We start from the raw sequence: 121,896 nt of genomic DNA on the forward strand, positions 1-121,896 counted from the left end.
AAAACACACTCAAATTTTACATTAACATAAGAAGTTATTTCCGCATATCACAATTTTTATATGGGAAACAAGGAATTAAAAGACAAGATCTACCTAACTCATGATTTAAAGTAGTATAAGTGTGTGTTTGATTAACATACAGATGGCCACCAGAACAACTTCGCAGGGAGAGGTACTTCATACACGCCTAAATGCTGACGATCAACTTAGTGAGTGCTACACTTTAGGAGAGAAGCTTGGACAAGGGACCTTTGGCACGGTGTTAAAAGCGAAAAGTGTTTAAAATGGTCAACTATGGGCCATCAAGATTATAAACAAAGAAAAGGTATTCTACAGTTTTCGAAAATTTGTTTAAAAACTTAAAGATTCAAGTACTTTTAGCTTTAGAATAACAAGAAAAATAATTTTATCGGAAATAACCAAATTTACGTTAAAACAAAAATATAGCACGTAAAATAACGGTAGAAAAAATTGAATAGAATTAGAATTTCATAAATTTTACTTTACAAATAACGAGACATGCTTCTTGACAGGCATTTAAAAATGAATATAAAACGATGTTATATCCTTAAAACAATGCTCTATCATGGATTAAATAAAATTATAAATCAAAACATTGAGATGTATAATAATCATTATCAATTCACTTATTTGAATTTTAAAGTATGCCTTTATAATCAAGTACTTTTGTATGTTTAGAAATATATATCCACAAATTTACTAAGTCCTCTCACTGAATTTTAATGCAGATTTCAGCATTCCAACAGAAAATTGTTCACTCTTTCTTATGACAAATGTTAATTATAACATTTCTCGAGTATTTCCATAGAAAAACTATTTGCTGCCTCTCTTAGTCTTTAAATAATTTTTAAATTAGCTTTTAAATAATTTACCACTCATAAGTTATAAGCATTGAAATATTCTCGGTAGTAATCAATAAATTTGAGTACTTGTAACATTAAAATTGAGGGTTTGATCTTTTCTTGGGGACCAATCACAGTAAGTTTACTCTAAAGCAAGCAAACAAACATTTCTCAGGGTTTTTAGGTAAAACATTTTTAAGTTGATTTGTAACCACATTCACTCAATGCGCTTTACTCTTTTTGTCTTTCAAATACAAATTCATTTTATGAATCTATACATACTATAAAAGTAGGTAACCATTTGCAGAAATGATGTTGTTAAATACAATAGATTATTTGTGATCTACCCAACCTTGAGTAATTGGAACCAAGTGTCTAGCAGTATAAATTCGCTGTGCTACTTAGAGGTGTGCAAAAATGAATAAAATTAGCTAGAACTTCTTATAAATAAATGACACATTCAAGATGTAGCAAAATTCGATCGTATGGTAAGTAACAAGATATTGGGTTTAAGCATCGAATCATGTGTTTTTACGCAGTACATACGTTAAAACAAGTATAACTTGAAAACAAACTGTATCAATCATGTATAAAAGTCAGAGCTATTAGAACTAATTTTCCTTTATTTTGTCCTTTATCGTTATAACTAGAAACCAAAGAAATAGGAAAATTCTATCTGGCGAAACGCTACCAGAGGTAGAAAGTATGCCTGAGCTGATTGTTTCTTTGTGTTATAATCCAACCACTTTACTGTTAAGCTTATTAATCGTTTCCTGCTTAGTCTTGATCATGTTAAATACGTAAATATTACATACAAAGTTTAGAGTGTGTTTTAGGATTAAAAATAACAAATGTTTTTTCAAGGAGTTATTTTCTTGTATTTTTTAAACAATTTTAATGAGAATTTAATTTCATAAAAGTGACTGTATATAATTAGTGATTGAAATAAAGCAGTGTTCACTAAGTTCAATTAATATATAGAACAAAATTAAAATATGCACGAATTGGTTCTTCAGTTGCAAAATAGTGTTTAAAAACCACTTTATTTTAAGTTGAATATGATGCTTATTATAGATAGTAAACATTCTTGATAATGAATAATCTTCATATCAAATGTTAAAGTTGAATATTATGAGTGATACTTTTTTCTTTTTTACCTGTGACATAGGCTGGTGGTTGGAAGATTCGTTTGCTGGAACGTGAGATAGGTGTTTTAAAACAAGTCTCCCATGAACATATCATTTACTTAAAAGAAATATTTGAGACATCACAGGTATTTGACATTACTTATTTTTGAGCTTGTGTAGTTATATTTTGTAAATTTCAAATATAATCTCAATATTTATTATAAAAATCAAAATCTTATTATTTCGTTTTTATATTTTATTTGCTTTGATTGTGTTTTCGTTCCCTTTCGTTTTGTTAAGGGTTGCTTTAAACTTACTTTAGGCATTCCATTGCTAATAACTTCCAAACCAGAACACAACTGTTAGCGAATTGAATTGAGTATGCATATTATCAGTCGGAGCCATGGGGAACACATTTCCGGGATTTGCAGATTTTGCCACTTGAAACACCATTTATGCTATGAAACCTCACATCTGACATTATTTCTTCTGCAGGTGAGATTACAGTATTATCAAATATGACCGTTTGTTTGCAGATACGACTGCAAATCGTTTCTTACCAAGATCGCACAGCACTTGTAAAGTTTTTACATAGTATTGAATTGCAATGGTAGCCTTACGTGCCTTTAGTTATAACAAAGATGATCGTTGAGGCCCATGCAACTCTTAGGCCTTACTTAACATTGTTCAAAAAATTGGGTAGATGATACACCATCATCAGAATGCCCATCTAAAACCTGTGGAATTTGATGCAGAACTTCAACAACTTTCGTTGGACATCAGGTAAGGCATATACTAAGACGAACGCAGCACCCAATAACTTTGCAAATCTATTGGTTCATTCCAGAAAACTGTGAGAATGGTGGTGCACAAGATACTTAGGTTGTTTCAATAAAATATTGAGAGATTGCAGGAAATATGGGCCTGGCATGGCCTAGCGCGTAAGGCGTGTGACTTGTAATTCGAGGGTCGCGGGTTCGCGCCCGCGTCGCGCTAAACATGCTCGCCCTCCCAGCCGTGGGGGTGTATAATGTGACGGTCAATCCCACTATTCGTTGGTAAAAGAGTAGCCCAAGAGTTGGCGGTGGGTGGTGATGACTAGCTGCCTTCCCTCTAGTCTTACACTGCTAAATTAGGGACGGCTAGCACAGATAGCTCTCGAGTAGCTTTGTGCGAAATTCCAAAACAAACAAACAAACAAGCAGGAAATATTTCCTACCGATCTATATAAAATAGACGAATTTTCACCACCATCAGAATGCCCATCTAAAACCTATGGAATTTGATGCAGAACTTCAACAACTATCGTTGGACATCAGGTAAGGCATATACTAAGACGAACGCAGCACCCAATAACTTTGCAAATCTATTGGTTCATTCCAGAAAACTGTGGGAATGGTGGTGCACAAGATACTTAGGTTGTTTCAATAAAATATTGAGAGATTGCAGGAAATATTTCCTACCGATCCATATAAAATAGACGAATTTTCACTTTGAATTCATTTTACGTGTTCAAGTAGATGACAAATGGCTTGGCGACATTTTGTGTACTTATAAAGTCTACGTCCACCTTCACAACCATTACGTGGGATGGCTAAATCATGTGTAGTTGACCGTGTATATTAGATTCACCAGCAATGTTATAATCGGGTCCTTTTTTCCCGATTTTGTTTTGAGAAGCCCAAATATTATGGCTTACAAATTGTTAAAGTCACTGGTGCGCATTATAAACTTGTATTAGTTAACATGGTGTTATTCCTCTTGCACGAAAGGGCATTCAGCAGAACATTCATTTCATGCAAGATAGTACACCACCTCATGTTATCAACCTTAAGAACCAGCTACGCAATGCTTTCCGTAAAAGAGTCACCAGTTTGAGGTTCTTGCACGTCTTGATACCAGATTTCACAGTTACACATTTCTAGCTGTAGGGTTATCTGAAAATTTTGGTTATGTCATGACTATACGCGTACGACTATTGGTTGTAAGAATAATATTCAGCGCCACATTCTTATCATCCACAGTGCTTAGTTGGTGCAGTTATGTACCATGTCTGGGAGCTGTTACAGAAAAGGTGCGGATATCTGGAATACTTATTGTAAGGAATTAAACCAGTTACACAAAACATAAATATAGGCTTTTCAGTAATTGGTATTAGTAATACCATTTTGTTTTGTTTTCTGTTACAGTTCAAATTGATTCAGAGGTAAATCATTTTAAAAAGTGGCAGTATTTGGCGTGACATAGGGAAAATGATGACCCAAGTGTCAAAAGCTGCAAACACTGGGAATCCGATGCTTGTGATTCCGTATGTGTGCTAAATATGTGTTATGTTTTAGAATTATAAGGACAGAATGAATGAAGTAACTTTATTGTCGTCCTCTGCAGCTAATATGTAGAACATATATATCAACATTGGGATGGCAATTATGTGAAATTCTGAAGTTGTTTCTCCATTTATTCTGCTATTTGTCACATTGGATGTGAAGACTATAATTTGTAAACCATTGTTATATGATGATATTTTGTAATATTGCATCGGGTTGAATCTTAGTTTTAATTGTTGCTACGTTTCAAAGGAGGGAAAGAGATCAATGTATTGAAACTGTCTTCCTAATCAGGTGGTATTACTATTTATTTACTACACGTTAGTATTTTTACAAGAAGTTTGTTTGTTTCACAGCTAATCAGGTATACCAATGTATAATGAAATTTTACAGGCGTTTTAAATATTTCTTTTCACACACTTAGCAGTTTCACCACTATTAGAAAATCTTGAAGAAGAAAAGTCCACCTTTCGAAGGCGCTCGGGTTATAGGGATTTTATTCATTTTTATCAACATTTCTTTACGTATTTTTCTTATATCATTATTGAGATATAAATCAGTTTTTCCAAGTTAATACAGTCGCTTTTTCTATCATTTCAAACTGGACACGAACTTCATATTTTGGTGGTGCAGTCCGATACTTCTATTACCGAAACGATCTTCTTACATTTTGTTTTTTATGCCAACAGCTGACCTTGCCACACTTATTCTATTGACTGTTTTAGTTTTTCATGCTGTTAGCGAAAACTTAACATCTATCTCTACTAAGCGTACAAAGGCAAAACTGTAAGTAGTATTATAATTAGATAGTAACATGGTCAGAAACTGGAGATCCTAATCTTGTTATATCCCTTCTTCTAACGATAACTTATATTAATGAAGACAAGCATTACCAGTTCGTCATTTGAAGGAGACTGAGTGACGAATGACTGGAGATTCACTATCCAGGTAGGTCCAACCCGAATCTAAAATAATAATAATAATGTTTTGTGTATAAAAAATTCTAGAAAATTGCCAACTCTCATTATGTATTTTTTAGCTCTTTTCATAAGTAAAGATGCCAGAAAAGTAAAATATTAGTTTGCATACTAATATAACGTATATGCATACGTGATATATTCAGTTTCATTCTACTCTCCATACAGTTGGGGAATATGAGAAAAGTGAATATTGTATAGAAGGAATTATGAAATTTATACGAACTAATTCTTTCGTTTGTTTTAATTATTTCTTTAAATTAGTTCAGTGACTTAAAGAAAATCAAACCAGACCTCGTTTGAAAATGTTCACAACAGTAAAAACGTATAAATAAATAAATACATATATATATATATATAAACGTATGTTAAATCAGAACATGAATTTCCACATTTGTATGTTTTTATTCTTTTATTAATTTTACAGAAGGTGTTCCTCGTCATAGAACTGTGTGATAAAGGGGACCTGGCAGACCTCGTTGCACAGAAAGGGATATTTACAGAAGGAAACACAAGAAAAGTGATATACCGACTCAGTTCTGCCATTTCGTACCTGCACACTAATGGCAAGATTATTTCTAAATTCAAAAAGTTATCTTTTATGTATTATAATTATATTTATATTGATTAGAGATGTAAACCAATAATATTACTAACCTAAAAAGATAATTTATACCAGTAATGTTATCTCACAATGTGCCCTATTTTCAGTATCCTTTTTTTAAATTTTTAAAGCATATTTAATTAAGAACCATGCGGTATATACTGTTGCGTAATTTTAATTCATCTTTACAGTGGTTTTACATTTAACATACCAGATACAAAGTCTCCAATTAAATAGCTTCAACAGTAGACACCGAATTATTAATATTAAATTATACAACTACGAAATATTATGTTTGTAGTTCTGCTGTTTAGTAAGGATATTTGAACTACTTTGTAAGTACTTCGGTGTGGCAATCGGATATCAGTCGTGGGTATGATTGGTACCTAGCATGTACTAGTACTTAATTGTAATTGTTAATATTTACTAATTTTTGTTACTAATGGCCTGTTACCAACTTGTTAAAATCCTACGTTTTATCTACTAATCTGTTGTCGTCTTCAGATAAGTTCTGTAAAGAACTATGTTTTTGGTAGTGTGGTCAATATTCGACTTCTTGACAGAAAGGTTGGTGTGCTATTGACTTAATCGAGTATTTTTTCATTAAAACTTGAACTAAGACCATCATGAACCTTTTCAGGAAAGAAATAGCGGTTTTGATAATTTCTACATAGTCCCACTGACTGTGTTATCAAGTAGGTGGACGTAAAAGGCTTATTTTAACGTCAGTTTTCTCGGTTGTGTTCATGTTCCGTGATTTTTATTACCACATTCTATGGTAATTATCCTTTAGAATGATGGACTGTTGCAAATAGATTGATATTACATGCTCTTGTTTGTCTATTTTGCTCCGAAATTCTGATTTATTTGGGTAATTTTCTGTGTAGTAACTGTTATTGTATTGCATTGTAACTTCCGAGTTCTGTCCTCACTTTATTCTGCTCACATATCTATATATTTTTGGACATTTGACATATGACTGTGTATCTGTAATTTTCTTCCGGTTTATTCTTGATATTTATCATTATTATCTTCCGTAGTATCTACTGTCAAAGAAAATTGTAGTTGGTGTTTTTTTCTTCTTAGCTACTCCTATTCACTCTGAAAACTAGACAGTCTGTGAAAATATCAAGAGTGGTTTGATTTAGAATCGAGGTATTTACCAGTAATTAAGGGTTTCTTGTAAGTTTCTGGGTATATCAGTTGTGTACAAAGAAATGGGAGTTTGATATCTTCTTCTATTTTCGTTATGAATTTTCTCACTAAATGTTGTCTGTCAAACCAGTTTACGAATTCTGGAAACTTTTATGTATTCTTAACCCTATTTCAACCAAATCATCTATCCTAGAGCGGTTGTTTGAACACATAAGCTTAGAAATATTCCGTTTAGAGGTTAATGAATATTTATGAGCTTATGATGAAGTCTTCTTACTGTTTCTAGTACTTAATGTGTAATGACGTATTGCATGTTATTGGTAATGCAATATCTACAAGACGTCTAGCGAGGGGGTGATATGGTGAATTTTTGCATTTCTAGAGAAATGGTCTAGCAACTTCCAGTATCTACTGTTATATACACAATGGGCACAGTTAATACTATGGGGTGTGAGGTTCTGTCTGTATGTTTCATTATTTTGAGTGGTTGTGAAACATTTTACGAATTTTTCAGTAAAATTAGATTAAAAAGTATTGTTACTATATATTATTTCTCAATAAAAAAAGAAAATCGTGGACGAACATCGAATACTTTAGTAGTAAATACTGTGGTTAATTGTTTGCCTAAAGTGCTAACATGGTGAGTGACCACATTGCTGTTATAGTAAATATGCCACAGAAGGTCACCAGCACAGGAACTTCCATTTCAGCACACTTCAGGTACGTGAATGCTTCCTCATATTTCTCGGTCCACCTAAAATGCATATTGACTTTAGTAAAAGCATACAGTGATATGGCAGTCTTGAAGAAACTGGCGACAAGCTATCATTAATATGAAGCATTTTCAAGGATACATTATACTTCTCACTTTGTCAGTATCTGTTGAAATGCCATTTCTGATAATAATAATAATGCGGTTCTGTGGATTTAAAACACTAAAATTAGGGGCTCGATTCCCTTCGGTGGCCACAGCAGGTAACCCGATGTGGCTTTGCTATAAGGAAAAACAAACAAACACACACACACCTAATAATGCGACTGAGAAATTCTACTTCTATGTGCATGAGTACATATTTCCCATGTTTCAATTTAAACTGGGGATTCATATTTGCTGAAGTACCATGAATACGTTTAGACCACTGAAGTGTGTAACCAAATATAAAAACATAATTCACACATACCAAGCATTTCAGGATATTAAGAATAGGCTCTGTTAATGTTTGAAGATGTTTGAAGAGTTACGCATGTCAAACAGTATAACTTGGAACTCTTAAAGACTATATAAAGTGCTAAATTCACTTTAGGCTATGTTTTCAACACACAGGTTAACTTGCCAGTATCAGAGGTCAGGTCTAAAGCCATGAACATTTAGCACCTTTCAATGCTGTTTATGGCAACTGAAAGGTATTGGTCCATCAGAAATCAATTCAAAAACTACACATACCATTTTTATTTTTGATAACTACTAGAAATGGGCATACACTTTTTCAGACTGTTGTACGATCATATCCTTTACTTTTCACTATATCTCAGAGTTAGTTATATTCCCAGCACTCTAAAGAAGCTTATAGAACAGTTGTGTAATTTGATGAGTAGCTCTGGTATGCTAGTGATTTCTGTTCAACCTAATCAGTCACCTGGTTTCACAAAGATATCAGCACTTTAATCAATAGGTCACTGAGCAATAGCCACTTGCTTGAATCCAAATTATTTTCACAATTATCAACCAGAGACTTCTTCTCTTTAAGGCCAACATACTAATACAGGTTGTGTATACGACCATTACATTACTGACAACTGCTCGTAAATGAATACCACCACCAGAAGTACGTCCCCACTAAGACAGATTACTGTCTAAGCCAGTTCTGCCTGGTGTCTAGATAACAACCAGCTCATCTCATTGGTTCTATAGCTGCATTACATTGTATCAAAGCACTTGTTTGTGGCAAATCACAGCTCATGATCTGTATAGATGGATAAATGATAATCCCTTCCTACACATATACTTATGCTGCTGAAGATTCTTGGGTATATTATGGCCAGCACTATATGTTCGTTTCCTGGAAGCTCAGTTGTTGTATGAAACAAGAGAAACTGACTGCAAGCTTCTGCATGATGGTTCACAGGTTTTAGACATAGTTGGAGACCTGCTTTACTAGACACAGTTTTAATTGGCTAGAATGGGGACTTCACTTAAAGTGTCTGACACATGGTGATGTCTACCAGTGTCCTGGCCATTCCTATATGATCCTAAAACTCTTTCTTTCATCTTTGCTTTTTAATGAGCACATAATAATGTCCAAAAAGGCCTGTTAGAGCCACATTGTTCACTGACCTTGTAACAAAAGTTTTCTGTTGGATCTCTTTCAGTTAATGACCAACCAATCTCTGGTTCTGTTTGTTTTTGTGAGCAGAAGTAGCAGTGGCTACAATTGGTTGTTGGCCCTGCACTTCTTGTGCAGTCAGCTAAAACTATTTGCTTTACCCATTTTCTTGTACAGCAAGGTATAAGCACTTCATCCACGTATCCATACCTAAAGCAGGTGCTACATGCTACGTCAAGTGACATCCAGTCAGAAACATCGTTGCTACTGACTAAGACAAAACATCAGGATGGCCTTTTGACTGTGCTTGTGTGCTACAATTATCAAATTTGTTCCAAGTTAATTTGCTTCGGTAAAACCTAAGCTTGGTGTGAAATGCCTACTTGTACAGAATTCTATAACCTGGGAACAGCCACAGCTATTTTCCTTCTTGTGACATGTTCAAAGTTAACACTTTGAGCCTTATAAAGGGGGATATTATGTCAATGAGGGTGACAATACTCATCACTCTCAAATAATGTTCACAAGGATTTTTTCACGATCTGTGGGAGTCATTAGTTGGTATGCCTTCCCAATGCAACCTTTGACAGTCATTTACATAGGCATATAAGCTCTGAAATAGACCCCTCCAAGACTTAAAATTGGCTAGGTGGAAAGCTGTTTTACATGTCAAGCATTGTGACCACGTTTTAATCCCAAAGTTGTATTTAACTCATATTCTCTCTGTACATTGAGAATTAGGCTATCCAGACTCAAAGTGAGGCATTTCACTAACTGTTTCAGTCTACTTGTTCCAAGCAGTGAACTGCACGACATATAAGGTGAAATCTGATTCAACTCTCTGACACAGATGTTTTTGATCTGGGTGACATCTGTTAAACTCAAACTCATGGCTTATATCAGGCGTAGAAAAGCATTATAAACCCAAATATCGCTTATAGTTGTGTTAACCGGTTTTTGTTGTTTCTTTTCTAATTAACTGAAAATTTGTGATTAAACTATATCGATACCGTGTAAATGAGTACAATTTACTTTACAAAGAATTTTACTAAAGTTGTTTTGAAACATTTTTCGATATGCAGACATTGTACATAGAGACTTGAAGATGGAGAACGTTCTTCTAAGCAAAAATCCAACAGATGAAAGTGATGACTTATACATTAAAGTAAGTAGAAATATCAAAATGTTTTCCTGACAATTATATTATTAATTCTTAGTACAGTAGCATTGCTCTTAACAACATAATTTTTAAGACTCAGTAATTTATTATATTGATGTTTTTAATTTTCAGCCTACTACTGTAATTCTTCTAGAAATTATGATATATAAGTTTCCGTTTCGTTTTCGTTTCATCCCCTACTGAAGTTCCATTTTTCTAAATATTAAAATAATGTATGATGACACGATTCTTAGTTCTTACCCTGATGCTAGGTCTATGTTTTCTGAATACTTTATGAAACAAAATGAAGCCCCGGAATAAATTCCGTAGTATCTGGGCGCTTAAAAGTTACTCGGTTTTCAAAAAATGTTATGTTATGTGTTATGTTTAATAAGTGTTCTGCTTCATTAATCATTTAATAATTTGTAATTTAATTATTGTTTACTCAATAACTTTCACTTAAACACTGTAATCAACTGAAAGTGCACTAAACCCTATTTAGTTCGACACTGGAATTGTAAGAATATTAAGTTTTTAAGATTGACGCCCCCCTCCCCATGGACACAGCGAGATGTCCAGGTTTCAATACCCGTGGTGGGCAGAGCACAGAGAGCCCATTGTACAGCTTTGTGCTAAATTAAGATGTCTTCTTAGACGATCTCTTAGTCTTCTAACAATAGACCGATGCAGACGCTTTCGTACATCAGGCAGCGAAATTTATAAATGACACGTGGCTGTTGAGTTTGTTTGCTTTGAATTTCGGGAAAAGCTACATGAGGGCTATTTGCGTTAGCCATCCCTAATTTAGCATTATAAGACGAGAGCTAGTCATCACCACCAACTCTTGGGCTACTCTTTAACCAACAGATTGTTGGATTGACCTTGACTTATAACGCCCTCACGGCTGAAAGGGTGAACATGTTTGGTGTGATGGGGATTCGAATGTAAGACCCTCAGATTGCGAGGCAAGCGCCCTAGCCACCTGGCCATGCTGGGCCTGTTTGTTGAGAGAACTGGAATTGATCTTTAAACTTGTAATACTTTTGAATACTCAGTAAACATCTGAACACACTGAAGAATAATAAGTTACTTATGATGTATACATTATTATTTTAGTGTAGTCAGTGTAAACCTGTAGTTGGTAGAAAGATCACTATTTGTAGCTTTGGAACGTCATGGTTAAAAGACCTGGATAGATAGTTGTTGAATGGAGTTATTGTTAATAGAATATATGAACTCGCTCGAGACGTTGTAAATGTTTAAAAGGGAATTTGATCTGAATACTTTTTTGAGCTAGAGTGAAGTGAGAAAGTTTCTGTTTCTGTACATGCAATTCATTCTTGCTTGTTGGAGCTCTTACAAACATCTTCCATTTTTCTTTATGCTGAAGAAGGACTCAGCATCAAGCCCGAAATATTCTTGCGGCACAGAGAAGAATTACAGATTTTCAAAAAAAATTCAGCTAACGAGTTCTAAACACTGTCAAAATCCAGCTTAATAGGCATTATTTTTTAATCTAAATGTTCATATATTCGTTAAAAGATATCACGTTTTAGAATACAACAGATTAAGAAATAAAACAGAAAGAGCAGTTTCCTTTAAAAGCTTTCTGGTGTCATTCTTTAGATATGATTAAGGTCAATAAAATGTTAAGTATTCCATAATGGCACTAATGCAAAAAAAAAAAAAAAAAATCCGAAAAACACTATTGTTGAAACTGAGTTGAATGGACGAAAACTGCTTGTTGTAGAAACACAATTGTAGGGGACGACATTTCGAAAGTCTCTCGTCAATGAACGTCTGAAGACAAAAGGCGAAAGACTTTCGAAATTTCGTCTCCTACAATTGTGTTTCTACAATAATATCAGTTGTCGTCCACTCAGTTGAGTTTCATCATGAATGCTCCACCTAAACGATCTATCAAAGAAAACAGCACGGGTTTTATTTTATGTCCATTATTATTATTATTTAATTGAACTTGAATATTTCAAATAGTATTCTAAAGTTGAAAACAGAGCCAGAAAGATAAGAACAGCATAAAAATTCTTTTATGACTCAAAGTGAAGTTACCTCATGGTCGTAAGTTTAGTGGAAGTACAAACTTGTTTCCACAGTAATGCATTATTGACATAGTTTTTTCTAATGCAATTTTGTTGTTATTTTTTTTATTAATCTCGTGCATAGAACTTAGCAACATTATATTACAACGTCTCAAAATTATCATTAATTTGTCTTTAGGTGACAGACTTTAGCTTAGCTGTTGTGAAAAGTGGAGCTGGACAAGAAAACATGTTGCAGGATTGCTGTGGGACTCCAGTCTATATGGGTAACCATACCATCTAGTTAGACAAACAGTGAAAACAACATAATCTTTATTAACATTACAACTTTCAAAAAATATATCTATTGTAATGCAAAGCTGAATTAATAAAGACTGTCAAAAACTACATTCTTACAAAAATACGTGAATGAAACTATTTGAGGAAGAATGTTTTGAAATGTTTTAAAATATGACCGATTATTACAAAATCTTATTTTAGTTTTGAGTAAAACAATAAAATATGTTAAAATAATAGCCCTGTTCTCAGTTGTTACTGACATTCCTAGCTACTAAGTGGAGTCAGAATGTACTTAATATGACAGTGAAGATAGTATGGTATAGGTCATCAAATGATTTATTTGTTTGTACTTATTTAAGTAATTATCTTTAGGATTTAGTTTTATATTTGAAAAAAAATTCTGATATGAAAAACTCAATATTTTTGTAATGAACTTAATCTAAGCAGCAGTAAGATGATATTTTTAATTATTATTAATTGAAGTAAGTTTTAAGGGAAACCATAGGATAAACATTGGCTCCATGACAACTTATTTAAATGTTTTAAAAACTTTGTAATTCGATTTTATTTAATTTTTTTTTTAGCTCCGGAACTCTGGGACAAGAAGTCTTACAGCCAGCAATGCGACGTTTGGTCAATTGGAATTATGATGTACTGGCTGTAAGTATCTAAATGTTTTGAATTATTGAGTGTAAATAATTATTTTACGATACCTAAAACTTCCATTTATGTTGTTAAGGGAACATATTGTTAGGTTATTTGTCTCCCACAAATATTTATAACAACAACTGCATGTATTTATATGTATTTAACATATGCCGTATTATACAGATTACAGGTATATCAGGATTGTCTTTTGAACTACTATAGAAACATGAGGGACAAAATTCGAAGACATGTTGGTATATCGAGTATCTTGGAAAACATACGTATAAACAGAAGTACTACAGGGTGTTCGGAAAGTCACTGTGCACTTATATATTTATTAACAGACATGTTTCAAAATAGAATACAGGAGGTAAATATGAATGACAATTATAAACATTGTTGAAAGTGACCCCCGTTGTCATCAATACATGCCTGGATCCTTCTTATTTTGTTTCTAAACAGCGCTGTCAGTTGCTGGCTTGAAATAGACTGAATACAATATGATTACAAAACTGCACAGTGACTTTCCGAACACCATGTACTTTAAATCACTGGTGGACCTTAGGCAAAGTACGCTTTCAGGAGAATATTATACAATTTGATAAACTAAATTTATTAGTGATGAAAAATTAGGAAATAGAAAAAGGAAACTATATTAAAATCCGATTTACTATTAGTTTACAATACACTTTCTTTTTATTATTTATTATTACACCGGACCCTGTACAACTATTTCTCTTGCCCATTGGATACAATAGCCCTGACAGTGTAAAAACAGCAACAAACCTTATCACAGAAAAAAAAAGAAACTAATTAAAGAGTAGAACAACTTAAACGCTGTATATGTGTGCATGTACATAAATATGAACGATTAAATCATGAGCAAATATCATTTCACGTTATGACTTTACTTCCTTACGTTTAGTTTATCTTTTATTGTTTTGACTTTTCTATTTGTTATTTCTTATCTTATTTTTGCTTTATCCTTGACAGGTTATGTGGCTCACCACCGTTTATAGCACCTAATGAAGATACGTTGTCAACCATAATCAAACAAGCCAAGTTCAATTTTGGAAGTCCTTCCTGGAAAAACATATCAGAAAATGGTGAGTTCTTGAAATAATTATGAATGATGGATTTTTTCAAAGGAATATGAATTAAAAACGCAACTGTCAGTTACGTTTATTTTAAGTACAATGTGCAGCATACACAACGCATAGCGGTTTCAGTGTTAATTTTCGTGAAAAGGGCCGAAGTCCGCCTGGAAGGGTCAACAGTTTTAACTTCTCCCACCACTATACAGTAGTGTATTTGATGTCAGTCAGTCAGTCAGTAGACACTAAAAATGACGTCACAGAAGGGACATTTATCGTGGCAGTATATACTGTCGTGACGTGAGGAAAACGTGTGCATGCCATAAATAACGAGAATAACTACTTACCGTCAACTCTTGGGCCACTCTTTTACTAATGAGTAATTGGACTGACCGTTACATTAAAATACCCCCCACAACTAAAAGAGGGAGCATCTTTGGTATGATGAGGATCCGAACCCACGACCCTCGCATGACAAATCGAGTGTCCTAACTATTAGGTTGAGGAATAATTCGTGAGCGTTTTTAAATAATTTCATTCAAGCATTACATGCAAGACTATTTCATGTAATACATAGGTATATAGTATGCATTGTTGTAAACGAAATTGCAAGAAATTAAATGCGAAAACCAGATGGTGTCGAAAATGCTCGATTTTGTCCACTTGACATTCCATATAGGCCTGGCATGGTCTAGCGCGTTACGGCGTGCGCTTCGCAATCCGAGGGTCGCGGGTTCACGCCCGAGTCGCGCCAAACATGCTCGCCCTCCCAGCCGTGGGGGCGTTATAATGTGACGGTCAATCCCACTATTCGTTGGTAAAAGAGTAGCCCAAGAGTTGGCGGTGGGTGGTGATGACTAGCTGCCTTCCCTCTAGTCTTACACTGCTAATTTAAGGACGGCTAGCACAGATGGCCCTCGAGTAGCTTTGTGCGAAATTCCAAAAACAAACAGACATTTCATTTAATGAGCTGAAAATGAAAGCAAAAATTAAAGACATATGAAAATCAAACACACCATCTATTAGAGCAAAAAATTATCTACCAAATGACATGAAATAATTTGCGAAAGCATTTCATTTATGAATATATTTTTTAACTTGAAAAAACGCTCACGAATTATTCCTCAACCCAATACATAACCTTGCCGGACCCAAATCGACAATAAAATAGCACATCATGAGTAATTGTAGTATAGAAAAAACGAATAGTAATTTCAATTTTACGGCACAAAATGGCCTTGAATGCAATGTTTTATCAAAGAAACTTAAGTGGCTAAACCTCCAAATTAATGCTGCAGTTAGATCTGAAACAAATTAATGCTGCAGTTAGATCTGAAACAATAAATTACCTAAACCTTAGTATTGACAAAATAACCTTTCTTAATTATAATAATTATATGAGTTTACCTGCTGAAATAAAACTAATTAAAAAAAAAATGAATGGGAACCTAGAATTATGTCCACTTATATACATTTTCAAAGCTGGTAATCTCTAAGGGTTATAATAAACGTGCAATATTATAATTTATAAATAAGTGGCAAACTATTAGTTTCGTTTGAATTATGTGCAGAGCTACACGAGGACTATTTGCGTTAGCCGTTCCTAATTTAGCAGTGAAAGACGAAAGATACCAGATCTATCTGACTTAAGAGTGTGGTGTAATTAGTTCTATTTAGTGTTAATATTTCGAAAACATCTCCAGTCCTAGCCATTAGTTTCAGTGCAAGTAGTTAGACGCTGACCTGTGGGTAAAATACACTAACCTTTTGTGTATATTTTGTTCACTGTTGGATTTATTCTTCACAAAACAGTTGGACATCAATGAATCTGGATATTGCAAAACAGCTTTAAAAGTGACATTTTGATGCCATGATCATTGGATGTGTATTTGTAAAATTTATTTTGAATATGTTTCTTTTTTTCCATTTAACTCTGTAATACTGTAATATTGGTGAACTGTAATCTTGGAAAGGCACTTTCCAAGACCACATTGAACTTATGAGAGAAGATGAAAACTACAGTTGAAGTGAGGAATTTCAGTTTTTTCGTGAAATTTATTGCATATTATATCTGTGATCCTATTTTCCATCTCGTTTATCAGAATTGAAGTTAGGACTGTATTTAAGAATCTAGCAAGAACCAAGTAAAACACTCTCTTAGACCCAGAGCTTTTGTCGATATTAGTTGGAGCTATATTCACATTCTATATTCAGAGTAAACCCTGACACATTTGACACATACTGTAATGATAATTTCTCATGGTCAGGTACATACGGTAGAAGAAAAAGGTCATGGTGTCACCAAGAACCTGAAATTCCCAAACTAACTGATGTGGTTTCTTTGAGATATCAAGACACTTGTTAAGAGGCTTAGGCACAGAAGGCTTTGGTTTGAGTAACTTGTGACCAAGGAGTGTGATGCATGCACCAGACAAAGTCCAACATGTTTCATTGCAACACCATCAGACAGAGCAGGTGGTATATAACTATGATAAAGTTGGGTTATTAGTTAGTCAGGAGCCAAAAAGATCTACTAAGGATGCTCCAAAACAGTCTTCTGGCTAAGATCACCAGGATATATTAATAAACATTTGTATTACATGTTGCATCATTATGCTGGCATATTAAGTCATCCTGCTATGAACTTAGCTTAAAAATGTTGCATTCATAAGGATCCCCAGGTCTCAAAACTTCTGAGAGGAGATAAATAATTCCCGCAAATGTGCACAACAGTAAAACGACTGTTGGCAATTACACATCAGCACCAATACTTAATTATAAAGGAGACATAAAACTGAGAAATCCAATGTTTGACGGAATGGACAAAAAATTATTTAGACTATTGAAGTGACAGGCGATGCAGTGTCAGATGCTTAGTCTGATCACTCTTGTGTTAGATACTTTAGAACACTTGAACTATTAGAACACAGCTGTCAGTCACTTATACTCAAGACTGGGTTCATTACAGAAAAAGCAATCCATAGGGCCGAGTTCAAACCTCGAATTTGAAGATCCACAAAAATCACTTAAGATGACTGTATGAAAAGGATCTATCTCAGGTCATGATAAAATGTTATTCCACAAGAGTATAGAGGGCTTCCAAGCAAACTCTTGTGCCACTACGTAGGACATTTTGTCTTTCACAGAGACAGCTTCATTGATCATGCAATTTGAAATAGTCATATGTAATCATGAACAAAGAAAAACCCAACAACAATGACAACTGCAATTCTATAGTCATTTCTATCACAACTTCCATATTATGTGATGATGCTAAGACACAAAAGAAATCTGAATTGTCAATTTCACCAGCTTTATACAGCAGTTACCATATTGCATCATGTCACAGCTGCAGTGTTGCCCAATAGACCAACAGGGATTCCCTGACCTAATGCCACCAGTGTAGTCAGAATTAACATTCTTAATGCTCCAAGAGTGTGAGAGAAGGAGCATCTAATTTATCTGTAGCATACTTGTTCACCGATTTTGCGAATATACATACGTTTTCGTTACACAAGACCTTCCGATGTAAATACCATTCAGGCTGATGCAGAAGGTTTAACAATGAGCTAAGGCTGTAGATACTTCAGCTAGTTTAAATTACTTGGACTACCAGTAAGATCACAAACAACATTGTAGTGGTTTTTTAATAGAATCATGGACTGAGCATCACATAGTATGAGCTGTTAACAATGCAAGACTGAATTTTAGTAGATACAGTAAATACTTTGACATCAAAAACTGCACTCGGCTTTGCCGTTTATTAAACCCTTTGATTAATAAGCACAAATTTATTATTGAAATGGCAACAAGCTAGATGTAAATGTAAAGGTAGATCCTAATGTTGACAAAACCGTATGCTGAGACAAGTAAGACTTAATTATCTCTGATATGGATGCAGACATCGTGTTTTAGAGATGGACGTACTGTGGAAATTGATTTATTTGTGTAACAGGCAGACTGCAGTTCATTAACAAAACTTTCCAGTGTTGACGAGATTAAGTTTCGAAAATTGTGTACTATATATGTATCCATATTGAAAAAAACGTGTTGATTCATCTAATGTAAAATTGGTATCCAGTGATAGGCTATGGGTGCAGTCTAGTGCACTTTCATCATCTGATACACTGATAGAATCTATGCATCAAACACGCTGTCATTTGTCTTGAAAACAAGCTACGCTTACTTGAACTTCGATCTGTCCAGTAGTTGGTGTTACAGCTACACTAATATTTAACTAAAAACAGTAAACTATTCAGCTTCTAGCAGAAGCAGAAATGAAGCAAACTATCCGAGTAGTTAGTGTTACAGCTACTTTATTTTATTCGAAAATGAATCTCCAACTTCCAAAGCATTTAAAATCTGTTGTGCGAGGATTATATTCAAAATTGTGTAGAAACCCGGTTTCTATCGTCGTAAGTTCGCAGACATTCCGATGTGTCTGACTTAAGCTACTCGTTTGCCGAGAGATGTACAACTTGTATGGCAGGATTTCTAGTTAGGTACTGTTCAAAGAGTAATAAAATTAATAGAAATATATGTAAGCTATTACGAGTCTTAAGCTATTTAGGATAAAAAATTATATTTTTCTTTCGTATACCGTTAGGGTAGAGAAAATAACAGATAAATATAAGTTTAACTGACAGAATCGTTATTCATGAGGTTTTAGAAGTTACACAAATGAAATTTTAAAATTTTCAGATGACAAAGTAATTCTAATCTTAACGTAAAAATCACTTTGCACTCAGAACAGTCAACACTTTGACTTCATATATTTATGGACAAATTTTAAAAATACTTGATTAAAATAATCGCATTTTTGTAATGTTTATTAAAAGCTTGCCACATTTCCTGAAGACATACAGTCATGTGAAAAAGTTAGGACACCCCATGAAAGCCTGTGTATTTTTGTAACATTTTTGGATATATAGATATTTAATCACAATTTCAACAATACTGAGATATTATAGGAATATAACTAAACAATTAAAACTGAAGAAAAGACTTTTCAAGATCTTCTATATATGTAATTCTACAAAAATGTATATTCTAACTGAGGAAAAAGTTAGGACATCCTACCTCCTAATAGCTAGTGTTATCCCTTTGGCTGAAATAACTGCAGTGAGACGCTTCTTGTAGCCATCTACCAGTCGCTGACATCGGTCTGAAGAAAGTTTGCCCCACTCCTCAATGCAGAATTCTTTCAGCTGTGAGATGTTTGAGGGGTTTCTTGCATGTACAGCCTGTTTCAAGTCACCCCACAGCATATCAATGGGATTAAGATCTGGGCTTTGACTCGGCCATTCCAGGACCCTCCATTTCTTAGTTTTCAGCCAGTCCTTGGTGAACTTACTGGTATGTTTTGGGTCATTGTCGTGTTGCAGGGTCCAGGTCCGCTTCAGCTTTACTTTTCTTACAGATGGTCTCACATGATCCTCAAGCACCCTCTGATACACGGTAGAATTCATGGTGGATTCTATGATTGTGAGCTGTCCTGGTCCTGCTGCAGCAAAGGAGCCCCAAACCATGACACTTCCACCTCCATGCTTCACAGTTAGTATGAGGTTCTTTTCCTGGAATGCTGTATTTGGTTTACGCCAAACACATCCTCTGTTCTGGTGTCCAAATAATTCAATTTTGGACTCATCTGTCCAAAGAACATTATTCCAGAAGTCCTGGTCTTTGTCTACATTCTCTCTGGCAAACTTCAGTCTGGCCTTGATGTTTCTCTTAGAGAACAAGGGTTTCCTCCTTGCACACCTCCCATACAAGTTAAATTTGTGCAGTCTCTTTCTGATTGTAGAGGCATGCACTTTCACATCAACAGTAGCCATAGCTTGCTGCAGGTCCCGTGATGACATGTTAGGGTGTTTGGAGACCTCTTTTAGCATCTTGTGGTCTGCTCTCGGGGTGAACTTGCTTGGACGACCAGACCTGGGCATGTTGGCAGTTGTTTGAAAGCCATCCAATTGTTGACTATTTTCCGGACAGTGGAATGGCTGATTTCAAAATCCTTTGGGATCTTTTTAAATCCCTTACCAGACTCATAAGCTGCTACAATTTTCTTTCTGAAGGCCTCAGACAGCTCTTTTGCTCTCACCATGGTGCTCACTCTCACTTCAACAGTCAGGAGCACACCAAACTAAATGTCTGAGGTTTAAATAGGGCAAGCCTCATTCAAAATGCTGAGTAACAATCTTCTAATCATGTGCACCTGGTGTGATAGACCTGTGTGTGAGTTGAGCCATTTTAAGTGGGAATAAATGTGGGGGTGTCCTAACTTTTTCCTCAGTTAGAATATGCATTTTTGTAGAATTACATTTACAGAAGATCTTGAAAATTCTTTTCTTCAGTTTTAATTGTTTAGTTATATTCCTATAATTTCTCAGTATTGTCCTAGGGTGTACTAACTTTTTCACACGACTGTATTTATTATATTAAAAATGATAGTATGGATATTCTTATGATTACTTGATGGTTACAGAGTCAAGTGTTATCCACCAAACCCATATGGAAATAATTAAACGTAAGTTCAGCTTTAAAATCCAAATATTTTATAGTACACAACTTATGCTAAAGTAGTATTTAGTATTGGCCACCCAAATATTTTACAATATAAACGTACGCAAAAGTATATTTCAGTATTGGGCATCGTTAGTACCGTACACAGCAGATGTAGTGTAGTTGTCACATCGCTATACACTCATGTTTACTTTCAGTGAAAAGTTATTAATTTTAACTATATGCTTCTCACAATATGATCAATTTTCTCAATGAATCTTTGTTACCTATGTGACTTGATCATTCCGTAAGGAAAAAGAGGGAAGAGGACATATTCTCCACGTATAGGAAAACCATTTATGACTGATGTTATCAGAATACGTATAAATTTGAGGAACTCTCTAGCAACATCTGTAAGAGAGTTTAGAAGCAAAACAACGGAATGAGCTTTGACAGCGTGTAATTAATTCCTCTAATCCAATATTTACATCAATATTCAGGCTTTGAGTGACATTTTGTTCAACACTTATTATACCCTGGATTAATCCTTCTAGACTACTTATTTATCCTTCTGAGCTCAGAAGTGAGTTAGTATCAACTGTCATACTATTTCTGACTTATGAACAGATGTTTTAAGTCACCAGCTTTAATGAATTTTGCAGCTTAATAATTTGAACATCAACTTTGCTCCAATCCGATTCACGTTCCTTCATACTGAATTACATCGACAAACTGCTCATATGCCAATAAATTCATGTTTTCTTTAAAATTTCTAGATTTGGCAACTGAGAAACAGTTTACACAATTTCAATAAGTTGTGTGAGAATCGTTTCACTTCTATTAATTTTACTTCTTAGTTGGACTTGTGGCATTTCTTTTGAATAATTGATTTCAAAAGACAGGGATACCAGATATAATGGTAGCCTGGGCAACGTTTTGAAAGTTGATATTTTTAGGTGGGCACAATGGGAAATAATTCAGTGTTCATTGCTGCAGCTTTTGAAATTTGGTCTAATACTTCCAACAGTACTTTGCATTTGTAGTCCATTAGTAGTCGGGAAAATTGAAGTGTATTTTAAAAAACTGTGGCCTAGTAGGTAACTACAATAAAAAAAAGGTTAATATGCTTAGTGGCCAAAGTAACCGGTGTAGTTGCTGTTACTCCAATCTCTAAGTTGTAGTGAATTAAATAGTTACCTCTAAGCCTGAAATTCATGGACTCTACCTGTTAGATTTCCAAGAGTTCTGATTGATAAAATTGGTAGCAGACTTTGCAAATTACCTTGTAGTTAGTCTGACAGACTTTATTAATCTGTACTGTGGCAGCCTTGTTAATCACAGCTTCAATTCTCAAACTCATGTATTACCGTGTTATTTCAACAGCTGGGAACCTAATAGCAAATTAACAAAAACGACGCATGATGAAGGGGCTTTACTTTGGAAAACATAGTACATGTTTCGACAGAATATTGGACAGTCACTTTCAAACTTTACTTATTTATTCAATGCCCTCATTCTTTTTATTTTTTGGGGATGGGGAGAATTTAATCTTAGCATCCTGTTTTACTCATAATGTTCTTTCATTTCAGGAAAACATTAACTATTCAATTACAAGTTAAAAGAACGCCACATAATTATAATGAATAATAAACAAATATCCATATCAAATTAAAGCTGAAAACAGTTTAAAATGAAATTATCATGGTAAAATGTGACATACAAATAAAATGTAACAGTTTCACTAACTTTATATACACTCACGAAGTTGAATGTCATTAACCTGCAGGTTCTGACATTTTTTCTATACTTTTGTTTCTAGGCTAAACAAAGAAAATGTAGTAAAAATTTTATTAAAGTCAGACTGAAGTAGCATTTCATTTTTCAGCCAAATTTTTGATCCAAGGAATGCTTAGAGTAGATCCAGCACATCGACTCACAGCAAGTGAAGTACTTCACAACCCATGGACTAAAGTAAGTTGACAACTATAATCTCAAGCACATTATTATTTTTTTAATAATTTTCTTACAAAATACAACTTAATTATTACTTATGTAACAAAAATAATAAGTATGCGTAAATAGCTAATTAAAACAGCTTCTTCAAACTAAGCTGCCAAGTCCATGATAAATGGCCTATGGCATATAATAACAATTGTTATAATTAAATACTGCGGTATACCTGTTTGGAACTGAATTAACTACAGAGCGATATCAGATAAGTCTGCCTGTAAATAATAATAACTTCCAATCAGAATAAGCTGTGTACATAGAGAAAAATCAAACACCAATCTGGTCATTAGTAGAGTTCCTGATTATTTGTTTATAAAGATTAGAATACTTGTTAGGCCCAGCATGGCCAGAAGGTTAAGACGCTCAACTCGTAATTTGAGCTTCGCGGGTTCGAAACCCCGTCACACCAGACATACTCGTCTTTTCATCCATGGTGTTGTTATAACTGTTACGGTCAATCCCACTGTTCGTTGGTAAAATATAGCCCAAGAGTTGGCGGTGGGTGGAGATGACTAGCTGCCTTTCTTCTAGTCTTACACTACTAAACTGGGGACGGCTAGTACAGATAGCCCTCGCGTAGTTTTGCGCGAAATTCAAAACAAACCAAACCAAACATCATTCAGACTCGGTGTGTGTGTTTTCTTATAACAAATTCACATCGGACTATCTGCCGTGTCCACGGAGGGGAATGGGAATTTACCGCTGTTCCAGCGGGGTATAACTCGATATCATAAAATACTGTGATTTATTGTAGTTATAGACGCATGTAGTGTATTGATTTTACTTCTTTTTTACATGGGGTTTATATTTACCATTCACAGATGATTATGTATTTTTAAGAAAAATGAGTCCGACTGTTGGGAACATAGCATCATTTTAAATTTTGATAATTTTCTAAAATAAAATATTTATTCAGGGAAAATCAAATACCTTGTCGATTTCTGACTTTCCACAACCACCCAACGTTTTGGAAATGATGCAGATGTGGCATCGGGAATTTCGTCACCAGGAGCCATCCTTACGGAGCGTCGAAAATGAAAATGTCTTGGAATGGGATACATCCTTGGACAGTTCAAGTAAATTACGACAAGAAACAATAAGCACACAGCAACCAGAAAAGTCAAGCCTTAGTTCGAATAGTTCACTTGTGACACTTGGAACTAAAGTTCGATTTATTGGAAAGGTATGTCAATGCACAGTCAAATAAATCGTCCTTGTGCATAAAACTTGAGTCATTTTTTTTTTTATCTTTTCATATATAAGTACGTAACACAATGCGTCTTTGTTGAAAGATGTATCAGTGATGAAGATGGTTTATAAGGTTAACTGCAAAGCACCTGTTTGTTTTTGAATTTCGCGCAAAGCTACTCGAGGACTATCTGCGCTAGCCGTCCCTAATTTAGCAGTGTAAGACTAGAGGAAAGGCAGCTAATCATCACCATACACCGCCAACTCTAGAACTACTCTTTTACCAACGAATAGTGGGATTGACCGTAACATTATAACGCCCACACGGCTGAAAGAGCGAGCATGTTTGATGTGACGGGGACTCGAACCCGTGACCTTTGAATTACGAGTCAAGCGCTTTAACTACCTGGCCATGCCGGGCCTGCAATGCATCTGTTGATGGTGGTCTAGCCAAAGTTAATTTTGTAACGATTTTGGTATCATTAAATATGGATATAAGATATCTGACTCTATATTAAATAGGAAATACCAAAACAATCATTAAATCGTATTTCACTCTTAGTATATTTAAAGACTGCATACAGTTTACATTATAGCTCAACAGTGCGTAAAAACAGTTGTACAAAATATTTGTCTGAGTATGATGTGAAAGAAATATCAACTATTTTACGTGTCATCTTATATCCAAATACATAAAATACTCATGAAATATTCCCATCTTTGACAACATTACGTATACTTAAAAATGAGCTAACTTGAAAGTTAAATGCAACTAACGTAATAGCCTACAAAATAAACAGCTACAACTGTAATGAGAGCTCATATCAGGTACATATTAAGTATTCATGAGAACTAAAATGAATGATAGTTTTTTTCAGAAAAACTGGATTTTAGGTTGCATTAAAAACTTCCAAACTAATTCAAATTTATATTTACAGAGAGGTAGCGTTAAATATGTATATATATTTTCCATAAATATTGGTATTTTCCGGAGCACAAATTTCCCACAGAGCAGTCAATTACGAAGGTTATCCTGTTAGAGAGTACAGGTTGGATCTCTTTCTTAACTCTGACCGAGTTTATAGACATGGAAAGAAGAAACCCACAAAATGTGTAATCATCAGTCTTTATTGAAATAAATAGAAAAAGACAGAGACAGTTATGCACATTAAAATAAAATAAGGATAAGTGTCCCCGATGAATGTGTTGAGCTGGTAAAAATAGGTGTGAAAAAAACTTTGATAGTTCTCTGTTTCCAGTTGAATGTGAGTATTCCCTGTAAACTGGAACGAAAACAGAGTCAAAATATTAATATTTTCTAAAGCTTAATAATTCCCTCCATACATACGTCAGGCGACTCCATTGCAAAAGTACACGAGTGCGACACTTTAATGAAATTAGTCGAAACTGAGCGAACTTAACAACTCTGTAATTTGTGATGTGAAGTTTTTGTCACGAGTTACACATGTACCAGTACTTTATAACTTTATATCCCACGATACCTGCTAATTAGCTCCTTATACTTGTCTACCAGTTATTTTATCAAATGCTGCGTAATACAGTATAGCACAGAGTTACATAACAGGCTGTCTATCCTCTACGCAGCGTGAATATTGAAACCCAGTTTCTAGCGTTGCATGTCTACAAACAGTACCGTTGTGCCACTGGGAGCAATTTAATACATGGTGAATGTCTTATAAGCTATGTGACCTACGTATTTTCCAAAGTCTAAATGTGAACATTTAACACCTATTTCAAAGTATCTAGTGTATCTTATTTGTTAAGGTGCAGTTTGAATACAGAATAAACACTAATTTTTAGTATGTTTTTATTTCCTAACATGGCATCGTCATCACGTAGCACGTGCTCATTTTAAAATCGCCGGTGGTTGAGAATAACAGCATTTGCGTTAGACCGCCTAACTGACGAGGATGGTAACGACTCGCTTTTTCTGCGGTGCTTTAACATTTTGGCCCTTTCATTTCTGATAACCTTTTCGTGCTGTGGGAGGCATCATATACACCTCCCTGGCAGGAGGGACTTAAATACACAGTTCGACCGAATTATTACCAATATAAAAAAAACAACAACAACAAAACAGGTGGACGAAGTCTACTGGTTAGTGTATCGCTCTGCCTATGTGAGCCTGGATTCCACTTAATACGTTCAGCACTTTAAACTTTCGGTGCGTTATATTAACAGTTAATCATAGAGGTATTGCTGGCATACAGTTTTCCCTCTGTTCGGTGAGTAAAATAAGGATCGGCTATGCACGAACTTTAGGCGTCTCTGACTTCGCTGTTCAGTCAGTATAAGATGATATTTTGGTTGAAAATTCTAATTTGAGACTAAAACACCTAAAAGCCCTTATTCTAGCTTAAACATTTACCGTCTAATGTAAATAAGTGTTTTACGAGTATCATTCAAAACTAGATTACCATGTTTTAGTTTGTATAATTTTCTTGTTTGACATTTCTCTATAGGCTATGTCTTTCCATCAAATGTATAGTAATTTCCTCTAACCTGTGTATATTAGTTGGAACAGAGCTCTTTCTGTCATGTACCTGCAGTGACATGTCATATTAGGACATTTTCTTCTTTCGTTTAAATAATGATGTGAAACGTTTCGTTGTTGAGATCATAATTTTTGTTGTTTTTCTTGTTGAGGAAATACTACGTATAAATATATAAATTCTTATATGTGTTTTTGTTGCTGTTTTTTTCTTTAGGACAATGATCTGTAACAACCACGATAGAAGACAATAATCTGTAACCAAAGACGTTTAAAACAACACTCCATTAATTAACTACTAATATGAATCGGTTTTTAGAGTACTATTTCATCATAAACGTTTAAAATGAATAATACCACCGGGTTAAATAAATATATTTTGCATATTGTGCAAAGATTAAATACAAACTTTATAATATCAACTTTTAAAATAAATACCACTTGTAATATTACAAATTTCTGATGAAAATGTCATACGGTAACAGGTTTTGGGAATTTCGCACAAAGCTACTCGAGGGCTATCTGTGCTAGCTGTCCCTAATTTGGCAGTGTAAGACTAGAGGGAAGGCAGCTAGTCATCACCACCCACCGCCAACTCTTGGACTACTCTTTTACCAACGAATAGTGGGATTGACCGTCACATAATAACGCCCCTACGGCTGGGAGGGCGAGCATATTTGGCGCGACTCGGGCGCGAACCCGCGACCCTCAGATTACGAAGCGTACGCCTTAACGCGCTAGGCCATGCCAGACCCGTACGGTAACAGACGCAACAAAAACAAATGTACAATAGTAAGTTTTAAATTTATTGAAATAGCACAGTATCAATTTTTACACCTTTGTAAGCGTATTAATTTATTATTCTACTTCATGCGTTTAAAAGGAAAGTATTTTATCATCAGTTACACCCTTGTGCAAATTAATTGAAACAAGACGGAGAAATACGATTTTTTCAATTTTTTACGTTTTATTTCTAAGAATCCAAAAATTACTCACAAATTAATACATGATATGACCGCCTTTATTTTTCAGAAGATCATTAATCCGCTTTGGCATCGAGTTCACAAGTTGACTGCAATCTTTACTAATTTTTGGATCGCGGTACCACACCTCAATTATGGCCTCAATTAGCTTATCTTTTGTAGTGTAGTCTTTTCCCCGAAGTCTTTCTTTACAAATCGCCCAAATATTTTCAGTAGGATTTAAGTCCGGAGAGTTTCCAGTTCAGTACAGCACCTTTATTCGCGTTGTAGTCATAAAATTCTTAACAAGTTTCGATGCGTGGCACGAAGCCAGATCTTGCTGAAAAATGCCAGATCCATCTGGAAATCTCTTTTTCAATTCTGGAACGACTCTTCTCTGCAAAACTTCGATGTACTGTGGTCCTCGCATCATACCTTCTACGATATGTAAGCCTCTGACACCATAGTACCTGAAAAAGCCCCAAAACACCTTCTTCAAGGGATGTTTTACGAACTGACTGATGTGAGATTCTCGAAGTTTCTCACCTGGAGATCTGCGAACATGCAGACTTCTTTTACCCTGTACGTAGAAATGAGTCTCGTTACTGAATAACACCTTCCTCCATTGTTCTTGCGTCCAGTTCTTGTATTTCAGACCCCATTGGGCCCGGCATGGCCAAGCGTGTTAAGGCGTGCGACTCGTAATCTGAGGGTCGCGGGTTCGCTTCCCCGTCACGCCAAACATGCTCGCCCTTTCAGCCGTGTGGGCGTTGTAATGTGACGGTCAATGCCACTATTCGTTGGTAAAAGAGTAGCCCAAGAGTCGGCGGTGAGTGGTGATGACTAGCTGCCTTCCCTCTAGTCTTACACTGCCAAATTAGGGACAGCTAGCACAGATAGCCTTCGAGTAGCTTTGTGCGAATTTCAAAAACAAACAAACAAACAGACCCCATTGATACCGTTTTTTTTTTTCATTGAGTTGGTAAGAAGTTGTTTTTTTTTTACTGGTCTGCTTGCCCTTTAATGCAATTTCGAATGACGTAATGTTCCTCAAAATTTTGTCATATATCTCAAAAATAGATCGACCATACTGCAAAACACAGCTAATGACGCCGCCTGTGTGAAAAAAAAAATGACTATTAAAGGAAATCAGTGGGTCCAACAAGCCTACACCGGCCGACATGCTGAAAATATTGTGAAATTACCATTTGTTTCAATTAATTTGCAAAAGGATGTACCTAAAGAAGGCTACAATAGAGCCGTGAAGTAAATCGTTGTTGTACAACGCTACTTTCTTAAATTTTAAGTTTGAAATCTACGTTTATTTATTTTTCTTTATCGCGGGTTCAAATCCCTGTCGTGCCAAACATGCTCGCCCTTTCAGCCGTGGGGCCATTATAATGTTACGGTAAATCCCACTATTCGTTGGTAAAATAGTAGCTAAAGAGTTGGCGGTGGGTAGTGATGACTTGCTGCCTTCCCTCTGGCCTTACATTGCTAAATTAGGAATGGCTAGCGCAGATAGCCTTATTGTAGATATGCGCGAAATTAAAAAAAAATCTTTTTCTTTACGTTTTATAGTATTTTAACTCAGGTTTTTTCACTTGTTCTCGTTTTCAGTCCTGTGATGGAAGGAAACGAAAACTTGTGTATTTGTTTTAATTCATTATTGTAAGCCTCACATTTTGACATGACACCCAGTAAACAAATAACAAGGGGTGACGATTCTCATGACTCAAACGCAAGTTTCAAACCTAATCCGGAAAACAGTTTCCATCAGTATGTACAATCTGTATAACACAAACTGTTTTCTGTTCTTTGTAACACCTGAAGAATGTGTGAACTCAATTTTCACGTAAAACTGTTAAACACTAAAGCTAAGTCGAGACCAGGTGTAATAATTCTGTTAAAGAGTGAGGAAAATTTGTATCGCTTTATTTAAACTAAATTTGACAATAAAAATTAAGATAAGCTGTAAAAATTATTATTCACACTATGTTATCACCATTAGATTCCATCTAGGAACATAGGGCCGTAATCGCTTGCGGATTCTTCAACAAATATTTAAGTGAGTAGGTTGTTAACCCACTGTACCGAGCCGTCCCAAATTTAGCAGTGTAAGACTAGAGGGAAGGCAGCTAGTCATCACCACCCACCGCCAACTCTTGGGCTACTCTTGTACCAACGAATAGTGGGATTGACCGTAACATTATAACGCCCACACGGCTGGGAGGGCGAGCATGTTTGGCGAGACGCGGGCGCGAACCTGCGACCCTCGGATTATGAGTCGCACTCCTTACGCGCTTGGCCATGCCAGACCATTCACACTATATTACACCCAAATTTTATTTATTCATATATCTTGTCAGATACGTATCGATCCGTTAAAAACATTTGCCTCAAAATTTTCTCAAATACTTAAAAACTGAAACAAAATAACCGGTTTATAAAGTCGATATTACCCTTCTGAGTAGGTGTTTTAATGTTTCAAGGAATATATTGGATCTTAACATGTTTCTACAGAATGTGTTTTTTTTTTTTGAATTTCGCGCAAAGCTACAGGAGGGTTATCTGCTCTAGCCGTCCCTAATTTAACAGTATAAGACAAGAGGGAAGACAGCTATCCATCACCACCCACCGCCAACTCTTGGGCTACTATTTTACTAACGATTAGATGGATTGACCGTCACATTATAACGACCCCACGACTGAAAGGGCGAACATGTTTGGTGCGACGGGGATTCGAACCCGCGACCCTCAGATTAGGAGTCGAACGCCCTATCCACCTAGTCATGCCGGACCTCTACAGAATGTGATTTTTCCACTTCATTGGGGAAGTAACTGAATAGCATTTCAATTTTTGTCATTAGATTTACGCTTTAAAATATATGAACAAACAACTACTTCGTAGGCAGGAACTGACAAAAAAAGAAGCATCGATCACATGCTAACATACAGTTAAGAGTGAAAACGAACTTGACTGGTAAATTAGAGTTTGATGCGTAATTGAACAAAAAAGTAAAAGATTATGGATATTGGATAATAGTTGTAAATATAAAGTAACATAAAATACACGTCTAACATTTCTCAACAGTTTTAGACAAATGAATGGTATAGCTTTTTTGTTTGTTTCTAATTAAACACAAAGCTACATAATAGGATATCTGTGGTCTACCCACTACGGGTATCGAAACTCGGTTTCTATTGTTGCAAGTCTGCAGACATACCACTATGCCACAGGGGGGTGAATGGTATAAGGAAATGCATCTTCGAATACTTCTGGGATCATTCGTATTTTTACTTTTCAGCTTGCAAGTTTCTGTGCAAAAGGGTAGAATTAGGGAATAAAACATGTATTTACAGCAATAATTGATGAAAGTATCTATTTATAGCTTTTGTAGCTCATATGCTATTAGAAATGATATGTCATAAGCCCATTATTAATCAGTTACATAAATATATTAGAAAATATTTGAAATGCGAATGTGGATTCTAGAACTTGAACCTCATTGGCATTTTTAGGCTTAACATGTATACTTTTATTTGCGTATTTGATTCAAGTTTACAAATTAATATTTTGGTTAATTTTAGAATTGATTTGTATGTTTCAGTAAATGTATACATGTAGTTATGTTACAACCATGATCAATTAACATAATGGGTTATCTGGTAACTGAGAGATGAGTGACTGTTTAAATATCAAATTCAGCAGTTTTTTTTATTCATCACGCAATATTTTATGCAAACACACCTATTATTTTATGAAAATGCAACTTATGAAACAATCTGAGGAAGAAATAACAATATAATGTCTAATACAACTGTGAGCTGATGTCTGGTGAAATTTAACATGACTTCTAATAATACCAGAAGAATTGTACTCAACACATTACATTGATTGACAAAGACAGCACAACCACCCAAAATGCCACAATAATACTAAACTATTACTAATACTAACTTCTAGTGGAAAAAAATTTGAACACCTGGGAAAACGAAATATCATACAGTGCTTACACATTTGCCTGAAAGCAATTACATTACAATGAATTTAGGATTTAAATACTGTTGTGTGTATAAAACTTTATATGAATATGGAATTATAACGTATGCCAGTTATACCAAAATGTTATTACTAATTCTTCATTAAACGTGTTTTCTTAACATGAAGAATAATTTCTTTAACAGTCATTTTCTTGATGGGCATTTTCTTTCCTAAAGTTTAAACAAGATATTGACATTTTGAACTCTGTGCTGAGTACTTCTTTTGGTATGAAGACAAACACAGCATGGAGTTCAAAACATACCCACTTTAACAAAACTTTAGGCATGAAAAGGTCAATACAGAAAATCACTCCACCATGATAAACACACTGCTGAATTCACCTCTGAAAGAAAATAAAAGTTACAACAAATAGTCAATTATTAAGAGATTTGTTTGGATTTTGTTCAGTGGTTGATGAAAGATCACAGATGAAAACACAGACAGCAACACTGTCACTAATAAAATAAAATAATAATGTTCTTTGGGAAAATTACAATGATTTGTGTTTTACTCTGTGAGGTATAATATGCTTATTTGCAATTTTGTTTTATTGTGAATTATTTAAAATTTAGCTTAATTTAGTAACCTTACCCCCTCACATACTCTGATGAACAACACAAACACACTAATTTATACACCATCTCATCAGTCTTCTCCCTCTCCTAGAGAAAATTCCTCAACTTCTTCTTCAAATTTATCTTCTTTCTCACCATTTTCTTTTTCTGAATAAAATAAACTGAATTTGCAAATCTGAACTGTATATACTAGCCAAATCATAAACCTATACAAAACATTAAGAGAAAAAAACTGTTGTAATCAAAAGGCTAAAAATGTTCTAATTAGTAGTGAAAAGTTGTATTCACATACCTAGTTAAAATACATTCTGTATGCAAGTCCACACACACTGATAAATAAAGTAAGACACACTGTTGGCAAACAAGACTATACTAAAAATTAAGTTAAGCCTTTTCTATAAAATACAAATTTTAAACTGAAAGTATGAGGAAATTTCATGAACAGAAATAAAAATGAAAGCAGAAGTAATACTAAAATGTAGCTATAATAGTGTATTCAAAATTCAAGCCTCACACAATGACACTACCTCGGACAAGTATAATAACATTTGTTTTTATAATATTAGTTGCTTAGGTACTTAAACAAAATGGAACTTTGTAATCTTTTCCTAACATTATATTTGAATGTGTATATTCCTTGCATTAGTACAGCAATTTTAATAAAATACTAATCAAACAATTACAGTTAGTGCCAGTTTATCATTTTAATACTTGGTGAACAGTTTGTAATAGGAAGCTAATGATATCAGGAAATAATTGGACAGTTATAGAAACAACAACAAAAAACCACACACAGACTATTCTATGATATTTCTAAAGCAGTGCTGGTCATGCCACTGTTGATTTCTTTTGTAATTACAATCCTTGTCTCCAGAGTGTGTGTCTGTTTCTGCACACATATCTCAAAAACTAATTAACTGATGTACATGAAAACTTTGTACAAAATGAGAAGGTAGTGTGAGACAGTCCTCCCAAATTTGGTCCAGAACCACATCTGGATCACTTTGAAACTTTTTTTTTATGTATATAATGGGGAGATTGGGCATTTTGGTAGTTTTAGGTTTATAATTCTCTCAAACATGATCAAATATTGTACTAAATTTCATGGGCACGTTGAGGTTGAGACTCCTTATCACACCACAAACACTGATCCAGGTCATTGATCTTGCTGGTTCTTAGAAAGCTTTTCTGTGCTTTTAAAGGTGAAATCTGATGTTATTCAATATAAACACATGCAATCTTGAAAAGGAGTGATGAAGCGAGAGTATGCAATCTGATGAAACTTTGTAGAATGGACGGCAACTGCCTATTGTGGAGATACAAGTGTAGAGAATGATGTTTCGAAGTTCTTTCACTGTCCAATCTACAAAGTTTCATCATAAATACTCTGCCTAAACAATCTGTCAAAGGTATGCAAACTTTCTGATTGCTCTTGTCATGTCTATAATGCTGTTGAATCACTAAACATTTTATGCTTTGCTAGATTACAGATTGTACTAAAGGCCATTCATACAGATTGGTATATGTTCTGTATAATAAATTTCTGTGACTACCAAACAATACATAGAATTCTACACGTATGTAAGCTGTATGATGTGATTAAAAACCACTAGCTATTCAAAAACAATATAAAACAACCTGGTGCTTGTTTAACTTATTTCTTGATTTTGATACCTTTGTCACCTATGCCATTAGCTATATATTTCTTTTAACAGATGAACAGTACCCACTAACTTAAGATGCATCTTTTTTTTACATAATATGAGCTAATTTTTCACATTTTAATAAACCTGTTTTAGAAAACTATTGATCAAAAGGTTAAAGGAAATAATAAAATTTGAGGTGATTACAACTTAATAAAAACAAAATTAGTAATACTAAGATTCAATTCTTAATTAGTTTTATTCTACAGTGATAAATAGGAACAAGTGGATTTTTGTTCGTTCTTATATTTTTACAATAAACAACTAAAATTATTTTGTACATTATATCATTTATTCAATAATACTATTTATTAAAAAAATTAATTCTCATATAAACATCTACTAATAATTTCAAGTAATGTAAAAATCTAGCAAATAAATTTTGTTCCTAGTGTAAAAATACTTTTCAAACTTAGCTGAAACCATTATAACCAAAAAGCAGATTAGGTTGATCCTATTAAAATTAACATAATGCTTCTCAAAAATATGTATTATCAATACACCAATTTTTATATTTAGTTCTTGTAAATTAAATAATTTAGTAAATGACACAATTACTTAAAATTAGAAAAAATATTACAATGTACATTGTCTTGAAACCTTAGAAAGGCTGGTTTTTATTGTTAATGTGTCCTCAAAAGTTAAACACTAGCCTTGAGCAACATTAGCTCTCATCAAACATGAAGGATTGAAAACACGAGCAAGAAAACAATTGACCTGTGTAAGTTATCAGAACACAGAATTATTCTGGTGATCTTTTGTCATTTAAAAGAAATATGTTAAGAATATATAAATCAAAATTATCGCTCAATTAGAAAAATTTCACAAAGTTACAACACAGCATGCCTGGGTAATAACGCATATTTAAGCACATTAGGTGAATGGAAAAGCTGCTTTCCCATCTTTTCATACAAGCAATAATGCCAGTATAAACTACTGTTTAAATAGTATTTCTTTTATGCAGAAAAAGCATGTCCTCCTAGCTCCTTTTGTTTTCAAATCTCTAGTCGTGTAGGAAAGGCCAGATAATAAAAAACTCAATTATGTATAATCATTCAAATTAAAGCTATTTTAAAACATTTTAGAACAAATGAAAAATTTCAATCAGATTTTATAATAGCTAAAAAGAGTGGTGAACAAACTTTTGTGGTCAGCCTATAAAACAAAATTATAAAATTCAATAGCCAGTACAAACTACTTGCACAAAAACCACTACAAATCTTATGAAAAACAACTCATAAATAAATGAATACCAGTTACACAACTAAGAAGTAGGTTGTAGACACAAATGCATAATTTTAATTAGTTGTAATCTGGCTTAACTGAATAATTTCAAGCTCTGAGAAACATCAGCATATCATATTAAGGTGTAATAATGATGAATCAGAATTATAATACATCTACATACAAACATTATCAGATAGAAAAATGATAGTAAGAGTTAAATAAATATAGAATAAATAGTGTAATAATACTAAATATATTGTCATTACATACTTCATTGCTTTAAAAGCAATATAGCACGTGCTATAGAATTAAATGACGATTAAGGAAAATACTTTTTCAGAAAATATATTGTAACAGTATTACTTATGCTACTTTAAGGAATATAGACATCAAATATTGGCATCAATTTATATTACAATATTTTAAAATCTTGAAGCGCACAAAAAACATTGCTTCAAAAAACAAACTACAAATGAAAAGTAACTTGTAATAAACTAAACATATATATTATTCAAACTACATCTAATTTGTTTATAACTTACCTTTAATAAGTTATGTTACACCCCCACATTCTCTGTACTGTTAATGTGGCAAATACAGAAAATATTACATATCAGCTACAGTAGTGTTATACTTTCCTTTATACAAGTTATCCTGTTAAAACATCTTGCATCTCATTCATACTTGAATACTTTCTTCAAATTACTAAACAAAAACTTCGATTATTTACAAAAATCAATGGTTTCAATAACTGAATTTTTAATATACAGTTGTTTTGATTTTGATAGCCAACTATATGCCTGCCAAAATGATAACATACTCAGTTGAGTAGAGTTTATTAAAACAAATATGAATATGACAGCCAGCAAGTTGCAGAGATATAAATTTTCAGTTGAATGGAATGCATTAGAACTACACTTTGACATTTTATGGCATGTAACAGCCTTTTCCAATACAAAATAAACATATATTTAGATCACAAATGTGTTCATATCATGAATTTCTAAATTTCTAATTCAGAAGATGGAGATACATTTTATATTTAACATCACTGAAAAATAAAGGAACATAAACTCACTCAGGTCGTTAGGAATATTAAAAAAAAAAAGAGAGACCTGCAACAGGTTGTGCCCCAACCATAGTAAGCAAATTGTTACTTTTATAACAGGAAGAATCCACAACCTGACAAATACAAAAATATGTCACAAAAACCTTCCATGGGCCCCAGGCAATAACATATAACACAGTCAGAAAGGATGTTAATCTGGAAACTAGGCCAACAGGAAACGAGTTCACCAAGAAAAGGCTTTAAATATACATTTACTAAACCACTGCATAATTCAAACAGCTGGAGAAAAACACAGGTAATCATATTATTCTTTATGAAGCCATATCAATCAAGTTGTCAGAAAAACAACAATGGATTTCTGTGTGACCAGTCTTATATCAGGTACTTGGAAACCATCATCCTAATACACTAGATGGATTATAAAACATACAACAAGAGAAATGGTGCACTTTTTTCATGAAACTCATATGATGGAATCTACTTTGTAGGACTATTATCAAACTGAATCATCATTAGCTAAAGCACAATCAGACACGACAACATACACTGTAATGACATTCGTGAAGTTCCAAAATAATTTTAATATATCCTACTCATCAATATGTATATGTTTGCAACTTAATCTTCAATGATAGGATTTACTCTTAAAGGTGTTATATTGCATCAACCTGATGATCAGGTGTATGAGGCACTTTTGGATTTAGCTGACCCCCAAATTATTTCTAAAATTATGCAGTGCATTGCTGATATATAACTAAAAACATTAGATCATAAAATCTTCAGTAATACATAAGAAATTTAACTTACTTTCTTAACAAGTTCAGTGCCATGTGCCCCACCAATGAGTTACAACCCATCTTTAGTTATGGACTACGTGACACCTAGTGAATCACAGACAATTATGTTTCAAAGGTAATTTTATCTTGTGGCAGGTAATTTTGAGACTCTGACTGCTCTTTGGCACCTGCTAAATGTTTAATTTATTTTATATTTAATCAGTTATGTGATAGTAATTGAGTTAAGTATCATTATTATATTGCTACAGTTTTATTCAATTACATTAAAATAAAAATTTTGTTCTGTAAGTAAACTGTGTGTGTGTTTTTCTTTAAGTAAGGCCATATTATCAGGCTATCTGCTGTGTCTACCAAGGGGAATCGAACCCTGATGTTAGCATTCTAAATCTAAAGACTTACCACTGTCCCAGCAGGGGACCTGTAGGTAAACAATTTCAGCAAAGAAGTCATTAAGGTATAAGTGTCAAAATTCTTATGTATAGTACACAGTAAGAAAGCTTGTAATAATGTTAAACATAATTCTTATTGTATGAGCTGTCCTACCAAAATTTCTAAATGGGATGGGCTAAAGCATTAAAAGGTTGTTTTTGTAATATCAAGAAAATATACAAATAAAATAATGAAGTTAAAAAAAATGTGCATGGGTTAATGTTGTAAGAACAACTACTTTGTATGAGAAACATATACAGAACACTGTAATAGAAAAATAATAGAACAAGGTAAAGACACTCCCAGAAACACTGGGTCAAATTCAGAGTTCCAATGCATTCTAGAGATCTTATCATTAAGATTTATTAGAACAAATACATACCTAATAATCAAGTGAACCATTGATATTCACTTTGACCAAATTTACTGACTGTTTGAAAATGTATAGTACTCCATTTCAGTTTGAGACAGCAACATACATTAATAAAAATATTTCATGTTGTTTATTACACTAAAAGATTATTGCAAGTTTCACACTGCATTCAAACTATTTCACATGAAAATAAATCTTTTACAGATCAGTAAATTATGTAATACTTAACTAATCCAAGAGTTTAAACAGAATTCAGTATGAAGTTTGTCCTAGTATTAGCAAAAGAAATAAGTTTAATATATAACTCAATTTATTAAAATTATAAAAAATATTAAAGTACTCAAGATATTTCAACACAACATTCCAACACCATGATGCACTAAAAGGGTGTGATACAAACTAACACATGGACTAGAACTGTCAAATGATAAACTTGAACTAATGGTCTATTACACTCTCAGGTTAAGTATATTGTTTTCACAGTAACTCCAACATTCTAATTTGAAGGGTTGATAACCTTTCTCCAACACCTGAGGCAATAACTTTAGCATATCAAGTTCAGAGGCCAGAAATTCTTAATCAATACAAAAATGAATGCCACTTATTACCTTAGACTAGTATTACTATTTGATTTTGGAATATTTACTTAAAAACAACTGAAGTTTATATCTAGCACTTCAAGTTTTTTATACCAAGTGTACTGGTAAGCAATGCATTCAACTTATGTTTTTCAAAAGATTGATTTTTAATCCTTTAATTGTTATTTTGTATATATTAATATTATTACCATAAATTAAAATGTACATTTACATTTATATAAACAGTCAAAATAATTTAAATTATAGTAGTGAAAACTAACCCTAATTATACCAACACTCAAGTAATATCTTAATCTTAGCTAGTCAATAAATTAATGATTTTAAACTTTTAGAGATAAAAAGAATATGTAAAAATTTTATTTTTATAATTAAGTTGCTTGTACAAATTGTTGTATTAATATTACACCTATAGACTACAGATAAAGTAAAAGTACCATACACCAAGGAAATGTACTGTTTGAGACCTAAAGTAGGACACAACAATCAAAAACATAAAATAAGTTCCTACATTTTACCTAAAAGGTGACTTGTTCTGATGTTCATTGACATGGGCGTCCTACTTGCAATGTCCCAACAACACACGACTTAGATTATAGGGTTTGTTGCATTCATTGTCCTAATGATGATATCTTTATTCTTCAAATTCACAAGAGTTATTCCAACCATCAATCCTTCAGGACTTCCAGAAAAGTTTGGTTCAACTATACCCCAGTCACTAGATGTAAATCTATTCTTCATAAGATCTGACACAAATATTTCACTTCTTGTTGATACAATAACTTCCATTTTTGTTACCACTGGAAGTTTAAATGCTGATATAGTGATTATCATGTAGGACATAGGGATTTTATTGTCATAGACTATGAATACAGTCTAATTTCACTTCCATTATCTATGCATGAAATCAGTTTCCAACACACACTCTTTCTTAATGTCAGTTTTTAGTGATCAAAAGTTGTATGGGAAGCTCCTACATTACAGATAGCTTCTAACTCCCATATACTGTGAGATGTGTCATCAGTGTACCCAATGACTGGCTGATTTGTTTAAATAATAAATATCTTATGTGGAACAAATGATGTCCTTTCTGCTTAATTTTGCCTCATGCTACCATTGTACAAGATAATTCCTCTTTTCACAATGTCTGATTAGCTCTTTTTTGCTTTTCAATAGGTTTAGGATTTAAACAGTGCTTAGGGTGTTGTCTTCTTGGTATCATAAGAGCCTTATACTACCAGTTAATCCATCTTTTATTTTTCCCATAGAGTACCTGGAATCTAATTAGCTCTACAGGTGCAAAGGTTTTCATGGAACCGTACCAGTAATTTGACCAAATAGAAAAATTGAGCTGTCTGTATACATGGTACCCACAAAAACTTAATTACAAAGTTTAAGTTGCAAAGTGTATGCAAGAAAGGAATTCAGGTCAGTAAGTAGAGGGGCTTCCTAGTGAATCCATGTTAAATAATCAAAGTTGTATTTGTTGCAGTAAGGTAATAAATTGTAATTTTAGTTAAGCTGATGGAGTAAAAAGAATTCTGAAACAGTAGTAGTTCTATCAGCAATACATTCTAATAGGCTGACAACCTGTTACAAGAAACAGCAACAGATGGTGCTACATCTCCAGGTGCTGTATAGTAACTTGACATTCCAGCTATATTGATGGGCGAATGTGGTAATGGGACAATTTGGTAATTTGCAGTGTGAATTTTATTTCCTTGTGCTTTCACAGAAGTATACATGTTTACCAAGTGGACCAAATAATTGGCAACAGGATCAAAAGAAATGGTGGGCTATGAATGGTGTTCAGTCCGATTCTCGATCTCTGAAGAACAGCTTTAAGTTTATTTCTTTTAAATCATAGTTAGTACACTTCTCCAGGGTGAATATGGTTTAGTGCCTGTGCAAGTACATGGATGAAAATGTTGCTAAAACTATTTGATTTCATGGTGTACTGTGCAAACTATTACTTTGGTCTGTAAATATGGATTTTTTTTTTCCTAACAATGATAAACTTGCAGCAAATGGAGAATAACAACTCTATACTTTTAGTGCCATTACTCAATACATACAAGACTTTTCATCTCATATCTTGGCTTTTATAACTTACAGCTTTTAGACTTGTGTGTCTTAACCTTATCAGTTAGTGCAGTCTTTGTTGGAACCTTAAAATGTTGACTGCAATATTTGGTTTAAAAGCAAAGCTTACAAAGCCCAAGCAATGGTTATCTATAAATCATCATTTAAAGGATACCAGTCAACAGGAGCCATGAGTGATCCTCCACCTGCTTTAGAATGTTGAGGGATATCTTATTATGCATATATTTAAATTATTTCATGCCATGTTAAAAGGCAGATCTATCACTTATAACATAAATTATAAAGACTAATCACAGTATCCATAGTTCATTGGACAAAATTTAGAAAAAGCAAACATTTTCTAAAAAAAAAGATTTTTTGAGACGTTCTACAGGGGGGAAAGAGTGTTCAAACTGTAATGGTTTTGTATATTAAAAGTGGTACCCTTTATGAAAAAAATAAGCTTTTTTAACATTTCCATTTTTTTGGTACCATAGTTACAAACTACATCAGTAAAGGTATAATCACATCCTATTGAAAGTCATGTTCTTGTTGTGAATAGAGAACTTTTATTTAGAATTGCATTCTTTGATAATAAAAAAAAATGATTGTTGCTTGTGCCATAGTTGTTTTTTTTCTAATTGTTTGAATCTTGAACACTGAGAGTCAAATATTTTATGGAATTTTGTTTGTACTACTATTCAGTTGACAGTGCCACATAAATATATTCATTATTGTAAGATTTGTTTTGTATTTTGTGTTTTAAAGGATTATTTTGTTATAATACCTCTTGAAGTGTTTTGTTATAATTTCATCGGTATATACAAAATGCCACTTGTAATTTTCTTGTATATTTTAGGGATTTCAATATTATCTTTACTTTCTTGTACACTTAAAGAGAGTTATATTACATTATGTTGTAACATGCTTTATTATTATGCTTAATCCCAATTTCACTTTAATATTTTTTGTTTTCATTAGATTTATTCATCTTTATTCATCATTGATTGTTACTTTATAGTTTACATCATTTTATTCTTCAATCTGTATTTGATTGTATTAGATTATGTTTGACATACTCAGTCACACACACTAAATTGTTTCAGATAGCAGTCCAATTCACACATTGAGGGCATTTTGATAAATGAGGAAATTTTGAAAGAAATGCATCAAATATTTGAGGAGATAAATTTTCATAAGCATATCAAGTTTTATAATTCATTTGTAAGCACAGAAGTAGAATGACACATATACTAAGTACTTTCAATTTGTTTTGTTTAAAAATAATTGTCTTTAAAAAAAAAAGCCTCAATGGAATGAGGGCATTTTGGAAAATGGCTGTTCAATTTGTAGTGTGTGAAAAAACACATTAACATCTGTATGAAAACTTGGTTCAGTTTTTGTATCCCTTTATTTATGGTTAATGAATCACAATACTTCAACTCATTAATAAGATGTCACAGTATGCAAGTTAAGCTGGACTCTTTCCATTTAACCCCTTATGATTGAACTAACAAAGACACAATCTCAAAAAGGTAGAAGTCTTGTTCTACATAAAGTTACAGCAAGACAATCAAAAGTAGCAACAAACCCACTTAAGATGTGTGTTACAAAATAAACTAATTAACTAGCTTTCAATACAGAGCTGTACAAAATTGGTCTGTAAGCACGGGGGACTTCTTTCAAAACAAAATATATATAGCTGGTCTTCACAAGATGGAAAGTATTACATATATATATAAAATCAATTACAAAATTTCCAATGTTATATACTTCATATTGCTCTAATTAATTAAAATTACAGGACACATTTATCCCTCAAAAACATTTGTTAATGTTACAAAATGAAATTAGGAAAACAATTTACCATCAGATTGGGAATTTCTACAATAGTTATAGTATTGACATTGTTCTGGTATAACTTAAATAACAAAATGTTCTTCTCTTGTTAGTTTAATGCCCCCTTCTTCACACCTTTTTACATACACACAGAATTAGACACAATCCTGGAAACACTGTGAATAAAATGTTTCAGACATACAACTGGAATGTCACTCCTCTATTGTGCAAAAACTAATTGCAACAAAGATCAGACATATGTTGATAGTTTATATTGTGACTGGTTGATGAGCAATCAACCAGAAAGTTTGAAGCCAGCAAAATAAAACTTGTATTAAAAAAAAAAAAAAGGCAGCCACACTGTTTCCAGGACTGAAATATCTCATGAAAAGTATACAGAAATAAAGTTCTGAGTAGTTAAGGATACCCCAAACTTAAACATATTATAGCTATACTCATGACTTTTGAACAGGGTATATTAATAGTAGAAATAGTTGATGCAGAAAACCAAAACTCTTCACCAGTGATGTTAAGTATTTCAGGGTATGTTCTTTATTGATCAGTCAAATGTCAAGGACAGATCTAGCTAACAGCCTTTCTGTACATAAAGATGTGAATGCCATCTTGAGAACAGTAAGATACGCATTAGTGTAAAGTGATGTCAATGAACGTCTTAGCTGCTGGAAAACCTCTGTTGAGAAAAAGTAGTCAATTGGAGGAAACTGGCAATGAACCACAATGAACAAAGATGGAGACATGTGCTCTTTATAGGTAAATCAAAGGTTGTACTGTTTGGTGACAATCAATGAGTTTTTTTGAAGGAAGATGTTGTGACAGTCAATTTACATTATATTACATGAAGAATGGTAGGAGATAAGTACAAGTTTGAGGCTGTATCTTAGCTACATAAAATTGATGGCACCCTGACTAATTAAATGTATATTTTGATCCATCATACCAATCCCTCAAGTACACAAATAGTTTGCACACAAATTACAAAAGCATTGTACAACTTACTCTTATAATAATGTTAAGTATCATTAATATGCTCACAATCTATTTACCATTACTTATTGGTTACAAGTCTTATATATGCATAGTTTTGTATTCCCATAATTATTTTCATTATATATACCTTATATACCTCCTTATTGTTGAAGTGAATAATAAAACTAAATATAAAACAGAATTATAACTACCCATTTCCATGCAACCATTATTTAAGATAAAAAAAACAACTAAAGAAACTTTGATGTGTATAAACAAAAGTTGTCATAATGCAGTGAAATCAACAGTTAGCTACACTTATGATCATTGACAAAAAAAAAGTGTTGTTAGTTAACTGTTTAAAAAGAAATCTGTGGTGAGTTTGGGAACACACGTGATTTGAGATCAAAATCTATTTAGTTTAGTTTTGAACTACAGAAAAAGTAAAAAGTACAATCTTGAGATCATTATTTATATTCAGGTTAACATGAAACTGCTATAGGATGAGAAAAACTGTGATCTGTCTGTGTACAGAAATTAACAGTATTGTGTTCAGAACATATAGTTAGATTGAGAACTACTGCAGGGAAAGAAAAATGAGGTACTGTACAAATGAGTAATTCTGTTAGCTGAAACTTACTATATAAAAAACAAGGTACGACATGTTAAAGAGCATAAAAATGTAACATTTTAAGGATATTTCAGTTACGAGATAAAACCTGATTGAAAATCTGGATATAGATAGCATAACTATAATTCTTTTTCATTTGAAAGTTGTAGATTACATAATAAAATGCATGATAATGAAACTAAGGTATTATCATTTTTAGTTTATTATATCATTTGCTTGAAGACAAGTTGTATTTCAATTTCCATTTAATCTATAATATCAAAACCAAATTATGTGAAAATAAAATCAGTGATGTATACTATGATTAATTGCAGTGTATGGCCAAACTAGGTTTAAACTTTTAAACATTAATAAAAGGTGTGAAAAACTTATCTGCTACTGATACTCCACCAATAATAATAATTTCATGTTATTATTTGTTGTTTTGTTTTCTAGCTGGAAGGTATAACATATGATGCAATATCACAATAATAACACTAATATTTTTAGACATTTCATTCTTACAACTGGATCAATTCAGGCTTTGCCAAGATAGTTCATTTACAGTTCATCAGTTTCATTTTTGTTTTCTGTAAAATTTAATTTCATACTTGATTTAAAATTTACATTTCATGAAATGCAATTTCAAAATCACCACTAAACAACATGCCATACCTCACACTTAGGAATGAAAACTGATTAGAACACTGTTATCTAGATATCATAACAAAACTTCATACACACTTGTCTTCAAACACAATCTTTAATTGAATTTTCAAATTTCTAAATGAAACTTAGCATGCTTGAAAAATGCTTTGAAAACAACTTTTTGAAAAATTGTTAATTTTCAAATATATACTTCTCTCTTTTAAAGATTAGTGAACAAAGACTTTTCATAAACATTTTCAACTAGCTTTAGTTTTAAGAACTCTCTTATTCTTCCTTTGATTAATTTATTGATATTTACACTGAACTATGATAAAAATTACAGCAGATTGATTATCTCAGTTTTGCAACAAGTTCTTAAAACTTATTTGAAATGTATTTTTAATTTAAAAATCAAATGATTTGATAAGATTGTAAGAACTGTGTTAATAACATATATAACAGACAGCAATCAATAAAGATAATTTTCTATAAAAATAGACCTTTAAATTTCCTTATGTGTATACCTAATATCATACAAAGAATTTATATAACAAATATGTTAAAAACACTGGTGTACTTGTATGTATGTAAAAATATACCTATATATATATTTGAAGCTTAAATTTTTTTACAATTCCGAATGAAAGCTGATAAGAGTAATTGGACTATCTTACCTGCATCTCAAAGGATGACAAAGATATTGATACAAAAATATTGAATTTAAAGTCAAGTATCTTTGTAAGTTGATACTTCTATTAAAAGATTTTGGAAAACATCAGATAAATTATCAGAAACTGACAAATTCATTCATGAAAAATTTGTGATCCTAATTAAATAATAATTTGATTGTTTGTTTATGTAGTTGGAATAAAGCATAAAGCTACACAATGGGCTATCTGTGCTTTTCTCACCATGGGTATCAAAACCTGGTTTCTAGCAGTGTGAGTCTACAGACATACTGCTGTGCTAATGGTAGGTAAAATAATTTGACAGAAATTTGTTTAAAACCTTTAATTAATTATAGTTTTAGCACAATAATTTCCTGAATCATAGCATTACTCTGTAAAACAACAAAAACTATATTTAATAAGCACCAATTTTTGAAACCTTTCTACATAATAACACAAGTGATTATACTCGCAGTATATAACTTCCTATGTTTATTCTGTTATTAAAAACGACTTACCTTCTAAAAATATACTAAAATCGTTTGCATAGACAATCATCCAGTGATACAAACAGATTTTTGTCATAATAATATTTACACTTTTCATATAAATTCATAAATGTTAATTCTCTCAGTTCATATATTTGAAGTCATAATTTTCATCATAAACTCATCTAGCATATCTGGAATATTCAGGAGAGTTAGAAAAAACTAATAAAAGTTCAACTTCAACCAGTGAGTCTTGAAAAACATTTTTGAATTTAGATTTTAAATAAACAATTAATTGGATCAGATGAAAGAATTCTTGTCACATTAATGTATATTCAATACTGGGAAGAAGCTATCATAAAATGTGTTTTCCATTTATTAAAAAGGAATTTAACTGAGAAAGCTAAAAACAAAGGAGATCTCAAGACGTTAGTGTAGACATTTCTGAAGCTACTTGGAATTTTGCAAAACACAAAATCTAGACTTTTTTTTTTGTCTCGTATGTCTAATTACAAGTTGGTCAATCAGAAAACTAAAGAATGGTGCAACATCTTGTTTTTTTGCTGGGTTTGGAAGCTTTAATAAGTGGTCGTTCAGCTGCTTGAAACTTCCTGAAAAATTAAAACTCACGTTAAGTTTTTAAAATATACAAATACAGATTTATATTAATCACTAACTTATATTTTATACAAAGATGTAAATGAAAGTATTATTGAATAATAACTGCATTTATGAACTAAAGAACTTGATCTATTTCTTCACTATAATTATTCATTATAATGGAGCTTGATAAATAGACCCAAAACTCGGATCTTATAAACTAACACTCTAGTAATCACCAATCATAACTGTGTAATATTTCTATATTTTTTATAACTATGCAGTATTTTAATAATTGAGTAATAAATAAAACAGTTTCAGATTTAACTACTAAAAATTACAAAAAGGAGTAAGTATACAGTAAAAAATAATCAAGGAAAAATAAACTTAAAAAAATTATTTTCTTTAGTGAAATTCTTATGCATGTTGTAACAGAAAAGCATGGCACTTTCATTAATAGCTGCATCTAAAAAGAAATACTTCCATAAGATCTACTCTTTGATGTAATACTGTGACAACAGCTCATTTTTAAATTAAAATTTCAGTAAAATTTTTTTCTCATGGATAATAAGTACATTGTTATAACACAAAAATCACTTATCACACTAGCATTAGGTAACAAGTAAAAACCTTAGTTAGTAACAGCTAACAAATTGAAAAACTCAAAATTTCCATTGGTTTTACAGTTTGCCTAATTGTGTGTTTGTTTTATTAATAAAGATCTATAAGCTACAATGTCAGAAAGGTTATAGCACCAGTACTTTCATAAAGTAGGTTTTCCTTCTAAAAGTGCTTGAGTTATCAGATTTCTAATATGTTATTATAAATTATCTACAATCTTCATCACATGTTTCTTTAATAAAGTCACCAAATAAACACTGACACACTTAAAAACAATTGATTTGTCTGTTATTGTTGGATCAGTATATTTCATATAAACTATCTTTTTTCACAGCTAATAACAAAACATTTTAGAGACATTAACATGCTTCATTAAAATTAAATCTTAACTAGATTATTCATAAAGAAACAACAAGGATAATACTTAAACTACAGATAGCCTGCTTGCATGAAAGGTAGGCTAATCTCACTGTCTTCAAGTTAGGTTATGTGGTGAAAATGTAGCTACCATTTTAACAAAATGTTGAGCAATTTTTAAAATACCCCCCTTTGTTTTAGTACTAGAAATTCTTTTTTTCCAAGCTTATATCTTAGTCTTCAATGTTGAAATAATTTGTTTAAATGACAGAGGAACTTATTCAAGGTCATAATTTCATAAATACACAGCTATGATGAACATTATATAACAGTAATAATAATACATACAGAAAGTCATACTCTATTCCAGCAGTATGACTAACAGATTGCTTTAAAAGTGTTTTCAAGAACAATTTTAATTTACTGAAGTTTTGAAATAAAATGTTTTCTGTTGATCAAAACCATTAAATACTTTTGTTGTAGTTATCAGTCACATATATGAAATTCTGCTAAACGTTTGAGAAGTACATGAGCAGGAAATCCTCCTTACAAAGCAAAAACAATAATTCAGAATTTTTTATTATAAATTACTCTGAGTAGATAGCCATTTTAAGTAACAAATATTAAATTCATTGGAAAATGTAGCAAACAATTCTGAAAGTACCTGACATGACGAACCAGGTCATGGAATGCTGCATCTACGTTCAGTCTGTGTTTAGCACTGCACTCCATGTAAGGTATTTTCAACTGGTTGGCTAGTTGCTGGATATCATTTTGTGAAACCTAAAATGGCAGAAATTAACACACACACACACACACACACACATATATATATATATATATATAAAAAATATTCAACAGAACTTTTAAACTTTTGTACTACTGTTATTAGTAAGGAGGTTAATTTAATTTTTTTTTCAGCTCCACAGAAAGAACAAAATTTATCAAAATAAAGATATTTTCAAAATTTGACATTTATATTCTCTCTTATCTCTACACTTTTCTCTAGATATGGTATACTAACATACTTATCTAAGAATATACCATATTACACTGGCACTTTTAGTTCACTTTCTTTTCATATTTATTCCTTTATTGCTGTTGAATTTAAGTTTTCCTGTTGTTCTACAGTTGTGTGTGTTGGCTTTCCTGTTGCATGCAGATAAATACTGTATCATTTATTCTTATTTTAGATTGTTCTAGAGCTATGGGTGTTTTTTTGTTGTATACAATTTACTTTACTACACAATTTATAGTTATTTCACTATATTGTACTGTAGTTATATACAGTGATTTTTCTGTCACACGTAACAGACTTTACCTATGCTTTTTTTATTATATTCTTTGACAGAATGTCTAAGAAGAGTATTCAAAATGAAACTTAGTTGACTGGAAGAAGACAGGCAGTTGGTGTCTGTTCAACCAAGTTTCATTTTGCTATATCGTTCTCTGGTTATGTAGTAAGTGCAGAACAGATGTTTCGATGGCAAACACTATCAAAATTTAAAGAAACGTATGAATGTTATGATTTATATCTTTAAATATAATTCCCCCCCCACATATATATATATATATATATATATATATATACACACTTAACTGTTTTTATTATCCATGTATTATATTATATTTTAATAGAGAATAAAATGTACTAGTCTATTATAGCAATGCATCCACTCTTTAACCCTTAAATGACAGCCATCATTAATTGATGCTGGTACCTATAACATTCCCGTTGTTTAAGGGTTAAGACAGATGTTTACCTATCTTAATATATAATGTTTCCCCAGCTATGTATTATCATGCTGTGATTCCCAAACTGAGGATAGTCCCCAAGTAACAAGTTGCAGGGGATATCAAAACTGTTGCACAACAACATATAGTAAAAGACAAATATTCAATCTTAAAAGTATTTATAAGGAAACTACTAGACTTTACTAGAATATAACAGGACGTTATACCTCACCCACTTCCACCCAGGTGAGAACGAGTTACAAAAAATAGCCTGGCTATTCTGGTGAGTCACAACTTGGAGGAGTCAACTCCTGCTCTAATGTTTAGGATGTGACTAATAGTGGTTATTAAGATGTGTGTTAGCAAATAAATGTTGGTGAACTTACATATGATTAAAAATATGTTAAAAAAAATCACACAATCATCACCATGCAATAAAACAGATATTTCCATCTGCTTCCAAAAACATCACTTTTTTAAAATGTTATTTTATACAGGAAATACCATTCTCTGATGTTCTAAGTCACACTTGTTGCCCACCAACAACATTGGAAATTCATCACGATCTTTTACCCGTAAGATCTGTTTGTGGAACTTGTAGATTTCTTCAAAGCTGTAAATGTAAAACATAAGCATTTTACATGTAAACTGTTATCACACTTCAGTGAAAAACTGAAGAGTTATGTAAAACTTAATAATCAACCAGATGCTTATATTATTTTGAGCTTTTCAAAATGTGAGATTTAAAATTTTTCACTTTGTATATCCACATTTGTTAATACATCTAAAACACACACTTCTTAAAAAGTTGACTCAGTATATACACTACAGATGCATAAACACTTGTACAAGTATGTTTAGAAACAAATATAGGAGTGTCACAAATTATCTACAAAACCTTACCCAACAAAGTATTTCTCAATTACAATAAAATTATAAACATTAGTGATGCACAGTGTCATTTTGAATTCTAGTAGTTATTCATGTATTTAAGTTATAAAATTAACCAAACTGTTCAGCTTGAAAGACAAAGGGATTAAGTTTTCACAACTAACACTGCTAGCAGGAGATTATTTATACTTGCCCAAATAGTCCCCGTTAAAGAAAAATAACAAAACTAAACCTTTTTATAATTCAGTGAAGAGCAAAGTAAACTGTTTTTTTAAATTTAAGTTATACAACCAAAAAAAAAAAAAAAAAACTTTAACAAGGACTAATAACAAGTTTATCTCCACTTGTCAAAATTACACAAGCACAGGAAAAGGTTTCTTATAAGGAAGAATGGATTTGTAACAAAAACCAAAACAGTTAAAGAAAAACGAGAGAAAACCAACAAGGTGTACAAAATATTATAACATGATCTATCAAAAGATGATAAGCAAAAATTACAAAGTTTGGGAAATGAGATACCCATATTCTAAATCAATATAAAGTTCCATGATTTCATATTTTACTCTGACATGGTCTTGTAGTGAAATTCTAATTCTTCTAGAATGTAATATGCATAAACATACAAACATTTATACTTTTTATTTCTGTTTTTGGGCTCTTGAATTCAGTCCTTTGCTACACACAACTACAGCATCTCAATTTATTTTGAAATAATACAGTTTGAGAAAAAGCATATAAACATACCTAACTCATATCTTTGTTTATGTAATCAACAAAATATAAAAACTTGTACAGAATGCTCAGTTCACTCAATCTTTGTGGTCAAGAAGCAGATCAGAGTACAGTATGGTATCCAGATATAATTAAAGTGTGATTACATAATAACTACAGGACAGTATAGAATTATGTAGAATAGTCATTAAAAATGGGAAGCTGAAAATCAACTGTATAGATCATTAAAGTCATGTAATTAATGCATATGATGAACTTAACAATATACAAAATAACTAGAAAAATAAATAAATATTACAGAATAATTAGAAGCATGTTTGAATAATCTCATATAATGTTTAGTGCTGGTTTCATAAAGTTAACAATATGCAACAAATCAATCATCATAATACTTGTAAACCAATTGATAATATGTAACTTACCTGTTGCGGTCAGTGATAGAAAATACTAATAGAAAGCCTTCTCCAGATCTCATATACTGTTCTCTCATAGCACTGAACTCTTCCTGTCCAGCTGTGTCAAGTACTGCAGAATACAATATTAAATTCATCATTTTTTGTCTTCATTATAACATTACTAGTCAACTTGTTTATGCTGAAAGGTTTTTTATACACTGTAATTGCACTTTTTCTGTATGACTGTCCACTGCTTATTTTTCTAATGTTCTGTAACATTGTACAGTTAAGCAGAAAATGTTATGGCATAGTATTTTTTGTCCATATGCCAAATTATTCTACAGTTATATTGTTGGAGTCATTTAAGTGTTTTTTATTAGTCGTGGTGTTGTTAGGAAGGATTATATTGAGTCTTGAATATACTTATGTCAAATTTATCAAGAAACATGCATCTGATGATAAAATATGAAGCAAATCACTAAAATCACTAGTGTTTGTGTTTTTTTATGAAGTAAAAGTATCCTTTTTATTAATGCTACTTTAATTGATAGTATTAGTTAGAATGTTTAATACATCTATTTTTTTCATTTTTATACATTTTCATGGTATGCATTATTTTGTACTGTTAACTCAGTGCACAGATTTCAAACTAACCTATATATACTAAGTAGGCTTAGGATGTCTTCAAAAATATTACTAATAGTGAGGATATTCAACTAATAAAACAACATATTTTGACTTTTATATGTAACAATGTACAAACAGTATACAGAATTACCTATACTTATTACTGGGTTCATTTCTTTAGTTCTAATCTACGCAAGTAGTTTGTTTTGATCAGAAGTTTCACTTCAATATTTGCAGTGAAATGTACAATGTAAATTTAAAATAAATCTACACTGATTCAGTATTTGTATTGGCTAAAGGTTTTCACAAAAATGTATCTTAGTATCTTTACAAGCTATATTTAATATATTAAAAGCTGTTCAAGTTAAAACAGTTACATGCAAATTATTAATGGAGTGTTTCTCATGCACATACACACACAACATTATATTAAAGTTAGCATTTTCTTCCACTGAAAATGTCTTTCCAATAGATACTTACTCATTCTCACAAAATAGCTATTCTCAAGCAGCATTGCCTTCTATTGGCACAAATTTTCAACACATGTCACTTGCCTTCCGTCTTTCATTTCTACATAAAAACACCCCTTAGGACATCATGAAGAGAGATACAGAAGCAAGGCTACACTACATATGATACAGGTATTTTTGTCAATTCTTTTATGACTGTATCATGAACATAAAAGATGAAAAACAAAGTAATCCCAGAATATGTATAACCAATGAATGGAACTGCTGGGTGTCAAGTAGTTAGGGTGTAATAGACCATAATGGTAGTTTGACCTCATCTAATACCTGGTGGTATCTGGAATTGTACATCAGATTCATGATAGAGCATTACCTACATCTTCACCTCAAAACAGGAATTGGTAGAGAAGATGAACATCCATAACATAATCCACTTCCAGTTGAATGCATTTCCAGCACCAGATATGGCAGGAAGCAAATCCAGCACATGGTAGGAAGGTGAAAAGCTGTGGTGGGATGGCATCTCCAATCCAAAATCATGAGTATGGTATTTTCAGTCTGTGGTAGAAGGAAAATATCTGGCTGTACACATGTGAGAAACATGCTGCATCCAACTACAATCAGCACTAGGTTCACTGGGAATCAACATCTAGCAGATGGTAGGAAAAATGACTTCAAACCTGGGGTGCACCTCCAGTCCCAAACCTGGTGGCAGTGGGCATTTGTCATTCAGTCAGCACACATGTGAGAATTTACTTAGCTTGACCATATCCAACCAACACTGGATCTACCAGGAATGTACATCCTGATGATGGCAAAGATGAGGAATACCTCAGCCTGAGAAGTAAATTATAATAAGAGATGTATAGTGGAGTGCTTTAACCAAAATCTGGAGGCATCTGGAATTATACATCAGGTGTGCAGTAGGAACGGTATCATACATCTACACATAACACTAACCATGACCAAGACAACTCTAATCAAAACCAGACCCATCAGAAATGTACATCTGGAGAATGATAGAAAGGAGGAATACCATGGTAGGTAGAAACAATCAGTCAAATATGTAGACAAGAATACAGTCTAGTGCTACAACTAAAACCTGGCATCATCTACACTGAGTGATATGATTCATCACTCAGAAGAACAAGCTTCCATGGTCAACACCCCAGTGGTTAGGAATTGGTAAATGGAAAGGACTCCCATACTACACTAGCAAAATGGGGAAAATGCATATTGGACAGTTTAGAAGACTACATTACCAGGGAAAGCATAACAGGTGACTACAATACCCTATCTTGAACAGCAGAGCTGCCACATTGATAGAGTCATCAGAAATGGGCAGCAATCTCCATCTCTTTTACTCATGTTAGTCCACAAGTGTATGGTTCAGGATGAACATATTTATGAAGCAAAAAAAAAAAAAAAAACTAGAAAGAACTACAAGCAGTCTACAGTGTGCATAACTAAAATCTGCAGGTAATAGTTTAGTTATAACTAACATTAAAACAAATACACATCCAACATCTGGAAGCATCTGAAATTGTACACAAGGTCCCCAAGTAAGAAGGGCTACAATATAATTAACAATGAGCATGATCACAGAATGGACAGCAAAGAGTTAAAAAAGCACTTGGTCAGGCACTATTTGCCACAGAGTGAGATTCACAATAAACTAACAAAAAAAAACATGAAAAAGTAAAAAAAGTTTGAGAAAAGAAGCAACTGTTCATAATAAAGAGTGCAAAAACTTAAATTAATAGTAAAAAAAATAAGTCAGTAGTATAATGAAAAATGTCAACAAATCCACAAGCAAAACAAGCCTGTCTGTACAATTCTACTGCCAATCAAGAAGTGATTAATACCTACAGATAAGAGGAGGACACTGGTTACAATAGGATGGTATCACACTCCTAGGGGTGGAGAGCTGCTGCATGATCATTTACATGTGGATACACAGAAGCAAGTGGTGGAAGAATAGTGGCATACATTGAAAATTTGTATTAACAGAAAACAGTGTTAAAGTTATTTTGTGATAGAAGGTAAAATATTGTATCAAAAACAGGGTAACATATCTACAGATAAACAAATTGATTATAAATAGAAATGCTCACCACACATTTGTTTAACAAATATTACATTGAGTGTTAATTTAATTATTATCCTTTCCAGGTATCAGTGAATAAACAACTTTGGAACTTGCATGCACAGTTTTAAAAATGTTTTGTTTAAATTATCCTATTAAGTACATCAAAAAATATGACAGGAAACTGTTAAACAACTCATTACTATTCACTTCATTAATAATGTATATTGGATTCTTTATTGTCTTGTTATTATAATGTTTAACTTTATTGAATATTCTTGCTAGTTACTACAAGTTTTTTTTCTAACATTGGATACAAACTTATTAAATTGCAGCTTTATCTAAAACTGAATATAACATTTACTTTGGACACAAATTATATGGATTAATAATCTACATAATAAGTTACAAGTAACACTTCAAAATTATTTGTGTCATCCCATTAATGTAAAGCTGTGTAAAATTACATTATTTTATAGAAAATTATGTACACATGAAGCTGAGAATTATATTGAGGGCTTATTAACAAAAATTATTCTGAACATTTCATACTACAATTAAAACATACAGTATGTTAACCTAAAACTTTGAGACAGTTGTATAAAGATTTGAAATATATAACTCCTTGTATTGTTTTATGGTGTGGTTCAAATTCCACAATATTTAAATCACCACTATTACAAACACTTAGCATTGTCCATCTCCACTTTTTAAATCTAATTTTGTTTACTTATTTGTTTTACTTATGATTTATAATTCCTTTGCCATGTGTATTACACTGAATAAAAGCTCACAGAAGTAGGGGTCCTTACAGTGCACACAGGTAAGCTTTAATAAAAATTATGAACCTGTTTTATTCTCAAATCAAACACATATTTTATACTAAAACTTGTGTATTGGCTTCAAGTGCTTAGATATCCAAGTTAAGTAACATGTATATTACTACTACAAAGACAGTTATATATGTAAACTGTAACATATACAATTTACAATGTTGAAGCTATCAAAGCATGAACTTTTCTGAAACTGTTTCTATAGTAAAACCTTACACTCAGACCCTTAAAAAATCCTATCATTAAACCTACATATGAACCAAAACATGCTTTTGTTTAGAAGAGTGGCATTTTAATCTCTCTCTTTTATGAAAAGTCACTACTAACAAAATTATCAATTGATTACAGAGCTCATAAGAGTATAACAAACATTTTAATTGATATATTTGTATAAAATACAGAATTATATTACTTTTACTACCAACCAAAGTTAATGTAGCTGAGGTGTTTAAACCAAAAAATTACACACCACTCTCTGCTCTCTGTAAAGAATTGTTATCTTTAAAAATTTCAGAAATTATACTTTTTTTTTAAATGTACAACTATGAAATTATCACGTTTGATGGTTTTAGTGTATTAACAACCTTTAATTGATAATTCAAGAGGCTATGGTTCATACTTTAAGATTAATATGGCAACAGCAACCCCTTTAAAAACAATTTTAAAATACTTGTATTATTTTCATTAGTCATTTAACTAAGATCAGTAGAATAAAAATTTCTCATTATGCTTTTTATAACTGATAAATATATAGTTGTCATTTATGATTAGCAGTCATCTATGAAAAGCTGTCTTCCAATTAACCACTTGAGGTCACTTCAAAATGATTTTATAAAAGTCAGTCAAGTTAAACAAGAAATTAAACTTATACAAACTGAATACAATTATATCTTGTGTACTGTTATCAGTCTACAATTTCCAATGCACCAAACAACTAAAATTAACATCACAATGTCAAATGCACTATCCACTGAAGCCAGAACCTTGAAATTCTGTTTTAGAAGACTTCCATAAAAAAAACCAAAAACAGGATTACCTTGATATCAAGCCAAACAAAAGTAATCTACTCTTGTACTTAACCAGTAGCAGTACAGGTACATGTCTTAGCTAGCTAAGCTAGAGAGAAATAAAGAACCAGCCAATAAATTAGTTCGTGAATGTTTCTAGAAGAATAAATTTAAGGATTCAGCACATGCCATTTTTTTATTCATTTCTTTGAATACTTATTCATTTAAATTCTGCTTTCAAGACATAGAAAAATAAATTAATTTTGAGCAAGCAAAGATTAAACAAAAACATTCAGATTTTCAATCATTAATCTGTCTGCCACACTGCCTCAGGAACAAGATTTCCTTATGCATGTTTGTTATAGCATTTGGTTTTCCCTATTAAATGTTCTTTTTTTTATTAATAGTGGACTAACAAATCATTACCATTTAGTTTTTTTATTACAGTGAATTTAAAATATAAAATTACAACAGTGCTTCGAAAGCAAACATTAATACTGTATACACAAAAACTATTACTTTGCATATACAAACATTTCATAACATTATTTAAATATGGAAACATTCAAATTGAAAAAATTATTAAAAAGAATACAAATTAACTTAAGCACTGATTATTTAACAATTACACCACAGATTTTATTAAACTTCACAAGTAATGATTGATTATAAGATAAAATGCAACTGTTTTCTAGGGAACAAACACTTTGAAGGTGTTTTTAAGTTATCAGTATTTAACAGAGAATCAATATATGGTTGCTAATTCTTGAAGTAGTCTTTTATGGAGTCATGCAACAACCCACACCCATCCAAAATATTGCCCCTTCACTACTATATATCATACTTTGTGAATTATTTGATCTGGATAGAGAGACATTACTTTTCTGTACAAACAGACATTACTCTTCTATACAAACAAAGGTTTATTTTGGTACAAACATAATACAAAGCTTATTATTTTGCTGATATTTTCTTATTTTTTCTCACAACATTTAACTTAAAGGTTTTAATTGTCCAAGAAAGTCTCAATTCACCGAATAAAATACATAACAAAAGTGCTATTTTCGAAGCAGAATTATTCCAAAACTGGCATAGATAGTCGCGATTAATTTGCAATTTGTCCAAATTACGATTTATACAAGTTTTTGTAACTACCAGAAGGCACCACAAACAAAAAAAATCTTAAAGTAAAAAATACCAGATCAATAAAAAACTGCAATATTTCAGATACCACAAATTTCAAATATGATTCAGATAGTCTTAGATAAGGAAAATGCATAAGTTTAGATACCTTTTTCATAACATTACACTCATTGTAAGGAGTTATTTGAAAATTTTCATACATGTGCATATAAATAACCTATAAAAGTTTCAAACAAGCATGAGAAAAAATGGAATTTCTAATTCCTTAAAATTATGATTTTCTCACTATCTTAAAAATCTAATTTAAATACAAACATCCAGAAAATATGAAGTGAATAATTTTGTGATATCAAGTAAAGCAAACAGTCTTACGTTTGACCAAAGGATTTAAAATATTTTACACCATTCCCCTATAACTGAGTAATCATGTGTTTACTTACACTTTTAACTCATCATAAATATGTATTACCAGCAATAAATCTTCATCACTTCTAGATTTATCACAGTTGTATACTATTTTTAATAAAGATGTGAAAATAAAGAATAAAAACATATCCTCAAAAACGTTTAAAAAAAAACAAACCATGTAGCAAATGCGTAACAAGTAAAATGTGCTTAACATAAACAACAAATGGACAACTATTTCATTCTTATAATTATTTTACAAATTTAAACAGCAATTTTTTGCTAAAATTTATTATTTTAAGAGAAACACAACTTTAAAATTCTTAATAAAACCAAAAGTCACCAACATTATGTTTTTACTTGTTTTACTTTTATCCCATAATATCACCATATAGACCTAAACATTGTTATAATTGTAATTGGCACACTTTAAGTGGGAATTACATGCAAGAGCTCATTTTGTTGTATACTTTCACATTATCTCCAATACTAAATGAAAAGTCCAGAGCAACATTTCATAATGACAAGTTAGCCACAGTACTTTAAAAAAAATATGCAAGGTATTAGATTCTAAACTTTTCAGAATTGTATTCTATCACAGTAATTATTCTATTCTAAATAAAGAATATAATCAAAAATATTATCCCATTGAAACTTTTATTACCACAAGGCTAAATTTCCTATGAAAAATGCTACTAAAAGCGTATTAAAAAACAACTACAATTAAGTATTCAAAAAATTAGCTAAAAACTCCTAAACTTAAAGGACAAACCATGAATTTAAGGCTGTTGATTGTCTTCAACAAGCCACATTATTGTTAGTACTTGATACGTCCTATTACACAGTAAGCTATTTACAAGTTATCAGTCTCTAAACTCCAGATATTAAAGAAAAAAAAAGCCAACAAGCAAGCAAACATAATTTATACTTAAAATTCTAGAAAATTACTTACAGGACAAATAAAGCTAACTGAAATATATGTTCAGATAAAAAATATTTTTGTGCATTCAAAATTAATGAGAAAAAGATAACATAAAGGAAGAATAAAATGAATTAAGATGAAACTTCAACATTGGTCTCCTTCTTTGAAGAAATTCATTTTCTAGACTTAAGATAATTATCATCACTATCAGAATAAATTGAGGATGATCAGCAATATTAAAGACTGTTTTGGTTATTAAATTCACTATTTAACCTTTCTCTACAAAAATGTCCTAACACAAAACTTTTAAACTAAGAAATAACAGCTATAAAACCCAATGCTCATCCTCCATTTTCTCTCTTACTTCATGTATGATAAATCCTCTAATTATATAATCAGTTCTTCAAAATAATTAACACAAATAATTTATAAAAGTAACTATTTTTCATGATCAAAGTTCCTTCTAAACTGCACAGAAATCTTGAATGTCATGTACAAATCCTGTCACAGAATATGCTACTTACAACTTAAGCTCTTGTGGAAGCTTACACTTTACTGTGTTACTTGCTAACAGCTTATAGCATTATTAGTGGTAACTTTAACTGGATAAATAACTGTAGCTTATATTGTATTGATAAGTTAATGCTTCTGAAACTAACTGCAAAAATATGCAGGTGTTACAGTATTCTTACTGCACATGGTCACAGAAAGAAATATATCTCATCTTCAGTGCATTGTACAACTCTAGCAACATTGCAGAGTGGTAGTTCAGTGTAAGAAAACTCCAACTGCAAGTTTGTCTAAAAGAACAAAAGTAGGTTGTAGCCTGTCTTGTACAAGTAAGTTTTAGATGAAACATAATTCAGGAATTATTATTTTATATCTTTAGACAAAAACAGAACAATTCTTCTATGAATAGTGTTAAAATAATCATTCATATTCGTACACTATCATTCAAATGACTTATCTAGTAGAAGTAATCCTTTCTCACACATTTATCTCAAGTTTTTTTTTAATATTCTAATTTTGTTTTATAACATAATGATAAAGAATTATTCTTTCTTTGAAATTATAAATACTTCTTACTAAATTAATAATATCAACAATACAAATATGTCTTACTTTTAATTGGCATTTAAGTTTTTCCTTTAGTAGGTGAAAACTAAGTATGGTGTAGTATTATATATTTTTTCTTTTAAGAACATCAGGTCAAATTACAACACTCAGTGAAAAAGAGTTCTCAACATATTAGATATCTGTTGCACTTGCATGTGATCATAAAGTAAGTTTTTATGAAAAAAAAAAAAACAAATTTACTACTGTAGAAAAGTGTATAATATTCTACTATCACCCATAAAGTAACATAAAACAAGATATTTAATGCTGAACATTACTTTAGTAACTACTGATACCATATAAGAATCAACTATAATCATTAAGCTAGTAAGTACCCTACCAAACAAGCTGTCAGAACATGTTTCCAAACAAACCACACTCCATTCTAAACAAAAGGAAATTATATCTAATTACTGCTACTCACTACCAGATTGAACATTACTTCAGCTCTATGTAAGTAGCTTCCTCTAATCAGAAGTTAATATTAATAAGATATCACATTCAAATCATTTATCAAAGTATGCATAAATAAAATCTTAAGATAAACATGTAAGGATTGGAAACAATAAGTAAAGAAAATGCACAATTTCAAACTTACCATGCAAACAAATGGTTTAACTTGATCATGACTAAATTAGAAAAACCTTCAGCACTAAGAAAACTACCAGGAAAGCATTGAATTGATGCAACAAATTTAGATAACATATGAAATTCAAGCCATTGCTTGAACTAACTGGAACAAAGTAAACTATTGTTCAACTAAGGAATGATGAGAAAGGTGAATCAAATTGGTGAAATATTTCCTAAAGTTTCCACCTACATCTTAAAAGCTAAGAATGTAAACTACTGTTATAAGGACAAAGCATTCTTAAGCACAAACTAAGTAAACTTAAGTTATGTTTCATTTAATTTGCACTTAAAAATGCTGTTAATTCTTATAACATCTGTAGGCAGCACAAAGTACTTTATTATTTGATTAACATAAACTGTTGTTTCTAGCAAGTGTATTCTATGGAATTGTAATGACAAATTTATTATAGAACACTTCCTATTCTTCACTACAAAACATGCACATGGTTTGGTTTCTAATAGTAATAACTAAATGGCAGATAAATAACAATATAATTAGTTCACACAAAAACAGTTCCCTGATAAAATATCTTTCACTATTTCTTGAATTTTATTAGATTAGAGTGTGTGACAAACTGTTAATAACATGTAAACCAACAGAGTGGTTTTCTTTACCTCTTTGAATAATACAGTCTTTTATGAAATGTAAAATAAGCATACACAATGAAAGTCACAATTGTATAAGTAAAGGTTATAGATATTCTTATATGCATATCTCATAGTTTGGGATGCATATACAGGGTGTTTGGAAAGTCACTGTGCACTTATATATTTATTAACAGACATGTTTTAATATAGAATACAGGAGGTAAATATGAATGACAATTATAAACAATGTTGAAAGTGACCCCCGTTGGCATCAATACATACCCTGATCCTTCTTATTTTGTTTCTAAACACTGTTATCAGTTGCTGGCTTGAAATAGACTGAATAAAATATGATTACAAAACTGCACAGTGACTTTCCGAACACCTTGTATATATACATTATTATTATTATTCATTTATAGTTACGCCAAAAGAACCAAAAACAAAGATACTAATTTGAAATTCTACTTGGGAACTAGTTATCTGATATGCACAGAAAAAGACAAAAAGACATTTGCTTCTCCTTTTGATGTTCCTTCTTGAATTCATGATTGCCTTCATTCTAGCTTACTGTAAAAATATATGTAATAAGGCTTAAACTTACTATCTAATCTTGCCACCTGTTCATCAATGACACATTGTTTTGTGTAGGAGTCTTCAATTGTGGGATCATAGTCTGTGACGAAGTAAGACTGCAAGAAAAATAAATTGGATAGAATTATCCTAAATGACTCAGAGAATGATATGGGCTTCAAAATACTATGAAAAGGATACAACATTTATTTCTGTACTTTCAAACCTATAATCATGCTGACAATTTCAGAAAAGAACAGAAACTTGATCTTTAGCAACTCAAAATCCTTATTTACATACACTGCCATCAAAAATCACTTCTCAAAAACACCAAATATAAAATGATGCTGGTCACTTCACAAATAACAGCAACTTGCTGATCTCCCGTAGCAACTCAAAATTCTTATTTATATTCCTCCCACCTGAACCTTGACTAACCACGTTATTAACTGTCCTGTGCATGGTCTTGTTTTAACTGTACAAAAATTAATTTCAAGAAATCTAAGTTATGAATACCAGTTAGGTACAGTATAATGCCAATTTTGAGCTGCAACTTACAAAATAAGCTTTCACACTTTATTAAAATTAAGCAATAAAATATACACAAATAACAGCCATACAGTATATATATATTATTTAATTGCTCTAAGCAAGATTAAATGAAAAACAATAGGCATAAGATTTCTTCACAACATTATCCAAGATATCTAAAATAACATGGAATATGAATAAAACTGTTTCAAACTGTGACAATTACTTAAATTATCAAATGCATCTAAAAACATTTATCACAAGTACCCAGAAAAAAAAATCAGAATAATTACCAAGAGTTGAAATCATTTTATTTCAAATTGATGAAAAATTTTACTGTGTTAGGATCTTTGAATTTTAGTGATGAAATTCAAAACATATTTTGAAGAGTAACATAAGAGTATACTGTAAGGTAATATGATCTCTAAGTGAACCAGATGCCAATATGTAGGACTCCATCAAGACAAAGTGAGTAGCAACATGTACAAGTCAACATTCTAGTTTCTCTGCAAGTTACAGGTAGGAATTCTTCTTATAACATCTGCAGTGTACAACTTAAATCACCAGATACACCTCTTATGAACTTTGGGTTGCTCACACAAATCCTCATAAGTTGTCTTCATCTGGTTGACAGATTTTGAAAAGTGTATAAAAACAAGTGGGACAACATTAACCTTAGTTTATTACATAAAATCCTCCTATAGTGGAAACTGTGCTGCAAAGTAATAGCCTATAACCAGGCTATTATACTGAATACCATCAGTGATAGAAGAATGGAAGCCTAGCCACTAATCTTTGCTTCATTATCATAGTTCCTTCATAGTTTAAACATGAACAGCTCATTATATTTGACACACTTTCATTTTCTTTAGAGACATAAGTTAATTCAAAATCATAGTAAAGATACTAACAAGTTTCTTCATCATTTTACACATCAAAATTTCCATCTTGTGAAATTTTTGTTTTTAAACCCTATAAATTAAAAACATTATTTTTGGCAGTAATATGAAATTACATAAATGTGTGTAGGGAAGGGGTTAAAGAGTAATATAAAGATCTAAATGGGTGTAGCATGTTATTCCCTAGAATGAGTTATTTGAACTAGTGATACCACATGAGTGGGAATGTTAAACTTACAAGTAATGAAATTAGAATTCACAATTAAGATCTTATGTATGAATGTCAAAGCTCACAAAGTTCTACACAAAGATTACAATATCATTTTGAAGTAGATGTAGGAAAGTACTTATTTCTAATGACACAAGAAAACAGTAAAATTAACACAAGTCTTTAAAACATAGAGATCAGTAAATTATTTTTTAAAAAAGGAGGGTCTTTAATAGTATACATGTCTTGAACCTTTACATTTCAATCTGCAGCACAACATACTAACCACTAAACTAGTCCTAGACCACTGGGCATGATAAATAAAATCTAATAAGACTAAGTTTATATATATATACATATATATAGAATTATCCTGTCTTGATTTTAAACAACAACAACTAAAATCTCGATACAACTTTATTTCACAATGAATTTCAAAACATGTTACATTCTCTTCATACAAGATTTTTTGTTTTCAAAACTTAAGTATGATGCAGAGAAGACAATGTCAAAAAGTAGAGAAACAAGGTAGGGATGGATACACAAAATCACACAAAAATCAGTATATATATTGCCAAATCTTTCCAAGAATTACTTTTATCTGCAACTAAAAGTTAAATTCAAGTTTGAATAAAAACATTTAAAATTAATAGTACCATACTGTCGTAGAGCAGCTAATAACCACAAGCTTGTAATATTGACTTACCACTTACTGGATACTTAGGCAGGAATCTTCTGTATTCATCCCTTCCTTCTTTCTTTAATTTTTGGCTTTTTCATTTTTACATTCTTATTAATTTTTGCAAATTTTTCATTATTTGTTCCTTTTTTTTCTTTTAAAAATTTTGTTATGGGAAGATTTATTTTTTTGTAATTCAATGGTAATATATATTGCTAATATCATATCAGTTTATCCAATTTTGGATTACAATAGGGCCAGTGAAGCTGGTTCTTCTATGATGGTACAAGTACCCTGGTGTGCTCTATTAATGTTAATGGGACATTAACAGAACCTAGAACTTCCAACTGCATCACAACTCAATGCATGTGCATACAATCGACTCCAACATGTACTAATTAGACAAGTTACATATTACTTTATCTGTTAAATCTGAAAAAGATGACATTTTATTGCAATTTCTTAAGGTCATGGAATTTGTATTTCTTAAATTAATTATTGTGAGTGTGCTCTATGAAACAGTAATGTTAAGATCAATAGCATTAATACTTGGTGTCCTTTACATCTTGAATATTAATTGAGATTAATATTTAATTCTACTGAAATTATTTTTGTAGATATGTACAATAGTCACAAAGTGTTGTCATATAAAAAAAACTTGTACTGCCATCTGATGACGAAAATTAAATCTGTTTATGAGACATTATAGTTAGTGATTCAAGCTCATTCTTAAAACAGTCATTGTATGAATTTTTTTAATACATGGATCCTAACCCTTGTGAAAAATAAAATTCCAAAGCTTTTTTCTAGACCTTTCTCAGAACAAAATGTCATTTCTTAGTCATTTATTTTATGCTTGTAAATGTGTCATTGATATATTACCTACCACATGTGAAACTGCAAAACCTTATTTAGATATTGCTTAATAAAGACAAAACATACAGTATTTTATGAGTCACAGTGTGCTTAAATGTAATCTTCAAGTTTCGGTATGATCGTCACACTAATTTTGAATTAGTGATACTTTACCTGAACGTCCAAAACAAAGACAGTTTATCTATTTGACTATGATAATACATACAGATGACACTTTTTAAATTTAAATCATAAAAACGTTATTGTAGCATGAACAGTATAAATTTTAATATCTGTGATTACTGTGTTTTGATAATTAATACATGGGAGGAGCATGTTTAAAAGGAATTATTTCTTAATTACAATTTTCACAAAGTATTTATTAAAGCACAAATGTCAAAAACTTTCAGTTGCTAACCACAGATTGCTGAAAATCAATGTTTCCAATACTTTAAAAAATTAATTACTTCACTCTAGCACCAGCAAGTAGTCTTTTTGCTGCTATTCTATTTGGTGCATTTATAACTGTGGATATGTATGCTTGTTGCACAGTGAGAAGTATACAGTAATATCAGTCAGTGAGTTTAAGAAATTTGTGGTTTTTTATTTGCACTACTAGGTTTCTCAAGTGGTTTTACAACTTGTCATTTTGTATGTGGTGTGTTTGACGTATAAGGGTGTCTCTCAAAAACTTTCGAAGACGTTTTATTTGTTTGTTAAAGGTGTATGGGTGTAAAAAGTTTATATTTCATGTATTGTGCATCTTCCTCATTCCTATTATAAGTATTACCGTACGTTTGATTATCATTGTACACTATCACGATATACAATCGTATTTATTTAGTCTCACGGATTTTTTGTTACAAAATAGTACATTTTCATAATACTGGTACATACAATGCATTTACTTACATAGATTATTAGGTAAACAGGGTGTATTCATTTTACTCACTACACAAGTTCAATCGTTTCTACAAGGATTCACGGATAACAAACAATGCCACATTCTGGGAAACCTTTACATGTACCAAAGTATTAATTGCTATCAATGTAATATTCTATACTTCAATATTTAGTATATCGATTCTTTTCCAAAACGCACTGTCATTTCTAAGTTTTTGATATTATCCACTGTCATCCATACTTTGCTTTATACGAATTTTTCTTGACAGTCCTTATTTTTTCAATATATCCGTTTCTCAATGACCTCTTCACAAGCTGTATACTACATATCACCTTCGTCTGCTGCAACGTAATGCTTAGTGACTGATATTTCACTTTATGACGTATTTAACATAATTATTGTATATAACTATTATAGTTATTTTGTGGTAATTAGCTGAATTAATATAAATGCAGATATGAGAGAAAATTCCCCAGAACTGCGTAGGTTTATTTTATCCATGAACTCATACACTTCATCGAAATAATTTATGTTCGTTTTCGTTTCGACACATTTCAAATCGCTCCCCCCTTCGATGACTAAGCGACAAGCTTCATAGCTTAAAACGCTAAAATTCGTGTTTCGATACACGTGGTAGGCCTAGCACGAATAACCCATTGTGTAGTTCTGTGCTTAAAAACAAACAAACCTACACAAATATGTCAATGACGTAGTAAATCCAGTGTATTATGTGTTCCTTTTATCACCACTGCCATGGGGACTATTTTATTGATGCATTAAACATTTGTATGTTTAAATAAAATTACTTTTAATGGAAACTGCCTATTTGAAAACAGTAATTTGTTAAGACGTTTCAGGCTGTAGTAAAACGACCCATCCGGTACTTATTTATCTAGCACAAAACTACTGCAGTTAATGGCAAACAAAAATATTAATGTAGACAAATGCGTTAGAATGATTTTATGTGATTCTGTGACATTAATAAATAAATCATTTTTTCGTTACTCGTGTCCAAAAAAGAATCATCGAATCACACGAAATTCACTGAATCTTTCCAGTTTCCCAATCATGTTAAATATGTTTTCTCTGCAGTTCAAATTTAAAAATCAAATTTGAAAAGCTTAACTCCTAATAATTTTTTTTTCCAAACAAACTATGTAAGATTGCACAAAAAGATGCGTTTTCAACTTTTAAGAAAGGTAGCTAGTGTCCACATCATATATGATCATCCCACTTATAACACACATACACATAACCCCAAAGTGCGGAGAGCGTTTTTTGTGCGTGCGTGTGTATATGTGTGTTAACAAGACGCGAACAATGTAAGCTATGCTTCACAACCCAGCACTCTAACCCCTGTATGTATATACAGGATCTATACAAACAAGAGTATTAAAAATTATTAAACTTAAAACACAGTAGGAATACTGCTATAACAAAGTAATGAAACAAGAATTAAAACCACAATCACGATTTTATAAAATTTAATACTTAACTTACCCTACAGGTAAGTGTATAAAACTGTGTATATATATTTGACTGTCTGTATGTGGAATTTTATAGGAATATCAAAACAGATACCCACAGACCAGCCAAGTAGGCTGGAGATATGTTGGAGGAATAGTCCGAGCCATCTAGCCCCTACAAACATTTGTATATACGTTTGAATCATTTTAATGCATTATTTTAAAACAAGTAGGCTGTGTTGCTGCTTGCTTATTTCCGAAATTTATCGAAAAAAAAAACAAACACAAATACCTGCTGTACAGAATTTGGCCTACAAACTCTAGCATTAGCAGTACGGTTTCAGCTCCTAGTTACAATTGTAAGCATTAATAGAAGCCACTGCATGCGATTACTGCAAGCCAAAAGAACCGAAAAAAACAAGTAATGGTTAATCACAAAAATGCAGACTGTATAGAAAAGTTAAATACCATAAGTACCTACCCCGTAACTAAATAAGCGTAGTTTGCTACAAAACAAAAACAAAATGTTCCGTTTCGCACTTTCAGTTAGAAGAGCGTCTTAAAAACTACAGCCAATCACACATCAGAGTTTTGAACTCTGACCTAATCGTTTAACTCGTGTCGCATAAGGTGTTGCACAGGTTGTAATTACTAAGTACTACAGAGAGCAACTTCAATATTATAACCGTTGATGTAAAGTTTGTCTTTTCTCAATGATCACAGACTCGGCATTTTGAAAGCAATTCATTAAGATCTCTTACAGGCTTTAAGTCTCGAGTCATCAACACCTTTTCTTATCAAGTTTTATCAATACACCAACATATGCAGGTTGTGACACTGTGTTTAGTTGTTATACACAAAGAAACAGTGAGATATCAATGCTACGTGCCCACCGCGGGTATCAAAATCTGGTTTTTAATGTGGAAAGCCATTAAACTTACCACTGGAACACTGTGTGGACAAGTTGTGGCAAGAATTATTATTAAGAATGGGAGAACGAAAACAATTATTTATTTATCATTAATTTTGAGATAACGCAGGTCTGATAAGTATATACATGAAATTTTATTCTCCTATATAAGCTCGTACATTTGCTGACCGAGCAAATCTCATGCTTTCTATTCAAATCTACTATCCCACATCTGTACTGGTGGTACTTTAAGCTTTCCATGTCTCGATAAACAGTTTATTTGGCTTCAACAAGTAGGATAAAGCATGTCTGTTGTAAAAATAAACCGACAGCCACTGTTTACTGAGAGAAATACCAATCGTTCCCAATTTCAAAACCACATGAGAACCAAATCTTCTAAACTTTCGTGTGCCAGCGAAAACATAAGCTACTAAGTGTAGGTAGGCCTGACATAGCCAGGTGGTTAAGGCGCTCAACTCATAATCCGAGGGTTGTGGGTCCGAATCCCCGTCACATCAAACATTCTAGACCTTTCAGCGTGCAGGCGTTATAATGTGACGGTCAATCCTACAATTCGTTGATAAAAGAGTTGGCGGTGGGTGGTGATGACTAGCTGCCTTCCCTCTAGTCTTACACTGCCAAATTAGGGAGGGCTAACGGTGATAGCCTTTGTGTAGCTTTGCGCGAAATTCAAAACCTAAACCAAAAACATTAAATCCAATATATAGGCAATTTCGTGAAATTTCTGCTTATTCCTAACTTTCTGCTCTAGTTTATCGATAATTAACATATTTTACTGCCACATTCAATCGTATTTTTAAACTGGTTCAAGATAAGTCACGGTTATACATCTGCTCAATCACTTCCATGAAGTTATATTTTTACACGTACTTGTAGTTTAAAGTAAAAATAGAATATAATGCTCCTAGCATATCTACCTCAAATATGATTAACATACCAAAGAAAAGGATTGTCTGGGTGCATTTTAAATAGTAAACAGCGAGGAATTTCAAGCACGAATGACAAACATCAACACTGGGCATGAAAGAAGTTTTATCTCCCTCAGCCCATACTGAACACATACACACAAGAGACCCTCAAGGCGAAGTCGGTTAATGCTGTGAAGTTCGGCGGCCTTTTGTCAAATCACAGACTGATATTTCCAGAGACGTTCTCAGTGACACGTTTCCTGTGGCACGATTTGAAGTTATTAACATTACAATATATCTATAGTATTTGGTGTTCACAGCAGCGTATTTTTTACGTTTTAATATTTTCATATACATCCACATACACCGTTAACAGAAACCTTAAAAAATTCTACTCTTTACAGAGTTATCAAAATATATAAAAACATGTCAGTAACAGACATTTTATCCTTTAATATGCTATACTGGTAGTCTTGGTGCAACAATAAATGCACATCAACCACAGAAGTGAGAACCGAAACGAGTAATATTCAAAGTAATTTACTAGTAAATGCCTAGAGCAAATATGCAACAAGGTCTGGGATGCCACAAGACTCGCTTCTTACATTGTTGATTTGATGGACAAAAGTTTTGGATAACTTATAAACTACGCTATAAATCAGCTTTTAAAGTCCGAAGTCCGTTTAATGAAAATCCAGGTTTAAGCGTAAAAACAAGTTTTTAACTATTCAGAAGTGTTTAATGTAAGTCGAAGATTTGAATGTCATTGGTGTACGGAATACAGGCCAGCCTTATATGGATTTTATGTTAACTTGGATGTTGATGTGATATTCATTTGCAAATATAAACACGATGGAATTCGTAAAACGTACAAACGAACAGCCACAATGACAAATTATTTTTATGAGCGATGGTTTTCGCATACAGTTTTTGAAACAACGGTATTAACCGTTTGACAGCAGCTGTTCCACACTGTCCACGGTAATTGACTTTTTAGTCAATTCAAAATAGCCTACTATGAAATAGAAGCTTCTATTCGCCTTGTGGTTCACCATGTATGATTAAAAATATTATTTTTTTTTTTTTTTCCTGAAACCTACCCACGATCTGGATTACTGTTCTGCAAGTCACTTCACGTTCACGCTGGCAAGAGACAAGATTATGAGAGATCTTTCTCTCTCTCTTTGTTTAAAGAGGATGAACAAATAGCTTGTATTTAAGATAAAACCAGTAATTATATGTCCGCCTTGTAAAACAATGGACTGAGAAGATGTGGAATATGTAATATCTTAAAAGAGGTTTCGATCTGACCTTATAGGTGTACAAATAAAAATAGAAAATAACTACCTGCAATAAATGTGAAATGGAAGCAAAGAAAAAGACTTTATGAGGAAGAAATAAAACCGAAATTACATGCAAACGTGATACAAGCACAACTTGAAGAAACTTTGACACTGTCCACTAGCACAAATGCAAGAATAATGCCAATAAGCTTGTGAAACATACAATTTCATTCGTTAGAAGATTAAATCAAAATCACGTCAAGGCAAGCACAGGACGAAACGGCTAAGATGTAGATTTACTTTTCACATAATCCATGTCAAATAACTGTGCTTGTATGGACATTAAACGGTGAACACTTCCCACAACTAAATACATAAAAAAACTTGTATATTGGTAATAAAGTTGCGCAACAAAATCGCGATATCTGTTTAATCCCATTGTAATTTAGAATACATTAACGTTATAACACTTTATTATCATGATTATCAGCTTTGAGGCAGGAAGAAAATTTGCCCATTAAGTGCGTGTGAAGTATAGTATTTTTCTTATATTGTATGTTAATTATGTTAGTATCGCTATACCTGTTTACTTAACAGCTAATTATACTAGAAATATCAAAGGCCTTCCATAAATTATGTTAGAAGTAAGAGCGTGTACCTAAATATTGAAATTAAACTACGTTTTTCTACAATTTACATCCTGATTTACTCACTTATTGCAAAACCTCTTCATCACTGTTCAAAGTTTTTTTAAAAATCGAACTTTAGTTAATATTAATGCTTTATTCCTGTTTATCATCACACCTGACAGCTGGATGGTGGATTTTTTTTTGTCTGTAACTTCAACTTTAATTTACTTAGCAGCGCAATCTTATCCACCACTATCCGTTCAATCTGCCAATCAGATCTCAACACACACTTAAAAACCTGTACTGTAATAATATCCATCAACGGTATAATTTGATTATTAGCAGTATAATTATATACCACCCCTTTTATATATAAAAAATGTAATAACACTAGGTGCAGTTGAACGTATATTATAGGATGTAGCTTATCGTACGTGACTTGGAAATGTAACAAATTACACTGATGCAAACTTAATTTTGGAGTATAAACTGATTGTGCTGCAAATCTTAAACACTTCATTATAGACTATTCAAATTTATTTTTTTTGAGGGGTGGGGATGTTTTGTTTTTTTCCGAATTTCAAAGAATATGAACTTCTCTGATGCACGAGATTACAGGTATTACCACTTTCATTAAATTACAATAAATAGTAACTTCTAAAACAAATTTAAAGAAAAAGAGATGCCAACTTTTATGACATATTTTTGGCAAGAGTTCAGAATGTTTTAGTAAACAAAGCTTAAACAGTCAGAATTACTCTCCAAAAACTACAGCACAAAGGTTAATCTCCAAAACAAAATATCCTCAGTTTAACACTGGAATAAATATTAAACGCACTGATAGTTTAACAAGTCCACAAGTCACTGATTAGAAAGGCTTAAAATGTATCGAGTTTTAGTGAAATTAACTTGTAGTTTTTAATTTTGTTTGTCTTAGTGCAAAGTCACATTGGGCTCGGTCCTTTCTACTAAGGGGATTCGAAACTCAGATATTATTGTAAGACCGTGAACTTATCACTTACTGTTATGAGGTTAGGCGGATCGTGCTATATTTACATTTCGCTTCCCCTTCTTACCTATTTACTTTGTTTGGACTTTATAATTATTCCTACCAGGAATTGACTCATACTAACGTAAACATAACAAATTATTGTTTATTACTATAATCAAGAACACAGATTTAAAACTAGGTTTTGGTCCTTACTAGTCTTCCTCAAACATACACAGAACACACGTGCCTTCCTTATATTGAGGTTCCGTAATCTCCACAGCGGTTAAACAAGACAGCCTAGCGTACGCTCACTAATATATATTTTTTAATTACTTAAAGTACGTTAACACCTTAATTCACTACGGACTAAACGAAGACATGAGCGCTTTATCAACTGCAACCGATGTTCTTCACATTTAACTTTATACTAACCCACTGTGTGTGTGTGTGTGTGTGTGTGTGTGTATATATGTGTGCGCGTGCAACAGACCATTATAAAAGTAAAATGCGTAACGAGTCTAATTAAGCAAGTATTAAAAGATAAAACATCGAAGAAATTCGAAGGGCATTATTCGACATTTATCTTTGGAAAACAAACTATACCATCAATCACGACTGATTGAAATCTAAATAACAGATGATGAAATATAATTTTAGGGGAAATTTCCTTTGTCGCTTAACTCTTAAAATACTTTCATAAAACCAGATTTTTAATGCAACTTAATATAAAAACACAAACTGATAAAATACTTTAGAGCTAATGAATTCGTGTACTTCTGAAGATATTTTCTATTGGAGTTCAACAATTTTAATTTCGTTAAATATCGTTAAAACTGTGCGTTAAGAGTTCACTATTTTTAGTTTTGTCTGAATTAAATTGTATTACAGAAGACGTTTATAAATAATTGACTACAAGTAAGACTGGTTTTGTAGTATCCGGTTTGAATAAAAACATGAGAATTGTTGTTATTATTGTCAAACTACTAATACAAGTTTCAGAATTATATATTATTGCGGCAGGTATGACGTATATTTTCGAACTCTAGCGGTGTATTTCCGGAAGTGAATGAAACAGGTAACAATAATTTATTGGAAAGAACCATGTGACGTAAGTCGCTGGCAAACTTATAGTTAAATATGTCCTTAATAAGAAGTAAAACAAGCTGTCACAAACATTTTTCAAAACTTTAGTTGTGTCACATGAAAAATATCACTATACGCTTGACATGTTTGATTGTTTTTTCACACATTTTAGGAAATTTAATAATGCAACTTTTAGAAGCAATGTTAGGAGCCAAAACTAGAAGTTAACGTACTTCTCAATATTAAACTGACTCTACATATTAAACATTTTTTTACCTTCCTGTTTATTGTATACCCAAGTAGAAAGCAAGCAAGCAAAAACTAACAGATTCATGCAGATTGCACACATAAACCACCATCCACGTTTTTGATAAAAAACAAAACACTGATCTTCCAGTCTCGCTCTGTTCGTTCTTATCGAAGCAGAATGACTTGACGTGCATCGAAATTCAGACAAATAACAAATCTGATATAAAATTCCACCTTTTTGCTTCGAGAATTTTTTCCCCACCTTGTAAAGTTTCACCATCTGTTTTGAAGTTAAATTTATGATTTATTCTAACCCTTACTAGATCTAGGTGAAACTTTATTTATCGAATTACACATACAAATAGCCTAAATAAGTGGTTATCAAGGTGTGGTCCGAGAACCACTGATGGTCACAAAATGATGCAAAATGGAAATCGCTGACCCACAACGCCATAGTCGAGGCATAGGAGAGAAAAGAACATGTTGTTCAGGAATCGTTTAGTCCACCGAAGTGGTCCACAAAGAAAACGTTTGAGAATCATTGGTCTAGGGCCTAGTAACACGCGAAAATGGAAACAACACATTTTGCCAACAACAATTAAAAATAAACACAATGGCGATGAAAGAAATCTTAGGACGACAACATCCTCAAACCACAGTTACTGCAAGTCCACTCTGAACACAAAACTTCAGAAAAAATCATACCTTACAAAGACAGCTGCACTATGGAAAGTAATTCAACTCTGTACATCAGCGTCAAACGTCTCCCTCATGCACCTAAACGGATAATATTGTCAACTTATTATTCTGGTCGCACATTCTACGAGAGATACAAGATTTTAAAAACACTTCTTACAACAGCTGATGCTCATTATAGATAATACAATAAATTTTAAAGTTGAAAATGTTCGATTAGCCAAACTGTAAAACCACTTTACTGCAAGTACATTGAATCTACTGGCATTGACTCACCAGACGAATTTCTTTCAACTCGTGCCCCGTTACATGAATTTCATCATTCTGTACCATCTAAACGTAAACAGGATAAAAAAAATAGCCTTTAAACACCATAGTGTATGTACTTTACGCCAGCGTTTCTCAACCATCATTCTGTCACAAACATCTTTCCAATGCGTGAGATTTCGTGATAACAAAAGAAACCAACAAACAAACTTATAATGATTTTCCGTTGTATGTATATTTTAGTGGTCCAAAACAGTTTAATGAGACAGTGAACTAGTCTCTGGTATCTAAAAGGTTGAGTGGCCAGTTAAAATATATATCACACACGTATACAGCTCTAATAAGTGTGCAAAACAAACAAAAATTCGTGGCAGGTATTGAGTTTTTGGAGGAAAGATTTTCATTTTCCAAAACTAGGGTTTTCAGGGAAAAATTATCCTTCTTCGCCCGGCACGCGTATTATGAATATACGTAGGCAAGAGATTGTGTTGTCTAGATGTGTCTTCCTTCTATAGGGACTGACTGCTCAGTGGTCTATATAAAGATTGTATGATACTTAGATGACATAATTCCATTAACCAGATGTACAGTTCAGTAAGAATTCAGAGTACGGCACACGTAACATTACAACTGGTTGAATGAGTTTTCACCAATTAATGATACACCTTTCAACGACTAAATTATGATCGCAGCAAACTACTTACTTCGATGAAAAAGAAACAAATATATTAATAGGTTATTTTGAATCTTAGCAAGCCAATTAAAATCTATTCACCTGACTAATCATTTGCTACAGTATACAAGGGACATTTCTAATTTTCATAGGATCCAATATGCTTAAAGTATTCGTCTACAGCAGATGTCATGTGATTTTATTAATAAGTAATTCCCTAAATTTTTTTACTCTATTTGGGAACTGTGACATTAACAAAGATTTAAATTGTAACTTTTAATTTTCAAGTAGTTGACAACCTCTTCTTTCATTCAAACATAAGTTCATAGCTGGAAATAGGTTTTTACTTGGCAAATTATTTCATTTATACAGTTACAGCTATGCGTTATTGTCTACTTGTGGTAAACTAACAACTATAGCAGCCGGTTTACAAGAGCGAAACGATGTAATGATAATTTGGTGATTGGTTTCATAGTAAATGTCTATTGGTATAGTTTTACCACATTTGAAAGCAAATTATGCTGTACATGTTTGAAGAATGGATCTGTTGGTATAGTTTTATCATACCTAAAAACAAATTGCATTGCGCATATTTAAAGGATGGACTGAAAGAATTCCAAGAATCATGTCTTTAATCAACAATGCAAACAAGTGGCTCCACTTTTAAAATTAAACATTAAATATGTAGATATACACACTGCTGTTTCATTGTGTAAACAAACGTTTATGGAGGGCGGAGTAACAAACACTCACAAAAACATCAACCAAAAAAGATAAACTATAATTAAACACACAACTGATTTATAATTGTTTTTCAAGTATCTTTCTCAACGTATACTTCAGAACTGAATGATGCCGATGAACAACACAAACCTTCTGGGTAACAAACATTGGATCAACAGTATTAGTGCAGGAAAGGGCATACGTGGTAGAGATTTTTTTTCTGAAACAAACAGAATAATTCAGTGAACCTTTCGTTAGATGTGTCCTATATACATAGGTAAAGTACTGATGTATATCTAAGGAAGAAATTGGTGTGTTTCAACACCAAGTTTCGGAAAACAAGATCGAAAAATAAGAATCGTATTTCTAAATCAGAACGTTTCACAAGTGGTGCACGTTAACATTTCACAGGATACTTGGTATTTGTGTCACAATCATTATCAGATGCGATTCTGTATGGATAAGATTTTGGTGTCACGCTACAATAACATGGCATATTCACAGCATGTAACAGATACACAGCTTTAAATTGATATCTTTTTATCACAGATTTTGATCTGCATTAGTAAGAAATAACCTCGTATATTTGTGGTTATGAAATTGTTCTATCCTGGAATAAACAACATTACGTGCATTAACTCATCATTGCATTTGTATTTCATAATTCATCACTCATTACTTATTTTCATAATATTTACGCGGACTACAAACATTTTCTAGTGGTTCTTGTACACACCTTGTGACGTAAAAATGCAGGCTAACCCCTATACTCCACATCGCCAATTGAGGCAGTCTCGGTATTACAGGCGAGTACGACTTGACCCGACGACGATAGGACAAGCTTCACTGAATAAGAACAAGTTTAGAGAGATACTTTTGAAGTGGATCACGTATGCTGCACCAAATCCTGATATGGTAATCATACCAACCCCACAGCACGAGTTTAAACCACAAACCAACTTTATATATCATGACATAACATCTGAAACGTTTTTATAGGCATTACCTAATTGTTTGGACACAGCTGAATTCTAGCACCAGAATTGTACCATTATGAAATATTATAAGCGTCAGATTAGAAAAAATAAAAATTTCGTAGCTGTTGATGAACACTGTTGTGTGTATATGAACAAACCTTGATAAGCGAGGCAATTTTGATAGTACAGAAAATATGTGTCCTATCTACTACATTTAGTTGCACTCATGACTGTCAGTGTGATACTACATAGTTATCTGACCATAGCTGGCAGTAAAAATTGTTTAAGTACAAAACTGCACATCGCAAAGATCGTACCAAGAATTTGAACATTAGAAGCCCTCAAATCTTCCATGTTTCCGATATCTTTATTACATTAAATTCACTTGCGCTTCTACGAAGAACAATATCATACAGCTCAAAGAACTATAAAACTTTATAATAAAGAAAAACGACCTGCTTTTGCATAGCAAAAAGGTGTAATAAAACATTTTATTACAATAATTGATATCTCTCAAGGGGTTCAAATGTATAAGGTGTTCGGAAAGTCACTGTGCACTTATATATTTATTAACAGACATGTTTCAATATAGAATACAGGAGGTAAATATGAATGACAATTATAAACAATGTTGAAAGTGACCCCCGTTGGCATCAATACAGGCTTGGATCCTTCTTATTTTGTTTCTAAATACTGCTCTCAGCTGCTGGCTTGAAATAGACTGAATGAATGCTGTTATCGCTGCTTTCAAAACTGCACAGTAACTTTCCGAACACTCTGTATTAGTACGTTAAAGGTATTCAGACAACATAAATGAATGTCATGTTTCGTTAGTTGAACCTATTATTTTCAGTTGCTGTTAATTACAGTCCGAATCCACTATCATCAGTACTTCTGATGAAATATACATAGCAACTCCCATTGAAAAACAGCTCTAAGTATATTTACACTTCAGGATCTGTCCCTTATGTTCTAAGTGTCCCAGACTTCAACAGGATTCAAATAGGGGCATATTTCAACGTTGTCTTAAATTACTACAAGGTATGTTACTAGTATAGAACGATATATTATCATGCTATAATACAGCCTTTCCTTATTTACAGAGCATTAAAACATGACAATGCATTCACGGCTTTTCCAATTATTATCAATGAACCAAGTCCAAACCAGCTGGAATAAGTACAGACCGTGACACTACCCTCACCTCTCTTCACGACTAGCAGAACACGATCATATTAACGTTATCCACGTTGTCATAAAACCCAGACTCATTCGTCCGCAGCAAATAATCGGCCGGAGGGCTTCATAGCTCCACACATTCATCCATTCTTCCTTACCCAGTTCCAGCAACTAAAGTACCACGGATGAGTGGCTTTATCTTATATGGGCTATGTGAAAACCAACTGCATGGAATTCCGTGAGTAAAGGCAATGAATTGTTTTGCAGCCTTGACCTCTCCTATACTCCATTTAAAGTCTTAGGGGATGAACTTTATATCAAGCGATTCACGAGCAATTATTGATACTGAACGCTTCATCAACACTTCATACGAGTAAGTCCAGTGAACTTCACTTTCTTTACTACATCACTCGTAGTAGATTTCGGTGTATGGCGTCATGTCTCAGATACTCATTCTAAAGCGCTGTATCCGGTTTGAAAATTTATTTTAAGGTCTGCAAGATTCCTTCAATTACAGCTGAGGTTTATTGGAAACAGATTTTTGTCACGTATATTGAATACATCAGCTACATTAACGCTGCAAGTCATTTGTAACAGTCAGTTTTGACACGGGTGAGCACCTTAGACAAAATATACGAACAAAGATAACATGTCACGTAATATTCATACAAAGATACGTATCTAGATACAAGCTTTATATTCATACACATTAGTTTATTTCTAAGTGCAAATGTTACATTCATTAGAAATTAGTATTATAGAATATGTTAAGACTCTAAAAGCAATCAACTAAAATTTGAAAAATCAAGCTTTGATTATAAATAATTACAGTGGTATTTAATTGTAGAAATCTAGACCAAACAAAATGGCAGCCACAAAAATTGACCGTTTAAAGCCACCTATAAAATGCTAAATATTAACAATGACCATTTCACAGAATTAGCTGGGCAAAACTAAAGCTTATTTTACTTATAATGTCGCCTAAATCATTATATGTACGTGTTTATGGAATAAATCAAATGCTCACTATTTCAACGAACTGTAATCTTAGTTAGTAAGTAAGTGACTTTTTCGTACAAGCGTTCACAGAAAAACACACAAACAAAAAAAGGATCTTATCACTCTAATTATTTCACAGAACTCTTCCGTCTGGGGTCCAGTGATTCCTTTGGTGTACTGGCTAACATAATTACAATGATTTGTCAAATCAGAATTTTTTTTAATTTTAAGTAAACGAGTTTTCATATTTTCTTTTTATTTAAATAGTTTTTGTTGTATTAAACTTTTCATATTGGTAATCTAGCTAGCTATAGTAATGTACAATTTTAAATTGTTTTTACTATCCTTATAGTTCCCCGCTAGTACAGCGGTAAGTCTACGGATTTACAACACTAAAATCAGGGGTTCGATTCCGCTCGGTGGGCTCAGCAGACAGCCCGATGTGGCTTTGCTATATGAAAACACACACACTATCCTTATAAAATTAAAGTCTGTTACTTTTGTGTCAGTTAACTTACGTTTAGGCTATCTTTACAAATTTTAGGACCAATTAGAAATGGCCTCTAATTTATTTACTTAATGCTTTCAAACGTTGACAGAAACATTTTTCTTTTTCGTTACTTGTAAAGACCGGAAAAAACATTGAAAATAAAGGTTCTCATAGATTACAAAATCTTGTCAAATAAATACATGCACGAAAATGGTAGCTTACCTGTCCTTGGTTAGCTTCTACGCTACGTGCAAATTATCTATACAAGTTTATACGTTATCCTACATTTTCATTTTCTGTTGATATAAATGTCTTGACACTTAAATATGTAAAAAAAAAGCCTGAAATTATAGTTATATTGGACAATAATATGAAATTTTATCAACAGAACCAGGAATAGTTTTACCCTTTTAGACAGAGATCAAAATAACTTTGTTTACACCACAACCTCTTGAAGTATGAGTAAACCTCAACATCTCTCTACTTCTGTACTAAACACGGCTTTCTGTGTAAGTCAGTCAAATCAGTATTTGTAAAAAAAAACCCAGAAGTTCCTGCTAAGTTAGTTTCTGTGTAAGCTCTATGGTCTACCTTCCTTATGCAATATTATTTGATTTCACTGATTATGCAAAAAAGGTACCGGTGAAGTTGGCTTAGTTGAAAACGTTTGGTAAGCTCGATTTACACTTTATGAAAATTTTCTAAAGATATCTATCGAATGTTCGATGACTGATGTCGAATATAAAATTAAGTCTTCGTAGCAGCACTCAAGAGCCAAGACTGAGCCTTTCCATAACTTGTTAAGAGAACTGGTAGTACCTTTCTAGTTACCAAGGATGCATTAATTGAATGTGTTAGAACAACTTTGCTTTTTTTCTGTGTATCTGGATGGCTAACATACCGATGCATTAGGCTAGTAAATACGTGATACGTAGAAGCTAATGATGGACTAATGTTGTATGCTCACCGAGTCACCATGTAGTTCCAGCATGTAAAATAGAGGAAACAATCAGACACTAATGATGTTCTCTGTGCTGTATCATCCATCCATTGCCAAGAAACAATGCAATATCCTGGAGGTCATGAACACTAGATCTTGTTTTTAAATTATCTGTACGCACGATCCCAATTAATGAACTTGCAGTTTACACTGGTGTAAAATTTTACCACGTTCTACTAGCTGTACATACCTTACAGGGTTGTGACGCAAGAGATTGGTATAATCGTTTCAATTCTGAATCTGCTTAACTATCAAGTGATCTATTGGTGGACTTCGAGTATTTAACCCACTCTGTAAACACTTTCCTGATTAAAAATATTTGCCGTACTTTTGGCCATGATGAATTGCTTGTAATACAATTTGTATCAATAAATGCAGACTTTCTCAACTTTGAACGGTTTGCACGTACGTCTTCAGGCAAGGAAATATAGGTTAAACAAATCTATCTAAATGTTACATACAGATCGTCATTCTCACCAAAAGGACCCAGATTCAACCCTCGACACTTTGGTTAAATTATCTACAATGATGGAATGAAACCAGTGATCAGGTCAACATTATTAGTGAAGCCTGGCAACATCTCTAACATGTACAAAAGCAGTCTACTTTAGTGTCATAGTGCTAACTGTGTAGCAATGCGTCTTTAAAAAAATCCCATAACCTTCAAAAACAAGCTACAAATGTATCGTGAACGTTATGCTTACAAATTCACAACAGATTTTTTTTGTGATATGTAAATCCATTCCCCCCCCATGATCTACTATTTCAGATTAAAGCAAGCTTTCCAAATAATAAGTTATAATACATCTCACGGAGCTTGTATCTGATGTGAGATTTGAATATACAGCTAAATATTTTATTTTTCTCATCCAACTGGTTATCGTCAGTACGGCCATAGGAAAGAGTTGACAACCAAAATATCATTTAAACAACTTTTTACTACCATATGATCCCAAAACTACGGCATCTTGCCGCCAACACTAACTTTAAGTTACTAATCCCAGATAAGATATTCACTGTCACTCTTGTAAAGCACGCACAGCTTAAAGCGCAAGGAATATTCTGTGGAGTCAAAACAGACTCAACAGTTCCGAAACCCATAGCACTACTAACGGGCCAACCCTCGCCCCTACCTGGCTCGGCATGGCCAGGGGTTTAAGGAACTCGAATCGTAATCTGAGGGTCGTGGGTTTGAATACCAGTCGCACCAAACACGCGCCGTTTCAGCCGTGGGGACGTTATAATGTGACGGTCAATCCCAGCTCAAGATTTGGCGGTAGGTGGTGAGGACTAGTTGCCTTCTCTCTAGTCTCACACTGCTAAATTAGGGATATCTAATGGAGATAACCCTCGTGTACTTTTGCGCGTAATTCATAAAACAAACAAACGCTCCTACCTAATGAGAAAACAAAATTAGATTTCGGCTTTACCACATTTTCATCTTCTAATTCTAAATTACTATTCGACAAAATTATCCAAGTCTTAATTTTATACTACAGTAAATTAATTAAAATCCTGCTTTTACTGTCACGTATGACTATTTGTATTTTTAGATAGTTTACATAGTTATTTCAGATTTGTGTTTTATGTTAATCATTTTTAATTTCGCTCGTCTACTGAGAAGTGACATGTAAGTCACGAGACCTTTGTTCGTAGTGAAGCATGACAATAAAACACTTGATTTAGAAGTGGCTCGATAGAGAGAGCGTAACTAGTCAACATCATCCACAACGACTATTGGACTATTATTTTATCAAAAACTAGAGGGATTGACGGTCACATATTGAGTGATGGGGATTCGAACCCACAACCCAGAGATTGAGAGTCGAGCGCCCTAATCCCACCAGACCATGCCGTGTCAAGGATATTCCAAAAAAGTTGAAATCTATAGAACTTTTTTCATTATATATATTGCAATTTTTAAGTACTATAATGAACTTACCCTTTCATTATATTTTCATTATTATTACTTACATTAAAATACCAATGTATTTGAGAAAATAAGCTTTAGTAATGGCGAAAAAATGTGAACTTAGAAACGTGACTGAAGCTTTGTTTATCTTCATCATGCAGTCATCAACCACCATTATTATTCCCTCAAAGGAAAGTTCCAAGATATTCGAATTGTAACCTTTGCAGCAGAAATGGACGCGATCACGATGAACTTTCTGATAGCCCTTGAGATAAATCTATCTACGAACCCTACAAATACTGTGGCGACACTCGAAAATCGGGTACTGACAAGAACAGTTGTAATGATGGTGGTATTAGCTTACCACAGTTAGAAAGTTGGCAAAAAATGCCTAACCTCAAACAAACAGTACAAAAATTTGCATAATGTTTTTTGAGAATTAGGGTTAATCAATTAATGTGTGTGTGTGTGTGACACTCCGAAATCTCTTTTACCTTTGACTGCTTATACATCTCGAATGGATTACACCACCATAAGGATTCCATATTTGGATGCAGCAGATTCTGGACTTTCCAACGTATACAAAACCTCCAAGAAACAATTACCGAAATTTCTTATTTCTTACCCTGCTACCCTAACACTACTTCGCCTCTCGTTTAAGGAATCCTGCAATAAACGTTTCCCTAAATCCTATACATATTCATTGGCAAGACTTAAAACAGTTATACCTGCTATCTTCATAGGCATCACAATATATACAGATCAAATTAAATTCTCAACAACAAATCATTTCAGTACTGACTACTAGAGGTCGACAAAAATGGAAAACAACTTAGGTTATTGTAAACATTCTCCTTATAAAAGTTATCTTAGCCCAAAGTTAGCAATAAGTAATATATCGGTGCTTGTGAATCGGAAATGAATGTTTTATAGCAGAATGTATCCAAATACGACAAAACTTATAAAACAGTTCAAATAAAATTAAAGAAATATAAATATACAGCGTTCTGTTGAACTAATAAAACTGTTACATCTTTAACACTGGCAGCCGAGATACAACTCATGAAATGTTAAACTTATTACATGTCGTTTTATTTCCTAAAGTACTTTAGAGTTTTAGTAATTTACTAATAATTTAAAACGTGATAGTGATTTTTTCAGCTCATGTACACAGTGTGTTAAGTGTATTGTTCTGTTTAATAAGAAAACATATTCTTTATCAAATTCACTATCTTCAGTCATCAAGACATTTTTGTGTTGAACACGTTATGTATGAAACGTCTTTTAAAAACCTACACGGTTTCACTAAAACGTATAAATTAACAACTTTAGAAATACAACTTTCGTTGAAATAGATTTTTATCTTTGTGTCTTACTTCAGTAGGGAACATATCCGGCAATTTCCGTAACAAGTTAGTGCAATTTAAATGCTGTCACTTACACATACAGTATTTATTTACGGATTAAAAACGTTAAGCTTATATGTGAGAACTAGAAGGGTTTAACCCTGCTCTAAGTTAACGAGATTTCTTAATTGAAAGACTAGTAAGTAAGATTGTTCAAGTGATACACATTTCTCACCATACTTACTTATACTCGTTCAACATAATGAAGGAAGTAAATGAAAAACAACTTAATAACACAGCCGCGTTGGCTGCATTATAAAACAGAACACAGGCTGTACAGACACAAATCATGAAAAAATAAACCCATAATGAGTAGACATCCGCCTAAAGCTGCTTATAAATATATCGATACATTTCAAGAAGAACGGCACCGAAGTTATTAAAAATAAAAGAAAATAAATACATCATACATACACGTCATGAATATATGTATAACCTCAGCAGAATAAACATATGAACTAACCCACATACACACACAAATTGTGTTTGTATAATGTATATACCATCACGAATATGAGACATTCCACACTTCCTGGCTTAAGATAAATATACAATATCATATTAATATTTAACCCACGCTTAAACCTGTAGACGTACCAGTGCGACAGCTACATGTAGGGTATTCAAGCACGAGATAATAACCATAATTCATGTAATTGTCCTCTTTTAGTGTATAGTCAAGGTCATCCATGTCTATCTTCTACCATGTACGTCATGATTTCGTCTTATTACTTATGTTTGCCTGTGCTACCAAATTACGGTAACTGGAGTCATACCAAGCGTGAGAATACAAGCGTGCACGAAATGCATGAAAAAACTTACAAAAGGAGAGCTACATAGGCGACAAATCATTCGCATAAATACGGAGTTTTTAGTTTATTAAACTGGGAGTATGAAGTAGAATAGTATTTGTAAACCACACAAAACTAAAAAAAATTATATCTGAGGTTCACTGACATACCAAAATTTAAAGTGCCAACAACAACAAAAAAGACAATTTTGCTAACATTTTTATGGCACTTTCTGTCGCAAAGGTTATTCAGTTTTAATTACTTTTTAGTACCAAAAATTTATTATACACAAGTTTTTCTATTTCACTAGAAAAACGAAATAATTGAAATAATTACCTTTTTAATACTATATTTCACTTCAAAAAGTGATAATTTTGAAGATCAAACCAATCTCGTAGGGGAAGAGAAGTAAAAATAAACTAACACCGGCCTTATCAAATTATTCAGTAGTAACTCAGATGACAGAAAGATAGGTGTCTCTGGCGTGGGAGAACGTGTTCAGAATTTAGAGTATTTTGACTCTAACAATTAATGAAAAATAAAAGCATGCTGAGTGCTGTGATATCGTGTGTACATAATATTCCAGCTATCAGACTACCAGCAAGAAGCGAGAATCTTTATCTAAAACCAATTCGTTTTTCAATATGGTGCAAGATACTGTCCCACACACTTGGATGATAAGTTATTTAGTAGGAAAGCTGTGAACACCATGAAAGCTACGTCAACTGTTGGACTATAAAAATACTTCTCTTAAGCAGGTTGTATCAGTAACGAAACTTCGACTTTTTGTACGCATTGCATTAGAGTAAGGTAGCCTACAAAATGTTACAAAGAGGTAACATTAAAAGGGGACATTACAACTGTAGAAGACTAGTCAAGATTATTCTGATTCGAATTTGTTGTACCTCTTAAGCAGGTGGCGCACTACACTTTCAGTATTTGTATAGTCAACACTGCTTGAAGTTTAAAAAAATGGTCATACGTAAGACTACACACACTGTCAATATTTTGATAGCGAACGTTGTCCCACTATACTTGGGACATACGTTATTTTGTATTACACATATATTATGCAAAAAGCCTCCTTGAGAAAAAAGATTTTGTTAAGGATGAGAGTGTTACCAACGTTACTGCTGATGGAGCTTGGTAACACTAAACTCTAAGTTGAGAGCCACAAACTACTTGACGAAAATCAAAGGATGAATAACAAATGGATATGTCTAAGGATGGCCGATTTAAACACTGTTTGGAATCTGCCATTTCCTAGCTGCGGAAAGTGAGTATATACGACTGTTAAAGTTAATGAAACGGGACTGGTGGCAAGAGTGTTAGGCTGGTAATGGATTGAATGGGAAAACCTCTCCATTTGTAACATTAACATTACTTTCAAATTGGCCTCTTCAAGCGTCTATACCCATATTTAAGTACCTTAAGTATATTTCGCTCTAATTAGTCAATTTTAGATACAATATTTATTAAATCTATAGCTTTCAGAGATTGAATTGGTTCGCAATTTAAATGCTTAACATATAATGAGCTTTATAAAAACTAAGCTTTTACGGTCAACTGCATGACTTACTTCTTGATATTCTAAAGTAAAATAAGATTAGTCTTAATCAATGTAGTTTTCCACAAGATGCCACTACCAGTACTAACTATAAAAAAATATAAGTAGACAGGCCTACTTTGCAGAAGTTCTAGATTATCCGGTTTGTCTTTTGTAATGTATTTAGTTCTTGACATTTTATATGGTTTGTACGTTTCTCCATTGGAGCCTTATTTTAGTAAAGGGTAAGTCCAAGTTTGGCATTAATCTTGGCTTTGCAACTAACATATAACACCAAAATTTGTTTATGGAGTCGGTTCTTTTCTCCCTCAGAGTAGATAAACTGAATTCAGATTGAAATTTAAGGCAAATTCTGGACATCATTTTCTAAAGCATTTGCTGGATACAACGTGCGATATCCCATGGTTCCACAGAATACTGAAAGAAGTATGGTCCTTCCCCACAAGAGGTTATCAATGCAAACAGTGCAGAATTTTTCAGACTGTTACCCACAATACAAAGAAGCATTCATTTCTCCCTTAACTATTACCAACAAACCAAATCCAAATCGCATGAACAAACCAAAGATTTATTCAATGTATTTTTCAAGATGTGGTTAAACCTAGTTTCATCTATCCTAAACAGCATCAGGAGAAAAAAACAACAACAAAAAACACTAAAGAAAATAAATAAATAAATAAAAGTAACTTTTTTCAGTACATAAAGTATCTTCAGTGAGTTTCTATAGAAGTAAACAGGCAGAATTGTCTTGGAATAATGCTTTCATTGCTGTATCTAATAACCACTCATCTTGGCTCCAACTGTGACACTTGCTAACTTGTGCACCGTATGTACCACCACACTATGGGATTATGTAAGTTCACTGCCCATTACTAGCCGGGATTATGCTGCCTCAAAACATTTGGTAATATCGTATGTAAGTTGTTATTAATTTTATAATGTTAGCCATATTATTTTTATCAGTTATTATAAATCGAGTAACAATCATAGAACACAACTGGCTTTTCAACAAAGCCACGACGGGCCCTTTATAAAAGTATTAAAAAGATTATTTCAATTCAAAGAGAAAAATCAAGTATTTCACTTAAGGCAAATCGACAAATGATTTTAATTGTAAACCACACCACTAAAAACATTAATCGACCAAACAAAAGCTACTAGTGTAAATCGTAATAAATATTTGAAAACAATACAATTTTTGTATGAATTATATAAGTGTTAAAACTGTGTTTTTCATTTGATTTTGTATCTGAATAGTATCTTGCGCAACACGTGCTGAACATCTAAAACAGACCACAAGTTTCAGGTGTAGCCGTCCTTAATTTAAAACTGTTAACCAGAGTGTGGGCAAACATGAAATCAGCCAACACGAGCACTCTTTTAAGCAAACAGTGACCCCGACTTTCACAGTTTAACTTCTCAACCGCTCATAGTGTGTTCATCAGAATATCGCGGGCTCGAACCTTGTATCTTTTGATCCTCAATCCAACATACTAACTTTTAACAATGCAAGCATATTGGTGCAGCAGTACAGAAAAAAAAAAGTCTGTATTTAAATATTGTTCTTTTAGGGGCCCACCATGAGGAGGTAAATAGGAGGCTTGATTCCCAATCTGAAAATCACGGGTTAGAATCCCACATCAAACGTGCTCGCTTTTACAGCCGTGAGGGTGTTATAATGTGAAGATCAATTCCACTATTCGCGAAATTCAAAACAAACAAAAAAGTTACTATTAATGCTACATTGATGACAACAACTTTTGAATAATTTGTCCGTAAATTTCTCTGCCTGAACGACTTAAGCAGACGAAACAGATAAAGCTAAAAAGAAAAGATTGCTTTCCGCTATTTGAAGGGCTCATGAAAATGTTCTAGAAAATATTTTTTCCGAATAAAAACACAAAAAACACTGTTTTTGTTATTTACAGAATGTTCAACATTCTTCAGTGATAATAAAAAAGAAATAAAACAATTATTTTCAAACAAGTTTAAACTTACCTGCCAACCGACTAGAGTTTGAAAACCGGAATCGTTCAACTTTTTATCTTATTCAGCGTGCAGTTTAGAGGCGATATGAATAGTCTTAGGTTTAAGTTAGAAATACAATTTAAGTTTTCCTGTGTTTAGCCTAAAACTGCAATGAGAACAATTAGATTAGTTGGACTGATCAGAAAGAGTTAATGCCAAGTTTTATGAATAATCTGTATACGCTATCGCGAGATTCACGACGCAACAAATAGCGTTATTAGAATTCATATGTTTGGCTCACACCAAACTCCTGACCATTCAACCGTGCGATGTCGACATGCACAGACTTGCAGAGGAATGCTATTCGCAAAACTATTACGCGAATATCCAAGTAACAATAAAAGACAAAGGAAATATGCATAGCAGAGTGTTTACAGCAGCAACGAGTTCCCAAACCACAATACCCTAAACCAACCTATACAATAACCTCATTCGAAAGCTATAGTTACAAAAGAGAACCCTGTGATCTAAAATCTTATTACAACGAAGATGTTCCAGAACATCTCATGGAACCAATAAGATAAAGGACTTGACCGTGGTAATAACTCCAGACTTACATTTAGGTCTATGGCCGTTTTCAAGAAAGAAGAATCACAGCAATTCCATTCACATACATTTATCATAGAGAAATGAAGGCAAAAACATGGATCAATTTTTTGACCTAGTGGAAAGAACAAATAAAACCAGAAATTATATATATTTGTTTTAAAACAATTACTGGACAGCACTTCAACGAAAAACTTAAACGATTAAAAGTCTGTATTAATAATATAAAACATTCAGCATAAGTGTGAATAAAGTTTGTCCATGTTAGAAATATTGTAGTAGTTACATAACCAATAATAAGTCTTCATCAACCGTAGTTTCGGCCCAGACGTATTTCTGACAGTTTAAACGAAGGATTATTCTTAGGCTAGGATAGGAGAGAGAACTCAGTTCTTATGATAATGAAGTATCCTCAATACAATTTTGAAAAAAAACACCAGTAAATCTTCAAGACTTGTATATATATATATACTGTCAAACTTTGTTAATAACATTCATACCGGCCTTCTCAATCTACATAGTTTTGCATACCTATAAGTAAACAAACGCATTAAAACCGCCATTCATAATGCTAAAGTAAAAATATTATAACATACTATAACAGTAAATTACCTTATAATAAATATAAAAATACTTATCATATTAAGTGGGTGTAACGAAATATGGTTTTGTAAAGAATTGTGATGTGGTTAAGTTTAGTGAAAAACAACATGATTTAAACAGAGGAGATACAAAAATGAAAAATTATATAAACAATAAAAAAACATAAGTGTAATCTACTTATGGCTTACTGTACACTTGTTGCCTACGGTGTTATATAACGTAGAATATGATCATTACACACACATCTGAGTTATAGTTGCATGCATCACGAATAAATTAGAGGAAAATAAGTAAAAAGTTTAGTTTTAAAGGTTTTATTTTCTAACCTATACGTAGAATTTAAGACATCATTAAGTAACACCAAATGTTTCCTTTTAATATCACATGTAGCAGCTTGTCATTAATTATTATAGTGAAGTTTTGTACTATCATCAACAAATGAATCAGTGGAAATGGTCGGGAAATATGTTATTGTCCCTTTATCTCAGTGTGAGGGGGATAATCATACTTTACCCTTATATTTTTATAGTAAGAAAAATGTGATTTAAATTCGTGTATAATGCCTAAACTAATAAAGCATGAACCATTTTTGGGTAATAGGTGTGAAATTACATTAAAACAAAGCTGACACAAATTTAATAGCCCATTGCTGCTTTTTAATAAGAGTGTTATCCGTGTTCAACAGCATTTAATATTCCGAGAAAGTATTTCGTTAAAACCATGAGGTCGGTTGGGTTACAATATACAATGAATTAGTTGTACTGTCACACGTTGCGAAGTAATGATGTATCACGTTCCATCAACATGGCAGTGTACAACTCAGAACTTGATGCCTCTAACTAATTATATAAATAATTTTTCACTCTTCACATGTTGTAATCCCAGCCGACACGATGAACTCTAATTTTGAGGGAAAGGTATCATTAAAACAGCGGTGTATATAAATAAGACATTATTACACTTTTATTATGGGAAAACTATACTAACCCTAAAGAAGTTTCGATAGAAAGTGAGAGGGTTTTATCATTTAAATAAAATATTATGATAAATACAGTTTAAATATTGCTATTTTTTCTATACAACTTGAATTGATTCACATTAAATAACCACGTTTGTGCTTCCGCTTATGCCAAAGTAGATGACTAATGTGAATGTAAGAGACAGTATTGCAGTTTCATAATCAAGTAGATGGCTAATGTGAATGTAAGAGACAGTATTCTTGTAGTTTTATAATTAAGTAGATGACTGATGTGAATGTAAGAGACAGTATTCTTGTAGTTTCATTATCAAGTAGATGACTGATGTGAATGTAAGACAGTATTCTTGTAGTTTCATAATTAAGTAGATGACTGATGTGAATGTAAGAGACAGTATTCTTGTAGTTTCATAATTAAGTAGATGACTGATGTGAATGTAAGAGGTAGTATTCTTGTAGTTTCACAATCAAGCAGATGACCAATGTGAATGTAAGAGGTAGTATTCTTGTAGTTTCACAATCAAGCAGATGACCAATGTGAATGTAAGAGGTAGTATTCTTGTAGTTTCACAATCAAGCACTACATTAAATATCTTCTACCTGATCAGCATTGAACAAGGTCAGTCAGAATTATGAACTCTGAAAACAAGTTGAATTATTCCCATTTATGTGAATTTTTTTACTCCTCTCTTTCGTTCTTTTGGTGTACGATTATAAGTTATACAGTAATTATTAACTGAGCAGTGCTTTTTTACTACACAATATTTGCTGTGTGAAAGATTCTTATGAATTTTTCTCATAAAAAAAAGAAGAACATAATAGGTAAACTCTAAAAGACCCGTCTTCAGCTATGAAACAAGAAACTGCAAGATATAATTAGTTATTCTGAAATACCTGCGAAAAGTTTTTTCTCACTCATATATTTTATTGGGTTGAGGAATAATTCGTGAGCGTTTTTTCAAGTTAAACAAATATATTCATAAATGAAACGTTTTCACAAAATATTTCATGTCATTTGGTAGATAATTTTTTGCTCTAATAGATGGTGTGTTTGATTTCATATGTCTTTAATTTTTGCTTTCATTTTCAGCTCATTAAATGGAATGTCAAGTGGACAAAATCGAGCATTTTCGACACCATCTGCTTTTCGCATTTAATTTCTTGCAAATTCGTTTAAAACAATGCATACTATATACCTAGGTATTACATGAAATAAAGTATCATAATAAATGTTTTGGGTTAATGTGTTCATGCATTGAAGTATTGTATAGTCTTGCATGTAATGCTTGAATGAAATTATTTAAAAACGCTCACGAATTATTCCTCAACCTAATATTTAAATGCTTCGTACGAGAACTTGAGATGCCCCTATAACATACGGTTGTTGTACCCACGTAATATAGAGACCTTCATGCGTGGATGTTTTCCGCAACAAGTTTACTAAAGTATTGCATTAAAATGCGAACAGTTTTCACATAAGAACGACAACATCAGAATACATCATGGAAGTATGTTCATAATATCCGGCCAAATGTGTAGCACATTTGAAACACAAACAATGCAGAAAATTAGTCTTCAGCTTCAGAAAGATGAAAATGGGTTTCGATAATATTTTTTAAGTTGATTGAGTTTCGAGAAGAAGTGTCCTTACAACCATTCTTCCGATTCTCTGGAGTATACACAAGAAACACAAAGCTATTAAAGCAAGGCACTAAAAGCTCTTTGTTGTCAACGCTAACTTGCATGATTAATAAATTTTCAATCCTTACACAAACGTTCATACTCAGTTGCCAGCCGCTACATATATACATATGTAATAATATAACTTGTAATGTTTTAAGCCTAACGTTTTGTATCACAGGTAGTTGAACTTCATAATGTCATTATGAAAGTTTACAATGGGCTCGCTTTACATATCCCACAGCGCTCTGTGTTCTTTAATAACTCCAAACATCTGACGATGTTCTCACGTAAACAAATGTGCAGTTTCTGGGACCTTGCACATTACGCAACTTTAGTACGCAAGATTATGTAAATTTAGAGTCCTTACATACAAGTTCACGCTCAGTTGCCAGTCGCTACATATAACAGACGTATGTAATAATATAACGAGTATTTTTAAGCCTAACGTTTCGTATCACAGGTATCTGAACTTAATACATGTTATTATGTTAGTTTAAAGTGGGTTCACTTTACATATACTACAGCGTTCTATGTGCTTTGTAATAACTCCAAACATCAGGCGATGTTCTCACGTAAACAACTGTGCAGTTTCTGGGGCCTTGCACATTACGCTACTTTAGTACGCAAGATTACGTTACTACGCTTAGTGGTCTTTAAAATTTTTTATTGTTGTTGAAATAATTCACATATTTTATCGTGTTAATTATGAAATTTTTGTTTGTGATTAAGCATAGAGCTACACAATTGGTTATCTGTGTTATTCCCGTCACAGGTAAAGAAACCTGTGTTATAAGTGCACATTGTACCACCAGAGGGTCATTGTTAATCAAACAGTAAGCTTCGTTTGCTTTGAAGTTCGCGCATAGCTACAGGAGGATTATCTTGCGCTAGCCGTCTCTAATCTAGAAGTGAGAGATTAGAGGGAAGGTTACTAACCAGTCAACACCCTCCACCATCAACTCTGCTACTGCTTTACCAACGAATAATGAAATTGGTGGTGACATTATAACCCCCATAATGAAAGGACAAACATGTTAAGTGACAGGAATTCGAATCCGCACAATGCGAGTTGCGTGCTCTAACCACTACACAATCAAACAATGAGCGATGGAAATTATACTACTTATGTTTTTTTGGATCATAAAGACAATTAATTTTAGCATTTAAATATGTGTCATGGAAAATCAAAGTGATGATTTTAAGAGTACAAAGACAACATAGTTTTAACATTCATGTATAACGTCTAAATGAAAATCAAATTTTGGAGTCATCTTTTTTTTTGTCCAACACTGGGGGAAATTTAACCCTTGCTGAAGACACGTAACTAATAACCACATACACAAGCTGTATAGCTTCATGGAATTAAGAAACAGTTATAACAGTTTCCTAAATCTCTTATGTTTCACATATAATGATGTAGATGTTATGCTACAGAAATGAACAACAGTGCTCTTGTTACGTCATATAACCTACTCTTAAGTAATTTAACCAAAAAAATTATTTTATCAAACACAGATAACGTAGTCGTAACTCTCACATTTTCACAGGTAAGAATGAGAAAGCTTCTTGTGAAGTCGCCAGTGTACATAGTGACTTCTTTCAAAATATAATTGTTTTCACACCACAGTCCCAGGAATAAACAAACTTCAGAGTACGGAGGTGAAGGGTGCATGTTTACAAATTAGTCCTGCAGAAATACGAAATACTAGTACACTTATCTAAAAATCCAACTCTCACGTCATCAATATGCCAAACACTAAAATATGAAAACCTCGCTGAACGTCTGTTAATCTATGAACCTGTTGTCACTTTGTTGTCGTACTCAAAATGTTACAAGCTACCGGCATGCTGGATTAAACTTATCTTCCTTAAGACTACTATTAATCACATGATTTTGGTGTTTTTTTATGCTCTACAAGAACAAATTAGAACGTCCAATTTCCAAAATTATGAATGTTAACTTCAGATCAGAGCAAACTCTATACTTATAGTGATGTTAAAAATCAACCAGGCTATCAGTATAACTAATTAAATATATTTTTCTTACGTCGCTACTCATTAAGATCAAAACGCATTGTTTTAGCAGTAGGGTATCCTTGCTGTTAGAAAAAATTATGGAGATAATTTTAATAATCTAATAATGGAAAAAACCGTCTTTGTAATAAAGGTATAATAATAATAATAATAATTTAAAACGTAATACCATTTGATATATAAAACAATATGACCAATACAATTATTGAAAGTAAGTTGTTGTTTTGAATTAAACACAAAGCTACACAATGGGTTATCTGTGCTCTGCCCAGCATGGGTATCGAAACACGGTTTTTAGCGTTGTATGTCCGCAGACATATCGCTGAGCCACTGGGGGGCTATTGAAAGTTAGAATAAATAATACCGCATACCATACTTGGGAAACACGGAGACACAAGTTGTTGGCTTCAAATACTGCTGTTCAATGATTATGTTAATTTTACTTCAACAGTTTTATTTATTCTAAGAAATCTTTAATATCTACATTACTATCGAGTTTTCATTATAGTTGTAACATATAAAAGTAAGTTTATTCGGTTATACGACATTATTTTTCCAACAAAAACAATATGCCAAAAGTTGAGCATGTTGTATAGTAAGGTGAATAACATAAACAATGTGTATGTGAACACATTTCTATTATAATTTATGTTTAAATGCTAAGCCACATCAGTATAACTTGTTTTTTTAACTGATTTCAGTGCGACTGTAGTGTTGTGCATATGCACATAGTGTGTGGGCTCCACAAGGAACTGCAACACTATATGACAAAACGATTCATTATTCATATACGAACACTGCTATAAACATCCAAGTTTACTACATTACTCGTCAGCAATATGTGCGGTTTTATTACTGCCTTCGGAGAGTGGGTTTTGTTTTGCCATATGTTAGTTTAGTGATTTGTTTTCGTTCTCAGATGCGAGAGTGCGTCATGAGAACGCTGCGGCGCTAGCACATCACGCGATAAGTCTATAAAATTTACGGAATTGTGCACACGTTACATGTGCATAAAGAATTGGATATTCCTATCAAAGTCTAAATGCCCACAATATTAATATACAGAAAACGAGTAAGTTATCTTGAGAAACTTATCCAACCATTTCTTAAAAACACAAATATGATTTTACACGTTTGGGGAACAAGCATCACGTTTTGTAACAAGGCACCAGTTTTAGTTGTTTTATGTGTGTATATATTTCTATATACAGTTTATTTTCGCCTATTTAACTTTTATCTTGTCAACTATCCACGTTACACAACATTTTAAGTAACTGACACACGAAATCTTAAACGAATATCGAATGCTTTGCTCGACAATGGATAACTTGTACAGTTTGTGTTTTTTTGCGGATTTCACTAGAATTTGGGGGTTCCCTTGATGATCACTAGTGGGACACCCCCCGCTATCGCTGTCCCTGACAAATACATTTTTTAAATTTGTGACGGTAACATAACTTCTTAAATTCTATCATGATAATTAAGGTAGCTAAAAATTAAACTTATACAACTTAATCCAACTCACACTATTTCAGTTATAGTTAATACAAAATGCCGTGTCAATCACGCCTATCGGCCTGGTAAGCACAGGTATTGGATAATGGGTCTACTTGGAGTTAGATAATGGGCCTACTTGGAGCTGGATAACGGACCTACTTGGAGCTGGATAATGGGCCTACTTGGAGCTGGATAACGGGCCCACTTGGAGCTGGATAACGGACCTACTTGGAGCTGGATATGTGATTGACGTACATTATTCTTCACTTTCACTCCCACGCTTACAGAATTAAAATGCCTTCAATACATCAATATCACATTTCTTTGTTCAACACTTCATTATACTTGTTTATACAGTGGGAATTATTAAGTGCCTACAACAAACATTCTGTGACACACTATTTTTGTTGCTCCAGTATTGCACGATTTATGAATCCAGATTCCTATATTAAGAGCATGTTTTCAATAACTGAAAAATTAGGCGTAACAGTGCATTGAGCCTAATGACGCATTCTAATGTTTGACAAATGATAACTTCCAAAACGGCACAAATGTCGTTACTTTGAACACGACCAGCGCGATTAGGGAAAGGTACTGCGTTACTGTAATTACAAATTTTAGCATAGCTTGTTAGAATTGAAACTGCTTTTCCCTTCTACACGTATTGTACCATCATGTTTCTAGCCCTAAATCGGACCCCATATCATTCTTTTCCGCTGCAATTTGGCATTAGGAAATTGAATGCTGAATTTCGCCCGAAGCCACTTGACTGCTATCAGATCTAGACAGGAATGATATAGAACTGATAAGTTAAAGGAAGGTAACTAGTCAACATTACCCACCGATAACTCTCGAGCTACCCTTTAGCAACAAAGAGTGGGATTGATCTTCACATATCAATGCCTCTAAAGCTTATTACATTACCATCTTCACTTCAGAAACTTCCAATCAATATACACCATCATGATGTGGGTAGGTTACGTTAATGAGGGACATAATTTAATCATCGTTCATAATCGAATTGAAAGTTGATATTTCAAATGCTATATACATTTTATAGATATTTACACTTACTTTCGAAAATTTCTTCTTTTACTTAATACATTAAATTCTCGATGTTGTCCTCATAACAATAAACACGAGTAGCAAAATTAAAAAGAAATATTGAAAACTTAATTCTTTTCGAAAGCAGAATCTAAATTCTACAATACATATCTGACTGCTGTGAATTTCACTATTGGTAATTTGTGGTTCATTTTTCTTCCGCTTTTTGTTTGGTTTTGAATTTCGCGCCAAGCTACTCGAGGGCTATCTGCGCTAGACGTTCCTAGTTTAATAGTGTAAGACTAGAGGGAAGGCAGCTAGTCATCACCACCCACCGCCAACTCTTGGGCTACTCTTTTACCAACGAATAATGGGATTAACCATCACTTTATAAAGTGAAAGGGTGAGCATGTTTAGTGCTACGGGGATTTGAACCCGCGACCCTCAGATTACGAGTCGAACGCCTTAACCCACCTGGTCATGCCAGGCTCCGCTTTTCACAACTTCCCTAAGGTAACGTCTGACAATGCCACTTAATGTTTTTGAAAATTCAAGTATATAAAAACATGTTAAACATTATATTGATGTTTGGTATAAATGATGGAATATCTAGTTAAAATAAATATTAAAAATGAAGTATTTTTCTTATTTCGAGTTTCGTGACCAACATTCATCTTAATTATGAATAACAAAAGTAGATTTAACCAATGTAGTAAATTAAAATGGTTCATTCAGTTTTTATTTATTTTTCCTTTAAACTTACCCACATCAACGATTAATAGTTCACTACGAACCTGTATAATGATGCATTATTACAACATGTATTTTTGTTTAATATAAACTAATTTGGGGGTAAAATCATTTTATTTCATGTTATAAAAATGGAATGAAATGGTTTACAAAAAATGCCGGTTCCGATAAAATCAAACTAGAAGTATTAAATTAACAGCTCACTATTGAATGTTGTGAAACAAAGAAAAGTTTGCTTATTTTAGAGCAAAGTCGCACTTGCCTCACTGCTGTGCCCACCAAATGAAATCGAACCCCGGATTTTGGTGTTGCAAGTCCATAGACGTATTGCTATCCCATAAGAGGGACACACAAAGAATGAGCAATTTTCAAATGCCACTAAAAAATCACAACTGAAAAATACATTAGCAAAGCACAATCGACACCATATCGAATTGGCAAATTTAGATATCAGGAAATGATTTGATCTCGAAGTTATGTTTTTCAATACAGTAGTTTAATAGAATTTTGAAAGTGTTTGAATAGTTATTGCGTGCAGATAAGTCACGATAAACAACACGTACGTCACAAAAACACAAATCTCCCATTAACAAACAATGGCAAAAACATTTATACAGCCAACCCGTTCTAAAATGCACTGCCATAAACATGTTCTGAGTGAATATTCAGCTTATTTCGTCATACATTATTATAAAACTTCGCTTCCATTATCTTTATCAAAATTCATCATATTCCACCTGTGGATGATGATGTTTATAAATGCACTTTGTTTATAAGAAATCCACATTGGGCTATCTTCTGCGTCCACCGAGGGGAATCGAACCCTTTATTTTAGCGTTGTAAATCCGAAGACTACCGCTGTCCCAGCGACGAACTTATAAATGCATATTTTCATTTCTACCTTTATACTTTACAAACCCACTATTTTGTTATTTTCCAAATAAGATTTAAACCGACAAAATATATGTAGATACATATTAAAGTTGTTATTATCAACTGTCAACAACTCTTAAACAACTTGCGAGGCACAACTGAAATTACGTCTACTGCTATTAACTGGTTTAAATAAATCTCGGGACAAAGCTATCGTCTAGAAAACCATTATTACAATTCATTTCAAACAAGGCTTTAAGGCATTTTGCTTTTTAATACAATACCAAATAACAAAATATTCTAGACAATAGAAATGTCTAATGCAAACATGAAAATGATGACTGATTGCTGAAAGATACTATAATGACGTCACAGAGTGCTGCTAACTATTGTGTTCTATCATCACGCTAAACGAAATAGTTTCCATATCCAATCTTTCCGGTAAAATTCCATACACAGATTCAAATATTTAGGTTACAGCTGAATACTAAAAAAATTAAAGATAAAAAAAATCAGTATTAACTTATTTCTACTCCTTCTTGGATATAACAGTAACAGTTGTTACAAAAACAATGGTGAAAAAAATGTGCAAAAATATTTCATGCAGACTATTTTATCAAGATTAACCCTAGAAATGAAATCTTCGGAGACTGGACACTAGGACCACATCATAATACCTATAAATATTGTAGTTTACATCAATTGTTTGCGAAACAAAAGAAAAAAAGTAACAATATTCGTTTCTCAGCCCCCTCTACTGTCATTCACCATTGAGATCGATCAAATCACTTACATTCAGGGATTTGCTTTGAACAATTTGCCAAAGGTTATTAAACTTGAAATATTTTAACGAAGCTACAGGCTTCAATGATAAAATCTACAACATCCCTCGAGCAATGCCAACTAATGCTGTCGATACTCTGTCCCACAAGTATAAAGGTTGCTGTTCACAAGCGTATTCAACTAATATTACATGTACCAAAGTTCATTATTTGACCTCACTAACTGCCACAAATTAATCGAGCAATGAACTTTTCTCCTCTAAAAACATTTATTACTTGGAACATTTTTGTTTCGGAATACTAACCACTTTTAAGCCTACAGAAAAGAGGATGCGAGAATACACTGTGAAAAAATAGCTATCAGGTGTCAAACACTGATGTTTGCGTATGACTGACTCAGTGGTGCGTATGTAAAAAACAAAACACTTTGCCTAAGAACAAGGCTCATATATATAAACTTTTCAAAATAGTTTTATTTCCTTAAAAAATGACAGAGAATCTCACAGCTATATTAATTGCATTTGTTTGTTTTACAGCAAAGCTACATTCAGCTATCTCCTGTGTCCACCGCCGGGAATCGAACACCGTATTTTAACGCTGTAAGTTCTTCAATTCACTTCTCCCTCAGATAGGGATATATTTAGCGTACTAAAAAGGTTCACTGACCGATTTCTGAAATATAATAACGATCTTGGATAACACAGAGGATTTTCCTCAGATAAAATATTTTCCGATGTTTTGGTTAACATGTTCCGTTAACGACTGAGCTTAGGACTCAATATTCTAGAATACGTTCACTGATTACCAGTTTTCCAACCAAAATATTTAGAAAAAATACCAGTATTACGAGATCATTACAAGATTTCAGAATAGGCAACACGTACATTATTAGTAACAGTTCTTCTTTCAACTAGTTTTCACTTTCCTTTTTTTTTTTTACACAGAAATTCTAATCAAATTTTATTACCACAAAACACTTAAAAATTCTCAAGTGCTTAAAAAGGTAATTCGAGTTGACTTTTTTCACGCATTGAAGGTGTGTTTTAGCCAAACTCGTACCATATTTAGCATTCACTATATATATAACTGACTCAACATGAAATCCACTTTAAATCTTATATCCATTATACAGACAATGCCTGAATATAAAACTAGTATCTTCTGCGAATTAGTATAGCTTCCAAACAAAAGAAACAATATAATGACGTGAACGAAACTCAGTAAAAGTAATAAAATAAAATTTAAAATATAGCTTGAGTATTAAACATGGTTTATGTGATGTATTTTAATACAAATTAGTGGTAGGATGTAGAAAGATAAATTGACTTGGGCAGGAGAGTATGTACAATAATTTCAATTTAAAATTTTGTATTTCAAAAATTATTCATAAAGAAATATGGTCATAATTACGGTAGACGAACTGGGTAGTATCTACCCAGTTCAAGAAAACAATTTTGGAGACAATCTTGGTGTACCGTGCAAAAATAGCACAAGTGGAATGGACATTAAGAAACAATTCCTGAACGTTTCATGAAGGGTATCGAAACGTCGTCCTTTCCATCTAGGCTACTTTCATAGATTGGATCTACAATACTTTCTCCGCAGGTAGTACATGTTGTACTAGGCAACCGTTACCCATTTCATAATACTGCATTGTCAAGTTCTTTATTTCGCAATCTGGTAATCCCACGCAACTACAAGAAATGGCACAAAAGGCGGTAAACTGAATTATTTTAGAATAACAGGCCTGGCGGTCACTTACGTAGCTTGACCAAACTGAAAGTACTTGATGTATTTAAACAGAACTGCTACTCAAACCTTGGATCCTTTCATCTGAAGCCTGGCAAGTTGGGAATAAGAACAAATCAAGCTGGTGTGTGCTTTTCTTATACCAAAGCCACATCGAGCTATCTGCTGAGCCCACCAAGGGGAATCGACCCCTTGATTTGAGTTTGCAAATCCGTAGACTTACCGCTTTACTAGCGGGGGGCATCAAGCTGGTTTGCAAGGCAAAAATATTTTTAAAACCGTTCAAGCAAGGCAAACTTAACGTAAATAAATTTCAAAATTTTAGAGGAAATTTTCAAAAAAACCTCAAAAGAAACGAAAACACGCCGATGTGTCTTGTTTCTTTGAATAATATAATCAAGCAAATATAACTGTAGTCATTATCTAAGGAAAATACACACGCAAGAATGAGACATACAACTGAAATTTACTTGGTAATTGCTCGGTTCCTTGGTCTATGTTAAGAACAGTCACAATACCGGACAATTTGTCAAACACGTTTATTTTCATTGTGTTTGTAGATAAAGATGCATATTACCAGATGTCTACAAACATATAGACGAAACCAGTTTCTATCAAAACTACCGTGGACAGTAAGTGTGCAACTGTTGATGGTACTGTAGGCCTACACTAGAGAGAAATTAAAAATAGACGAGTATAATTTTTAAAAGTAACTTTTACTACAGTCGAGATTCTGTTACCTTTTCCACACATAACTATTACAGAATAATAAAGTAAACAATATAATAAATTTACACAACATGCGTTGTTTATGACTAAAATTTTTATTAAATTCAGATATAAATGGAACATTTTTAACACATTTCCTATTTAAAATAAATCGCCTTATACTTTATCAATTATTTTATTGTACAACTGTTCATGCACACAGGGACACAAATAATAACGATCCAATAAACAACTAAACAATAAAGTGTTAAGTATTCGAGTTGTTGGCTAAAATCAGTAAAAATAATCGTGTTTCTATTTAATGGTGGATTTTAATGTTGAAAGAGATAAGGCTTTAGTTTTGCTATTCTGTAATGACTTTCAGTGCTATCAGGCCTAATCTTCGTTAGTCTTGTTATTTTACGTGTGTGTGTGTGTGTGTGTGTGTGTGTGTTTCCATTTAGCAAAGCCACCTCGGACTATCTGCTGAGTTCACCGAGGGGAATCGAGTCCCTGATTTTAGTGTTATAAATCCGTAGACTTACCGCTGTACTAGCGGGGGACGTTATTTTACGTTAATTTTATTAAGTTAAAATGACACATGTTTATATGGTATATAATATAGATATTATATCTTATTTTGATTGTTTTCACGTTGTCAACATGTATTTCTTTGATTTATCTATTTTGTATCTTGTCTGAAAAACTACCTGTACAGCTAGCAACACGCATATTATCACGCGTGACTTCACCTATTTCCGTTTTCAGAGTTCCCCAACAGTTAACTCAGTTATCCTACGTACGTCAGCGAATGTGGGTTCTTATAGAAGAATCTTACATGTATTCATGTTAATTAGCTGTTGTGCCAATTTCTTATTTCCAGGTTGGAGAGAATAAAGCATACTAAAGAAAAAAAAAACACGAGAAAATAAATAAATGCAAGTTAATATACAACTATACACTTGTTTAACACTCCTACGAAAAGACGTTTCTAGTCCTGATTTCTCCAAGCCCGTTTCCCTGGCTGTGGTTTCGCTAGATAGTAGATAGGGACAGTGGGAATCTCGTTAATCCATTAATTAATGGATTTAAATGGCAATTTCATTTAAATACAAAATTATTAGCCTAATATTAATAACCTTTCAAGTTGCTCTGGGGCCTATTAGGCCCCAGTTTTCGTAGGAGTGTTAACTAGGATCTATAGGTAAGCATAAGCCTGGTATAAACGTCCATAAAAGGAGATGTTCTCAGTTAACGTCACCTCACCCGTCTTCCTTTCACGTTTATGGGTTTCACCTGGAATCTTAATGTCAGCTGCTATACGCAGAGCATCTTAAAAGATTATTCCACTTGGTGACACCAGTCTCTTAACCACATTTCTTAATTTTTCTACCTTATCGTGTGAAATTCTTACGCTTATTTGAATGAAAGTTGCAACTGTTGTGAACAGTATTATCCTAATTCATATCACAGCTGTCAACAATAGTATTATCCTAATTCGTGCCTCAACTAATAAACAGGAAAACGCGTGTTTGTATACATTTTTTTGTGTAAATACTCAGTTCTTCATGACTGAAAGATATTTTAACATATTCTAGAGTAAAACTATAACTTAATATTAATCATATCCAAGGGCATACTGGTCACATCTTTCACAAAAACCTGTGATTCTGCATAGATACCTGTAAAAAGAACTTCATTGATAATAAACATCTTGTTAACGTAAGTCATTGTTTAGTGGTTTCCAATACTTTTGGTAGTAGAGTAAAAGAATCAAATATGCAATTACAGATATCAGTTACATAAAAATACAAAAAAATAGTACAATTAAAAGTCTTGATTATAAACAAATTTACTAAATTTGCAACTTAAAAAATTATTTATACTGTTCATTTTTGTAGCTAGATGGTAAGAAACAATTGTCCTAGCTATAAAGAATTTAGTACTGTCAAGTTCTACTTATAGCAAAACTAGTATATCTGTATACTATAGTCAGAGGCAATTTTTGATAAAGAAACCACATTTAAATTTATGTGGCTAATTAACTAGGAATATATAATGTGAGGTCCTCCAGGTACTCTAAATGAATTATCCATCATCAGTTTTGATTACCTTTTAAAAGTAGTTAGGCATGTCAAGTCTTTTTTATATTTTAAAAAAAATAACCCTCGGTGAAAACAAAAATAAAAAAAACAAATCCTTCTTTTACATTTCTGACACCCCAGGTTGTATAAATTAATTTTCTGACTAGAAGGTACACACACAAGTGACAAAACCTTTTCATTTTCTGGTAACCAAAACTGAGACTTTAACATGTTCCGTTTTTCTTGGATATGAGAAAACCTATGTACAGAATTTTTTTTTTATATTTAGTTATCTACACTATAAATGTAGTCCCCTACCCCCATTGCAAATTATAGAAGTTTAGCTTTTCTTACCTACCATAAAAACTTTGTTTTCTGACTTTTAAATAAATTACTGGCTTAGAGACCAATTCATTCAAGTTTCTCATGGTTATATATCATTAGAAATGAATTGATTTAGACACACTGGCTAAATTATTGAGGTTGCATTACACCTGGAAGTACAGCTTGGAACTTGTACAAGTAATTTAACCCAAGAAATACATGTACATACTTAAATACATATATACATACATACACCACTGAATAACATTCTGACTTGTGCACTGCTTCTGTTGACTAGGTTTTCCTACTCAATTTCTCAAATTAAAAAAGCAATACTATGGATAAAATGCTAGCACAGGTATCACAGTTTTTCAACAATTCATTATCTTAGTTTTTCTTCTGTGTTGTGTTTACAAGATAAATCATAAGCTACATCCCACTAGATCATTACATTTATATACTTAAACACTAAAAATGCATCATAATTCAGAAGAGCTTGAAATTTAAGTAATTATCATCTTACAAAATTTGGTCTAACTAGATGGGTGAGACTGGGTAAAAAAGAGGCACTCTTAAGACTTTTTGTGTGAGGTTTAAAAACAAAGAGTCATTAAAAACAGCAATAATTTGATAACATCAATTTACAATACTTAATTTACTTTCATGTTGTCCAGTTATTAACACTGATATTTTATTTCTACAAAATAACAAGGTGTCACTTTGTTCATCCAGTTTTCTTCAACCATTCTACTCCAAACTACATATAAAAACACCTTTTCTTACATCTGATTTTTAAAATACCCATCCATTTTAAATTCCTTTCATGTTGTAGCTTCAACCACATCTGATACAAACTATTCTACAGCTAATCACCCTACTAAGAGAGATACCACTTCCGTTATTAAAGCTGTCTAAATTTTCCATATGTTAAACTTGTTCCCTCTAATCTAAATGCACCCAGTTTTCATTAAAATGCCATGTGCATTATCACTCTTCAACATTCTTATAAACCTCAATTATACCACTCATTAATTCTTTTCCTCTTCATTCCAGTGAAAACATTAAAATATTTAAAACCTAGCCCCACGTGAAATTACTTACAGACTGAGAACCCTCACCCCAACACTACATCTTTTCTTAAAAATAAGGCAACAAAGAGTGAACAAAACATTCCAGATGAGATCTAACCATGAAGTAAACTGACCTCTTTTAACTTGTACTCAATATTTTTGTGTACACAACCTAAAATCCTATATCCTTATTACAATAAAACATGCATCTTTTGCAAGACTTTAGAGACTCCATAATAATTACTACACATTTTTTTTAACTCTACCAAGAGTTCTTCCTGTAAAAATAACTGATGTTGTGATAAACACCATGCATAACGTTTTTCTTAAGATTCAAATGCACCTGCTATGTGCCAGCTGATTTCACTCAAATACTCCAAGTCTCTGTGCAAAATTTCATCATTAGTGTAATCTGATATTCCATTAATTCAATACTATCTGAAAGTTTAACCAAGTTACCAGTTATTTAGTAAGCACCACAACATGTTTTCCATGCTTGTAATACTAAACTGCTGCAAATAAATTTTCTTTTGAAAAGTGTTCATAGTGAAACTAACAAGAATTATTTAATACAATACCTATATATGAAAAAAACAACAAACATTATGGTTGTATTAAAAAACATAGATAAATAAAACTAAACAGCAAATTCAGCATTGTCAAAATCACCTGGTGATAATAAGATGATACTCTGGAGAAGTTTGGAAAAAAACAAAAGTGACACTATGTTTAAACACAAGTCTGCATGTAGTTTTTTAAACCACAAATGTACATGTACTGCATCTCATATTCACATATTGTAATTGCAATTTTTTCACTACTCACACAAACAACTTGAATAAAGCTGTCAAAACCTCTCTGAATGTTAAATACCTGAATTATCTCTCATTTTAATTCTTCTGTGCCCACAAAAAAAATTAGATAAATCTTTCTCATATTAAATAACAAAAAAAAATCACAATTGTAGCAACCTGTTTCTACACTCATTCCAATATATTAGATATTTCTAAGTACAAGATAAAAAATATATAATACTTTAAAGTCTCTCAAACAGACCTATAGAAAGGAACAACAAAACTCTTGTTCTTAACATTATCATGAGCAGAGTTCAGAGCTCTCTTCTCCACAGTTAAATCCTCAAAAATGATTTTTAGTTGTTTTGTTTTTGCTAGTCATAGCTCATCGTCCTTCCCCCTCCTTTTATATGTAAAACAACAGCAGTTCTAAAACAGTACCAATTGGGAAAGTCTTGTAAAAATAAAAGTAATACATTGTGAAGAAAATAAAACCCTTTTTCAGAAACTATGCTTAAAAGTCATAATTAAATGCTAACTTTTCAATACCTTTCTACCACAAAAACAGAAGTCAAAGTAACAGTCCTATAATTTTCCAGTTCTCTAGGCCTTTTTTTTCAAAAAGAGGGATCAAACTGATAATCACCCAATCATCAGACATTATTTTTCCATATGATGCTAAAGATCAGGTATGCAAGCCTTGCTAGGTCAATACAGTAGCCAGGTGCACAAAGATTGAGGACTTGATAATGGTACTTCTGCTTTTAAGAAAGGTGATAAGAGTTCTATATAAACCATAAGGCAGATTTATTTCTGTAGTGTGGAAAATTCTAAAGATCAAAAAGTTAAAATGGGAATCAATAATAAATTTCTAAAAAAATAAAGGATGAGTATAAGATTTTACTTTTCTCAGGATCAGGCTTAAAGGACCAAAGAGCACTTTGTTATCTGTATATTATGTTAGAAGACATTTTGCATAATTATGAAATGTGATATAATAAAGAGCAAATATGCATTCACTGTACAAGAGGTTTTTCCATGATGACAAGAAAACCCACTTGTAGAAAATTATATATATATATATATATAAATATGGCTGGTATGGATTGAGAAAATTCTATGTAGAGGAGCGAACAATGTTTTGACATTCCTACACTCAATTACACAACCCCCTTCAAACATGTGATCAGCTATCAGTCAGTTACCTCTTTCTTTCTTTGTGAACCTGATAATGACCAAAGAAGGTCAAAAAGTTGTTCATTCCTCTGCGTAGAATTTTCTCAACCCATACCAGCTGTTTTTACATCTATAAGAAGTCTCTGCTACTAATCTTTCAAATTTTTTGAGAATGTTACTTGTTATCTGGAAGGTAGAGAGGGTGTGGATTTGGTGTAGTTAGATTTTCAAATGTTTTAATAAAATGCCACAGAAAATTAACTAAAACAATCACATCAGTTAAGACTGAGAAGAGATTGTGTATACTTTAACTAGATTGCAAAGTGCCAAGGTGAGAGGAAGCAAAAATTCATTATCAACAAAATTCAGTCAAATGAGACCTCTGTTGACAGTAGTGCACTTAAAGGAATCAGATTTTAGGGCTTTACTTTTTCTTACTTATTGATATTCATAGGGAAATGATTAGTAAAGCTTGCTGATCACATCAAGCTCTTAGTACTGTGGTACAGTTGCTCCAGCTAACAAAGCAGTGTTCTGTTGCTAATAATAAAATTAACAGAATTTTAAAGTGTATTTATAGACATATTGTTTAGAAGTCAGAATATCATTTTATATCTTAGCTACAAAAAAGGATAGTGAATTATGGGAAAGGGTTCAGTGAATTGCTACTAAAATAATTCCAGGGATGGAAGGGTTATTATATGTAGAGAATTTAAAATCTCTTATTGTCTCTTGAAAAGAAAAAGGATAAAAGGTAATCTCATCAAGTTTACAAGATTTTTTGTAGAAGTGACATGATAAAAGCATCTGTTTTTTTATGCTCTATTTTGAAGATAAAAGGATAACAGCTGGAATAAACAGACAAGAGTCCAATTAAAACAACTTTATTTTTATAACAGGGTAATTACCTTATGGAATAAGTTAACATTGGCAACAGGAAGGCCAACATCTCCAAAGAGTTTAATAAGGAAAGTGGTGACTTCCAGAAAAATCAAGAATGGGGTTAAATATATTTTTCTTTAGGTTGGGTGTGTAGTTATAGGTGTGAATGGCCAAGCTATATTATGTTGTCCATAGTTATAGGTTCAAAATCTGAATAGGGCAGACTTGTTTAACATACTTATGTGTTGCAATCTAGCATTTTAATAAAAACAAATCTCCATATTTCATCATATTTAGCATTATATGCTATGTAACTTCATATATATCTCACAACAAGACCTACAAACATGCAGCTAGAAATGAAAAGTTTCAAAATCTCTGCTACCAAGTTTACAACCAAAGTGATAATTCTATGTGTGTCACCCTGCCACCTTTAGAAAAGTCAAAACAATAAAATAACCCTGTCACACCAAACATGCTTGCCCTTTCAGCTGTGGGAGCATTGTGATGGGATGGTCAATTCTACTTTTCATTGGTAAAAGATTGGCCTAAGAGTTAGCAGTTGGTGGTGATGACTAGTTGCTTTCCCTCTAGTTCTACACTGCTAAATTAGGGACAAGTAGAGCAGATAGCCCTTGTGTAGCTTTGCACAAAATTCAAAACAACCTAAACAATAAAATACAGTAGGTTTAATTGAAACATTTAGTTTGGTCAAAACACAAGAATTAAACTACAAGTTTAAGTCTTTTTAAGTATTTATAGAGATAAAAAAAATAATACAGGTAAATAATAAAAGCTCTGGATATATTTACTATTACTGTGAATCAATACTGCAGAAAGTTACTGTATTGACCTTGATATGGGTCTGGTAAAGTATCTCATGTTTAGAAATATTTGAAATCAAGCTAGATACACATCCTTTACATATTTTCTCCATTTCAAAGATTTAAGGTGTTACCAATGCAAGAACCAAGTGAATAATAAAATGGTCAAATTTTCATTTAATGATTTTAAAATTATTTTCTTTAATAAATTTAAATTTACATTATTTAGATCAAACAAGATAATTTATGCTACCCATTACTAACTATTGTAATAAACCTTGAAGTACACCACATCCTTTCAGAAATCAACTAAACAAGTATTACCATACAACACTCATCTTTCAAGTTAATGATAGTCAAGTAAATGTTTCGAAAAGTGTGAGCGTTTGTGTTTTTTCTTTTAGCAAAGGCACATCGAGCTATCTGCTGAGCCCATCGAGGGGAATCGAACCCCTGATTTTAGCGTTGTAAATCCGTAGACTTATCACTGTACTAGCGGGGGGCCTTTCGAAAAGTAAAAGCACTATCTTAAGTCATATTATGTATAATGTATAACTAAAAAGGAATTCAAAGTGAATTAAACAGAGATGTTTTATATTTCCAATTATATTGTACTGCATTGCTACTGGTATTACTCAGTATTAAACTGTATATTATCGCTATTATATTGTAACATTCACTATTAATCTTACGTTCTACATAATTCACTTATTTCCTCAATACAAATATACGAGTAGAAGTTGTTAAGATATGTTATAGATAAGTTATTATGTTCGAAACCTAATTAACTTGCTCGTTTAGGCCTATGTGACAACTTTCTCTCTTAAAACTATAATTTACTTATCGTGGTATCCCACTGTGTTACATTCAGCTTTAACTGGTTCCGCCTTTTTATCAATAAATTCGAAACAAAATTTGTATCACTACTTCGGGCTATCACATATCAACTTACTTGAATGAATTGAATAGTTAATGCACTCTTCCCTACTCCGCCTCCGCCGACGACAACAAGTTTATATGTTTGATTAAAACTGTTTGTTTGGTTATTCCGTGACATTTCCACAAATTCTGTGCGTGAAATAACAGGCTTACAAGTAAATATGACACTTTGATTACTCCTAAGCAAGTAAATGTACTATTATAAGATAAATTGACAATTTGGCCACAGTTATATGACGCCTCAAAGTCTCACACTCGAAATTCATACCCCAACTACGATACCATCTGCTCTTTCGCCCTATATATATAACTTTGTTGCGAGGCTTTCTCGTACGCCTTGTTTCGGATGCATGTCAACGTTTGGCCCACTCTAACACCCATAAATTGAGTAGTATAAGCTAATATTATGCTTTACTTCTATGCAGGGTATTAAATATTGATCATTTATTTCTGTTTTACAAAAGAAAAATTTATGACCATTTCATTTTTATGTGTTTTGTATAAAATATATATGAAACTAAATAATAGTTCTTTCAATCACCACCAGATCCATTTTATAATAGAACAATAATATAAACCTAATATAACCACAAAATAATATACTTAAAGGTGCATATCTTTACATGTATGTGCGGGTTAAATAAATGTTAATATAGCTATCTATGTCTAAATTTGAAACATAGAAGCTAATTTAAACGTTTACAAGCTAGAGCGAAATAGCAACATTTATAAGGAAAGTTTATTTTACACGTGTAGTCCCGTGTGTATTCCAATTTAGTGGACAAGGAGCTGGACAATGGCAAGAACCATCATCTTTGGACTCTTCGTATTTGATTGAATAATGGGATTTGACTGTTACTTTTATAGTGCACCTTCTAGTCCAGATTGCTTTTACTGCAAGGGATGACGAATTATGAGCCTCCAGCTACACAGTTTGGGCACGCTAGCCGCTAAAATATGCTCAACCCATTTTTAAAAAATTCATTTGGGTTTGATAACTGTTATTCTCTTTTTACGTTCTTTTCTGTTCTGACGTATTCAGGTGAACTTAATCAACTGAGAGATTATTCAATAGAATAACGATATTGGACACAGATTTAAAACTAAATGAACAACATTTATTAAATTTGAAACATAAAACAGTGATTTACTTGCACAAGATCATTGCTTATACAGGATATTCTCAAGATAATGTCATCTGCCAGACTACCAGATCTGAGTTTTTTAAACTAAAAGAAACTTTTTTTTTATCCAATTTGATATTTATTCTTATATAAGTGGTCATTTTCATTACAAATTCATGGCGCAGTAACCACCAGATATCACTTGAACAAAAACTAGGAATGTTACTATCGACATCTTTACGCAATGTTGTATTAAGCATTATTCTCCACTTTGGTAATAGGTATTAACTACTTCAATAATAACGAAGAAATAAAGATAACTTGAAAACAGCGGCTTAAGTATGTCCCCACAATTTCGTGGGGGCCCGAGCCAAAAGTGGGCCTAAATCGTAACTGCGCTTGTAGGGAAATAAATGTAAGGACCTAATTACTGTTCATGAGGGCAGGGGCATCTTTTGCAGTTACGTCACCGATTTAAAGAATATTTGTTTAAATTTTCTTGAATACGTGATATGTGAAACCGACAGATAATCAGAACAAAGATCAAAATCAAAATTAATATCATAATATTACAAGAAGGTAGAAACACATGATATATTTATATACTACGTATTTAGGCAATAAATAAATGTATCTTAATTTGAAGATTTATTAATAAATAGCTCGAATGTTCCTAAGCATTACAATTTTAGAAACATTGAACTTTGTTTGTTTTGTGAATTTCGCGCAAAGCTACTCGAGGGAAATCCGCGCTAGCCATCCCTAATTTTGCAGTGTAAGACTAGAGGGAAGGCAGCTAGTCATCACCACCTACCGGCAACCCTTGGAATACTCTTTTATCAATGAATAGTGGGATTGACCGTCACATTATAACGGACCCACAACTGAAAGGACAAGCATATTTAGTATGACGGGGATTTGAACCCGCTACTAGAGGGAAGGCAGCTTCACATCACCATACATTATAGCGCCCTCACGGCTGAAAGGGCGAGCACGTTTTGAGTGACGGGATGTGTGTGAGAGAGAGACGTGAAGATTGCACTCTCGAAATAAATACCAAAATCTGTCACTAGTAATTGTATACTATCATTTGTATATACCAGCATACATGTAAAAATGAAGCCCTAGATGTCATTTTTAGCAAAATATAAAAGGAAAAAACAGTCCCTAAAATCGAGCAATTTTTTATTTTATTAACTGTTTATGCAATACAAGGTTTTGTTAAATATATAATTTAAGTAATTATGATGTTTTTGCTAGTCTATTTATTTTATCAAAATATCAAACAAGTCATCCAACTAAAATGCTCAACCAGTGATCAATCATAAAGACTCTTGCTCTTTGCTTGTTTGTTTTTGAAAGACAAGTTTGGCTTATGGAAATAGGTAAGCCATTCTCGGATCCTCTAATTAGCAGAATAATACCAACGTGTTCCATCCTATTTTTTTCTTCTTATTAACAAAATTCATTAAATTATAAACAAACTGAACTGAGATTAATTATTTGCGTTCTTCCTCTCGAAAGAGAAATTATTTTTATGTATGTTTTCATGAAAAAGAATAATAGTTGTGTGTATACCCAGAGATAATCTGCATAATATGGTATTACAATATTCATTCAATGCTTGAAACATGTATTTGACCATGTTACATATGGACATAGGGATATAGACAACGTCTGTTTGAAAGTTAATTAAACAAGGAACACAGCTTTACATTGAAATTATCTTATACATATATTGCGAACCGTGATGTCTTTTCGCGAATTCGACTGTCTCTTTTTAAGGCAGTCGCTTCCCGCTCTGCGTTTGAAAAGCTACGCATGTAGTAGCTACGTAGAGTAGGAAGTAGTATTCACTTTTAAAATGAAGGTAGAACAGACATAAATAATGTTGATATGAAATTTTATTTCTTATCCAGGATATTCTACATTAAATTGTTCGGAATTAATCACGCTATTATTCACATTTCAAAATATGACGTAACATAAATTATAAAACTTTAAATTTACCGTATGTTATTGGTTAGTGGCTCTTAACATGACTAAAATGATCAAGTTACTTTTCGCGGTATAAGTCGCTGAGAGATTTAGCTTGTTTGTTTTGGAATTTCGCACAAAGCTACTCGAGGGCTATCTGTGCTAGCCGTCTCTAATTTAGCAGTGTAAGACTAGAGGGAAGGCAGCTAGTCATCACCACCCACCGCCAACTCTTGGGCTACTCTTTTACCAACGAATAGTGGGATTGACCGTCATATTATAACGCCCCCACGGCTGGGAGGGCGAGCATGTTTGGCGCGACGCGTGCGCGAACCCGCGACCCTCGGATTACGAGTCGCACGCCTTACGCACTAGGCCATGCCAGGCCCCAAGGGAGAGCTTTGGCTCTGAGTGAAACCATGAGTGCAACACAATTAATACGTTTAAAATTTATGAAATAATTTAAATTAGAGATTAACTTAAACTTTTCTGTCACTGGAGACGGATAATTTTACCAGTAAAATGAATTATATTTAAAAATGTACCAGGAAATTATACGATTGTAACTGTTTTAGTGCCATCTATGGACAGCGCAATGAATAAACATTTGAAAAATCCAAAAGCTCTGTCTATCACTGAAATAAAATCAGTGTTAATAAATAGAAAATGACTAGCCAAACTTGAAAGTTTGTAGATGAAAAATGTTAAAGCTAATAATGATAAAATTAATTATAATACTGCTTTAAAGTGGAAGTAGTGGAAATAAACTTTACAGAAATTAGACTCATGAAATATTCATAATTTAATTTTTGATCTTCAAATATAACGAAACTAAAAGCTGAAGCTAAACTGAGCTAACTATAAAAGCACAAATTATATAATTAATATTTAAATTATCAGTATTGAATTTTTAATCGCTAGCTCTTGCGGTTTAGCTAGTTGTTTCAACACACAGACTTGCTCTATAAATGTTTTTTATCATGAAGGTTATTATAGTCGATGTATATGTATATATTTTCGTTAACAGTTACAGGTAAATATATATACGTAAACATAAAAAACGTATTTGAGTGTTACCCTGAAATAAAACAAAATATAAATCAAACTGGAATATTAATAATTTTCCTCTCCCAAAAGGAAAAAGATTTTGGTATACACTGGCTCTCTAAACTTTAGTTGCATTTTGTTTTTTCCCCAAAAAAATCAAGACAAGGATATTTATTACAGTACTTGTCTTAATGTTCTGTAATCATAATTTTAGTTGTGTTTTTTTTTATAAATTTCATGTTCTAAAACTTTAACTGTAAGAAGTTAATAATATATATCTAACACATATTTTGATGACAAATGTTTTATTTAGACAAACAAAATATAAAAATCTTAAAAACTATAGGTCACTCTTCTAAATAAATGTCATAATAAGTCAAATGCATTAGTTAGTAGAGTGATATTATTGGCTTTAAAGCGATTTCAGAATACTGATTACATGTATATAAGTTTGAACATTAAATAAAAGATTACTTATTTTATGGCAAATAATACTGATTCAAATAAAACGGCTGTTTTGGTGTTATGGAGACAAAATATGCAACATGTTGAAAAACTACAAAAAATTCATTGGCATACGTAATGATTTGGGATAAGAACTAATAGAACAATAGTCTGAATTATCTTTAGATTAATAAAATGCTAATTAAAACCAAGCTTTTCTTCCTTAGAGAGATTAGTTTTTCAGAAAGTTCTTCTAAACCAAATGTAAGCCAGCCATTTCACAGTTGCATATGTTAATAACAGTGAGAAGTGGGAAAAAAAAATCTATCTTGCTTCCGGAGAAGTTAACTATTCATCTACAGAAACGAAAACTTGACATCATGAAATATATATATAAAAAAATCACCCTAAATAGGAGATTTTTTTAGAACCAATCCTGATGAAGCTGCAAAGGCGAAACGTTGTTTCAAATAAAATGTTTATTAATTAAATAAAGTATCTACATAATAAAATATTATATTACTTGGCAGACAACTAGTGGTGAGAAGTTAAATGTATCAATTAATGTATCAAACTTTGTAACGGTTTCTTGAGCTAAACGTAGAGAAATAAATGATTCCTTGCATTCGTTTAAATATGTTTTTAAAATATCGATAAAGGAAAATATTAAGGTATTCATGTATTAATATTGTTTGATAAATTTAACTAAAAGCTTAAAATAGACTATCTGATTGTTAATTGATAAAAACCTAAACATTTTTAGATTTCGTTATTTTATTTTTCTCATCCTATAATTTATTACTAAAACTTAAACAGCTTACTGTTTGAACGGTAGATGGCTTCAAGTTTTATGAAATTTATTCTTAGAAATTCCAAAAAATACTTTTTTGCTTTTTTGCATTTTTTACTTTAAACCTTGTTAACAAAATATTATTAAACAAAAATTATGCCATTCTAGCACTGAAGTTTACTACAGTGTTTGTTAATCTTGAGATAACACCTTTTCTAAGAAAGTGTTTAAGGCTCACATTTGTAGTTAAGTAAAATTTTAGTTTCGAAAAAAAGAACTCTATACTAATTTCCATTTTATTTTGCATAATTGTGTCTGCTCTCCTTGGAACCCGGATTAGATCTGATCATGAGTTTGTTTTTACCCAAAATCAACAGATTAACATCTGAAGCTGACTACTGTGAATCAGTATTATAAAAGTATACCATTCAACATACCGAAAATCTCAAAATTATGACCACATCTATGATCAGTGGATTCTTCTTGCCAAAAATTATATCAAATAATCAGATAACATTTCCTTTCTCTATGTGTTGCTCTCAAATTCCTGATTTGAATTTGACTTTACAATAACATAAAACTGTATGATTTGCAGATATGTTCGAAATGTACAGACGGTCTGCATTCAGAACGTGATCTGCTTCTTGACTGTTCTTGACAAGATAATTCTATTAAACTAAGTAAACCATGCCACAATTTACGTTGCTAATATTAATACAATAAATTAGTTCCACAGGCTTAGAGGCTTGAAAAATGTAATGTATAAACCAAGTCCTCTTCCAAAAGTAGTCCACGACGATCACTAGAATGTAACAGTACGAAGTATTGCATAACCAAAGGAACTTTACAGTGTCTGAGCCTAATTTCTTTCCAACAATATTCATACTACCTGGAACAGTGAATGCAATAATATTATTACTTGCTGAAATCTTCTTTAGGGTTATAGCCATAGAACCAGATTTTCAGACAAGCTATGTGGTGGAAGTTAATCCGACGTCTTAGTTCAATGGAGCGTTTCAAAAATCTTAGTTATTAGGCTTCGATTGATTGATTGATTTGAATTAAGCACAAAGCTACACAATGGGCTATCTGTGCTCTGCCCACCACGGTTATCAAAACCCGGGTTTTAGCGATGTGAGTCCGTAGACATATCGCTGTATCACTAGTGGGCTTTAGGCTTAAAAGAGCTATCAGGTACATTATTGCCATGTAGACTATTTTAATGAGTGCAAAAAATTTCTTCTTGCATCTTCAAGGCATAATAATGTCTTCATACTCTGTGGGTAAGCTGTTTGAAATTAGTGACATTAACGATTCATATTCTTCAAATCCTATAGAAATATATCTTTAACCTAGTAAATTAAAGATAACTCCAAACATCACATATGTAATATTCATTTACTCCACTGTGAGAACTGTAGTCTTGTTCCTTCATTTTCCTACAGTGTCAAGAGTGTGAAGTATCCTGGATTCAGTGTGGTTCATTGACAAATGCTAAATCGAGTGATAGATTGAGCTTCATATTTAGTCTTAGTACAAAAAACAACTGAATAATTCGGAACAAAACTTAGTAATGTGACTATGGTGAGTAAAAAGCAACTCAAAACATTATATTTATAGTATATTGTGAGTATTATGGTTCTGTTTCTCTGTTGTACTGATACAGAATGAACTAATTTCTCTCCTTCATTTATAGTGTCATATTATTTTATGTATTACAGTCATTCTGGTTGGGTACTAAGTTGTTGCAGATGGTCTATAGTGTTTGAATTTTGCGCAAAGTTACACGGGGGTTATCTGTTCTTCCAGTTCCTAATTTAGCAGTGTAAGAAAAGAGTGAAAGCACCTAGTCATCACCATCCACTGCAAACATTTATGTTACTCTTTTACCAAAATAGTAGGATTGAGCGTAACAGTATAACACTCCTACAGAAGAAAGGGCAGAAACATAGCTGGTAGTACAAGGATTCGAACCCGTGAGCCTCATCGTGTGAGTTCATCGCCTTAACCACCTGGTCATGTGGGGCCACCGTTATTGATAAACCAAGTCATGCTTACAATCGATATTGTCTAACCTTTATGATAAAATATCAAAAACTGAACAAAGTGTGCTGACGTTTCTATTTAATCATCCAGGTAGATTTTCAAGTTAAAATGAGTACCTTTGTAGCATGATGGGATGCTTTACTATTATATCTTTGAGTTATGAAAATTAATTCACTCGTCATCTGAGGAAAACATTTTGAAGTATGGAAAAGTGCATACTTGTTTGAACTAATTCACTAGTCAAGAGTTATGAGGGAGTACAGTAGAATACCTCTTAGCCATTCTGTAAGTGAGGTAAAACATCATCCATATAAATATATTTTTGTTTTAGTTTGGGTAAGCTATAATATAACCTTCAACCAGTTCCTGTTTTAAAACTACAAATGGGTTCCTGCAGTTCTTATTCCTGGTGGATAAGGTAAATTTGCTATTAACATTTAAAATAGTGCTTTGTTTGCAATGTTATGCTTGAAAAACCATCACACTAACGTCTTCAATCCACTCTACCAGGCCTGAAGCATTTATTCAACCTCCCTTTTACAAGTGGTTTGATTGACACAGATTTAATAAAAAGAAATTGAATCTTTGTTGTTTTGACCAGGCTTTGTATTTCCTTGGTGAACTAACTTTTGAATTAACTGTGTGGTTTGTTACGTCATCACTTTCGTTTTTGGCTGATTAAAGACTAACAAGATGAAGTGTTTGGTCGAGATGTCAGCAGTTGATTTTACCTATTACTAATAAATTAAACATGGAAAGTGGGACAAAGGGTTATTTCTAGGATGGAATAGTATTATTTCATAATAACTAAATAGAAAGTAACTCTCGGACAAACAGTGGATAATATAGTTCTGTCATTATGTTGAATAGAGGCACGAGACAACCCATAAAAAACAAGGTATGGCAGAACCAATATTACAATCCGATGTCCTAAGATAAAACCAAAGAAATGGTTATTCATCATTCTACCGCATTTTTGTAAGAAAATATGAGCAATATGATCCGAAAAAAAATTCACTAAACTCCTTAGAATCTATAAGGGAATGAGAAGGGAATATGTTTATGGTCTCCATCTGCTGGTGGAGAATGAGGAGGAAGAAAATTTAACAGACTTATGCCACCATAACAACCACCATCAGACTGTACTCTGCCCTAATTTACTGGTTCTGTCAGTATTCAACGATTCCTAGCTAAACTATATAAAGTAAATTATATAAAAAAACAACACATTATCATATGATAACTAGTAATCAGTCCAGAAACAATTTATATTAAATACAAACAGAAAGGATCCATTAGTGGTGTTTACAGACCAACTTTCAGTTACTAATGACTGGACGCGTGTGATGTGTCCCAGTGAGACGAATTTCGTCTTTTACTGCCGCTAATGGTACAGTAAAATTATGAGGAAAACTACGTGAGACACTTCAACTTTCTTTTGCTTTTCACATTGTGGAGGTGGATTTTAACTGTGTGAAGAACGTTCATAATGAACTGATTTTTGCCGTTTCATTTCCATAGAAGGGGAAATTTTGTTTGTTCTGAACTTCGCGCAAAGCTACACTAGGGTTATCTGCGCTAGCCGTCCTTAATTTAGCAGTGTAAAACTAGATGAAAAGCAGCTAGTCATTACCATTCATTGCCGACTCTTAGGCTACTCTTTTGCTAACGAATAGTGTGATTGATCATAATTTATAACGACCCCACAACTGAAAGAGCGAGCATATTCGGTGTGACAGGTATTCGAACACTCAACCCTCAGATTACAAGTTGAGCGCCTGTACCACCAGGCCATGCCGGGCCTTAGAAGGGGCAAATAATAACAAGAGTGCGCTTATATAGTATTGCTAATTGTATCCACCCCATATTTCTGATTAAAATGGCTATATTAAGATAATAATGCAATAATACACCAGACCAGTATTGTCTAAAACTGGCTTGGAAAATATAATATTGACTTCAATCATTTTCTTTTGCCAGTATAAACGCTAGATTTCAATATATTTCAAAATCTTTGATATGAATTTACACGTTGTATTCACCACTGTAATACTCTGCGAAAACCTTTGAGCCAATTGAAAGCCATACTCTTCGACATATGAGCTACAGTCAGTAAAGAAACATCTTCCTATTATATTAAGCCGTCTACCACATTGTCATGGTGTAAGGTTGTTCTAATCAATTTAATGTGAGAGTTACAATAAATACAAGTAGGTGGTAAGTTGTAAAACTAAGACAAAACTTTTACCTACATATAAATTGTAAATGTTAAGACCATTTAAGACCAATCGATTTATAAAAAAAAATTATCCTAACCTTAAAGGCCCGCCATGGCCAGGTGGTTAAGGTACTCGACGCGAAATCTGAGGGTCGCGGGTTCGAATCCCCGTCACATCAAACATGCTTGCCCTTTCAGCCGTGGAGGCGTTATAATGTGACAGTCAATCCCACTATTCGTTGGCAAAAGAGTAGCCCAAGAGTTGGCGGTGGGTGGTGATGACTAACTGCCTTCCCTCTAGTCTTACACTGCTAAGTTAGGGACGACTAGCGCAGATAGCTCTCATGTAGTTTTGCGTGAAATTCAAAAACAAAGAAACCTCACCTTAAAAATAAAAAAACAACAAGAGTTCAAAAAACGACTAGTAGGCTAAGTGTATGTTAGCAAATGTACAGGAAACCTCTCTTTCCAAACTTACAACAAGGATAATGTTTTGTTTGAAAAGTATTTAAGCATTACGTCAGTGAATAACAAGATTTGTTTATGAAAATACGAGCACAAAATTCCACTGCTAAATGAGGAATTATTTGTTGCTGTTCAAATTGAATAGATCCTAAACTGTTTTGATTGGAAAAAAAAAGAGTGAAAAAATCATTAACTAATTGATATGTTCCAGTATATTTCTGAATAGTCCCACTGAAGAGTTTCTAGCTGGCACCGATCTGTCATCACCTCATTACATTTGGTTATTAACCAATAAGTACTTCTACTTGCCAATCAAAAACGTCACTTGTGGAGGATTATTTGTTTTGAGAGGAAAACCACGTTGGATAATCTGCTATGTCCATCACTGGGAACGGGCTCCGTGTTTTAGTGTTGTAAGTTCGTAGACTTACCGCTATTCCATCTGGGAACATTGTGTAGAAATGAATGGAAACAAAATTGAAATTCAGGACTTGGAATCAGAGAAGGTAAAATGGTAGTGGTAACCCTAATAAACATTATCATATTTTTCAGATGATTTACAGTATTAAGTTATTTAGTTCAATACACAATTTAGTTAGTATAGTATTACATAAGTTTAATATACAACACTGACTTTCATCAAGGGCAATACTATAATGGCTAAATATGATAAAATATAAAACTTTACGTGTGGTAATTCTGCTTGTGTATCTAATGATCTGATAAATACGCCTAATCTTGACAAGTGTTCATGGTTTATAGACCGAAAACACCGCTAATAGTGAGGTAATTTGTTAAGTAGGCCCAACTTTGATAAGTGTTCGTGGTTTAAAGGTCGAAAACACCGCTAACAGTGAGGATACTCAACTGATGACCTGAGGCAAGATGGTTATGAAGACTTTTTGTGGTTTAGTTGTTACTCATAATTAATACTAATGATTGTTATTTTTAACCTTTATTGAAAATTTTAGCAGTTCTTTTGATAGAAGTTATTGCATGATGGTTGAAGAACAGAAGCAGTTTGCAAGAAATTAGGGATGAGTGAATTATTTGTGAACACCTCTGGGATGAGATTCAATTCCACCAGAAACTTAGAAAAAAAGTCAGAGAGCATGAGTTGTCACTTTCAAGAACACTAATAACTATTGTTATCACATAATAAATTATAAAAATCTGGAAGAGATTAAACTTACTCATACTACTTTTTACTAACGAATAGTGGGATTGATGGTAACGTTATAATAACCCCATAGCTGAAAGGACTAGCATGTTTGCTGGCACTAGAATTCGAACCCGCGACCCTTACCTGTTAAGAGAAACGAGTGTATTTTACTTCACCTTGCGTTACGTTTTTTAGCAGTCAGTAAACAATTTTATTTTCTAAAATTATAAAGTTTTCATTTTGAGAGTAAAGTGTTAATTTTGATCTGTGTGAGAAGGTTTATTTCTTACAAAACTTCATGTAAAATTACACAAGAGTTATCTGTACATAGTTTTTCTAATTTGGAATTGACACACAAGATGAAAAGCAACCAATCAACAAAAGCCACCGTCAATTCGTTGGTTGCTATAGTATGGTTAATTAGTGGGATTTGACCACCACTTTTACAACGCATCCAAAGCTTCAGAGCGTAGAGCGCGATTTTACACCAAAGGACCATAAGTCGTGAATCAAGTAACTTACTTTAATAAGAAGTTATCGATAAAAAAACCAGAGGTTATAAGAAGAGTTTAGTTACTTTTGGCTTCAAATATATGCGAACTTTTGTTTTTATTACAATCAGACACAGCCGATGTTGGCTGCTATGAATTTCTTAAAGTTGATGTTTATTAAAGACGTTGGAGGTCGTTTAACAATAAGACTAGATATGTTAAAGTAACAAAATAATTTACGTTTTCGGACCAAACTGCATTTCTGTGGACTGCACTTTAACATACACACATTTTAAGTTTGATGTTTACGTTTAATTATTTTTAATTACCAACATAATTTTACCTCTTAAACGATTTCGTTTGGTTTGAATTTGGCGCAAAGCTACACGAGCGCTATCTGCACTAGCCGTCCCTAATTTAGCAGTGTAAGACTAGAGGGAAGGCAGCTAGTCATCACCATCCATCTCAAGCTCTTGGGCTACTCTTTTACTAACGAGTAGCAGGATTGACCGTAAAATTATAATGCCCCCACGGATGAAAGAACGAGCATATCAGATGAGACGGGAAATCGAACACATGGCTCTCACCTTTAAAGTGAAACGGATGGATTTTACATTCATGCTACATTACGTTTATTACATATATATGATCAATAACACACATTGTGACATGACATTGTTTGTAATTTTTACTTTTGTTCAGTCAACAATTCCGTTTTTGCTTTTAGTCTTTGTATAGTTTTCATCTGTCTTACGTCTCGCTTATATTCAGATCATAAGGTGGAGCAAAGAAGAAGGGGGGAAGTGCAAGAGATTGT

At 32.7% G+C, this 121,896-nt stretch overlaps 2 protein-coding genes across 7 annotated transcripts; one reads left to right on the plus strand and one right to left on the minus strand.

Annotated features, from left to right (window-relative positions):
• Positions 1-10,372: 10,372 nt before the first annotated feature.
• LOC143247224 (serine/threonine-protein kinase 33-like) lies at positions 10,373-24,507 on the plus strand. Its single transcript, XM_076494936.1, has 6 exons — positions 10,373-10,542; positions 12,775-12,862; positions 13,460-13,535; positions 14,517-14,629; positions 23,004-23,089; positions 24,045-24,507. Exons 1-6 carry the CDS (start codon positions 10,483-10,485, stop codon positions 24,333-24,335), a joined length of 714 nt encoding a protein of 237 aa, XP_076351051.1. The 5' UTR covers positions 10,373-10,482; the 3' UTR covers positions 24,336-24,507.
• Positions 24,508-42,078: 17,571 nt separating this feature from the next.
• LOC143247232 (ras-like protein 2) lies at positions 42,079-109,812 on the minus strand. Of its 6 annotated transcripts, none has more exons than XM_076494973.1 (7): positions 109,329-109,624; positions 108,023-108,218; positions 61,685-61,772; positions 51,284-51,386; positions 49,743-49,851; positions 48,169-48,287; positions 42,079-46,537 (listed from the first exon to the last, which is right to left on the minus strand). In XM_076494973.1, the coding sequence occupies exons 2-7, from the start codon at positions 108,083-108,085 to the stop codon at positions 46,459-46,461; spliced, it is 561 nt and encodes a 186-aa protein (XP_076351088.1). In that variant the 5' UTR covers positions 108,086-108,218; positions 109,329-109,624; the 3' UTR covers positions 42,079-46,458. The 6 variants fall into 6 exon arrangements, with proteins under 6 accessions (XP_076351088.1, XP_076351071.1, XP_076351078.1 ...); XM_076494956.1 differs by lacking the exons at positions 108,023-108,218; positions 109,329-109,624 and adding exons at positions 75,779-75,848; positions 76,365-76,420; XM_076494963.1 differs by lacking the exon at positions 108,023-108,218 and having other exon boundaries at positions 109,329-109,812.
• Positions 109,813-121,896: the final 12,084 nt, after the last annotated feature.

The sequence above is a fragment of the Tachypleus tridentatus genome, chromosome 1 (genome assembly GCF_004210375.1).
Source record: "Tachypleus tridentatus isolate NWPU-2018 chromosome 1, ASM421037v1, whole genome shotgun sequence".
NCBI classification, from domain to species: domain Eukaryota; kingdom Metazoa; phylum Arthropoda; class Merostomata; order Xiphosura; family Limulidae; genus Tachypleus; species Tachypleus tridentatus.

What these genes read in the sequence shown, in the direction of transcription:
- LOC143247232 (XM_076494947.1), bottom strand. Translation starts at nt 93,457, where the DNA reads ATGCACCCTTCACCTCCGTACTCTGAAGTTTGTTTATTCCTGGGACTG. An exon ending in TCTATCACTGACCGCAACAG is followed by an intron (nt 49,852 to 51,283) that starts GTAAGTTACATA and finishes TTACATTTACAG; the next exon opens with CTTTGAAGAAATCTACAAGT. An exon ending in GACCTGGTTCGTCATGTCAG is followed by an intron (nt 46,538 to 48,168) that starts GTACTTTCAGAA and finishes TTAATTTTTCAG; the next exon opens with GAAGTTTCAAGCAGCTGAAC.
- LOC143247224 (XM_076494936.1), top strand. Translation starts at nt 10,483, where the DNA reads ATGGAGAACGTTCTTCTAAGCAAAAATCCAACAGATGAAAGTGATGAC. An exon ending in GAAAAACATATCAGAAAATG is followed by an intron (nt 14,630 to 23,003) that starts GTGAGTTCTTGA and finishes TTCATTTTTCAG; the next exon opens with CCAAATTTTTGATCCAAGGA. An exon ending in TTCACAACCCATGGACTAAA is followed by an intron (nt 23,090 to 24,044) that starts GTAAGTTGACAA and finishes ATATTTATTCAG; the next exon opens with GGAAAATCAAATACCTTGTC.